Here is a 144,179-nt window from a genome sequence, read left to right as displayed (position 1 = left end):
CCTGGTACAACGAGCTGTAGTACTCCCTGAAAGCGTTGTTTATCTCCGCCTGTGTATTAACTATCAATCCTGTCTCTAGCCGAATGGCTCCTATGGGAGGATTTCGGCGCTCATTGTTTATGAGCCATGCCAGTAATTTACCGGATCTGTCGCCTTCCGCATGTGTGCGGGCCATGTAATGCCGGTAGTCGAAATGTCTGAGTCGGTTATCCGTCTCTGTCCATTTGGAGCGTATGTTAGTGAGCTGCGCCTGTGTTGTCGTGCCTTTTGCAAATTCGCGTTCGGATGAGTGGATTTCTTGTTCTAATTTTCGGAGCTCGCGTGTGAGTGTTTGACGTACTCCTACTGTCTTTGATATACATACCCCCTTATAACTGTCTTGTGTGCATCCCATTCAATAGCCCTAGAGCTAGTTGTCCCGTCGTTTAACGTGAAGTATGTTGAGATGTGCGTGGCTATGTCCTGAAAGGGGGGTCTTGTAATAACTGGGTCTGTAGTCGCCAGGTTGGGATACAGGAGCGAGGTTTGCCCCATTTTAATTGTACTATAAGTGGGCTGTGATCAGAAATTACTTTGGCAGAGTAGTCGGCGCTCATAATTTTATGTGTTAGGTTCTGCGAGGTGAGGATGAGGTCAATTCGGGTGTGTAATAAATGTACTGGGGAATAATAGGAGTATTCTCTTTCATGTGGGTGCATATGCCTCCATATATCAATCAGGTGTCGTTCCTCCATCCATAAGCCCAACGTCTGGGAATTTTTCATTGTTGGAGCGGCCACTAGTGGGGGGTGTAATCTATCCTTATCTATATGGGGGACACAATTCATGTCCCCTCCCCATATACAAGGTGTGGTTAGGTCATTTGTTAATTGCGATATCTTTTTTTGTAGGAATTCACCTTGTTTAATGTTCGGAACATATAGTCCGTTTATCACGAGCTCCTCCCCATCTAACAGTCCTTTCAGTTGTTCAAACCTACCGTCCTTATCCTTTATGCTGTGATCTCGAAAAGTACTTAACTAATTTTGAAGATCTTGGTCTTAACATTTATATAAAATTCTGAAGTATGGTTTATAAATTGGTCATGAGTTATTCCTTTGAGTGTGTGAGCTGTAAGATTGATACTGTGTGTAGAACAAATGCTTTTCACCTATCCAAGATTGGCCTAACTGCTCGACCAAGCTACCTAAAAAATTAGAGCATTAGGTTATCTAGATTTTACTCCTGGAAACCAACGTGCGGTCACCTGGACCCCCTGCACAGTGTGCCTGGCTTTGCACACTACATAGAGGGCCAGCCTCCTACACTCATTTACAAGAATATGACTCATCAGCTCTGATGCGTCAGATTCCTTGCGCTGCCCTACAACGCCATGGATGCGCTGTATTTACAATATAGGGCTCCATGGTGCATGTTTTCACAGCTGCGCCAGAAATTCTGATTATTAGTATTTCGTTATTTGCATTGCAATTTGCTGTTTCTAATATGACATATAATATGGCTTGTGACAATGTCTACATAACCAAGGGGCATATGTATGAGCCCCTTTGCGTAGCTCTTGCACCACGCAACGCACTTCAAGAACGACGCAAATTAGAAATGAGATTTATGAAGTCATGTGAGACCACCTTGTGTGGCCCTGTGTGACCTCATAAATCTCGAGTAATGTAATGCAGTGCAAATCACTGAGTTGCAGTACTATGCCAAGAAGGCATTTGCATGGATGTTGCGTGGGAGTCCCCATGCAGCAACCATGAATTTTGGCACATTCCCACATTTACAAGAATAGGTAAACCTGGTATTGTGTCAAAAAGATACGCCTCCCCAGGTGAGGCATAAGAAGAAGAAATATCTTTATTTTTCCTTGTTTTTTCCTGTGTGGTGCATTCTGCAAGGTATAACACCTTGTGGGATGTGAACATTGCTTTGAAATTCTTGGAGTGCCTTCCGCATAATTCAGACCTTTCGAGAAAGCAACAATTGATGAAGCTGACTATGTTACTGGTTTGATCTCTTATAGAAGTGTCAGAGGTACCTGCCTTTGACCTTACAGTTAGGGGTTTTTCTCCTGAGGTAGTTTTCTTTCATCCTTCAATTTTTCCAAATTCACAAAAATAAATACCAAATGTATTGTATACCAGGTGCTTCAGAATAATGACAAGTAATGTGCGGTTTGTTGCTTGAAGGAATATGACAGCATCATTAGAAAATTCTTCTCATTGATGTGCATAATCCTGTTAGCGGCCATCCTAGCTAGGTGGTTGTGATGGTTTTCATCCGAAGCTTGAATTGATTTTTCTCCTTTCGGAGCACATTCAGTAAGGGATGCTGTAACTTCCAAAGCCCATGCTGTAGGTTTGAGGTTAGAAGGTATTATGACAGGTGGGCATTACTGAACTTTAGAACATACTTTTATAAACCAACTGTTGAAGGAGCCTCTATTGTTGTGGGGCAGCCTTGAACAAGCATAATTGGAGCCTCTGTCCTTGACATAGAATAAATACTTTTCTAGCCATCGTGTGAAGAATTTTCAATTCTATTAAGGATATGGAGGCAAGGATTATCACACCCATTTATACATGCATAGCAGCGCAGTCACTGCAAATCTCAAGGGGAGGGACGGGGCTGTGGGGGAGGAATAAAAAATAATTCTAAAAAACGTACCTCTTCCAGACACCACCTGCCGCCTCGATCTTCTTCTGGTGTACCAGCTTTCACTGGGACACCAGCACAGGCTCCCCAGCAATCCTGGCACTGCATTCATGCTAGACCTGGCATGAAATCATCACCAAGACTGGTCTGAGCGGCTCGGACTGACGCTCAGACACAACCCTGGGGTCTGTGCAGTTTCTCCAGCCCGGCTGTGCAGCACATCTGAGATGGAGAAACCTAAGTGCACATGTGTGTTTGATCGGCCTGAGACAGCCGGGCCAACACACATGCGCACTTAGGTGCTCTCTTTCCTTCTCCCCCCTCCCACTTCCTGTGGCCCGCCCACCCCTCCCTGAACATGCTGCTGGCTGAGCCAGCAGCTGAAAAATAAAACAATACAGTACTCAGCCATTCCGATGAAGCTGCCACCGATGTGGTGACAAGTGTACGATGTGGTGTGTAATAGTACATGTTTCTGCACTGTGTTTCTTATCCCTCTCATTTGCTGCGTGTCCTCTCCTGTTTGGAGGCATGGATTATGCATTGTTTCTTGCAGAAACAGGAGTCACTTGGGGTTGTCTGGATTTTTTGCTAAGTTGCCGAGAGTCGGTGGTCCCGGTGAATGAAGCAAGATCTGGCTGCTATTGGTCTGTTGGTCCGGGAGTGATCTCTTGTGGACATGGTTATTGCTGCAGTGGAACTGTTGTGCATGGGAGGCTGTGCTGATCAACAAAAAAAGAGGCAGTGAAGATGCTGCTGATCGCATCTTAGGGGACATCTATGGTGATTGGTGGGCCGCTGTGATGTCATATGGTTCACAGGGAATGTAGTCCTACTTTATGAAGTATTTACTGGCTGCCGTGACAATTAGTAAAAGAAAGAGAAGCGTAATTCTGCCTCAGTGTCTTTAATAGAATTGAAAATTCTTGACGCAGTAGCTAGAAACCTTTCTATTTGTTTAGCCTCTCATGTCACTTGTTGCACTAGCGCTACAAAACAGGAAAGCGCTAACACCAAGGGGCAGATTTAAGAGCCTCTAGCGCCTCCTTGCGCCACATTAGCATAATTTTTTCCTGCCAATGTGGTCCAACAAGGTCAAAATCACTGCACCACATATACAAAGTGGCACAATGCATGCCTTGCGCCACTTTGTAACCCTTTGCGGTACATTATGCCTGCGCCAGGCATAATGTATGCAAAGGGGGCTTCCCCCACTGGGTGGGTGAAAAAAATGTTGCAAAGAAATTTAAGAGGTTTCTGTGTGTCAATTTTTTCGGCACTTTTAATGCTTTGTTCAGAGCAGGCGATGAAAGGAGTCACACCATTGTTTGCAAAGGACCTCTGTGTGCTTTGCAGGATTCGCGTCAACATTTTTTACGCTAATCCTGCAAAGCTCCGCACTAGTGTTGACGCTAGCTCCCCTAACTACCTCCATGGTGCGCTGTATCATAGATACAGCGCACATGGTGGCGTTAGGGGGTGCTAAGAGGCGCAAGAAAAGTGGCGCTGCACCGGGTGCACCGCCACTGTTCTTAAATCAGGGCCTAAGCCCTAAATGCTGCAAGAACATCCAAATTTGTTAATTTCCATAATAATGCAGTTTGTATAATTGTCAGCCTAATTAGTTTCTTAGACTTTTTATGGGGGACCTTTCTTCTAAAGAAATATACCAGTCCTACTTTGGATAGGACTACCTTATAAGCAGTCCGTACTAGCAAACTTTTACTTTTTTTTATTTTTTTATTCTATCTGTAATACGTGCAGCAGATAATTCTTTTGTATTGATATTGTTAAAAGTAACAGCGCCACCTTCAGGAACATTAGAACTGATAATTAAGAGAATGTTTAGTTCCCTTTTGTATACCTTTGTAGGTTTCACCTGCACAGCGTTTATACTCCATGCTTGCGAAATCTCTTGTATTTAAAAAAAACAACTTAAAAGAGGCTTAGAGCATGGTCATTACTCACCATTGGGTGGCTCCCATGTCACTCTCATTTTCTTGCTTCCTATTGGGCAGCACCTGTAGGAAAGTACCATCTTGCCTGGCATGTTACCCCCATTTTTTCTTATGTGTCAGTTTGTTTTTGCCTGTGTTACTGGGATCCTGCTAGCCAGGACCCCAGTGCTCATAATTGTGGCCGGTGTTCCCTGTGTGGTGCCTAACTGTTTCACGGAGGCTCTGCTAACCAGAACCTCAGTGCTTATGCTCTCTCTGCTTTTAAAATTGTCACTGCAGGCTAGTGACTATTTTCTCCAGTTCTTATTGGCACACTGGAACACCCTTAAAATTCCCTAGTATATAGTACCTAGGTACCCAGGGTATTGGGGTTCCAGGAGATCCCTATGGGCTGCAGCATTTCTTTTGCCACCCATAAGGAGCTAAGACAATTTTTACACAGGACTGCCACTGCAGCCTGAGTGAAATAACACACACGTTATTTCACAGCCATTTTACACTGCACTTACGTAACCTATAAGTCACCTATATGTCTAACCCTCACTTGGTGAAGGTTAGATGTAAAGTTACTAAGTGTGAGGGCACCCTGGCACTAGCCAAGGTGCCCCCACATTGTTCAGGGCAATTTCCCCGGACTTTGTGAGTACAGGGACACCATTACACATGTGAACTACATATAGGTCAATACCTATGTGTAGCTTCACAATGGTAACTACGAACATGGCCATGTAACATGTCTAAGATCATGGAACTGTCCCCCCAAGCCAAATCTGGTATTGGGGTGCCAATCCCATGCATCCCCGGGGCTCCAGCATGGACCCCGGGTACTGCCAAACTAGCTTTCTGGGGTTTTCTCTGCAGCTACCGCTGCTGCCAACCCTCAGACAGGTTTCTGCCCTCCTGGGGTCTGGGCAGCCCAGTCCCAGGAAGGCAGAACAAAGGATTTCCCCTGAGAGAGGGTGTTACACCCTCTCCCTTTGGAAATAGGTGTTAAGGGCTGGGAGGAGTAGCCTCCCCCAGACTCTGGAAATGCCCTCCTTGCATAAGCCAGTCTACACCGGTTCACGGAGCCCCCATCCCCTGCTCTGGCGCGAAACTGGACAAAGGAAAGGGGAGTGACCACTCCCCTGTCCATCACCACCCCAGGGGTGGTGCCCAGAGCTCCTCCAGTGTGTCCCAGACCTCTGCCATCTTGAATGCAGAGGTGTGAGGGCACAATGGAGACCTCTGAGTGGCCAGTGCCAGCAGGTGACGTCAGAGACCCCTCCTGATAGGCTCGTACCTGGATAGGTAGCCAATCCTCCTCTGAGGGCTATTTAGGGTCTCTCCTGTGGGTTTCTCATCAGATAACGAATGCAAGAGCTCACCAGAGTTCCTCTGCACTGCTCTCTTCGACTTCTGCCAAGGATCGTCCACTGACTGCTCCAGGACGCCAGCAAAACCGCAACAAAGTAGCAAGAAGACTACCAGCAACATTGTAGCGCCTAATCCTGCCGGCTTTCTCGACTGTTTCTTGGTGGTGCATGCTCTGAGGACTGTCTCCCTTCACCCTGCACCGGAAGCCAAGAAGAAATCTCCCGTGGGTTGACGGAATCTTCCCCCTGCTACCGCAGGCACCAAACATCTGCATCACCGGTCCTCTGGGTCCCCTCTCATCTTGACGAGCGTGCTCTCTGGAACATAGGAACTGGATCCAAGTGACCCCGACAATCCAGTGGTCCTTCTGTCCGAATTTGGCAGAGGTAAGTCCTTGCCTCCCCACGCCAGACAGTAATCCTGTGTACTGCGTGATCTGAGCTGCTAGCTGCTAGGGCTTCTGTGCACTTTTGCAAGACTTCCTTCGTGCACAGCACAGCCCAGGTCCCCAGCACTCCGTCCTGCATTGCCCAACTCGCTGAGTTGACCTCTGGCTTCGTGGGACCCTCTTTTGTTGTGTTGAGACGACCGCCATGCACAGATTTCCTGAATGCCTGTTCAAGAGCTTCTGCGGGTGCTGCCTGCTTCTGCGTGGGCTCTCTCTGTTGCTGAGTGCCCCCTTCAGGCTCCTCATCCAAGGGGCGACCTCCTAGTCCTTCCTGGGCCCTGGCAGCACCCATTATCTTCAACCATGCTAGAAAGGCTTGTTTGCTGTCTTTATGCGTGGAAACAACTCTGCATCCTCTAGCACGCCGTGGGATATCTTCTGAACAAAGGAGAGGTTCCTGGCGCCTTCCGTTGTTGCAGAATTTTTGGCTTCTTCCACCCTGAAGGCAGCCCTTTTGTACCTTCATCCGGGGTTTAGTGGGCTCCTGCCCCCCCCCCCCCCCCCACGGGACACTTACGTGACTCTTGGACTTGGTCCCCTTCCTTTGCAAGTCCTCATGTCCAGGAATCCGTCTTCAGTACTTTGCAGTCAGTTGTTGTCTTTGCAGCATTCCCCTATCTCGACTTTACGGTCTTTCAGGGGTAGTAGGGTAACCTTACTCCTACTTTTCAGGGTCTTGGGGTGGTGTATCTTGGACACCCTTAGTGTTTTCTTACACTCCCAGCGACCCTCTACACACTACACTAGGCCTGGGGTCCATTTGTGGTTCGCATTCCACTTTTGGAGTATATGGTTTGTGTTGCACCTAGGCCTATTGTCTCCTATTGCATTCTATTGTGTTCTACAGTGTTTGCACTACTTTTCTAAGTGTTTTACTACCTGATTTTGGTTTGTGTGTATATTTTGTGTATTTTACTTACCTTCTAAGGGAGTATATCCTCTGAGATACTTTTGGCACATTGTCACTAAAATAAAGTACCTTTATTTTTAGTAACTCTGAGTATCGCGTTTCTTATGATGTAGTGCACTTGTTTTCTCACCCACACATAGCTTGGACTAGAAATTGTATTGAAAGGATTGGCAGCCTACATTCCCGTTAGAGAGTGTAATGAAAATGTCACTTACCCAGTGTACATCTATTCGTGGCATCAGTCGCTGTAGATTCGCATGTTTTGCATAGCTCGCCATCTGGTGTTGGGTCGGAGTGTTACAAGTTGTTTTTCTTCGAAGAAGTCTTTCGAGTCACGGGACCGAGTGACTCCTCCTTTTGTCTCCATTGCGCATGGGCGTCGACTCCATCTTCGATTGTTTTTCCCCGCAGAGGGTGAGGTAGGAGTTGTATTGTAGTAATAGTGCCCATGCAATGGAGTGACTAAGTATGTACCTATTTAAGGTTAAAATAATATATATACAAATAGTTGAAGGTACCTTCCGAACTGCTACAGGCTCCCGGGGAGGCGGGTGGGCACATGCGAATCTACAGCGACTGATGCCACAAACAGATGTACACTGGGTAAGTGACATTTTCAGTTCGATGGCATCTGTCGCTGTAGACACGCATGTTTTGCATAGACTAGTAAGCAGTTATCTCCCCAAAGCGGTGGCTCAGCCTGTAGGAGTGGGAGTAGTCTGAAACAATGTTCTTAATACGGCTTGACCTACTGTGGCTTGTTGTGCGGATAACACGTCTACACAGTAGTGCTTGGTGAATGTGTGAGGCGTAGACCATGTGGCTGCCTTACATATTTCTTGCATTGGGATGTTTCCTAGAAAGGCCATGGTAGCACCTTTTTTTCTGGTTGAGTGTGCCCTTGGTGTAATGGGCAGTTGTCGTTTAGCTTTAAGGTAGCAGATTTGGATGCATTTAACTATCCATCTGGCTATACCTTGTTTTGATATTGGGTTTCCTGCATGAGGTTTTTGGAATGCAATAAATAGCTGTTTAGTTTTCCTGATGCTCTTTGTTCTGTCAATGTAATACATTAATGCTCTTTTGACATCTAAAGTATGTAGTGCCCTCTCAGCTACGGAATCTGGCTGTGGGAAGAACACTGGAAGTTCCACTGTTTGATTTAGATGGAACGGTGAAATAACTTTTGGTAGAAATTTAGGATTAGTCCTTAGGACGACCTTATTCTTGTGTAGTTGTATAAAAGGTTCTTGTATTGTAAACGCCTGAATCTCGCTTACTCTTCTTAGAGAGGTAATGGCGATGAGAAATGCAACCTTCCATGTTAGGAACTGTATTTCGCAGGAGTGCATGGGTTCAAAAGGTGGACCCATAAGTCTAGTTAAGACAACATTTAGGTTCCATGAAGGAACAGGTGGTGTTCTTGGTGGAATAATTCTTTTAAGGCCCTCCATGAATGCTTTAATGACTGGTATCCTATATAGGGAAGTTGAATAGGTAGGCTGCAGGTATGCAGATATTGCTGCAAGGTGTATTTTAATGGAAGAGAAAGCTAGGTTAGATTTTTGTAAGTGAAGCAAGTAACCCACTACATGTTTTGGGGTTGCGTGTAATGGTTGGATTTGATTAATATGGCAGTAGCAAACAAACCTCTTCCATTTACTGGCATAGCAGTGCCTGGTGGATGGCCTTCTGGCTTGCTTTATGACTTCCATACATTCCTGGGTAAGTTGTAAGTGTCCGAATTCTAGGATTTCAGGAGCCAGATTGCTAGATTCAGCGATGCTGGATCTGGGTGTCTGATCTTTTGGTTGTGTTGTGTTAACAGATCCGGCCTGTTGGGCAGTTTGATGTGGGGTACTACTGATAGGTCTAGCAGCGTTGTGTACCAGGGTTGCCTTGCCCAAGTTGGTGCTATTAATATGAGTTTGAGTTTGTTTTGACTGAGTTTGTTTACCAGATAAGGAAGGAGAGGGAGAGGAGGAAAAGCGTAGGCAAATATCCCTGACCAGTTCATCCATAGGGCATTGCCGTGGGACTGCCTGTGTGGGTATCTGGATGCGAAGTTTTGGCATTTTGCGTTCTCTTTTGTCGCAAACAAGTCTATTTGAGGTGTTCCCCAGAGCGTGAAGTAAGTGTTCAGAATTTGGGGGTGAATTTCCCATTCGTGGACCTGTTGGTGATCTCGAGAGAGATTGTCTGCGAGTTGATTCTGAATCCCTGGGATAAATTGTGCTATTAGGCGAATTTTGTTGTGAATTGCCCAACGCCATATCTTTTGTGCCAGCAGGCTCAATTGCGTTGAGTGCGTTCCCCCTTGTTTGTTTAGATAATACATTGTTGTCATGTTGTCTGTTTTGACGAGAATGTATTTGTGAACTATTATTGGTTGAAAAGCCTTTAGTGCTTGAAAAACTGCTAGCAGTTCTAGGTGATTTATATGCAGTTTTGTTTGATGTACGTTCCATTGTCCTTGTATGCTGTGTTGATCGAGGTGTGCTCCCCACCCTGTCATGGAAGCATCTGTTGTTATTACGTATTGTGGCACTGGGTCTTGGAAAGGCCGCCCTTTGTTTAAATTTATATTGTTCCACCATAGAAGCGAGAGGTAAGTTTGGCGGTCTATTAACACCAGATCTATAAGGTGACCCTGTGCTTGTGACCACTGTGATGCTAGGCACTGTTGTAAGGGCCTCATGTGCAGTCTTGCGTTTGGGACAATGGCTATGCATGAAGACATCATGCCTAGGAGTTGTAATATCATCTTTGCTTGTATTCTTTGTGTTGGATACATGCGTTGTATGATGTTGTTGAAATTTTGAATTCTTTGTGGACTTGGAGTGGCTACTCCTATTGTTGTGTTTATTATGGCTCCTAGGTATTGTTGTACCTTGCATGGCAGAATGTTGGATTTTGCGAAGTTGACTGTGAACCCTAGTTTGTAGAGGGTTTGTATGATTTGATTTGTGTGGTGTGAGCACGTTATTAACGAATGGGACTTGATTAGCCAGTCGTCTAGATACGGGAATACATGTATTTGCTGCCTTCTGATGTGTGCAGCGACTACTGCTATACATTTGGTAAAGACTCTTGGTGCGGTTGTTAAACCGAAAGGCAGTACCTTGAATTGGTAGTGTATTCCTTTGAATACAAACCTTAGGTATTTCCTGTGCGATGGATGTATTGGTATATGGAAATACGCGTCTTTGAGGTCTAATGTTGTCATGTAGTCGTGTAGTTTCAGCAATGGTAACACTTCTTGTAGTGTGACCATGTGAAAGTGGTCTGATTTGATGTATGTGTTTAGTATTCTTAGGTCTAGGATTGGTCTTAGCGTTTTGTCCTTCTTTGGTATTAAGAAGTACAGTGAATAAACTCCTGTGTTTATTTGTGTGTTTGGTACTAACTCGATTGCATTCTTTTGCAATAGTGCTTGAACTTCTATCTCCAGGAGCTCGGAATGATGTTTTGATAAATTTTGTGCTCTCAGTGGTATGTTTGGAGGGAATTGTAGAAATTCTATGCAATAACCATTTTGGATAATTGCTAGAACCTAAGTGTCTGTAGTGATTTCCTCCCATGCTTTGTAATAATGACTTATTCTTCCCCCCACTGGTGTTGTGTGGAGGGGGTGAGTGACATGTGAGTCACTGCTTAGTTGTAGGGGTTTTGGGGCTTTGAAATTTTCCCCTATTCCTAGGGAATTGCCCTCCTCTATATTGGCCCCGAAAGCCTCCCCTGTACTGTCCCTGGTAACTGGATGTTGTTGCCTGTGAGGTACTGGCTTGTGTGGCCTGACCCCGAAACCCCCCTCTAAAGGGTGTTTTGCAGAAGGTGCTGTAATTTCCTCTGCTCTGCGGGGAGTAGAGTGTGCCCATGGCTTTAGCAGTGTCCGTGTCTTTTTTAAGTTTCTCAATCGCTGTGTCCACTTCTGGATCGAACAGTTCTTTTTCGTTGAATGGCATATTGAGAACTGCCTGCTGAATCTCTGGTTTAAACCCAGACGTTCGTAGCCATGCATGCCTTCTGATGGTCACAGATGTATTTATTGTTCTTGCAGCTGTGTCTGCTGCATCCATGGAGGAGCGTATCTGGTTGTTTGAAATGTTCTGTCCTTCCTCAACCACTTGCTTTGCCCTCTTTTGTAGGTCTTTGGGTAGATGTTCAATGAGATGTTGCATCTCATCCCAATGGGCTCTGTCATAGCGCGCAAGTAGTGCCTGAGAGTTAGCGATGCGCCACTGGTTTGCAGCTTGTGCTGCGACTCTCTTTCCAGCTGCATCGAACTTGCGGCTTTCCTTATCTGGGGGTGGTGCATCCCCAGATGTGTGGGAGTTGGCCCTTTTCCTAGCTGCTCCTACAACAACAGAATCTGGTGGCAGCTGTGTAGTGATGAAAATAGGGTCTGTAGGAGGCGCTTTATACTTTTTTTCCACCCTTGGTGTGATTGCCCTACTTTTGACCGGCTCCTTAAAGATGTCTTTTGCGTGCCGAAGCATACCAGGGAGCATAGGCAGGCTTTGGCAGGAGCTGTGGGTGGCGGAGAGGGTGTTGAATAGAAAGTCATCCTCGACTTGTTCTGAGTGGAGGCTTACATTGTGGAATTGTGCTGCTCTAGCCACCACCTGAGAATATGCAGTACTGTCTTCTGGTGGTGATGGCTTTGAAGGGTATGCCTCCGGACTGTTATCTGACACAGGGGCGTCGTATAAGTCCCATGCGTCCTGATCCTGGTCACCTTGGCTCATGGTGGTGTGAGCCGGGGAATGTGATGGAGTTTGTGCTGGTGAGACGTGAATTATAGGTGGAGGAGAGGGTGGCGGAGTAACCTTTTTCACCATTTTTGTTTGTGGTGTTTGGTCAGTTTGAAATTCCAGTCTTCTCTTTCTCCTAATAGGGGGAAGGGTGCTCATCTTTCCTGTCCCCTGCTGTATAAAAATACGTTTCTGCGTATGGTCTACATCGGTGGATTGCAGGTCTTCCTCAAACCTATGCTTTCGCATTTGGGAGGTCATTGATTGCTCTTCTGTATAAGAGCCTGAAACTGGGTCGGTTGCAGGTTGTTTTGGCACCGAAACCCTGTCTGCATCTTTTTTCGGCTCCGAGGTGACTTTTTTCTTTTTCGGAGTCGAAACATCTCGGCGTCGATCTTCGTCGGTGCCGCTGTCTCGGCGTCGAGCCGTGTCTACACCGCTATCTCGGTGTCGATGTATGTCTCCAGCACTTTCTCGGTCCCGAGAAGGCTGCGTGCCGGTGTCTCGACCGGAGTCGGACGGTCTCGGCACTGTTTGGGCCTTTTTCGGTGCCGATGGTCGGTCACCGAATTTATGGGTGGAGCCATGGCCTGGTGGCAGTGGCGTCCCCTGGGCCTTGACAATCTTCTTATGAGTGGGTTTCGACGTCTTACTCACGGTTCGTGGATCGTCGAATTCCTCGGAGTCCGATTCGTGTATCGAAAAGGTTTCTTCCTCTTCTTGTATCTCGAACTCTCGGTGGGCTGTCGGCGTGGACGCCATTTGAAGTCTTCTGGCTCGACGGTCTCGGAGTGTTTTTCGGAACCGGAACGCACGACAGGCCTCGCAAGTGTCTTCACTGTGCTCAGGTGACAGGCACAGGTTACAGACCAAGTGTTGGTCTGTATAGGGGTATTTGTTGTGGCATTTGGGACAGAAACGGAACGGGGTCCGTTCCATCGGCGTTCTTCTACACGCGGTCGGGCCGAGCAGGCCCCGACGGGGGATCGAAAACTACCCCGAAGGGCTCCGGAGCTCTTCGATCTTCGATGCGGTGTTGATTCTAACTACGCCGATCCCGAACGCAACAATACCGACGAAAATCTTCTGAAATTTAGCTGTTTTTCCGTTCCGAAACTTGGAGCGACAGGAACACGTCCGAACCCGATGGCGGAAAAAAAACAATCGAAGATGGAGTCGACGCCCATGCGCAATGGAGACAAAAGGAGGAGTCACTCGGTCCCGTGACTCGAAAGACTTCTTCGAAGAAAAACAACTTGTAACACTCCGACCCAACACCAGATGGCGAGCTATGCAAAACATGCGTATCTACAGCGACAGATGCCATCGAACCTATTGTTATGTAAACTAATAAGGAGCGATAACATGGCTGTGGAGTTCAGGAAATGTGCGTCCAGATCCTGAGACACGCATGAATGCGCGGTCCCTGGCGGGCACACCTTCAGTCTACGGGAAGCTACCTCGAGTAAAATCCCATCATGTGAAGAGGACTGCAGATGTGGGCTAGTACTGAAACAACAATGGTCCGCCAGAAGCATACTGGCGCTTATTTACAAGCCCCTTGCGCCACCAGTGCGACGTTTTTTGTGATGCTGCGGCGGCGCAGAGAGCAGACCCATATCTACGAGGGCACGTGGCTTTTCATGGCCATGGAGATACGCCTTACACTGCATCACGGAGGTGTACCGGGGGCATTGCGGTGGACGTTCCAAATAACACCCATGGGTCTTGACGCATTCCCAGATTTAGAAAAATCTACAAACCGGGGAATGCGTCAAAACCGTACGCCTCCCCAGGACAGGTGCGACAAGGAGAAGTATGTTTATTTCCCATTGACCTGCCGGAGTGTCACTCTTTTTGATGCTCCAGTGGCGCAGACCAAAAAATCATTTCTATGAGGCCACATAAAGCCACTCCGCGTGGCTTTGAATGGCCTCATAGACATGGAGTAAGGTAAGGCAGTGCAAATCGCTACGTTGCCTTCCTCTGTTCTTGGGAGGCGTTTCTTTCTAGCATGGTTACCCCATTTTTCACCTATTTGTCAGTGCGCTTGACTGTGTCACTGGGATCCTGCTAACCAGGACCCCAGGGCTTATGCTCTCTCCCCTTTAACTATGGTCACTGTATACCTGTAACCCAGTATTTCATCCCAAATTGCCATACTGGTGCAGCCCCTTATAAGTCCCTAGTATATGGTACTTAGGTACCCAGGGCATTGCGGTTCCAGGTGATCCCTAAGGGCTGCAGCATTACTTTTGCCACACATAGGGAGCCCATGCAAAAGCTTCTACAGGACTGCCATTGCAGCCTGCGTGAAATGGTGCATGCACCCCTTCACAGACATTTTCACTGCACCAGGTCACTTATAAGTCACCCCTATGGCAGGCCCTCCAGCCCTGAGGGCTGGGTGCAAAGTACCTGTGTGTGAGGGCACCCCTGCATTAGCAAAGGTGCCCCCACGTCATCCAGGACCATTTTCCCGGACTTCGTGAGTGTGGGGACGCCATTTAACGTGTGCACTGGACTTAGGTCAATACCTATGTCCATCTTCACAATGGTAACTCTGAATATGGCCATGTAAGGTGTCTAGCACCTGGGAATTGTACCACAATACTGATTCTAGTTTGGTTTTACAATTCCATGCACTCTGGGGGCTCCACAGTGGACCCCCAGTACTGCCAAGCCAGCCTTCTGAGGTTTTCCAGTCTTCAGCCTGCACCAGAAGAACTGAAGGAATCTCCCTTAAAGTGAAGGAGTCACTTCCCTGTTTCAGCAGACACCCCTCTGCAGCGACGACCAGTGGCGTGGGTCCCTTCTCCTGACGACGAGTGTGGATCCAGCAACACAGGTGGTGGACTAAAGTGACCCTGACAGTCCCAAGGACCAGCTGTCCAACTTTGGTGGAGGTAAGCGCTTAACTCCCCACCCAAGACAGTACCCCCATGCACCACGTGATTTGCAGTTGCCAAGGATTGTGTGCAACCTTCCACAAAGTTCTTCGTGCACAGCATAGCTTAGGCCCCCAGCACTCCATCCTGTGACACACAGCTTCCTGAGTGTACCTTCGGAGGTGTGGGATCCCTTTGTGTCGTGCTGTGTGGGCCTCTATTTGCACCTTCTTTGTCCCCGTGCTGTGGGACTCCTGTGCGCGCTGCCTTGTCTTCTGAGGGTCTCTGAGTTGCTAAGAGCCCCCTCTGTCTCGAGGCCACCAGGTCCCTCCTGGTCCTTGGCAGCACCATTTTCTGCTAACTGTGAGATTTGCATGTGCCAAGGCTTGGTGGCAGAATCCAACAACGCAAACTAGACTACAATCATCCATCTGGTGAGGGACATCATATGCACCAACCAGGAACCGGCATCTGTGTTATTGGGTGGAGTACTGACTGTTGTTCTTCATCGGTGGTTCTTTTTTTTTAACCTTCATCCGGGTTAGCAGGGGCTCCTGTTCTCCCTGGACTCTTCAGTGCTTCTTGGACTTGGTCACCTTCTTCCACAGGTCTTTAGGTCCAGGAATCCATCATTGGTGTCTTGCAGTCTCTTCTGGTTCTTGCATTATCTTCTATCACAACTTCTTGTGTGTTCTAGGAAACTTACTGTGATTTACTCCTGGGCTTGGTTCTAGTACTTACTTTTGGTGTTTTCTAATACTCCGAGCGCCCCTCTACACACTACACACTACACTTACCTAGGTGGGAAGCAGACTTTCGCATTCCACTATTTTAGTATATGGTTTGTGTTCTCCCTGGGCCCATTGCAACCTATTGTGACTTTTGCTATTTGCACTGTTTTCTGTTTTTACAGCAATTTCTGTATTCTAGTGTATATACTGTGTATATTAATTACCTCATAAGGGAGTATAGTCACTAATGTATTTTTGGCATTTGTGTCACCAAAATAAAGTACTTTTATTTTTGTAACACTGAGTATTTTCGTTCATGTGTGCGAGTACTGTGTGATTACAGTGGTATTGCATGAGCTTTGCATGTCTCCTAGTTCAGCCTTGGCTGCTCATCCACAGCTACCACTAGACAGCCTGGCTTCTAGACACTGACTACATTTCACTAATAAGGGATAACTGGACCTGGTATAAGGTTTAAGCACCTTTGGTACCCACTACAGACCAGGCCAGCCTCCACACATGGGCGTTGCAGTGGATGTTCCCACGTAACATCCATGGATTTTGCTGCATCCCCAGATTTTCAAGAAGTTGCAAACCTGGGTATGCGCCTAAACCTTACACCGCCTGAGGTGCGGCATTAACGAGGAAAAATACAATTTCTCCTTGTTTCTCCTCTTTCTATGTGTTCTGCGTTGTGCAGCGCACATAGAAAGAGGAAAGCGACTCTAAGGGCTGTTTTCTGCAGGAAAGTGCCCCTTCCTGTACAAAAACAATGCTGTCATCAACACAGAATCCCTTGCAGGACAGTGCAAGGGTGCTTGAGCTGGTGCTAGGCTTCTGAAACGAAGCCTTAGACATAGCTGTCAGCGAGCTGAACAAGCAACAACAACCCCATTGGTCTCAGATGGAGCGCTGTGGTCACCTGTTCCAGCCAATCCTCACACTGCTCTCATGCTATTTATATTTTAAACAGCATTGTTTTCATTGGATGAGATGCCTGGTGTTTTATTTTCACTATGCTCGCCCAGCATGCATTACTCAGCTCAGGATGAGGTGTGGATTTCAAAGAGTTGGGCCGCAGGTGTAAAGAAGATCAACTGCTGAGGTGAAGTTGATTATTCATTTATTTTTTATTTTTTATAATCCATCTTTCTGGTTTGTTTCATGTAATGGCAAAGCGCTCCAATACTGTTGGTAGAGTTTGCACTTAAAAACTGCAAAAACAACATGAAGGACAAAGAAGCAGCAGACCGCACCCTATGCCCCACTGGAGGTAACGGTTGTAAACATGCAGCTCCCCCTTCTTGGAAAGATCCCCCACGTCTTCCCACAAATGGCCGGGTGAGTATAACCCAAGTAGCTCACCGCCTGCCTCCAAACCTCCAAGAATAGGGTACGCTGATCAGCAACCTCCGCCTGGGTACGCAGTCATGGACTTGTGGTAAAATAAATGTACAGAGCTTATTATGTTTAACACAATTAAAGAAATGTAAACAGACACCAGAAACAGAGCCACATCAAACATGCTCTTAAAACACTGCACTGCTTTCTAGCAGGTGCCAGGATTATGTTTACCATCTTTTGAGATGTCCACAGAGTATTCTGAGGCAAAAGTCCCGCAGAGCTGTGGCAACAACCAGATCAGTCAGGTGAACACTGAACAAAGGCCCAAGTAAAGATCCCTGAAGCAGGTGAGACATGGAGACAGAATGCTGGGAGTGTAGAGACCTGGAACCTGGATGCCCCTCCCCCTCAACCTGCTGTATTAAAGATTCTTCTGGTACCACACTGTTCTTATAAAGTACTCCACTGCCTTTTGCAGAAGTTTGCAAAAACTATTACAAATACCACATATGTACAGATACAAGCTCTTGCCTTAGAAATTCTTGTTCTTTCATCTCTGTCATTGCAGGAGCCTTGCAGCAACAATACTCACTCATGCAGATGTTCAGGACTCCATCTTCTCTAGTTTTAGCTTCACTCACAAGGATGTCAATTCATACCTCAAAGTCCAGAAGAAGTCTCCCAGGAACCTTTTAATAGCTGGCTGTTGAGGTTAGAGGGCAGGGTCTTCAGACAAGAATCTGTACAGGGGGCGGAGTCTGGCTGCCGTCTGAAATGTTCGCCTCAATGAGACGCGAGGGGAGAAGGATTTCACAAACAGCTGTCAAAAAGCCTCCTTGGAGTCAGAATGAAAGGAAATATACATGTGATAACAGACAGAACTCTGAAGTTATTTTCAAAGTAAGAGATGCCAATTAAAACCCGGGCTACAAATCACCTGAACATGGCCCCTCAGCTGAGCAAAGAACAACACTTTCTGTCAGGACACAGAGTCAGCCGCTGAAGAGATGAGGGACTTTCTTCGTGTTTAAACTGGGAGGCTCCACCAGGGGAATTAAGTTACTGTTGACCTTTGGTTGAACTCTCCACACAGCACAGGGAAGCCTCTGACAACTCTCAACTCTGAGGTATTTTCTCTTCGCTTAACTCTTCAGACTCCAATACCTGAATGTGTGAGCACAGGATTTTCTTGTCAGCTGAGTGTGTGGAGCAAATGCAGTTCGGAAAGTGGGTGTTGTACACCATTTCTGCAGCTGAGAGAGTCTGTGAAAGTTACTCATTCTATCAGGAAACACAGACAGTTTCTGAAGAGATATGTGAAATTTCTTTCCTTGAATGTTGAAAGGCTGCTGTATGAGAAGCATATAAACTTTCACTTCTGAGATATTTTTCTAAATTTGACAATTCAGACTCTACTACGAAATTAAATAAACGCCGGAATTCCTATCAGCAAAGGGGGTAAAGTGAATTTGGGTAGGCAGGCGAAAACTGTACAACATTTCTGATGCACTGTTTCTCAGCGACACCCGCTTGAAAACATATAGCCATAATTTAAAAATCCCAGATGTCTGTCACCATTTACAGTGTTAATATCTACCTACTTTGTGAGTCAATTGGATATCATATTTGATTACTAAGCTGTATTTATTTATTGTCTTCTCTAACATTAAAATATAACAGTATGGCCAGTGGCAAATCTAATAGAAAGCCTTTGTTTACACAAATAGTAGGGAACACTGTACCACCAGGCACGTCTACTATTGTCCCGCAAGACATTGCTTCTATGGACCTTATTTTAAAAGAGATCTCTGCCGTGGGGCAAAGATTGGGATCTATGGATGTAAAAATTTCCGATCTTGCAACAGAAATGAAGACAATACGGATGGATCTAAACTATTTTCATACCAAAGTGGAAATTTTAGATCAAAGAACCACTTTTTTGGAAGAGAAATTAGATAATGCAGAGTATTGGGATCCGGATATCTGGCACCTAAAACAAAAAGTTATAGATTTGGAAGACTGGGCCCGAAGAAATAACATTCGTTTTTATGGAATTCCAGAAAAAATGGAAGTCAATAATGATGTGAAGAATTTGCTACTAATGTTAATACCGCGGCTACTGAACATATCTTTTGAGCATCCCCTTGAGTTGCAGAGAGCTCACAGAATTCGATCAAGAACTTCAACTCTTGAATCTAGACCTAGATCGATTATAGCATGCCTCTTACGTCATGAACAGGTCCGCCAAATATTAACAGCTGCTCGTAAACATGGTCCGTATGACTTGGAAGGCCATAAAGTATTTATTGCTGCAGACTTCTCCACTGAAACCAATGCGAAACGAAAAGCGTTCCTGCAACTTAGGCCAAGACTTCACAAATGGGATATCAAATATGGTCTTTTAGAACCTGCCACAATGTGGATCACAATGGATGGGAACTCAAGGGATTACACAGAGCCTGAGGATCTGGTACGCTTCCTGGACAGTTTGGATGACCAACATATGGACTCAACGCCACTGGACAAAACATCTATGAATAGTCCGCTTCAATTACAGAAAGATCCACAAAGCCATCGCACCGGTAGATTACACGTCCGTACCTTTAAGAAACCGTTTGACAGAGATAAAGCAGTCCACTGCGTAAAGTCACTCACACAGGAAAATCCCAGAGACAAATCGAGATCACCTCTCAAGTCACCCACGTCTTTTAATAAAGTAACTGATGCTCAACCTTCTATCACTTCTTCCAGCTAGATGAGTATATTTATACATGCTCTGTATTAATATAATGTTATTAGTGTTTTACTACAGTTATTAATTATGATGGATATGATTTATTTCCTATCCTCATATATTGCTGTTCAATAACCATGTACATTTCCTACTGTATTTGTATTTGCAGATTTTCTCTTGGATAGATTTTATAGCTCCAAGGAGTGTTTTTTCTTATCATCTATTTACCATGAGTGGTTTTCCTTTCCTCCCCTCCCGAGTCTGGGTTTCGAATTGAGGTTTAGACCCACCGACGAAAGATACATATTATTTGATCTGCAGTGTTCTTTTACATTCTAGCACTTAGAACGGTGTACTTACACCATTTGGAGTTTAGTGTTAACAATATTTTATGATTATAGTTCCACATATTGGTTTCAGGTTTACTATATTCCAGTAATTTCCCATTATCACATTACCATATAATTTATCTACTTCCTTTTCCCTTTTTTAGCATTTTGACTCTGTTTCACACAGTACAAATATACTCTAACATTTTTTGTCATCATCATGACAAGTCCTATGCAAATTGTCTCTCTCAATGTCAATGGCTTTACTAATTACATTAAAAGGAAGAAAATTATTTCCTATTTAGCCTCCAAACATACTGACATTGCTCTCATCCAGGAGACTCATCTATCTGATATAGAATCAGAAAAATTAAAACGAGATTGGGTAGGCCAGATTCTTTACAGCTGCAAATCCCCTTCTCACATATCAGGAGATGCTACATCCCACACTACTACTAGAAAAAGTGGTGTAGCCATTCTAATACGGAAAACACTGCAATGCCAAATACTTCAGTCATGGTCAGAGGAGGATGGTAGATTTGTTTTAGCGAAGCTTAAAGTTGGTAACAATATATTAGGAGTGAGTTCCATTTATGCCCCTGTTGGGACTAAAGCCCCCTTTTTCCTTCATCTAAATAGAATTCTAACAGAAATGGGAATTTCCAGAATAGTTTTGGGTGGCGATTGGAATCTTGCGCCAGTTGTGATCTTAGACAGGACAGGTCCCCTGGACACAACTCATGGTAGAGATAGAGCCATACTGGGAGACATCAGAGAAGATCATGGTTTGATCGATATCTGGCGTTTACTACATCCATCAGATAAGGGGTTTACATATCACACAACAGTACATGATTCCCATTCTAGAACAGATTACTTCCTTATTTCACATTCTATTACACCACAAGTACTAGACTGTGATATTTTAGAAATTGCACTGTCAGATCACCCTCCTATCAGTCTCCAGCTTGATTGGGGTCTGAAACGCCCTTGTAGGAAACCATGGCGATTAAACATATCGCGCTACAAACTACCGGCAGAAAAGTCACAATTACAATCACATTTGACTACTTATATGAAAGATAACAAAGGATCAGTTTCTTCTCCACAAATCTTATGGGCAGCCGCAAAAGCCACTATTAGGGGGCAAATTATGAGGGATTCTGCCATAACAAATAAACGCAGAATAGAACAACAGGCCATTTTGGAAAATGATATCAAAACACTGACACATACTCATTTTAGTAATCCAACTGAAGCTTCCAGATGCAGATTGGAAAAAGCTAAGATGGAACTTAATACACTATATACTTCCAAAGCAGAATATATGCTATATAGACTTAAGGCTCGCAATTATGAACAAGGAGAAAAAGCAGGCCGTTTACTAGCGGCACGATTAAAACAGCGAGAAGCTATGACAGCTATTCCAGCTATATATAGCCCTGAGGGTAAACTAATAACTGAGACTCAAGCAATAGCTAATACGTTTGCAGATTATTATACCAAGTTATATAGTTCAGAAGTTGATGATGACCTCCTCAAAGAACAGGAATTCTTTGATAAAATAACACTCCCCTGTCTCAATGAACAGGACCGGCTCATACTGACTGGCGAAATAACAAAGGATGAAATTGCGCAAGCAATCTCCAGTCTCCCATACAATAAAGCACAGGGAGAAGATGGTTTTCCTGGGGAATTTTACCGTTGGGTAAAACCAGAAGCAATAGATGCCCTTTATGAGGTTTATAAAGAAGCAGAGGAAACTGGTAGTCTCTCCTCACTCTCAAATAAAGCTATCATAACTGTCCTTCCCAAACCTGAGAAAGATCCATTATACTGCAGTAACTATCGTCCGATTTCTCTTCTGAATACAGATTCAAAGCTATTAGCCACCATTCTTGCCAAAAGACTCAAACAAGTTATCTCTAAACTCATACATAATTCTCAAGTTGGATTCATGCCAGGCAGAAACTCTCGTAGCCATCTCCGCACTTTGGCTCACATACTTTGTTTTTCCAAGGATGCTGGAGAAGACAGAGTAGCATTATCCTTAGATGCTGAGAAGGCCTTTGACCGCATTGAATGGAGCTATATGTTCCGTACTTTGCGTAGGTTGGGATTAGGTGATGATTTTATCTCTAAGGTTAAATGGTTATACAAGACACCATCTGCACAAGTGAATTGTGGGGGTTTCCTTTCAAAAACCTTTTTAGTGCAAAGAGGCACCCGCCAGGGTTGCCTTTTATCACCCCTCTTATTTCTTCTTGCACTTGAACCACTGGCTGCAGCAATAGGACAGTGTTCACAAATAGCAGGCATTCCCACACCAGCAGGCATCTCAAAACTACTTCTATACGCGGGTGACAGATTACTCACACTTACAGATCTACCTACTTCACTCTCGGCACTCATGTCTACTATTTCTCACTTCTCAAACATTTCTGGATACAAAGTCAATTGGAATAAGAGTGAAGCTCTCCCATTGTCCCGGGGCACAACAAAAGCAGTTATCTTAGGCTACAATTTTCAATGGAAAGCGGATCGCCTGAAGTATCTAGGTATTTATATCAGCACTGGTTTAGAACGTATGATTCAAGATAACTTAGATCCACTCATTGCTAAAACGAAGTCAGAATATGAAAAATGGTCCCATCTTAACCTGTCCTTTTGGGGTAGAGTCCAGGCAGTGAAAATGATTATAGTGCCTCGTTTCACATATGTTTTAGGTATGTTACCTTTGACAGTTAAAATATCAATACTGCGAGACATTGACAAAGGTATTAAAACTTTTATTTGGGGATCTCTGAGACCTAGACTCAAAATCTCCAAACTGATTGCTCACAGGCAATCTGGTGGCCTTAGTTTACCATGCATTGAACATTACTATACAGCCCTCCATTTATCTCAATTGGTTTATCTTTGGCCAATACAGGATGACCCCCCCACTATGGGTTCTTATTGAAAAGCAATCTTTACAGGTATCTTCAGGTTTGCAAATGTTTTATACTCATAAATCACCTGCTTTACAAAGTTTTAACCCTATTATTCAGTCTATGCTTAAGATTTGGATACACTCCCACAAACTCTTTAAGAGTAATCCGAGGCTACATAATAAGGCTCCCATATGGCATAACGCTGATATTAGAATAGGGAAACAGACAATTTCCTGGGATACATGGGAGAGATCAGGTATTCTAATGCTGGATCATTTATTCACTTTAGAAGGCGAGCTTAAAACCTTTACGATGCTTCAGATAGAATTTCAACTCCCTAGCTCTCAAAAGGGGAAATACTTACAATTGAAACAAGCTCTACTTAGTAGACTAGGACCATTTCCGTGGATACCTGAGGATTCCCCAGTAGTACAATACTTAAAAACTTGGGGCAAATTGAAAGGAGCGGTCTCTGGATTTTATAATCTCATTGTGCATAAACTACATTCATCACCATTACTAGCACAACTCCACGTCAAATGGCAAGGACTACTTAATGTAGCGTATTCCAATGAGGACTGGACGGATGTTGTTATGAACATGGATAAAGGGATCAGAGAGGCAACAATGAAATTTACTATTTTCAAAATTCTTCATAATTGGTACTGGTCACCACATAAACTCAAGGCAGCAGGTTTACTACACCATTCTACCTGTTGGAGGTGTCCTCATGAGGACTGTGATATCCTACACATTTTATTTCGATGTCCAGTTTTGACGGAATACTGGTCTTCTATAACTTCCTCTATACACAGAGCTATACATGTGCCCATTCCTTTAACAGAAAAATTTGTTATATTACATGATGTTACTGATCTCCCAAATCTAACAAATCATACAAGACGATTGATTGCTATTGCACTCACTGTAGCAAAAATTTGTATATTACGACATTGGAGAACACCACAACGTCCTACACATGATGAATGGCTTATTAAAATGTATAACATGGCATCATATGAAAAGCTGATTTAGAGATTGCAAGATAATGTTGGGATTTTCATCCAAATTTGGCAACCCTTTCTAGCTAATACATATTCTATTAATATTCACACGTAAACGTTTTCTCATTCTTTGTCTCCTATCTTTATTAAGACATTTTTATTATTGTTTTGAGTCATGCTGTTAAGACAATTGACATCTCACCCATTAACACTGTTATTTTAAGTAGGACTTACTGTTCACCAATTCAACACTGTTGAATTGGCAGGAATATCTCCATTTGAAATGCTATATATGTGGATTTGTATGATATTATCTCGACTGTCTAACAACCTATAATATATGGTTTAATACATATTGCATAATTCTTTCTTTCCAGATTTTTTGTTATAGGTCTACTTCTAAGAGTTAATGCACAGTTGGATGCCTTATAAATCTCATATTTTGCATTTATTGATATATGTATATTTCTTTTTGTGTTTAGAAATCTGAGAAGCTAATATTTCATAATATGTTTCATATATGGCCATAATTTGATGTATTGTTTCTCTATTTAACACAGTTTGTATATTGACATGTACTTCTCAATAAACATATTTAAAAAAAAAAAAAGAATCTGTACAAGGTAAGTTCTTTATCTCAAGTTAAGCCTTCAGGCTACAGCAACAGGAGGAAGGCCCTCTCAGGGCTCCAAAGTCTCCCTGTCACTATCTCACACCTTCCAATGGTCTATTGCATCATTTACTGCGCAGTGTTCCAGATACCACCTCAAACGCACAGGGAATGGGGACACAGGGTATTACACACCTCCCTTTCTTACAAACAACAAAACAAAGTACAGCCATTCCCTTGAATATAAAGTACTTGGGCAATCAGCCAATTAGCAACACGTGTAGCTAACGCATTCACCCAACAACATCCTGTTAAACTAGCAAATCTCTTGGGGCATCCACCTCACTTTACTAGTATACTTAGCACAAAAGACTCTCACACCCAAGGCATCTTCAACTAACAGCACACACATCCCTACAAAGACAACACACTGTACCACACAAACACACAAAAATGCAGCACAACGCACCCCACACATTCACACTAGATTACCAAACCAGCATGATCAAGTGCCTGGTCGAAGAAAGCATAAAGGGGCAGATTTAAGAGGTGGGTCTGTGAAACAATTCCACACTAAAATGTCCTGCAGGACTGAAGGGGCAAAGCACCCTGACTGGCAGATATCCAGGACTGGAAGGCTGTGTGCTAACGAAGTGTTTGCAGCCTTGACTCTGGAGGAATGAGCACGTACACCCTGAGAGGGCTCGCTTTTTGACCAATGAATAGCAAATTTTAATACAGATCACAATCCATTGGGAGATGGTCTGTTTCTGCACACCTTCCCTTTTATGGTCCCAACATACCCCACGAAGAGTTGATCATCCACCCAGAATGGTTTTGTGCAGTCAAGGTAGAACGACAACGCTCTTTTTGGGTCCAGCCGGTGGAGTCTCTCCACTTCCTTAACCACTTCTGTGCCTTGGACGAGATGATCTCGTCCAAGGCTACAGTTCCCCTGTGCCTTGGACGAGATCATCTCGTCCATGGCACAGGGGAACTTGGGGGCGCGCTAGCGCGCCCCCGTGCACCCCACCTCCCCCCCCATGTCGGGGATGGAAGGGGAAGACCTTCCCCTTCCACCCCCGACCGCCCCCCCGTGACGTCAGCGCGCGCGCGCTGATTAGTCACAGGGGCCTCCCTCGTCGCGCTGGAAGCTCTGCTCTGGTAGGCCCGGAGAGGCTTCAAAGGGAAGGAAAAGTATTTCCTTCCCTTTGAAGTCTCTCCGAGGGTTTCAAAAGCCGGATTGCTTGCAATCCGGCTTCTGAAACCCCACTAGACACCAGGGATTTTTTTTTTTTTTATTGTTATTGACAAAAGGGAGCGACCCCGTGGGCAAGGGTCGCTCCCAGGGGGGGCATATTTTCGGGAAGGCCTTTTCTGCCCCCCCTGGTGGCAGATCGGCCTATTATTAGGCCGATCTGCCCCCAGGGGGGGCAGAAACCTCTAGGAACCAGGGACCATTTTTTTTTTTTTTTTTTTATGTTTCTTTTTTTTTTTTTGGTGGGGAGCGACCCCTTAGGCAAGGGTCGCTCCCCTTGGGGGATAATTATATTTTGGCCATTTCTGCCCCCCTTGGGGGCAGATTGGCCTATTTTGATGAGGCCAATCTGCCCCCAAGGGGGGTAGAAACCACTAGACACCAGGGAATTTTTTCTTTGCGTGAATTTCACGCAAAGGGAGCGACCCCTTAGGCAAGGGTCGCTCCCTGGGGGGGAGGGCAATTTATTTTAGGCCATTTCTGCCCCCCCTGGGGTCAGATCGGCCTATTATTAGGCCGATCTGCCCCCAGGGGGGGCAGAAACCTCTAGGCGCCAGGGCAAATTTTTTTTTGTTGTTTCTTTTTTTAGAGACGGGGAGCGACCCATCAGGCAAGGGTCGCTCCCCTTGGGGGCAAATTGTATTTAGACCATTTCTGCCCCCCTGGTGGCAGATTGGCCGATTTTAGGTCAATCTGCCCCCAAGGGGGCAGAAACCACTAGGCACCGGGGATTTGTTTTGTGGCGCCAATGTCACGCAGGGGGAGCGACCCCGTAGGCAAGGGTCGCTCCCGGGTGGGGTGGGGGGGGGCAAATTTATTTTAGGCCATTTCTGCCCCCCCGGGGGCAGATCGGCCTAATATTAGGCTGATCTGCCCCCGGGGGGGGGGGGGGGGCAGAAACCTCTAGGCGCCAGGGCAATTTTTTTTTTGTTTGTTTTTTTAGAGGGGGGTGGGGGCTGGGGGGGGAATAATTTATTTTAGGCCATTTCTGCCCCCCCTGGGGGCAGATCGGCCTATTATTAGGCCGAACTGCCCCCAGGGGGGCGCAGAACCCTCAGGGCACCAGGGCAAATTTTTTTGTTGTGTTTTTTTTTTTTTTGTTTGGTTTTTTCGAGATGGGGAGCGACCCATCAGGCAAGGGTCGCTCCCCTGGGGGGCAAATTGTATTTAGGCCATTTCTGCCCCACTTGGGGGCAGATTGGCCGATTTTAGGTCAATCTGCCCCCAAGGGGGCAGTAACCATTAGGCACCTGGGATTTGTTTTTTGGCGCCAATGTCACGCAGGGGGAGCGACCCCGTAGGCAAGGGTCGCTCCCGGGGGGGGGGGGGGTGGGGGCTGGGCAAATTTATTTTAGGGCATTTCTGCCCCCCCCCTCCCGGGGCCGGCTGAGCTAGAGGCCAAACTCCACAGGTAGGCACTTTGCAAAAAACACCTCTGTTTTCTGTGAAAAAATATGTTCTGTCCACGTTGTGTTTTGGGCCATTTCCTTTCGTGGGCGCTAGGCCTACCCAGAGAAGTGAGGTACCATTTTTATTGAGAGACTTAGGGGAACGCTGGGTGGAAGGAAATTTGTGGCTCCTCTCAGATTCCAGAACTTTCTGCCACAGAAATGTGAGGAACATGTGTTTTTTTAGCCACATTTTGAGGTTTGCAAAGGATTCTGGGTAACAGAACCTGGTCCGAGCCCCGCAAGTCACCCCATCTTGGATTCCCCTAGGTCTCTAGTTTTCAGAAATGCACAGGTTTGGTAGGTTTCCCTAGGTGCCGGCTGAGCTAGAGGCCAAAATCTACAGGTAGGCACTTCGCAAAAAACACCTCTGTTTTTTTCCAAAATTTAGGATGTGTCCACGTTGCGCTTTGGGGTGTTTCCTGTCGCCGGCGCTAGGCCTACCCACGCAAGTGAGGTATCATTTTTATCGGGAGACTTGGGGGAACGCTGGGTGGAAGGAAATTTGTAGCTCCTCTCAGATTCCAGAACTTTCTGCCACAGAAATGTGAGGAACATGTGTTTTTTTAGCCAAATTTTGAGGTTTGCAAAGGATTCTGGGTAACAGAACCTGGTCCGAGCCCCGCAAGTCACCCCTCCTTGGATTCCCCTAGGTCTCTAGTTTTCAGAAATGCACAGGTTTGGTAGGTTTCCCTAGGTGCCGGCTGAGCTAGAGGCCAAAATCTACAGGTAGGCACTTCGCAAAAAACACCTCTGTTTTTTTCCAAAATTTAGGATGTGTCCACGTTGCGCTTTGGGGTGTTTCCTGTCGCCGGCGCTAGGCCTACCCACGCAAGTGAGGTATCATTTTTATCGGGAGACTTGGGGGAACGCTGGGTGGAATGAAATTTGTAGCTCCTCTCAGATTCCAGAACTTTCTGCCACAGAAATGTGAGGAACATGTATTTTTTTAGCCACATTTTGAGGTTTGCAAAGGATTCTGGGTAACAGAACCTGGTCCGAGCCCCGCAAGTCACCCCATCTTGGATTCCCCTAGGTCTCTAGTTTTCAGAAATGCACAGGTTTGGTAGGTTTCCCTAGGTGCCGGGTGAGCTACAGGCCAAAATCCACAGGTAGGCACTGTTTTCTTTCAAAAAATGGGATGTGTCCACGGTGCGTTTTGGGGCGTTTCCTGTTGCGGGCGCTAGGCCTACCCACGCAAGTGAGGTATCATTTTTATCGGGAGACTTGGGGGAACGCTGGGTGGAAGGAAATTTGTAGCTCCTCTCAGATTCCAGAACTTTCTGCCACAAAAATGTGAGGAGCATGTGTTTTTTTAGCCAAATTTTGAGGTTTGCAAAGGATTCTGGGTAACAGAACCTGGTCCGAGCCCCGCAAGTCACCCCTCCTTGGATTCCCCTAGGTCTCTAGTTTTCAGAAATGCACAGGTTTGGTAGGTTTCCCTAGGTGTCCCGGCTGAGCTAGAGGCCAAAATCTACAGGTAGGCACTTCGCAAAAAACACCTCTGTTTTTTCCCAAAATTTAGGATGTGTCCACATTGCGCTTTGGGGTGTTTCCTGTCGCCGGCGCTAGGCCTACCCACGCAAGTGAGGTATCATTTTTATCGGGAGACTTGGGGGAACGCTGGGTGGAAGGAAATTTGTAGCTCCTCTCAGATTCCAGAACTTTCTGCCACAGAAATGTGAGGAACATGTGTTTTTTTAGCCAAATTTTGAGGTTTGCAAAGGATTCTGGGTAACAGAACCTGGTCCGAGCCCCGCAAGTCAGCCCTCCTTGGATTCCCCTAGGTCTCTAGTTTTCAGAAATGCACAGGTTTGGTAGGTTTCCCTAGGTGCCGGCTGAGCTAGAGGCCAAAATCTACAGGTAAGCACTTCGCAAAAAACACCTGTTTTTTTCCAAAATTTAGGATGTGTCCACGTTGCGCTTTGGGGTGTTTCCTGTCGCCAGCGCTAGGCCTACCCACGCAAGTGAGGTATCATTTTTATCGGGAGACTTGGTGGAACACTGGGTGGAAGGAAATTTGTAGCTCCTCTCAGATTCCAGAACTTTCTGCCACAGAAATGTGAGGAACATGTATTTTTTTAGCCACATTTTGAGGTTTGCAAAGGATTCTGGGTAACAGAACCTGGTCCGAGCCCCGCAAGTCACCCCATCTTGGATTCCCCTAGGTCTCTAGTTTTCAGAAATGCACAGGTTTGGTAGGTTTCCCTAGGTGCCGGGTGAGCTACAGGCCAAAATCCACAGGTAGGCACTGTTTTCTTTCAAAAAATGGGATGTGTCCACGGTGCGTTTTGGGGCGTTTCCTGTTGCGGGCGCTAGGCCTACCCACGCAAGTGAGGTATCATTTTTATCGGGAGACTTGGGGGAACGCTGGGTGGAATGAAATTTGTAGCTCCTCTCAGATTCCAGAACTTTCTGCCACAGAAATGTGAGGAACATGTGTTTTTTTAGCCAAATTTTGAGGTTTGCAAAGGATTCTGGGTAACAGAACCTGGTCCGAGCCCCGCAAGTCAGCCCTCCTTGGATTCCCCTAGGTCTCTAGTTTTCAGAAATGCACAGGTTTGGTAGGTTTCCCTAGGTGCCGGCTGAGCTAGAGGCCAAAATCTACAGGTAAGCACTTCGCAAAAAACACCTGTTTTTTTCCAAAATTTAGGATGTGTCCACGTTGCGCTTTGGGGTGTTTCCTGTCGCCAGCGCTAGGCCTACCCACGCAAGTGAGGTATCATTTTTATCGGGAGACTTGGTGGAACACTGGGTGGAAGGAAATTTGTAGCTCCTCTCAGATTCCAGAACTTTCTGCCACAGAAATGTGAGGAACATGTGTTTTTTTAGCCAAATTTTGAGGTTTGCAAAGGATTCTGGGTAACAGAACCTGGTCCGAGCCCCGCAAGTCACCCCTCCTTGGATTCCCCTAGGTCTCTAGTTTTCAGAAATGCACAGGTGTGGTAGGTTTCCCTAGGTGCCGGCTGAGCTAGAGGCCAAAATCTACAGGTAGGCACTTCGCAAAAAACACCTCTGTTTTTTTCCAAAATTTAGGATGTGTCCACGTTGCGCTTTGGGGTGTTTCCTGTCGCCGGCGCTAGGCCTACCCACGCAAGTGAGGTCTCATTTTTATCGGGAGACTTGGGGGAACGCTGGGTGGAAGGAAATTTGTAGCTCCTCTCAGATTCCAGAACTTTCTGCCACAGAAATGTGAGGAACATGTGTTTTTTTAGCCAAATTTTGAGGTTTGCAAAGGATTCTGGGTAACAGAACCTGGTCCGAGCCCCGCAAGTCACCCCTCCTTGGATTCCCGTAGGTCTCTAGTTTTCAGAAATGCACAGGTTTAGTAGGTTTCCCTAGGTGCCGGCTGAGCTAGAGGCCAAAATCTACAGGTAGGCACTTCGCAAAAAACACCTCTGTTTTCTCCCAAAATTTTGGATGTGTCCACGTTGCGCTTTGGGGTGTTTCCTGTCGCGGGCGCTAGGCCTACCCACACAAGTGAGGTATCATTTTTATCGGGAGACTTGGGGTAACATAGATTAGCAAAACAAGTGCTATTGCCCCTTGTCTTTCTCTACATTTTTTCCTTCCAAATATAGGAGAGTGTGTAAAAAAGACATCTATTTGAGAAATTCCCTATAATTCACATGCTTGTATGGTCACCCTGGAATTCAGAGATGTGCAAATAACCACTGCTCCTCAGCACCTTATCTTGTGCCCTTTTTGGAAATGCAAAGGTTTTCTTGATAGCAATTTTTTACTCTTTATATTTCAGCAAATGAATTGCTGTATACCCGGTATAGAATGAAAACGCACGTCAGGGTGCAGCTCATTTATTGGCTCTGGGTTCCTTGGGTTCTTGAGGAACCTACAAGCCCTATATATCCCCGCAACCAGAGGAGTCCAGCAGACGTAACGGTATATTGCTTTCGATAATCTGACATTGCAGGGAAAAGTTACAGAGTAAAACGTAGAGAAACATTTAGGTTTTTTTCACCTCAATTTCAATATTTTTCTTTTTCAGTTGTTATTTTCTGTAGGAAACCCTTGTAGGATCTACACAAATGACCCCTTGCTGAATTCAGAATTTTGTCTACTTTTCAGAAATGTTTAGGTTTCTGGGATCCAGCATTGGTTTCATGCCCATTTCTGTCACTGACTGGAAGGAGGCTGAAAGCACAAAAAAATTGCAAAAATGGGGTATGTCCCAGTAAAATGCCAAAATTGTGTTGAAAAATTGGGTTTTCTGATTCAAGTCTGCCTGTTCCTGAAAGCTGGAAAGCTGCTGAGTTTAGCACCGCAAACCCTTTGTTGATGCCATTTTCAGGGGAAAAACCACAAGCCTTCTTCTGCAGCCACTTTTTCCAATTTTTTTGAAAAAAACGAAATTTTCACTGTATTTTGGCCAATTTCTTGGCCTCCTTCAAGGGAACCCACAAAGTCTGGGTACCTCTAGAATGCCTAGGATGTTGGAAAAAAAGGACGCAAATTTGGCTTGGTTAGCTTATGTGGACAAAAAGTTATGAGGGCCTAAGCGCGAACTGCCCCAAATAGGCAAAAAAAGGCCTGGCACAGGAGGGGGAAAAGGCCTGGCAGCGAAGGGGTTAAAGGGATGAGGCAGAGCGTAAAAGGTAGACAAAGTGATGGACCGGCATACATGGATTGGGTGACTACCTTCTGCAAGAAGGGTGCTCGAGTCCAAAGGACCAGTGTGTCAGGGGAAAAGGAGATGTAGGGAAACTGAGAGGACGGTCCCTGGGCCAGTAGTGTTCAAACATTTTAATGCTACCCCCCCTCCCCCCCCACCCCAGTGAAAAAACATATTGGGGGCCCGCTCTGAATTTTTCACAATTATTCTATTAAATTGTCAATGTTTAAGTATGTCTAGACTTATTTGAACATTTCAGTTAAGTTCTGTTGTGCAATCAAGTACATGATGCCAAACATACGGTTCTGGCCAGGCAGGCCTTACTAACAATGTAAAATTATCCAGTGTGATTATTGGGGGTTGGCATGTGGAAGAGTATTTGGCGTTACTTTCCTTTCGACACACACTCCCAGCTTGGATATAAAAGACAAAACATGTTAGTGATGGCCCAATACAGAGCGGTTTACTACTGCTCATTGTTCTCAACTTAAAACAAAGCCCTGTCATCAGTATGACTCTTTTGGCCAGAGCCTGCCCTCCCTCCCTCATCACTTGAGGATCCCCTAGGAGGGCCCCGCCCCCCACTTTGCAGAACCCTGCTCTAGGCACATGTAATTGCCACCAGAAAGGCCGTCTTGATGGTGAGAAGAGGCAAGAATAAAGCAGCTCAAAATGAGTGATCGTTAAGAAAGTAAGAATCAAGTTAAGATCCCACTAAGGCATAACAAAGGGAGCTGGGGGGAACAGTGTTGTAGACCTTTAAGGAACCTATTTACAATAAGGAACTTGGAGAGAGGGCTGATCTGGCAGCCGAGAAAGGCAGAGATGGCAGATAAATGACCCAATGTGCCCAATACAAAACCCTTCTGGGCAAGGAAAAGAAACAAAAGAACCTGGGAAAGGGGAGCAGATAAGGGATCAACCTGTTTTCTGACACACCATGCCACAAGTGTATTCCAACGGCCAGCATATACCATCTTAGTGGAGGGAAGCCTGGATGCCAAGATAGCATTGCAGACTTCGGGCAGAAGGTCGAAAGCTGTCAATTGTCTCAGCTTAATCTCCATGCATGAAGGCAGAGCGTTGACAGGTTTGGGTGGAGGACCTTCCCCTGCTGCTGCGACAGAAGATCCTCCCGAAGGGGCAGCCTGACTTGAGGACCAATGGCCACACTCAACAGCTTGGGATACCAAACTCTCTGAGCCCAGTCCGAAGCCACAAGGATGACTTGGGCCCGGTCATTCCTGATCTTCTTGGGAACTCTGGTCAGGAGTGGTATGGACGGAAAGGCATACAGGAGGCCTTAGCTCCACACGAGGTGAAAAGTGCCTCCAATCAAGTGCCACCATGGAAACTCCAGCGGCAAAACTGCTGACATTGCGCATTCTCAGCAGGGGTGAACAGCGTTAACTAAGGCTCTCTCGACTGCTGAAAGATGCCTTGCACCACATCCAGATGGAGACGCTATCCGTGATCCTCTAGGCATCTTCGGCTAAGTTCCTCCACTCTGGCGTTTAGAGAGCCCGCCATGTGTTAAACCACGAGGGACATACCCTGAAGTTCCAGCCAGGTCCAGAGATGCAGGCCCTCTTGACAAAGGGTCCACAACCCCACCCCGCCCTGCTTGTTGCAGCACCACATGGCAGTGGTGTTCTCTGCGCATCCCTGTACTAGCCTTCCCTTAATGGAGGGTAGAAGTCTTCTAATGCCAATCAGATCACACAGAGTTTCCAACAGGTTGATATAGAGTCTGGATTTCACTGGAGACCAGAGGCCTCTGATCTCTCCACCTCTCCCAGGTGGCTGCCCAAGCCCAGGAGTGATGCATCTGTCAGTACTATCAGATCTGGTTGGGGAAAAGAAATGGGTCTGCCGCTGACCCAATTGCGGTTTGCTAACCATCACTTCAGATCTTTTGCAGTGCCCTCTGTAATCTGGACCATGTTGGAGAGATTCCCCTGATGTTCCCACTGGAACTTCAGGTCCCACTGCAGAGCCTGCATATGCGAATGGGCATGCATCCATGAGGCCCATCAGCCTCAATTAGTCTCAATGTAACCAAGGATAGAGGTTGAAATATCGGTATCACAGCCTGAATATCCTGGACTTGCCATTTGGGAGGATAAGCCCGAAACTGCACTGTGCACAGAACTGCTCTGATGAAAGCGGGAGCAGCGTTGGAGTGGTTCTTGGCACAGGGCAACCTGGAGGGGCCACTTGGAAAAGGAGCTGGTTTGCAGATTTAAAGATGGTGCCTTGGGGTCCCCTTAGGCTGATGAGGTTGCCAGGGGTCAGGGACCTAGGGCATACAGCCGATCCCGTGATGCAAGACCCAGGGTGGCCAGGTGCAGGGCGTTTTGGAGGTCCTGAATGTTGTGTGCAAAGGAGTCCACTGGAGCTGGAGGTGAGTCTCTTTGAGGGCGGCTCACAGGACAACGGGGCACTCTAGTCGGAGGTCTGAGGTGTTCCTAAAGTTCCTCAACTGGGGCTTCCTCTTGATCCTTTTTCAGCTCTGGGGGAGCTGGTTTTCTGCTGCTCCGATGTCAGCTGACTCGTTAGAAATTGCTGTATCTCGGCAACTAGAGGGCGCAGTGCCACCAAACTTGGCACAGATACAGGTCATGTCTGGGTGGTTGTCGGTGTGTCGGTAGCTGAGATATTGGTGATTCAGTGAAGGGACACTCACTGGTTTGTTGGCCCTTTGCAGGTTGCCACTCAGGAGGGAGATGTAGGCTATTTGCGAAGCCTGGAGGTTCTCTGGGGCTTTTGAGGTCAGTCCAGTGGGTCAGCTCCTCCGCAGTGACGATTGTTGGGACTCTGGTGCAGCAAGCAGGGGTCTTGGAGCCTCTTCTGGTGCAGCAGGTCCTCGGTTCTAGTCGGCGGGTTCCTTGGTGCTGTCTTCTTCCTGTTCAATCTAAATTCCTGGTCTAGGGGAGCCCACTAAATACTGAATTCAGTGGGTATTTTAGGGGGAACTTGGTAGTGTCCAATGGGACACTAACCCTTGAGTGGCTACGCCCAACAGAGTGACCGATTCCTGTGGGAAGGGTCACTTCCCTAAACCTGATTGGCTATTTTCCTCCATTCCAAGATGGAGAATAATGAAAGAGGGTCCACTTCGCATGCAAGCCCTTAGGGGTGGGGCATGCTCAGTGAGGCCACTCTCCTCCTACCCTTTGTCTGGTTTCCCACCTTTGCTCCTGCCCAAAATGGGTGTTTGCAAAGGGGTAAGCCCTCAGCTGCTAGCAGCAGGCCTGGGGGCTTGAGTTTCAGGGGCAGAAGCCCTTTGAAGCTCACTGCCAGGGTGTTGCACATTCCTGAGGGAGGGGGAGTTGGCTCCTCCACCCAGAAAGGGCATTGTCTTACAAACCAGAGAGCCATGGCTCTCCCCCAGGTTTCTATATTGGCCGTCTGGAGTGGCAGGCTGGATGGAACCTGTCAGCAACCATGCCAGTTAGGGTTAGCTTTTGCAGGGGGCTCCTCTAAGGTGACCCATGGGTACATTTAGGGATAAATCCAATACAGGTACCAATTTGGATTTATTATTCCGAGTTGTTTGATACCAAACAACCCAGGGTGCAGAGTAGCCATCATATAACTGGGAAACCCGTGTTTGACCAGTGCCCAGTACATGTATGTAAAATGGTTGCTCTGTTTGCTCACTATGCCTTGGGTTTGTCAAGGACACAGTGGAGGCATAATGCTCATGCAGCTATGCCCTCACACATAGTATGGCGCACCCTGCCTTAGGGCTGGAAGGCCTGCCAGATGGGTGATATTAGCAGTGTAGGGTGGACAGGGAACACAGAGGGTGTGCGATATTGAGTTTGTCTTTTTAGGTTTGCCCCAGTACACAGCCTGCAATGGCAGTGCTGGGTGCAAGACCCTTGGGGGAGCACAATCAGTGCTGCTGCCCTCAGGGGTCTACTCTTACTATCTCTTGCGCAGGGTACTGGGGTACGCATTTACTAGGGACTTACGGGGATAATTAAGAGGGTATCCAATTGTGCCAAGCATCACAACAGATTTAGGGAAAGAGCTCTGGCCCAGGGAACCGGTTTAGCAGGGGCCCTTGGCACTACCAACTTCTGGAATACATGAACATGAGGCAAAAAGTGAGGGCTAACCATGCAAAAAGGCATCCTCTCCTACCACCCTTCCCCCAAATGAAAGAGGGCGAGACTACCCTTTCCCTAGTGTGTCGAGAACCTGGAGAGGCCATTGCATTTGCATGGGCAGTCCCAGGTCTGTGTTCCACTTTAAAGTCCATCCCCTGTAGGGAGATGGACCACATAAGCAGTTTGGGATTTTCACCTTTCATTTGTTGTAGCCACCTGAGAGGCCTATGGTCGGTCTGAACAGTGAAGTGAGAGCCAAACAAGTATGGCCCCTACCTTTTCAGGGCCCAAACCACAGCAAAGGCTTGCCTCTCTATGGCACTCCATTTTTGTTCCCTAGGGAGAAGCCTTTTGCTAATAAAACCATCTGGCTTGTCATGTCCATCATTTCTTTGAAAGAAGACTGTTCCTATTCCCAGCTCTGAAGCATCTGTCTGGACTATGAATTCCCTTGAGTAGTCTGCTGCTTGTAGTACTGGAGCAGAGCACTTTGCTCTCTTCAGAGTGTTAAAAGCCTCTTGACAACTCACTGTCCAGTTGATTTTTCTGGGCATCTTTCTGGAGGTAAGCTCTGTGAAGGGGGCAACTATTGTGCCATAATCCTTCACAAACCTCCTGTAATATCCAGTAAAGCCAAGGAATGCCCTAACTTGTTTCTGGGTTGTAGGGGCTTCCTAAGCCAGGATAGTCTGAATCTTGGGTTGTAGAGGTTGTACTTGGCCTCCATCAACCAGGTGGCCCAGGTACACAACTTTTCCCCGCCCTCTCTGGCACTTACTGGCCTTGATAGTGAGGCCTGCCTTTTGTAGGGTCTCAAGGACCCTTCCCAGGTGGATCAGGTGATCCTGCCAGGTGGAACTATAGACAGCTATGTCATCAAAGTAATCTGCACTAAAAGCTTCCAGCCCAGCAAGTACTTGGTTCACTAACCTCTGGAAGGTGGCAGGTGCATTTTTGAGTCCAAAGGGCATAACAGTCAATTGATAATGTCCACTAGGAGTAGAAAATGCTGAGCTCTCTTTTGCTCCTAGGATCAGGTCAATCGGCCAGTACCCTGATGTTAAATCAAAAGTACCCAGCTACTTGGCTGCCCCTAGTCTGTCTATGAGCTCATCAGCTCTTGGAATTGGATATGCATCTGTTTTAGTTACTGAGTTGATGCCCCTGTAGTCCACACAAAACCTAAAGTCTTTCTTGTCACCCTTGGAGTGAGGTTTGGGGACTAACACTACTGGGCTAGCCCAGGGGCTCTCTGATGGTTCAATGACACCCAAATCCATCATTTTCTTGACTTCAGCTTCTAGGTTTTCTCTGAGATGGTCAGACTTTCAGTACATTTTGTTTTTGACAGGCAGGCTGTCACCAGTGTCCACATCATGTGTACACAAGTCTGTCTTCCCAGGGGTCAGAGAAAAAAGCCCAGCATACTGGTTGAGTACTTTACTGCAATCAGTCTGCTGTAGTCCCGAGAGGGTGTCTGACAAGATCACTCCATCCACAGAACCATCTTGGGGATTGCTGGAGAGGGGATCGTGGAGAGTTTCACTCTCATCTTCCTGTCCCTCATCTGTGACCATGAGCATGGTCATTACAGCTCTGTCAAAGAAGGGTTTTAGGCGGTTGACATGGATGATGCTTTTGGGGGTTTTGCAACTGCCCAGGTCCACTAGATAAGTGACCTCCCCTTTTCTTTCAAGAATGAGATACAGTCCAGACCATTTGTCCTGGAGGGCCCTTGGAACAACAGGCTCCAACACCCAAACTTTCTACCCTGGTTGAAGCTCCACCATAGCAGCTTTTTGGTCATACCAAAGCTGTTGAAGCTATTGGCTGGCATGAAGTTTTTTGCTGGCTTCTCCATGTACTCAGCCATTCTGGAACGTAGGCCAAGCACATAGTCCACAATGTCCTGTTTGGGCTCTTTGAGAGGTCTCTCCCAGCCTTCCCTTACAAGACTCAGTGGTCCCCTAACAGGATATCCAAACTAAAGTTCAAAGGGTGAAAAACCTACTCCCTTTTGTGGCACTTCTCTGTAGGCAAACAGCAGGCACAGAAGTAGGACATCCCATCTCCTGCGCTTTTCAGGGAGTCCTCCAATCATGCCTTTTAGGGTCTGGTTGAAGCTTTCTACCAGCCCATTGGTCTGTGGATGGTATGGGGTAGTGCTTTTATAAGTCACTCCACATTCCTGCTACATATGTTTTAAGTATGCAGACATGAAGTTTGACCCCCTGTGTGATACTACCTCCTTAGGGAACCAAATCCTGGTAAAGACATCCAGGAGGACTTTGGCCACTGCAGGTGCAGTGATGGTCCTAAGGGGAATGGCCTCAGTTTACCTAGTAGCAAGATCCACTACCACTAGAATGTATCTATGTCCTGATGCTGTTGGAGGGGCAAGGGGGCCAACAATATCAACCCCTACCCTCTCAAAGGGAATTCCCACACCAGACATTGGGGTTAAAGGGACCTTTAAGTACCCACCTGCTTTGCCACTGGCTTGGCAGGAGGGACAGGACTGGCAAAAGTCCTTCACTTTTTGGGATATACCTGGCCAGTAGAACTGGTTAACCAACCTATTCCAAGTCTTGTTCTGGCCCAGATGCCTTGCTAGGGGGATGTCATGGGCTAAAGTGAGAAGGAAATCTCTGAACTTCTAGGGCACTACCACCCTCCTGGTTGCACCAGGTTTGAGGTCTCTGGCCTCAGCGAACAGGAGCCCCTCCTCCCACTAGGCCCTGTGGGTACCACTGGCATTTCCTAGCTCCTCCTGAGCAGCTTGCTGTCTCATGCCTTCAAGAGTGGGACACTCTCTTTGTCCCTGGCACAGATCTTCCCTAGAGGGTCCCCCTGAGCCCAAGAGCTCTGGGTAGTAAGGCCCAAGCTCCTCAGGCTCAGTTCCCTCTAAGGTGGGTGACTCCTCCTCCTCCTGAGGAGAGGGGTCCTGTCTTGTGATCTGTTTTGAAGCTGGTCCACCAGTCTTCTTGCCTTTTCTCTTGGAACACTGGCCCACCATTTCAGGATCCAGCTCTCCTTTTTCTCTCTGAAGTTTGCTCTGTGCCCTAGTCTTGACACAAGGCCACTCAGGGATTCCAAGCATTGCTGCATTGGTCTTTAGCTCTTGCTCAGCCCAGGGGGAATGCTCCAGATCATTACCAAGTAGGAAATCTATAGGGATGGATGAGGACACAACCACTTCTTTCTGCCCTGCTACTCCTCTCCATTCAAAGTTTACCATACCATGGGGTGGAGCTTGGTCTCATTGTCAGCATTGGGGACAGGATAAGACCTCCCTACTAGGAACTGAGATGAAAGAACTAGGGGCCATATGTACGAACACATTTTCCCATAGACACAGAATGGGTAAAACCCTTTGATACATCTGGCCCTAGGTGCTGAGACACCAGAGTGATGCTAGCCCCTGTATTCCTCAATGCTTCTGTTTTCTCCCCATTAATCACAGGGTGCTGCTTGTATTTGTTCATATTACTGGGCCAGGCAGCACAGGATAAATCTAGCCCACCCTCAGTGACTAATGTTGCCTCTATGGGGACAATGACTTGGTCAGGCCACACCTCTGACCCCATCTGAATATTGGCAACTGCATTTACTGCAGGTGGACTAGAGGCATTCTTTTTGTATTTACAGCCAGAGTCTCCAGTTCGGTGCCCTTTTGTCTTTTATCTTGGCACCAAGCCTTGCTGGGGGTCAAAATGTTTCCCTTTGTACCCTCCCCTGGACTGTGAGTAGACTCTGGACCCACCCTCTTGTGAAGATTTTGGGGGGCCTTGAGAAGACTGTTGTTTTTACCTTGGCGTCCATCTTTCCTTTGAGGGGGCTTTTTGGCCTCTTTCTTTTGGTCTCCCCCACCAGTGGTAGTTTTAGTAACCCTTGTTTTGACCCAATGGTCTGCCTACCTCCCCAGTTCTTGAGGGGAAAGTGGACCCAGGTCTACCAGATGTTGATGTAGTCTATCACTGGAACAATTACTCAACAGATGCTCTTTCATAAATAAATTATACAGCCCATCATAATCTTGTACCGTGTTCCTAGCTAACCAATCACCCAGCATTTTTACTGAGTAGTCCACAAAGTCAACTCTGGGATTTTCGAGCCTCCCTGAACTTTATCCTGTACTCTTCAGTTGTAAATCCAAAGGCCTCCATTAGGGTACCCTTTGTGAGGTCATAGGATTTAGAATCTGCTCATACAGTGTCAGGAGCCTATCGCTGCACTTTCCTGAGAACAGCTCCCACACCAGTGTGCCACCATTTCACTATATAATGCCCTTCGGTGAAGGAAGGGACAACTCCTTTTGGGAGTTTAATGTTGGAAGCTTTTTCTTTCAACACTTGTATGCTGCCACCAGAGATGGGTGCCAAGCCCAACTCTTTTCTTTGCTTTTTTTATCTCCAAAAGCTGACTTTCTAAAGCCAGTCTTTTGGTCAGCCTGGCAAGTTCCAGGTCTGTGTGTGGGTGCTTTAGAGCTGCTGAGTGAAGAGGAGCTACCCTCATCCCAATTCTCCACAGGAGCTTCATCCACCTCAGATGTATCATCATCATTATCACCTGGGGATGATCTCTGTCATACGGGGCACCAGAAACCTATGTTTCTCTGTTTTGGGGCTTTTTCCAGTTAAAATCTTGTACAGTTGCTCAAAGCCCCCTTAATTGGTCATAGGTATATGCCTAGTAAGGCTCTAGGTTGAGCTCCTGGTTTCTGGACTCTGAATCAGACATTTTTATCTCACTGAAGTTGGGACCATTTTGGAATTTAGAGTTCCGATTTTCTGGATAACCAACTAAAGCAAAGACTTTTAAAAAAACTGTTTCTAAGCTGTAGGGACCTAACCAGGGTCCTGACAGATATTTTAGAAATTTGTAAAAAATGTTAGTCAATTAGAAAAATCAGAAACAATTAAGTAAAATACAAGAGTTATTCGTGTTAACACAATTGTAAAAGTCAGCAAACAAAATCTTTATCCCACCACTGATACACCAAATGTTGGAGGCTGACCCTCTATGCAGTGTGCAAAACCAAGCACACTATGCAGAAGGTTCAGGCAACCACAGGTTGGTTTCCAAAGGTAAAAATTAGACCACCTAATGCCCAAATTTTTAAGGTAGCTGGTCGAGCAGTTAGGCTAATCCAGGAGATTTGCCAAGTATTTGCTATACTCACAAATCCAATCATGCACCACACACACAATGAATAACTCGAGAAAGAATTTATAAAACTACTTCAGACTTTTATGCAAATTTTAAGACCAAGATCTTTAGAAAACGTTATGTACTTTTAAAGTTATGACTTTTTGAAATTTTAGCAAAGTTAGACTCTTGGAATCAATGCACAGTCACCTTTAAAAATGAATAAAAAATCACACAGCTGAGTTACCAGTCTTTTCTCTTACAGGGTGGCCGGAGTGGTCGGTGGGCACACTGTGCCAGCTGGAAAGTCTCTGGCGGCTCCCGGTTCCGGCGGCAGCAGTGTTGAGAGGTTCTTGGCACATGTACAGGGCCACCTGGAGGGGACTCTTGGTAAAGGGGCTCGTTTGCAGATTTAAAGAGGATGCCTTGGGGTCCCTTTGGGCTGATGAGGTTGCAAGGGGTCAGAGTCCCGGGGCACACAACAGATCCTGCGATGCAAGGCCCAGAGTGTCCAGGTGCAGGGTATTTTGGAGGCCCTGGATGGTGTGTGCAACGGAGTCCACTGGAGCTGGAGGTGAGTCTCTGAGGGTGGCTCACAGGACAACGGGGGCACTCTGGTTGGAGGTCCAGGGTGTTACTGAAGTCCCTCGACTGGAGCTTCCTCCTGATCCTTTTTCAGCTCTGGGGGAGCTGGTTTTCTGCGGGCCCGATGTCAGCTGACCGGTACCCAGGGTATTGCTGTATCTCGACCACTAGAAGGCGCAGTGCCACCAAACTTGGCACAGATGTGGATCATATCTGGGTGGTCATCAGTGTGTTGTCGGGTCCAGCTGTGACTTCCGGTCATAGAGATATTGGTGATTCAGTGAAGTGACCCTCCCTGGTTTATTGGTCCTTTGCAGGTTTCTTTATTTTCTTGAGTGGTGCCTCCACTCAGGAGGGAGATGTAGGCTATTTGCAAAGCCTGGAGGTCCTATGGGGCTTTGGAGGTCAGTCCAGTGGTCAGGTCAGTCCAGTGGTCAGCTCCTCCACAGTGGCGATTGTTGGGACACTGGTGCAGCAAGCAGGGGTCTTGGAGCCTCTTCTGGTGCAGCAGGTCCTTGGTTCTCGTCCTGACGGGTTCTATGGTGCTGTCTTCTTTCTTCCTGTTCAATCTAAATTCCTGGTATAGGGGAGCCCATTAAATACTGAATTTAGTGGGCTTTTTAAGGGGTACCTGGTGGTGTCCAATGGGACACTTACCCTTGGGTGGCTACACCCACTAAAGTGACCAATTCCTGTGGTAAGGGTCACTTCTCTAAACCTGATTGGCTATTTCCCTCCATTCCAAGATGGAAAAAAATTAGAGATAGGGTCCACTTCACATGCAAGCCCTTAGGGGTGAGGCATGCTCAGTGAGGCCACTCCTCCTACCCTTTGTGTGGTTTCCCGCCTTTGCTGCCACCCAAAGTGGGCGTTTGGAAAGGGGGAAGCCCTCTGCTGCTAGTAGCAGGCCTGGGGGCTCGAGTTTCAGGGGCTGTAGCTCACCGCCAGGGTGTTGCACATTCCTGAGGGAGGGTGAGTTAGCTTCTCCACCCAGGAAGGGCACTGTCTTAAAAACCAGAGAGCCAGGGCCCTCCCCCCAGGTTTGCACATTGGTCGTCTGGAGTAGCAGGCTGGATGGAACCAGTCAGCATCTATGCCAGTTAGGGTTAGCTTTTGCAGGGGGCACCTCTTTGGATTTATTATTACGAGTTGTTTGATACCAAACAACCCAGGGTGCAGAGTAGCCATCATGTAACTGGGAAACTCGTGTTTGACCAGTGCCCAGTACATGTATGTAAAATGGCTGCTCTGTTCAATCACCATGCCTTGCGTTTGTCAAGGACACAGTGGGGGTATATTGTTCATGCAGGTATTCCCTCACACATAGTATGGAGCATCCTGCTTTAGGGCTGGAAAGCCTGCCAGAGGGGTGAATTACCCATAATATATGCAGTGTATGGTGGACAGGGCACACAGAGGGTGTGCCATGTTGAGTTTGTCTTTTTAGGTTTTCCCCAGTACACTCAGCCTGCAATGGCAGTGCTGGGTGCATCTGGATGCAGGACCCTTGGGGGTGGCACAATCAGTGCTGCTGCCCTCAGGGGTCTACTCTTACTATCTCTTGCCCTGGGTATTGGGGTACTTTAAGAGTGTTTCCAATTGTGCAAAGCATCACAACATATTTAGGGAACGAGCTCTCTGGCCCAGGGAACCTGTTTAGCAGGGTCCCTGGGCACTACCAACTTTTAGAACCCATCAACATCAGGCAAAAAGTGGGGGTTAACCATGCAAAAAGAGGCCTCTTCTCAAACTAGCTGGAATCCAAAACATTGGTTTAGGCTCTATGACAAACATGTTGTGCTCCTAGGTTCCCAAACTCCAAACCTCCTTTTTACAGCACTGACATGCTGAAAAGGAATGTTCCATTTACCTGCTGCACATTGGCACAAGACCTTGATCATAGTACTAGAAGGAGCTTCTCTATCTTCTCTGGTGCCATAATATAAGCAGAATAAGAGCTCCTAGAGATAATGCACTGTCCTCCTCAAAGCATTGATAATGCTGACCACTTACCACACCCGGAGGAACCGGCGATGTGTGCACCTCCTCTTAAAGTACACTCTGATGTTCTGGGGAGAGTTTGTGTCTACCTAGCCAAGGGGTATATTTGGTGGTGTTCATGACAGAAATCCCCCTGCTAAGATCTCGAGAATGTACTGGTCCGATGAGATCTCCGTCCAGCTGGTCTGAAACCCTTGCAGTCTTCACCAACAGGTATTAAGTGGTATGGGAGGGTAATGGAGTCACTGTTTTACAGGTGGGGCTGCGCCTTTGCCCCTGCCTTTACTGTTGCTATTTTTGTACCCTCCCCTGTAATAACCCAGTGAGGACTGCTGTTGTCTGGTGAAGGAAGTGGATAATTCAATGATAGTGCTTTTTACCTCTCCATAGTATTGTGTGAGGAGAAAGGAGCCACAGGCAGATGGGACTATTAGGCATTGACCCAGAGAGTAAACCCACACAACTGGCAACACACCAATAGCAGCAGTTGGTGTAAGTGTGTTTTTCCACTGTCTATCTTCTTACTCTCCTGATCGGGAAGGGGTGCATTCAAGGGGCCTCAAGAGTTAGCATGATATCTGGCTGTGTGAACAACCAGGGGAGTCAGGTAGCAGTTGACCCCTGATGTAGGGAGGATTGGAAGGAAATGCCTTACATTTCTTGTCGACCCTAGGCCTAGGACTAGCACCTTTACCAGCTCCATGAAGATGTCAGGAGCAATTCTAAACATCCTTCTTAGCATGGGTAAATATTGAATGGACTTCTGGGCGGAGGAGAGTGTCTCAATGAGGAAGTTGTCCTTTTCTGGTGTTTGTGCATCTCCACCTTGTGGAATGTGGCAGGCCTTTGTAATATCTCATGGTAGGAGGTGGTGTCGTCTAACAGAGAAGGCTTGGCCAGATACAGGTTAGGGTATCTCCAGGGGACTCAACATCATAATTACCCCACAGCACGGAAGGTTGTTTATATTACGGACGGCAAAGCACGCCGAACATGAGGCCTCCTGGTGATCCAGGGAAACAGGTCACACATCTGATGGAGGTCTGTCCTTGGGATTTCACTCGACACTTCGGCCAGTAGGGGAATAGAGTTCTTTCCATCATGGGCACATTCATAGGAGTTAAGGAACTGATGATGCCCCAAACAAGGCAAAGGTGTTCAATCATGGTGCTGAAGAAAAAAGGTACGTAACCAGCAAGTAAATGCAAGTTCCGACGTGTAAGGAGGATCAGTGCGTGCCTGGTAACATCACCACACGTCTTTGTAACAGGAGTTCAAAGGGAAAAATCTGAACCCTACAGCAGAGAAAAAACAATCCAACAATGGAGCCGATGCCCATGCGCATCACCAGCAACAGGTGGAGTTACTATACCTTATGACTCAAAAGCCTTCTTCAAAGAAAAACACGTCCGAGCCCAACTAGATGGTATGAATATGCGCAGAATGTGTATCTACAGCTACACATGCAACACTATTTTATTACCTTTATCATGTCTCTACAATTCTAGATACTATGGAATTGCTTTCACCTTTTTAGAAGGACTGAAAGCTGATTCAATTTGTACTTCTGTTGCTGATTTTATACATCATTTCATAAGAATAAGGAACAGACCGCCTGTAATTTCAGAAGTTTCATGAAAGGATTGCTCTTACACTCCATGCCGTTAGCACTTTTTGTCCCTTGTAAATAGAGGGATTGAATTTTACCTGTGTTTGCCATACTGAATGCAATTTTATATCGTGTGTATTCTTTATGGCTGGTATGAGCCGTATATTGAATACTGACTGGTTGTTTGGGCAGAAGTCCTGGGCGTCGCAGAAAAGCACTCCTGCTGGTTCGAAAGCAAGTGGCGGACACCGAGGAAGCCAGCATGTACCTCAACAGTGATGGAGCTGTGTTATCCAATGTGGGAGCCCAACAGCAGAAGAAAACAACCTGAGGTGGAGCTTGCGGCGTAGTGCATTGTGGACCAAGGGTGGGGTCACAACAGGTTTTATGATGGAAAAACCTCTGAAGAAAAAGATGTTGCAAACATCTGGGTGCAACATTAGATGGTGGGAGTATGCAGAGTGTGTATCTACAGCCAGGTGTGCTACAAACAAATAACATCCATCAAAAACAGACAATTTCAAATTATGAAGAAACAGCGATAAAACCCATGTTGTGTTACCCTACCAAGGAGTAGAGGTCATTGGTCACAAATTATAGGTACACAGTGCTCTCCCTATGAGCATTAGACGCCCTCTTATGGCACAGGCTCCTCCAGCCTGCTCTTAAGTCAGATGCCAAAATAGGCTCGGAGGCCAGGTTATGTGATACACAGACTAACCAAAGCTCTGAAATCAGCAGAAAAGCTGTAAAACCAAACCTGTAATGTTCTACTCAAAGGAATGAAAAATACTAAACATGTTGAAGCTATAGATCAGACCGTCCCCCAACAGGCTGTACAAACTCTAACCAACCTTGTTGAATCTGCACAAGAGTGGCTAAATTCTGTACTCATCATTCTGTACTCAAAGATAAAGGCCAACGCAAGGTGACACATAGGATAAGTCATGATTTATTCACAGAAAACAAAATGAGCTGTAACACCCAAGTATGAAGGTTAACATCTTTCCCTTTATACTGTTCTTTCTGAACAACCAAAAGGGTGAATAAGTTAGGGCAGTAAGAAAACTTTAATTGTAATACTCGCCGGCTTGAATCTCACACTCAAAACAACCCTAGAGGGATTAGAAACTAAAGGCCTTGTTAGTCTTCCAGCGGCACTAGTGATAGCCACTTGATGAAGGGCATTATCCACATGTGAACACAGAGAGAAGATTCCTCCACCCTTCAAAGGAAACAATACTTAAAATTAGTCTGCTCCGGAATAGCACCAGCCAGTGTGGAGTCTCGGTTCAAAGGGTGAGGCCTGACCTTCTTTGATTATATGCAAGATGTCAGAGTCCAAAGGTTCTTCCTTGAACCTCAATCCACAGCAACAAAAGACATTTGTTTGTTAATAGGAAGTACCACAGCAAAAAGACATGCAAATGAATAGATTGAGCATCAGTATCAACTCATCTCGGGGGTGCCAGCCAGCCAGCCACCGCACAGGTGTTGATAGAACCAAATCCCTTTGCCTCAAATAAGGAAAATCTGGGGAGCACGCCAGCCTCAAAGGGAGAACTCAATGTTTTAGTGCAGGTCAGATTTTGCGATGCTCTGAAATCTTCTAGACCTCTCCTCCTTCCCCTTACAGTGCTGTCATGGTGAGCATCAACTGCAAACAGGATGTCCTCCTGAATGTAGACCCTGAACTCCTCAAGTGTTGGCATCCTCAACTTTTTCATGCTGTTTTTTATTAAGCTCTAATCAAGGACTGGCCTAAGGCAACTGCACTTTTAGATTACTACAAGCATGCGGCACGGCCACTGCAAACGTTCATACCGTGATGCTTCTCTTAGTGTCCCTTTTAGGACAAAAATCAGGGCTTGCTGAAGCCTCCTGCACAAATGAGGACTTCATGGGTAAATGTAGAGAAGCTGCTGAAAACTACGACTGCGCAGTGTATTCTGCCGGCTTTCAGCATTTGCTTGGTGGCTGTCAAGTTCCCCCTCCAATGAAGGCAACAAGCATTGCCTCTGGGTGACTGTAAGGTCTATCAATGCTCTGGTAAGGTATAGTACCGCTGGACCCTGGGCTGACTTTGATTTACCTGGTAAATTTAGAGCTCTTACACCCCTACTTCTCCTCTTCAGCAGATGGTTTCCTTAACGTCTCTTAGTTTTTGCAGTAACCATAAGTGAGAAGTTGGTGGCTTGAAAACAGGGTGCCCTTGGTTTGTTGGTACTCTTCGAAGGAGAGGATCTGCTGTCGCGCTCACATTGGTTTTAACCTTGACAGAATATGTGCATCCTATATCTGAATCGGCGTTGTAATCTGAACTACCGGAACAAGATCAGATAGATATACACACACATTCCTCATCAAGGGGCCTGTGATTTCTGTACCTTATGCGAGAGGAATGCCAGAAGAGATGGCCGGATGGGCCGTAAAGTCCAACATACCATCAACAATGACCAGGGGCACGCCCGCAGACCCTACTCTCATCCTACCTATTGCTACGGCCAGGAACGGGTTTCATGCTGGTACAGCTCAAAGACAAACTGCAAGTCATCAGGACTAGCTGAACCGCATGATGCTGAAAAAAGGACTACGTCTAAGAGTCCTGGCTGCCGGCTCTCCTCAACCAACACCCTCCTGGGTGAGCCTCCGAGATCATCCAAGTACAAGGTGTCATGGTGGAGCGTGACCCGGGTGCACGTCTGTGTACCATGGGGTAAAGGCGAAGGCTTCAGCAGGTATTTTGTCATAACTGACACAAGGAAGTCCCATTTGGGGTGAAGTGGAAAATACACATTTCCCTCTGGGATGGGATGTACCAGAATATCTGGTTCACATGCAAACTCACAAAGTAGGGCCTCCTGAATCCCATTGGCTCTTAATGAAGGTTAAGACCGTGACAAACACTTTCATTCTCGGATTTCAGTGGCAACAACTTGAAAACATTTGTTCAATATTTTCAGGACCACTTAAAAAATTGACACCTTGATCCTGAGGGGCAAAATTGTCCTCTTTCACAGTCAACCTGACAGATCTGCTGGTGAAGTCATGTGTCTCTCCACAGTCCGGTCTTTCCCATGAACCAACCAATCTTTGAGTGGAATGGAAAAAAGACATGTACAGTTTTGCCCACCAGAGATCTCTTTGCCTTACAATTCTAAGAAAAATTCAAGTGTGCACAGCATCCCCACCCCAAAAAATAAAAAAAATTGAGCATAGAAAAAAATACCGAAATAACACCATACAATTTCCAACTGGCTTTTTGCAACAGTAATTAACCAACTCAATGTTGCTCATTTTGTCAACTTTAGAAGGGAGAAATGCTCTGTCAGACCTACAAACTGTGACAACAGGTTACTTGTAGATGTCCGTGATGGTTAACAAGTGAACCTAGGCAGTCGTGAGGCAACCAAGAGTCCCACCTCTCAGACCTGCGGATGTGTTATAAATTCATTAACCAACAGAGTCTGTTTCAGCAAGCAATATTTAAATAAAAGCGCTTTAGAATCGATCTGCAGGTCAAGTGGCAGGGAGGTTGGGCACAAGATTCTGTTAGGGTCGCACAAAAAGCAGATTCTCTCCATTAGGTAAGACTGCTATGATGAAGGGATGGGCACAGACAAAAGTTGGCACTGGCCACAGGACTATCATGAGCGATGTACAGCACAGGGTCCATCACCCCCTGGGCAAGCAAGGCAAGGAGAGATGACCTCCCCCATGAGCAATACAAATGAACTGGGAACTCACATGTGACAGATAGGTTTATCATCACATAAATTTTGTTTAAGTTACATTTTGTCACCAAAGTAACAGAGAAACCGAACAGACTACATGGAACACCCCAACTTCAAACTGCAAATCACAGCTAACTGCCCCATGGGTGGAAACCTAGTCTACCTGCCCCCAAGATCCAAGTCAACTACACCAGCAACTTCACAGAAATTAACTGCCCCACTAATCAATGGCTCCAACTCCTACGTCCTCAGCTTTCCCCTAGAAGACCTGACCGACTCAAACACAATCACACTCCATAGAGAAAAGCCTCAAACATTCGACTCACCCAACAAGCCTCGGCCCCCACCTGTGCCACTGGGCACATCTTGGACCCAATTTTTAACCTCACTCACCATTATCATGATCAACACACCCACCTCTGCCACCTGAACCAACCATATTGTCAGTTTCTCAATCAACATTTCTCACCACAGAAGAATCACCAGGAGAGGCCGCGACGCTGGAACAATTTATCTGTGATGAACTGGGATTTCTGCCCGCCACAAAAAATGGACAGAGCACACAGGCCACCTAACCAGAGACATCAACAATTTTAACAACTGGATCAATGCCTGTGCCAAGACCCTGGCCCCTGGGAAAATAAGTTTAGTAGGAAGAATGCAAATGGAGGCCAGCTGGTACATGGATTAACTCTGTATGACCAAACTGCAATGCAAGCAAATGGAAGAGGTGGAGAGCGAGCCAAGAAGACTCAGACAAGAAAGTATTCTAACCTACCCAGAGAAGCTAACCGGAAAATTTGGAAAATAAAAAGGGTGGCCATAGCCGAGTGCATCAACATCAGCACCAAAATCCGCATCATGGACTTCACTGCCCCAGCAGCATCACCCCAAAGAACTGTGCAATGTTGTCTCAGACTTCTTCTACAACAAAATCATAGCCATCTGCCCCAACTCTTGACCCACACCCAGACCCTATCAACCTTGCAAAAAGTCTTCCAAAGGGAACGCCCTGACAAAATGGAACCCTGTTACCACAGAAAAAACAACAGCAGTCATGAAGACCATCCATCTTGGGCCCAGTCTGACCATTGCCCACCACCACGTCTTTTCACAAAGGATCAAACTCCATTAAAAAAAAGCCCTCATTTCCATCCTCAAATGCCTCCATCAACACAGCCACTTAACCGGAAGCCCTGGAGCACATTGCTGTCATCACGCTAAGAAGTCCTTAGAAGACCCTGTGAAACTCACAAGCTACTGACTGATCTCGCTCCTAACATACCCGCCCAACATCCCAGAAAATAAAAGACATCTCACAATCATCTCGCCAACCACCATGAGGTCATCGGCCACACAATCAGGTTTTTATACCAAACCCAGTTTGGAAACAGCACTAACCACAGCAACAGACATCATCCGGATGATCCTCAAAACAGCAGCTGTAGAAAAGTAGCCTCTTTCTAGCTCGGTTACCCCCACTTTTGGCCTGCTTGTCAGTGTGTTTGACTGTGTTCACTGGGATCCTGCTAACCAGGACCCCAGTGACTCTGCTCTTTACTCTAAATTTGGTTGCTGGTAACTTTTTCTCCCCACAATTGGCATACTGGTACCCCCTTATAAGTCCCTAGTATATGGTACCCAGGGCACTGGGGTTCCAGGGGATGCCTACGGGCTGCAGCAGTTATTCTGCCACCCATAGGGAGCCCATTCAAATGGTTCTGCAGGCCTGTCATTGCAGTTTGCATAAAACGGGTGCACGCACCCAGTTTCACTACAAGTCACGGCACCAGGGCACTGTAAACACCCCTATGGTAGGCCCTCTCAGCCCAGAGTGCAGGTAACTGTGTGTGAGGGCACACCTGCACTAACAGAGGTGCCCCGCGACCTCCATCCCAATTTTACTGAACTTTGTGAGTGTGGGGACGCCATTTTGTGTGTGTGCTGGACATAGGTCACTACCTATGTCCAGTTACATAATGGTAACTCCGAACCTGGGCATGTTTGTTATCAAGCATATCGGAATCATACCCCACTACTGTTCAAGTATTGGGAGTATCATACCATGCACTCTGGGGGCTCCTTAGAGGACCCCCAGCATTGCTACCGCCAGTCTTACAGGGTTTTCCGGGAAGCCCAGCTGCTGCCATCCCTCAGACAGGTTTCTGCCCTCCTGCTGCTTGATTCGATCAAGCCCAGGAAGGCAGAACAAAGGATTTCCTTTGGAATAGGGAGGTAACACACCTCTTCCTTTGGAAATAGGTGTGACTGGCTTGGGAGGGGTAACCTCCCCAAGCCACTGGCATGCTTTGAAGGGCACATTTGGTGCCCTCTGTGCATAAACCAGTCCACACCGGTTCACAGACCACCAGTCCCTGCTCTTGCACAAAAATGGACAATGGAAAGGGAGTGACCACTCCCCTGTCCATCAACACCCCAAGGGTGGTGCCCAGAGCTCCTCCAGCTGGTCCCTCGGTTCTGCCATCTTGATTCCAAGGTTGGCAGGGAACACTGGGAGCATCCGAGTGACCAGGCCAGACAGGTGACGTCAGAGCCCCCTGCTGATAGGTGCTTACCTGGTTAGGTGACTAATCCCCTTTTCAGGGCTATTTAAGGTCTCTCTCTTGGGTGGGTCCTCAGATTCGGCTTGCAAGACTCCAGCAGAACTCCTTTGCAACCTTTACTTCGCATTCTGGCCTCCGGAACTGCGACTGGAACCTCCAGGACCCAGCAAGCTGCTTACAAGAAGAAAGGACTCTTCAGCAACATTGTTTACAGGGCTCCTGCCAGTTTTGCAACAATTTCCTCGCAGTGCATCCTCAGAAGACTGCAACTCTTCAGACTGTACAAGAAGAAGGAATCTCCCTTGGAGTGAAGGAGTCACTTTCCTGCAACCAGAGGCACCTACAACAAGTGACAACGGGCTGCGTGGATCCCCTCTCCTGCTGAGCTGGGCAGGTCCTGCATGGTGGTCCGGAGCAGTCCTCTTGGGCCTTTCTGCCAGCTGTCCAACATTGGGGGAGGTAAGCCTTTGCTTTCCCAGACAGGACAGTACCCCGGTGCACAGTCTCTCTTGCAGCTGCCAAGGCTTGTTTGCATCTCCTCCAAGGGACCTTCAAGCGACATGTAGCTTCAGCCCCCAGCACTCCATCCTGCAAAGCAAAGACTCCTGCGTGGTTACCCTGTGCCATGGGATACACTTCTGTAGTGTTGCGTGGTCCTTCTGCAACTCTTGTGTCCCCGTCTTGTGGGACTCCTGTGGGTGCTGCCCCTGCTCCTTTGGACTCTCTGCGACACTGGGGGTCCCCTGTGACTCCCCCTCCTGGACCTTCCTGGTCCCCGGCAGCACCTCTTTTCCAGTAGCCAAGACTTTGCCAAGGCTTGTTGGTGGAAATCCTGCACCAACACCCGTCTGCAATCTTCCTTCCGGCATGGGACGTCTTCTGTATCCATCTGGAAATCTTCTCCCGCTCCTGGGCTGCAGTGCTGACCTGTTCTTCCATACAGTTGACCAACTCCAGCAAGTACAGCTGGGTGGGTAGTAGCTCCTACTCCTGGACTCCACTGTGACTCTTGGACTTGGTCCCTTCTCTCCACAGGTCTTCTTCCTTCAGTCTTCTCTGGGTGTCTTCTTTTCCTCCTCTTGAGCGGTTTGGGGAAAATCCAGTGATTTACTCCTGCATTCCTAGTTGGGGGGGGGGGGGGGGAGGATTGGGGAGGGACTGTATTACTTACCTCTGTGGTTTTCTAGTACCTCCAGCTCCCCTCTACACAGTTTACTTACCTGGGTGGGGGTACCTTGTTCGCATTCCATTTTTTTAGTATATGGTTTGTGCTTCCCCTAGGGTCACTATTGGTCATTACTGTTTGCACTGTTTTCTAACCCTTTCTATGCCTATTTCTGATTGCTAGTGTATATATTTAATGTATTACTTACCTCCTAAGGGTGGGTCACCAGTCTGGTAATTTGTGGTGATTTTTTCCACAAATAAAGTACCTTTATTTGTGTACAAGGGAGTGTTTTCTTTCATGTGTGTAAGTGCTGTGTGACTACACTACAGTGGTATTGCATGAGCTTTGCATGTCTCCTAGATAAGCCTTGGCTGCTCATCCACAGCTACCTCTAGACAGCCTGGCTTCTAGGCACTGCCTACACTTGACTATTGGGGGATACTTGGACCCGGTGTAAGTACCATAGATACCCATCACACACCAGGTCAGCTTCCTACAGAAGCCCTTATCCTATTTCACCTCTCTGCAACCTTCGACACAGAATCCCATCCCATCCTGATCAGACGGCTTCAGAAGGCTGGCATCCAAGTACCTGCCCTCCAATGGATCAGCATCATCCCTAGCAGAAGGACACAAACAGTCAACATGCTACCGTAACGCTCAGAAGCCCAGGAACTAATTTGCAGAGAACCTCGGGGTTCTCCAGTCATCTCCACCCTCTACAGATGCCATCAGCACTCACCTAATTTGACAACACAACTGATAGTGTCCCTCTTGAGCAAAACATCCAACACCAGGAACAGCTTCAACTTATGCATGACAAAGTGGCCACCTGGAAGAAGTCCAACTGCCTCAAGCCTAAAGTGGACAAGACTACAATGGTGATCTTCAGAATAGATGCCTCGCCGCAGGACTCTGCCTGGTGGCCTATAGACCTCAGATCCACTGCAGCACATAAAAAGCAAGCGGGACATGTCTGCCGAGGTCAAAACCAACTAGGCACCTCCGTGCAGCCAGGTTCACTAGCACGTGCCACACATATGAAAAAGCAGATCAGGAGGTCGTGCCTCGCATGCATTGCCCCTAAAGCATGGAAAAACCTCCCAAATCACATCACAGCCTTCTCTTCGCTTCTCGAACTGTAAAACACAACTGAAGACCTGGCTCTACCAGTAAAACCCCATCCCAAGGCCAGCCCCATATACCTGCAAAGCATCAGGACACCCTCAAGGGGGATTATGTGCCATAAAAATCCACTGAAGCCCTCGTCTTGGTAATAAGTTGGTTCATCTTTTAAAAATGTGGTGGAAACAGGAGCAGGCTGTTTCATCATACTGTTACCTTCTTTCCCTGCACCTCCCCCACCCCCACCATATTTGCTGTGATTTCTTACCACTGCATGCAGTGCTGCCAAATTAGGTTAAAATTTAAAATTACACAGCCGCTGCTGGACTGTGAACCCCTTCGCTTTTACAGTTTAATTTGCCAGAATGTGTGCAGCATGAATCATTTTCAAGCAGAATTTAGTCTTTTTCAGGCAAATCAAAACATATCTGCCACAAGGAGTGACCAAAGAAGTGGTAAATTGAAATGAAAAAATTAATACCACTGTAGGAACCCCAAGAGACATTTTCTTCAAAATTAACATTTACAGGGGTTAAAAAAAGTACACTGAGTTACATTCAAAGCTAGCAACCGGATGGCACCTTGGAACGCAGAGGAAGTGCAAGCAGGCACAGAGAAGATGGGAAATTAGTTATAGGTTTGTAAGTTGGTGAATTTACACATTGAATGATACTTCAGACGCTTTCTATGTGTCAGGATGATCGATGTTTGAGGTGCTATTGATGAGGAAAAGACACTAAATACGCTACATCATTATAGCACAGCTGAGGCTGTCCTCAACACCTCTAAAGCTGTGTGGCAACCTGAGCCCATCAGCCCAGGAGGTGAATACTAGATTCCTTTGCTAATTTTGCCCCCTACACCAAGTGGTGGTGAGCTCTATGGCCCTGTGTCAAACTTTCACTTATATGGTCATAGAGGTACAGACTTGGTATCCCTGTGCCAACGTCCGCTACATGCTCAGTCCTGAAAGTGACAGGTTACTATCTTTATGCCAATCTCCTGAGCTCATCAGACCTAGGAAGCCGTAATTGTAACTTCTGAGGCCAACCATCTGAACTCTTCAGAACTAGAAGTGACAGCCTCCATGCTCGGCACCTGAATCGTGCACCCCTCGAAGAGGTAGGTTCAGTGGTCATCCTGAACTCATCCTGTCTAAATGATGCAAGGTTAAAAGAGAAGGGAACTGAACACAATGCTGTACCAGCCACCATGGCATTATGTGCCCGGGGAACTTGATAATGGCCTTGTCTTCTGACATTTTCAGGTAATCCAAGCGAAAATACAATGAAGCACTTTTCTGCAGACCCAAACATGCAGTAAAGGAACTTGGTAGAAACCTTATGGTCAGTTCCCTGTAGCCTGGCACCTCTGTGTCTTTGACTACTTGCATCTTTAATGCGATTCTTAGCTTTTCTTGTGACAAAACACCTAACCAAACTGTGACTTATCACTCCCAAAGTGGTGACCTGGTTGAAAGACCAAGTTCCTACAAAGCACAGAGTATGAACTCCAAAACCAGCAAGGAAATGAAAGGAGCTCCACCCCCCCCGTCCACACCAAAAGCAGCGACAAGTGCACCACCCAGCAGAGCAAGGGGGACCCCCATCAATAAAGTGACAAGGATCCTACAACCACAAACACAAGGAACCCACACAGCATGAAAGTGGGCCATGCAACCAGAACCAGGGCAGACACCTGTCAGAGACTAGGCCCTCATCCAGAACAGAGAAAGGGGCCATCCTACCAGCACAGATCAGAATCTCAACAGCAGTGATTCAAACTACTGGGCCAGCAGCAGGCTTTGAGGCACTGTCCGCTTTGAAAGGACACAAACACAGCATTTGTAGCATGGCATGGGCAAGAAGGGTGCTCAATTTACTGTGCTGAATTAAGACAACCAGTAGCACTCAAAATGTTTTCTTCTGAACTGCGCATGTTCATCATTTCATCTCAAACTGCAGCTGGAAGTGGGAAAAGGTGTATTGCAGTGAGCGGATTCCAAAGCACAAAAATATCCTGAATAAATACTAAAGGTGCTCCATGAGCATAGAGGGCGTAAAAACGCCCTCTTTCAGCAGTAAAATAGGTATTGAGGGATTGAATAACCACACACAAATAATGAAAAAGGATCCTAGGGTAGCTGGCAGTCCATAGAGAATATTTTGGCTCATACAGATACCAGTGACAATTCTGCATCTGGCTTCTCCAAGAACTACTTGTGAGTGTAAAAATACACAATCTTCAATACTCCAGCAGTAATCCTCTGAGCTGCAAGGAGTGCAGCGTGTGATGAACACTAAACGCCAAGCTGCAGAGCACCTCACTGCAAAGAGCTGAAGCACATGGCTCTCTGCCCAACATCCATATTAGCAGCTGAGCGACAGTAATCCAAATCTCAAACTCTAATCTTAAAAATTAAATTAAAAAATGAGGCAGTCCACATGGTGCAGAAGTTGCAAAGCCACCTCCTTCAATCGCCTAATATGAAAGCACAGTATTGTGGCTAGGGAGAAGTGCAGAGGTCACGCGGTGTGCCTCGCAGCAGCGCAGGCTGAACCTCAAGGTAGTCCTCCACAGAACTCCTGGGAGTCTGTCATTAGCCAATCCAGCCTGTGCAACATCAACAATGCATCTTCTTTCTCTGGCTTCTGAAAACGTTTTTAAAAAATCATAAAAAACAAATCTACAAAAAAGTGCGCATGGTGCAGAACGGCCTGCAGGTCTTGTTCTCCACAAAGACATCACTGGAGATCCTTCTTCCCTCAGTAGGCGCTGTAACGATCCTAAGGAGTGAGAAAAGCAAAGAACAGACCATGAGGCCAAAGGATAAGAGGGTGGATCTTGAGACTTCTGTCTGAAGGTCTGTTTGTGTAGGTCCCCAAGACAGCTTTCCATCAGCCCCAACCAGAGTGCGCAGCTCCCTCACAGACGTGCCCCCTCAGCCATGGCCCTCCACGTCCCTCACAGCCATGGCCCCCCACGTCCCTCACAGCCATGGCCCCCCACGTCCCTCACAGCCATGGCCCTCCACGTCCCTCACAGCCATGGCCCTCCACGTCCCTCACAGCCATGGCCCTCCACGTCCCTCACAGCCATGGCCCTCCACGTCCCTCACAGCCATGGCCCTCCACGTCCCTCACAGCCATGGCCCTCCACGTCCCTCACAGCCATGGCCCCCCACGTCCCTCACAGCCATGGCCCCCCACGTCCCTCACAGCCATGGCCCCCCACGTCCCTCACAGCCATGGCCCTCCACGTCCCTCACAGCCATGGCCCCCCACGTCCCTCACAGCCATGGCCCCCCACGTCCCTCACAGCCATGGCCCCCCACGTCCCTCACAACCATGCCCCCTCACAGCCCTGGCCCCCCACGTCCCTCACAGCCATGCCCCCATGCCCCACCCAACCATGCCCCGCCACGTCCCTCACTGCCATACCCCCACACGTCCCTCACTGCCACGCCACTCCACACACATCCCTCACTGCCACGCCCCCACATGAACAGTGCTCTCTGGCCCCTCCTGTGGTTTACACTTCATGCGCTGACAGTACAAGGAGACTCCACTCTCCTCTGCTTGGAATGAGCCAGGGAACACAGTCTGGGAGGCGCTTTCAGCTTCATCAACTTCCCACATTTTGCATTCCCCCACCCCACACATGCTGAGAGTGAGATGCCTCTTGCAAGAACAGCTGAATGTCTTCTGTGTGAAGTTTGCTCAGCTTGGAGGATCAAAGCACTGACATGCCATTTTTCTCTAGAAACAAAGTTAAGTACATCCCTTCATGGAAATATATAAAACAGAAACACTTCAAGTCAAACTGGTGAAGCCCAAGAAGGCTTTTTTTTTTCAGAAAGGCACCAGGGAGGGCCGGTGTCAGGCAGAGTGATGACACAGATACTAGTAACGCCGGAAAGCTCCCAACTATCCCAAGCGAACCCCCAATGCTCTCGGCCCAGTCTCTTCCCCTAAGTTTCTACTACCCCAGCACCGAACTGTGTACAATAGTTCTCCAAATCGAAAAGCGTGTGGCCGGTGCCATGTTCCAGAGTGAATCTAAGCCTGTGAACCTTTGACCATTCTCAGTTTTCTGACTTAAGTATAAAGCTACTTTAACACCTCTAGCTGGTCTCAGGTGGTGGGTGTATAACACAGAACTGTTGGTGGAGTGGTTGGAGGATGATATGAGGTATGGAGTTCAGATATTTCACAAGAAGCAGGAGGCATTCCAGGAATGTGGGTTCTAAACCAATGAAAATGCTGTGTTTTATGGTCTCCTGCTAAGCTACAGACGACTTGCGGAGAAATTTACGACAATCAAATTCAGCATCTGCTACAGCAGCAAAGGGTTTAGTTGTGGGAGTCCTTCCTCAATTTCTGCAGCTAAAACTGTTAATGTTCATCTGGGCTCAGGCACTCCGTCTTAATGTGGCTTTCATCACCCTCTGTACTGCTCCTTACTTTTTAGGTTTTCTTTTGAGTTACTCTTTCTTGATAACTCAAAAATAATTTTCTCATCATACATTCTTTATCCAGTCGTTTCTGTTCCATTCTAGTGGCCTTATTTACATTTTTGAATGAGTTTTCCAAACATCTTTTTTTAAATTTTATTTCCATATTCTAAAGAGTGATTGTTTATGCTATTTTTGTGGCCTAAATGCAGAGATTCGTTTTGTAAAGTTTACCATTGCCTTCACAGAAGAAACTCCACATTACATTTCCTTCAAGGAGTCAAACTCATGCTGAGAAACATAACTCACCTGGAGAGAGCTCATGACTCCATTTGCAAGGACAGCCATTTTCCCAGCTACAGATTTCACTCCTTCCTTAAACTGAGCAATGTCGGGAGAGGGCAGGGTGTTACCAAGGGATCCAACTGCAAACAAACATGGATTCCAAATAAGCACACGATGAACACCAGCCACAGCTACCTCACCATCTTAGTTGTAAGAAACTATCACAAACTGGCTTAAGCACAAAGTACAACAGACCCTGAAAGAGTGCGATGTTGGAAAGCCCTCACTGAACAGCAGAGCTGGGCTCAGGACCAAGAGACAATTAAATAGCAGACCCCTGCTCATATTCATGAAGGACTGAGCAAAAGCGAAGAGATCATATGTCAGACTGCAAGCAAGAAGAAAGTCCTAGTCCAGAACTGGACAGAGGACACAGACTGAACGAGATACCATCAAGAGAATTTAAGTTAGTTCAGATTAAATAACCTTTAGAGCCCCTCCCTCAAGGAACTCACACTCCAACCTTTCAGAAGGACACCGACAGTACGATTAATGATTAGGATTCTGCAGCTAGAGGCAAAGGAAAGACTGGCAAACCTCCATCCGTCGCGTCGTCTTCTCCAAAGAGATCTGCGGAGCTGATGGAGTTACTGCCGGACAGCTGCTGAAGTCGTGACTTTGCTTCATACTATGAAAGAGAACAGAGCAGGGGGTCACTAGGAAACTTGACGGGTTGGAGCAAACACAATCCCAGCAATACTGGAACTGAACAACAGAGGAGTTAAAAGGGAGACAAAGCCTGTGGAATTTTACCCCAAGTCTCAAGTGGCAGATTGGTGTCCTATTATGCTAACTTAACACAAGGATGTTGGAACAAAGGTCCTGTGCACGGCACTGAAAAGCTTTGCTGGCCTGTCCAACAACTCTTTTTTTTCTGGGCAGCCCTATGTATTTTCCCATGACCTTGAAAATCATGCAAACTCTTTGCTTATGCTTCCGTTTTCATCATTGACAGGGCTGCACCTCCACGTCTGGGACAGACACAGAGGGGTCAGATTCTGACTGCAAGTGGCTACTGCCATCTCAACGCAGACTAAGTTGCAATTGATGGTGGTGGAGTGAGGGTCTAATTCAGGGGACCACTGCCTGCTCTGAAAAAATATTTTTGCTACCATTCACAGAGCCGAAAAACAGGCCTAACAAATGCTTAATAGTGGAAAAGAAGCAACTGGGAAGGCGTTTCACTCTCTACTAAATACACCATAAATATTGTCCGTAGTCTCACTGACAGTCAAAAGAATATTTATGCAGCCTCAGGAACACATGTTCAAACACAAAAAAAAAGGAAATAAAATGGTACCCATAAAATTTCACATTCTGACAATTGTGATCTGTTCCCTTTCAGCCATTTTGGTTAGTGTCCCCTCCACACACACAACACTCATCTTTATAAAGAATGAGCGGACACTGAGCGTTCTGCGTATCAATCAAAACAAACCATAGTCAGTGGCAGACCAACAACAGCCCAATACCCAACTATCCATGAAGGTACCATTGGCATTGGGCCTCCTCCCCCATCAGCACATGCTCCAACGCTATCCGAATATGAACATCAAGTGAATAGGTGTACTTAACCCCACAAGGATGGCCGCTGCCCTTGTCGCAAACAAATCCATTTTTTAGGTCTGGTCTAGAGACAGCTCCAAATGTCAGGCCAGGTTACTCGAGGCTCAAAAAAATAATACAACCTATTAACAGTTACACTGCCTACAGAAAGGAGCTTTTGAGGTCAGCTTTTTCTAGCTACTGGTTAGCTGAGGTATGATGAAACGCTGAGTTAGCATCAGTAAAAGCATGAATATAATTCGGTTATTGGCCAGCCCCTTTTGGCTACTGGCTTGGTTGGGACTGTCAATTCTTTTGAGTCCCCCAGTAGAAGCATTTGCTAATTACACTGTTAATTATCAAAGAATCCCGGCATTTGTGATTCTATGGGTTTGATTGGGCAGCAGTGTGTGCAAATGTGTTAGCAACAGTGGACTTTATTTAGATTTAAGCTATTGTTTCTTGAAGCAGTGTTATATAAATGTCTGCAGAATTTTACAAAACAAATCTTAGTTAAGTGTGATAGTTTTTCTTTGTGTAGTAGTTTAATGGTATACCTTTTGCTTTGTTCTTTTAACGAGTATGAATGGTTTTTTGTAATAGCAATAAACTTTTAATATAGACAACTCTTGCCTGGCAAGCATTATGAACTCCAGAATATGACATGCTGAGTAACATTGCATTATGGGAGTGTGCTTCCCTAAGAAGAGATGGGCAGGTTGTGCTAATATTTAGCTTTCCTAATGGGAGATGGGTGATGGGAATGGGTGGACTGAGCTAAAATAAACTTGATATGCATACAGCATAATATTAATATGAGTGGTTTCATATAGTGCTACCTACTGCACTGTTGCCATTTCAAAGCACTATAAATAAAACCATATGAAACAGCACATTTAGGCAATCTTGCCTAAGGTTTAAACCTACAATAACTGATAAAACCCCACCAAAACTAAAACAGCCCTCAGCACAATAAACATCTAAACACTGATAAACGCCTGCAGAATAATAAACTTAAATTGTAATTTAAATAAAGAAAAAGTGAGAAAGGAGGAGGCATTTTTACTTCTTGAAGGGGAGACGCAATGTAACAGTTGTGAAAGGCAGCGGCAAGAAAGACGGATCTAAGTTTATTACGCTTGAGGTTTGTTGTTTAGAGATGTCACTAAATGAAAATGTCACTTACCCAGTGTACATCTGTTCGTGGCATCAGTCGCTGTAGATTCGCATGTTTTGCATAGCTCGCCATCTGGTGTTGGGTCGGAGTGTTACAAGTTGTTTTTCTTCGAAGAAGTCTTTCGAGTCACGGGACCGAGTGACTCCTCCTTTTGTCTCCATTGCGCATGGGCGTCGACTCCATCTTCGATTGTTTTTCCCGCAGAGGGTGAGGTAGGAGTTGTATTGTAGTAATAGTGGCCATGCAATGGAGTGACTAAGTATGTACCTATTTAAGGTTAAAATAATATATATACAAATAGTTGAAGGTACCTTCCGAACTGCTACAGGCTCCCGGGGAGGCGGGTGGGCACATGCGAATCTACAGCGACTGATGCCACAAACAGATGTACACTGGGTAAGTGACATTTTCAGTTCGATGGCATCTGTCGCTGTAGATACGCATGTTTTGCATAGACTAGTAAGCAGTTATCTCCCCAAAGCGGTGGCTCAGCCTGTAGGAGTGGGAGTAGTCTGAAACAATGTTCTTAATACGGCTTGACCTACTGTGGCTTGTTGTGCGGATAACACGTCTACACAGTAGTGCTTGGTGAATGTGTGAGGCGTAGACCATGTGGCTGCCTTACATATTTCTTGCATTGGGATGTTTCTTAGAAAGGCCATGGTAGCACCTTTCTTTCTGGTTGAGTGTGCCCTTGGTGTAATGGGCAGTTGTCGTTTAGCTTTAAGGTAGCAGATTTGGATGCATTTAACTATCCATCTGGCTATACCTTGTTTTGATATTGGGTTTCCTGCATGAGGTTTTTGGAATGCAATAAATAGCTGTTTAGTTTTCCTGATGCTCTTTGTTCTGTCAATGTAATACATTAATGCTCTTTTGACATCTAAAGTATGTAGTGCCCTCTCAGCTACGGAATCTGGCTGTGGGAAGAACACTGGAAGTTCCACTGTTTGATTTAGATGGAACGGTGAAATAACTTTTGGTAGAAATTTAGGATTAGTCCTTAGGACGACCTTATTTTTGTGTAGTTGTATAAAAGGTTCTTGTATTGTAAACGCCTGAATCTCGCTTACTCTTCTTAGGGAAGTAATGGCGATGAGAAATGCCACCTTCCATGTTAGGAACTGTATTTCGCACGAGTGCATGGGTTCAAAAGGTGGACCCATAAGTCTAGTTAAGACAACATTTAGGTTCCATGAAGGAACAGGTGGTGTTCTTGGTGGAATAATTCTTTTAAGGCCCTCCATGAATGCTTTAATGACTGGTATCCTATATAGGGAAGTTGAATAGGTAGGCTGCAGGTATGCAGATATTGCTGCAAGGTGTATTTTAATGGAAGAGAAAGCTAGGTTAGATTTTTGTAAGTGAAGCAAGTAACCCACTACATGTTTTGGGGTTGCGTGTAATGGTTGGATTTGATTAATATGGCAGTAGCAAACAAACCTCTTCCATTTACTGGCATAGCAGTGCCTGGTGGATGGCCTTCTGGCTTGCTTTATGACTTCCATACATTCCTGGGTAAGTTGTAAGTGTCCGAATTCTAGGATTTCAGGAGCCAGATTGCTAGATTCAGCGATGCTGGATCTGGGTGTCTGATCTTTTGGTTGTGTTGTGTTAACAGATCCGGCCTGTTGGGCAGTTTGATGTGGGGTACTACTGATAGGTCTAGCAGCGTTGTGTACCAGGGTTGCCTTGCCCAAGTTGGTGCTATTAATATGAGTTTGAGTTTGTTTTGACTGAGTTTGTTTACCAGATAAGGAAGGAGAGGGAGAGGAGGAAAAGCGTAGGCAAATATCCCTGACCAGTTCATCCATAGGGCATTGCTGTGGGACTGCCTGTGTGGGTATCTGGATGCAAAGTTTTGGCATTTTGCGTTCTCTTTTGTCGCAAACAAGTCTATTTGAGGTGTTCCCCAGAGCGTGAAGTAAGTGTTCAGAATTTGGGGGTGAATTTCCCATTCGTGGACCTGTTGGTGATCTCGAGAGAGATTGTCTGCGAGTTGATTCTGAATCCCTGGGATAAATTGTGCTATTAGGCGAATTTTGTTGTGAATTGCCCAACGCCATATCTTTTGTGCCAGCAGGCTCAATTGCGTTGAGTGCGTTCCCCCTTGTTTGTTTAGATAATACATTGTTGTCATGTTGTCTGTTTTGACGAGAATGTATTTGTGAACTATTATTGGTTGAAAAGCCTTTAGTGCTTGAAAAACTGCTAGCAGTTCTAGGTGATTTATATGCAGTTTTGTTTGATGTACGTTCCATTGTCCTTGTATGCTGTGTTGATCGAGGTGTGCTCCCCACCCTGTCATGGAAGCATCTGTTGTTATTACGTATTGTGGCACTGGGTCTTGGAAAGGCCGCCCTTTGTTTAAATTTATATTGTTCCACCATAGAAGCGAGAGGTAAGTTTGGCGGTCTATTAACACCAGATCTATAAGGTGACCCTGTGCTTGTGACCACTGTGATGCTAGGCACTGTTGTAAGGGCCTCATGTGCAGTCTTGCGTTTGGGACAATGGCTATGCATGAAGACATCATGCCTAGGAGTTGTAATATCATCTTTGCTTGTATTCTTTGTGTTGGATACATGCGTTGTATGATGTTGTTGAAATTTTGAATTCTTTGTGGACTTGGAGTGGCTACTCCTACTGTTTATTATGGCTCCTAGGTATTGTTGTACCTTGCATGGCAGAATGTTGGATTTTGCAAAGTTGACTGTGAACCCTAGTTTGTAGAGGGTTTGTATGATTTGATTTGTGTGGTGTGAGCACGTTATTAACGAATGGGACTTGATTAGCCAGTCGTCTAGATACGGGAATACATGTATTTGCTGCCTTCTGATGTGTGCAGCGACTACTACTAGACATTTGGTAAAGACTCTTGGTGCGGTTGTTAAACCGAAAGGCAGTACCTTGAATTGGTAGTGTATTCCTTTGAATACAAACCTTAGGTATTTCCTGTGCGATGGATGTATTGGTATATGGAAATACGCGTCTTTGAGGTCTAATGTTGTCATGTAGTCGTGTAGTTTCAGCAATGGTAACACTTCTTGTAGTGTGACCATGTGAAAGTGGTCTGATTTGATGTATGTGTTTAGTATTCTTAGGTCTAGGATTGGTCTTAGCGTTTTGTCCTTCTTTGGTATTAAGAAGTACAGTGAATAAACTCCTGTGTTTATTTGTGTGTTTGGTACTAACTCGATTGCATTCTTTTGCAATAGTGCTTGAACTTCTATCTCCAGGAGCTCGGAATGATGTTTTGATAAATTTTGTGCTCTCGGTGGTATGTTTGGAGGGAATTGTAGAAATTCTATGCAATAACCATTTTGGATAATTGCTAGAACCCAAGTGTCTGTAGTGATTTCCTCCCATGCTTTGTAATAATGACCTATTCTTCCCCCCACTGGTGTTGTGTGGAGGGGGTGAGTGACATGTGAGTCACTGCTTAGTTGTAGGGGTTTTGGGGCTTTAAAATTTTCCCCTATTCCTAGGGAATTGCCCTCCTCTATATTGGCCCCGAAAGCCTCCCCTGTACTGTCCCTGGTAATTGGATGTTGTTGCCTGTGAGGTACTGGCTTGTGTGGCCTGACCCCGAAACCCCCCTCTAAAGGGTGTTTTGCGGAAGGTGCTGTAATTTCCTCTGCTCTGCGGGGAGTAGAGTGCGCCCATGGCTTTAGCAGTGTCCGTGTCTTTTTTAAGTTTCTCAATCGCCGTGTCCACTTCTGGACCGAACAGTTCTTTTTCGTTGAATGGCATATTGAGAACTGCCTGCTGAATCTCTGGTTTAAACCCAGACGTTCGTAGCCATGCATGCCTTCTGATGGTCACAGATGTATTTATTGTTCTTGCAGCTGTGTCTGCTGCATCCATGGAGGAGCGTATCTGGTTGTTTGAAATGTTCTGTCCTTCCTCAACCACTTGCTTTGCCCTCTTTTGTAGGTCTTTGGGTAGATGTTCAATGAGATGTTGCATCTCATCCCAATGGGCTCTGTCATAGCGCGCAAGTAGTGCCTGAGAGTTAGCGATGCGCCACTGGTTTGCAGCTTGTGCTGCGACTCTCTTTCCAGCTGCATCGAACTTGCGGCTTTCCTTATCTGGGGGTGGTGCATCCCCAGATGTGTGGGAGTTGGCCCTTTTCCTAGCTGCTCCTACGACGACAGAATCTGGTGGCAGCTGTGTAGTGATGAAAATAGGGTCTGTAGGAGGCGCTTTATACTTTTTTTCCACCCTTGGTGTGATTGCCCTACTTTTGACCGGCTCCTTAAAGATGTCTTTTGCGTGCCGAAGCATACCAGGGAGCATAGGCAGGCTTTGGTAGGAGCTGTGGGTGGCGGAGAGGGTGTTGAATAGAAAGTCATCCTCGACTTGTTCTGAGTGGAGGCTTACATTGTGGAATTGTGCTGCTCTAGCCACCACCTGAGAATATGCAGTACTGTCTTCTGGTGGTGATGGCTTTGTAGGGTATGCCTCCGGACTGTTATCTGACACAGGGGCGTCGTATAAGTCCCATGCGTCCTGATCCTGGTCACCTTGGCTCATGGTGGTGTGAGCCGGGGAATGTGATGGAGTTTGTGCTGGTGAGACGTGAATTATAGGTGGAGGAGAGGGTGGCGGAGTAACCTTTTTCACCATTTTTGTTTGTGGCTTTTGGTCAGTTTGAAATTCCAGTCTTCTCTTTCTCCTAATAGGGGGAAGGGTGCTCATCTTTCCTGTCCCCTGCTGTATAAAAATACGTTTCTGCGTATGGTCTACATCGGTGGATTGCAGGTCTTCCTCAAACCTATGCTTTCGCATTTGGGAGGTCATTGATTGCTCTTCTGTATAAGAGCCTGAAACTGGGTCGGTTGCAGGTTGTTTTGGCACCGAAACCCTGTCTGCATCTTTTTTCGGCTCCGAGGTGACTTTTTTCTTTTTCGGAGTCGAAACATCTCGGCGTCGATCTTAGTCGGTGCCGCTGTCTCGGCGTCGAGCCGTGTCTACACCGCTATCTCGGTGTCTATGTATGTCTCCAGCACTTTCTCGGTCCCGAGAAGGCTGCGTGCCGGTGTCTCGACCGGAGTCGGACGGTCTCGGCACTGTTTGGGCCTTTTTCGGTGCCGACGGTCGGTCACCGAATTTATGGGTGGAGCCATGGCCTGGTGGCAGTGGCGTCCCCTGGGCCTTGACAATCTTCTTATGAGTGGTTTTCGACGTCTTACTCACGGTTCGTGGATCGTCGAATTCCTCGGAGTCCGATTCGTGTATCGAAAAGGTTTCTTCCTCTTCTTGTATCTCGAACTCTCGGTGGGCTGTCGGCGTGGACGCCATTTGAAGTCTTCTGGCTCGACGGTCTCGGAGTGTTTTTCGGGACCGGAACGCACGACAGGCCTCGCAAGTGTCTTCACTGTGCTCAGGTGACAGGCACAGGTTACAGACCAAGTGTTGGTCTGTATAGGGGTATTTGTTGTGGCATTTGGGACAGAAACGGAACGGGGTCCGTTCCATCGGCGTTCTTCTACACGCGGTCGGGCCGAGCAGGCCCCGACGGGGGATCGAAAACTACCCCGAAGGGCTCCGGAGCTCTTCGATGCGGTGTTGATTCTAACTACGCCGATCCCGAACGCAACAATACCAACGAAAATCTTCCGAAATTTAGCTGTTTTTCCGTTCCGAAACTCGGAGCGACAGGAACACGTCCGAACCCGATGGCGGAAAAAAAACAATCGAAGATGGAGTCGACGCCCATGCGCAATGGAGACAAAAGGAGGAGTCACTCTGTCCCGTGACTCGAAAGACTTCTTCGAAGAAAAACAACTTGTAACACTCCGACCCAACACCAGATGGCGAGCTATGCAAAACATGCGTATCTACAGCGACAGATGCCATCGAACATATTGTTTCTTCTTCCTTTCTCCCCTCCAGTCTTGGGTCTTGGATTAAAGGTGCCTGTTTTAGAAGCATGTTTTAGGTCGGAACGCATTATTTTATGCACTGTAGAGAATCTGGGAACATTCAAATCATATTTGACATTTTCGCAGTTTTAATTCTTTCATTGACGGATGAAATAGCTAACTCATAGGAACCTTGGCCAAAATGTAGTATCATATGTACCCACAGACAGCACAGGTAAAACCCTTTTCTACATCAGCCCCCCTTTTTAAAAAGCGAGTAGTGGAACAGGTCTAATGCCAAACACTCCAGGTTTTAAGCATTCCATGCAAGGTGTAGTGAGAGGAACCAGTTAGAAGAGTGCCGTTAGCATGCACATGGGATAGTGGTACATACCAAAACAATCCATAGCTGTGAGGCTCCCCACTGTTGTGTGATATCTTCAGCTAATCCCGGATTTTTACCCAAACGAAATTTACTGCTGGAGTTTTTTTAGCCCATAGTTACAATGTTAACATCAAAATTCCAGCTCCCAGAATACAATGAAATGTCTGTTAAAAGGCCACGACTAACCTAAAGTGAGACGTTTGCCGTGGGACACTTGCAGCTCTAAAATGTTAACACAACAGCAGCTCCACCTTAATGTAGCTAGGCAAAGAATGCAGAAAGCAGGGCTTAACATGCTTAACGCATCAAGTTTCAGGTGTTGTAGATGGCAGGGATACAAATTAATCTGGTGTAACTCAAAAAGTTAAATGTTTCACAGGGTGGTATGCTCATGTCAGCGTTGACCACCCCAATAATGTCATATTATTCAGTAAGGAGTAAATACATGACCTCCAATTGTGTCCAGGAATTTATGAAAACATTTGAATGTAGCACTCTTACATTTTAAATACATTAATAGTACTGTAAACCAGATGTGAATGTGAGTGCAATACACTGAGTTTCTATGCTTAAAACAACAAAATATGTCCACTGAACAATATATACTGCAGATGCTTTACATTAAATGTGTGCTATAAACAAGGACTACAAAAAAAAACTGTGTAAACACTGAAAAAAAACAGTTGTCTATTTTGGGGGCTGGATAGCTAACTAAATGCTTATTTTAAAATGATTGGAAAACACTGACAAAATATCACTGAGATCCACAACAATCAGTGAAAACAATATAAGCAGATTTTCTTTTTGTGTTGCACATGCTTGAAGTACTTCATTTTGTGCATAATAAAGGCCAAATGAGGCACCCTCTTCCAATGGCTGCCCATGTTTGGACTCGAGGTTTCTCTCAGGCGAGGCATCAAGTCTACTGGTATTCTGTAATTCAATGTATAAGCCATCACCAGTAGAGTGAGGGTGGATTAAGCCATCCCCTTCCATCATGTACATCTTGGGGTGCCCCAGTGGCTTCCTTGTAGCTGGGACTGGCGTGCCTCTAGAGCTGGAGAAGAAACATCTACCAGAGTTGGTATGGTCCCAGGAATGGGTCCCAGAGGGACAAACTGGGCCGACCTGCTGGTGGTAACACAACTTCGGACCCATGCCATTCCTCGGGGCGCGGCGACACACCAGAGGGAGCCAGAAGCACACTGAAAATCTGCTGCATGGCCTTCTCAAAAGGCCTACTTCTGCTGCTGGGCTCAAAGATAGCCCAGCAAATAAAGGGAGCATAGGGACTAGCTGAGGAATGGATTCCGTAGCCTGAGATCGCAACTGGGTGGGACTGAAATTGTGACGACCTTGGACCTGATCTTCAGAGTGGTGAGATGGGGCCAATGTAGCTTTTTTTTCTTGTGCTTCCGCTTAGACGTACTGTAAGCTTGAGCGTGAACTTCAGCAGCTAAATAACGCTTTGGAAACGGGCCCATGACTGCACCTAAGATCAAACAAGACTTATAACAAAGGGAGGGACAACCTTTTGTGTTCAACAACATAAAGCTTCACCTCACGGACTCGGATCGCTTCTGAGTGCATCAGGGCACATATTGCACGTCTGAAGAGGTGTGTCCGGCACTGTGTCACCAAAGACACCTTGTGTGGGTCCAGATGCGCCATGGCTTAAAACTATAAGTGTGGGTAGGGACACTGCTCCCCAATACTTTTGTTTAAAAATCTTTTAGAAGTTGTCAGAAAACTGTCAAATCTAGGTATAGAGCTCTGGATCCCCAACTGATGGCGCACAAAGACACACAGAAACATATGCCAGCGTGCAGAGAACGCTTTTATGCGACTCTGCTCAGTCACTTCTAGGCTGGTGTGGAGTCATCGCAAAGCCGCACAGCACCACCTATAAGCATGTGGACAATATTCTGATAAATCTGGCACCTGGGGAGTATTCCAAGGTGAATAATCTGTGATTAGAAGTGTCTATCAAAAGATGAGGCAGTGCCGAGGGCGAACAATCATCTATGCTTCCTCTTCACTACTCACCTCCGCATCAGACTCCCGTCCAAAGAACATGTCTGAAGAAATGGCTTTGGCACTTGCAAACTTCTGACGCGCTTCGTTGGACTCCACCACAGAAGCGCTGCTCTCCAACTTCCGTCGGCTGGTGGGTCTGGAAATATACAGACAGAAATGTGTGAAACCACTGCAGGTAAACAGGGGGCTTAAATGAACAGAAGAAATGTATCACAGGGGGAGAGAGAAGAATAAAGAAGACCAATGCAGTACAGAAAAAAAGTTATGCAGGGACTACTCACACCAGAGTGACGGAGTTTTGTTTTGCAGTTTAGTATGTTTACCTCTAAATTCTGTATTCTTTTACAGCTGCATCAAGAGTCCCTGCTTTCAGCTAAACAGATCCAACTGCTGTGAAGAGGAGAGTTTGGTACACACCAATCATCTTATCATGGCACCTGACTCGAGTAATATCACTAATGAAGACTTCCCATCTTCACATTAAAAGCACCACCACCATCAAGGCAACTTAATACGTAATATGAATTTAAAGTCCTTCTTTACCAGACTCTAGCACTGCAGAGTCTTCTTTAATCCAATATTTACATAATTTAAGTAACAATAATATCTCACATATTCAAAAACAAGTAACTTAAAGCTGATGAATTATTAATTAAATATGCTTTTATTTTGGAGGGTAATGAGACTATCTACTTCAGAAGACAATAATCCACCACTGCAAATTAGAGTAGGGCTATGTCAACCCAGCCTGCATTATCTTCACTCGTTTAAATGTTAAGTAAACAATAAGCAGTTCAGGAACATTCTGAGTCTGTTAATATACATTTTGTAATACTTGACAGCAGATTCTAATGTCAATAAAGAAACAAATAAGTATACTAATGTACATCTATCTAGCCAAAGAGATATTCCAGTTTCTGACAAGGAAAAAGATAATCCATTTCAACCACTGATATTTAGCACAGATTTTGTGATTTATTTTGAAACAACTAATTAATATCCTGGCCTGTAAATTCGAAATAATAAGAAGTTACAAACAAGGATAAAAAGGATTATTAAAATTATAAAAAATACATTACTGAATATAAATAAAAACCTTTGTTCTTATCTGCAGAAAAGTAACAGGCAATCAAAAACAGCTTGCAGAATAATAAAAAAAGATATAAGATCAGATTCTTGAACTGTTTGTCAGATTCAACTTTAAAATGTATGCACTAACGAAAACAAATTAGTCCCTTAAGATGAAAATAACGAAGTAAAAAAACAAAAAGTGCTAAACCTAATGATAACTGTTTTGAGCTACTGATCCTAACTCACAATGTTCAAGTAGAGGATGGTTCAACTTTTCTCTACACAATCTTTGCCACTCAAAGAGAGTTACAGCCTTTTGGGCTTCTTTTGTATCCTTTTCCTTACTTCGGGGAAGATAAATTATACAAACTTGAACATGTTTCGGAAATCAATGGCGATTCCCCATCTTTTGGATCACTGGGTAATGTTCGGCCACCAATATTGGCTCAGTTGATTTAGAAAATTAGTAAACATGTACACAATGTGGGTATTGATGTAAGGTATGTTTAATCAAATGAGAACTACTTAACTGTTTAACAATCCAAGAAACCATATTAGCTACCATCCCATATAAAATCATGTACCACAAATATGATTACGGTTCTGGGAAAACAGAAGAAATTGAGCCTGATACTAAATTGAAATATTATGAAATAAGGGATTGGTCATGGTTAACAAGGGCCTTCCATCCACACACTTAAATTATTCCTCAAACACCTTGACATCTTCTAAATTGGTATATAGCAGGGCTGTACTTTTTCTGATTGACAATTTATGAAAAAAATGCAGATTTTTATATAATTTCAGACAGCAAAACAAAGACAACCAGATGACTATAACCAGAGTTATAAATTTTTTAAGCAAAAATAAATCAGTGCATTAAATACTGCAAAACGTTACTGCAGTCAATGGAAAAACACACTTGCGGCAAACAGGCACTTGTTATGCTACGGAGTAAAAACAGGTACAGTACAGCGACCTACGGGTCCAATCTCCTGGACTTGAGCTAGGTATAGGGCAAGGTCCATAGCCACACCAACAGGCCACATCGGGCGGGCACAAGGGAGGCCAGAGACAGGTGTAGTACAGCGTCAGGTGCCCAATGTTAGACTATGGGGATCGGTCTGGTTATAAAAAGAGGCGACAGGCTTGCACTGGGAGGCTAGTTGGGCTGAACCAACAAGTGGGCTCAACTCTCACGATGCTCGGGGACATGGGGCCACCCTTAAGTCGTTTTCTCCACGGGCCAGGGACGATGAGTGCAGAGGTTTCTTGAGGCGTCAGATTTTCTCCACTGGGAGCACTCGTGGTTGAGAAGGCCTGCGGTCAGAGGCTGCAGACGGCATCCATTATTCCACATTGGGCAAGACCAAGATGGGCTTTGTCTCCGGAGAACCGCATGCTGGCACCCTTGGCCCACTTCAGCTCGGGCTAGGCGGCACAGGTGCAGTAGTGCTTTCAGGTGTCTGATTTTCAACAGTCCGGTGTCCCCGCAGTTCTCTCAGGGTGTCTGCAAGATGCAGGGAAGCAGCTCTGAAGGAGTTCCTGGGTCTTTGTTGAAGGCAGGCAGTCCTCCCAAGCTTTTGGAGGCACAACAGCTGTAGAACAAGATGACTTTGGCACAAATTGAAGGGAGCAGCAGACAGGCTGGCAGGCCTAGGTCCAGGCCATGTACTTTTTCCTCAATCTTTACTTTTGTGGTTCGAATGTCCTCCTTCGTAGGTCAGCAGGAATCTCCTTTCCTGGTGCCAGGGGCTCCCCTAAATACTGAATTTAGAGGTGTCTTGATGAGTGAAGAGAGTAGCCAATGGGCTACTTGCCCCTGGGGTCGATATGCCCCATATATGACCACTTCCTGTGGGAAGTGGGCACAACCCTGTCCCAGAGTTCCTCCTTTCTGCCACCACCAACATGGCAGACTTTCAAAAGTTGTATCCATATCAGGCAGCTCACCTTAGGATGGGACTGGCCTGCGAGGTGCACACGCCTCTCAGACTACTAATTTACCCGCCTGTCCAGGTGCCAAATGGGCCCGGGGGCAGAGGGGTCGGCATCTCTCCTTTGAGAGAAGCCAGATCTGCCTACCCAGACTAAAATAAAAACAAAAAGAAAAAAGCACTGGCCAATCAGAGACCAGACATGTAACAGCTGAATTTAGCTAATATGCTAATTTTCTCTTGCTAGCTTCTGAGTATTGCCGTTCACTGGACAGGCATGTCCCTTAAGTCAGTTTAGGTGCAGAGAGAGTCTGTGCAGTTGCTTCAGAGGGTGACGATTGTAATAGTGTGGGGGTAGTGCCTAGACACCTTTCTGAAACGCAGCAACCTCCCACTCCTCACGAGATGACTTGAGTATTTTTTTTATTTTGTAACATTTCCTCCAAAATATTACATATTCATAGAATTACCTTGATATATAATTGTAGTTAAAAAGAAAAAAAATATATATGAAGGTAAAATGTTCCATGATTGTGCATAAAACTACTACAGACACACTTTAGAATGAGACTAGGTATTATACATTACAAAGGCCGCCCCCTGGCGGCTGGTCTCTGCTTGCAGCAGTGAAGGTTGGGTTTGGCCCAAACACACTCGACTTTGCCCTCACCGTGAGTGCCAAAGCCAATGCATTATTTTTAGCATATGTCCGCCACCCATAAGTTAGGCCTCCTTAGCCCAGGAGGCCGGGTGCATTACATTAAAGCTGTGAACTTATAAGTGCAAGCTTATACGTCCCTATAGTAGCCCCTTCAATTCTGGGCACCTATAAGTGATCAGGGGGCCAGAGGACAACATTGGCTGGCACCTTGGCATCTCGAGGTTGCCATCTCTATTATGGCTCCACTGAAATATATCATGTTTGGTATGTAACATTTTGTCTTATTAAACCCGACTAGTTGCCCAAGGCAGATTTAATGTGACATGTGACAGCCCACAGCCACTGTCGCCAAGACAGGAGTCTGACCCCATGCCAGGAGGTGTGAATACACCCAAGAATCCGAAACAAAGGCGTTTTTGGGAACGAGGGGACACCTCTGTCCCTGGCAGGACGGTTAGTGAAGTGGCACATCAAGGCAGTGAGCTTCAACGGCTGCACCGCATCTGATGGGCAAATAGGCTGTCCCCCAGAAGAGGGCAAATCTGTCGTCCTCCCCCAGGAGCATCTGCACCCGGGCAGGCAGGAAAATTATGTAGCCAGGAGGCGTACACCCTAGAAGGCTAGCCACACCTCTCATGGGGGCTATCTGGTTTGTGCAACTGAGGAGGGGCAGACCAGCATTCTGGATAGCAAAAAGTGCCACACTCCACTGGATGTGGAGACCTCGGACTGGTTAGTTGCTGGCACTAGTAGCCCATTGGCCACTAGCCTCCACACCACTAACACCCCAAAATCCTGGATTTAAGGGGCCCCGCTAGCACGAGAACCTCAGATCTGATGAACCTGCATAAGGATAAGAAGAGACCCTTGCTTGTGACAACATGACCTTCACAAACCAAAGGCACGATAACTTGTACCTGTGACAGTGCTCCTGAAACTGCACTGCAGCGACTCATCTTGGACTAGAGACCCTCGAAAGGGGAGCCTTTTTGCAACCCAGAGGTGAATGAAAGTGCCCTTTTTGACATGATCACCCCCACTTTTTGACTGGTACCTGATGCAATTTTGACTGAGTGCACTGGGTTCCTGCTAACTAGGTCCCCAGTGCCAGATCTCTTTCCCTACAACTGAACGATTGTTCCTCAATTGGCAGTAACTTTGGCGCCCATGTAAATTCCTAGTAAATAGTTCCCCTGGTATCTAGGGCATGGGAACAAAAGAGGGTCCCCAGGGGAACACAGCAAGTAGTGTGCCATCCTCTGGGACCCCTAGATTATCCCCTGGATAAATAAAATAGAGACACACCATGCGGTATCTCGTCCGATTCTTGGTGCTGACAAATGTTATTCATAGTCTTGTAGGAAGCTGGCTCTTACCTCATTTTGGTATACCATGTAAAGAGTCCGGGGGCCCCCGTACTAGTGGACAGGGGCTTGCTCTAGCAATCCCAAGGTGCTCTTTTAGGGGGTAGTGTGTTCGAACAGCCTTAGGCATATCAAAGAGGAGTGTTAGACACCTGCAAATACACACACAGTCAAGAAATGGGACACACGACTCAAGGAGATCCACGCCAATTTATAAATATAACCGGTATCTATATATACTTAGGCACCAGAATCAATCGGATCGGGCAAGTACATTTTGCAATAGAAGTTGGATTTCCCTGCCATCTTGGAATCCAAGATGGAAAAATCCGGGGACCCTCTGGAGGAGCTCTGGGCTCCACCTCTGGGGTGGTGATGGACAGGGAGTAGTCACTCCACTTTCCTTTGTCCAGTTTTGTGCCAGAGCAGGGACTGGGGGTCCCTGAATTGGTGTAGACTGGCTCATGCAAGGGGATTTGGCCACAGGCTTTGTGCCATGTTGTGTTTTCACTTTAGCTGCACCAGACAGACGAGCAACTTGCGGTGGCCGTCTTCATGTCCTTGGTGATGGGTCCGCGAGGGTCGGCCCAGTACATCTATCAAAACAAAATCAGATACCAATAACGTGGATTCAGTTCATTGGTGCAGTGGACGGACACAGATAACGTATATTAAACAAACGAGGATTCCTTTTTTTGTTAAAGGAAAAAAAGAGACTGAGGCGGTCTTGTTCCTGGGTGAATTGAGAAAGCCTCATGGATCAGGGCGGCGCTTCAGACTCAGCGGAGGGTGAAATCACTTAATGGTTTGAGTTCAAACTGGATAAGGCATCACAGCTAGTCTGCAGACCTACAAGTGGTTTCTGAGGTTCTAAGAACTTTTAGTAAACAACTTTGCTCCATTGAGGACAAATGCATCCCTCACTGGCTAAGGAATTCACAGGAAAGCGCTAGTTGAGAGCTCTCTTTGGTCAAACAAGCAGAAACCCAACATGACCTGCTAGAGTTTGAGGTGCAAGGTTTTAGAGGAAACATACATAAGACCTTATGCAATCTCCCTTTATCCAACAAGCACTGTGGAAAATTCAGGGGGGGGGGGGTTAGGAGGGGGGACAAAACACACACACACGCTGACCAGCCACTTCCAAATGACAATCCCCTTGTCATCCTTTGTCTGACATCAACTCCCTTCATTGTGCTTACCGGTCTCTTACTGGCTGAATACTGGAGATGGTCACTTCTGTATCCTTCTCCTCCCCTTTCTCCACGGCCCCCCATGAGGAGCCTTCATTGTCCCAACGAGACCCGAATCCATCTCCCAGCGAGAACGGGTTATCCTTGTACCTGGTGGAAAACAGCACCATTACTACAGAGCAGAAAGCTGATTTCAGGTTAGTGAGCAGAGGTGCCCGGAAAGGGAAAACGAGTTTTTTTCAAGTGGGAAAGTTAATCCCCGGGCAAGATGGAACAGTCGCACTGGTGCAATGACACTAGGGATGTCAGTGCAGGGGAGCAAAAGAAGCACAAACATCGGTCCCATAAGAAGGCGAGTGAGTAAGTATGTGAGCCTGAGTTAGAGTGTCTGGCAGTGAGCAAGAGGGCAAACAAATAAAAAGGAAAAGAAAAATAAAACATCATGGAAAACAACTGGAAGAGAGGGAGAAACTAAAATAAACTGATAGAGAGGACCACTTGTGGACAAACGTGGGAACGCTCCAGTGGAATGGGGAGTGCTGGTAAACATGAAAGAACAAGTTACCTGCCCTCAATAATACTTTTTTGATGGATACTGTAGTAAAGTGCATCTTTTTGTAAGAAAAATTCAACAACTGCAAAGCAACCTCCCCCCCCCCCCCCAACAAACAATAATTTTAGACTGATGATGCTGGTTTTTCAACTCAGTAGAGCTCTGGGCCCTGCTGTCCAGGCTCCAGTGCATGTGCTCTGGCCCCTCAAAAGTGTATGTGCAATTGGCTAAGCCCTGATTGGCATGGTTAACCTGGTTATAAAACCCTAGTATATAGTACGCTGGGTACCCAAGACAAGCAAGTTAAGTGCCACCAGTGGACCGTAGCAGTTGTTGCTATTGCAGCCAAGTGGGCAGTTCTGAACTACCAACAAAACATGGCAAAATGACCCTTTTCTTCCATAAATAGCTGGACCACAATGGTGGACCAACCCAACGGAGCACAACTAAACGGCCCGTGGGCTTCCAATCTACTAACAGAGCTGTGATCCGGTTCCCAGGTTCCGAACCACCGCTTCCTCAAAATTAAACTGGTGCTTTTCAATCTTTCAAGCAGTTTCTGGTAAAATTATATCAGCTTTTATAATTCAAGCACCAATGTTGCCCCACCCTTTTAGAATCAAATTGTGACAATGTAACAATGAGGCAATCTTCTTGTGCTAATAATTAGATCCAAAATCCAATGCATGTCGGGTTGAAACCCTTGGTCAAGGGGAACTAAAAATGGAATAGGAAACAGAGAAGTTCTAATTAGGACAGTTCGGAGGGAGTAGGAAAATAAATGAAACGGCAACGAGTAGTGACACGCTGAATAAGATGTGTTTCTCCATGGTTCGAGGCATGCTCCATGAAAGGTAGTTATCTACCCGAACGGTTTGGTGAACTGGCTCTGAAAAACAGTGCAACGAGACAGAACCACGTGACTGAACACCACCCAAGTGAAACACCCGTCACCTTGGGAGAAGAGTGGAAATGACTAATGGGCTATGCTGTACCCTCGAAGGTAAGGGTGTGCGCTAGCAAGCCATAGCAAGAAATATCTACCAGACAATAAATAACGGAGGTGACACAGAGGTACTCTCTGTACCAACGTGCATCACAGTAGCTCACTAGCTACATTACTACTCACTACAAATGGCGTCAATGAGTATTGTCAAAGTAAATACTAAGCAGAATGCACCATACTCCTGATGAGCTATATACTACAGTTAGTCGGTCCTGTCGCAGAAGCTACTAAACATGTAGAAACATATCGCTTATTCAAGGTGATCTTATTTAATTTCCGACTCCCTGAAACGGTCGTAATTAGGCTTATTCCACTTTTAGTTACCCTTAGAGGTTTCACCCAAAACGCATTGGGTTTTAGATCTAATTATTAGCACACAAAGATTGCTCATTATTAAATTTCTATATTTCTAGTGAAAACAAGTATGCTGTGTGGTTCATCTTAAGAAACTTGGTTACTGCTTCTGTTAATATTTAGCCTAGCGCCTAGAAACAGCTTCAGCATATTAGGGTGTTAAGGATTTACTAACAACATTAGGAACGTTCTTGCTGTTTTCACTGACCACGACCTGTATTGCTGCATTTTTTCTTTTTGCATTGTTTATGATTACTGTTCATATTTAATACACTAGACTAGGATTTAAAAAAAAAAATGTAAAGTATCTCTCATATATATTAGTGCTACGTTGAGTGAATCATTCAGCAACGAAGAGGGTTTGGTGCTGCACTCTGCCCCTGAACTAATCTTGAGGCCTGATCAGTACTACAAACATTTCCTCACAGAAGTGCTCAGTGTCGTGTTTATGGGTCACAGTCAATTGGATTTCTAATTCATACTGATGCAGTGACTGATTCCTTCTGCGGTTCTTGGAATCATCAACTGGTCCCGTGCTTGAAACCACAGCGTGGACGACTGCGCCCCTCCCTGGGAGTACTAACAGTGTCATTAAGCCCAAGCCACCTGTTTCCCACTATGTGAAGCCTCACAAAGGCCTCTGCACCCCTGAAACTGGCATAGCCAAGGAGACAGTCAAGTGCATCTAAACCTAAAACCAGAAAGCCAAGTCTTAAATGTCCCGCCCAGAGCACAATCCGCCAGTGAGAAAGGTGCTACAATGGCTTTTTTGGATATCTGCAAAGCTATCACTTGGTCCGTACGACACGTGTACCAACAACTATTGTGTGGGCGTACCGGCCCGCCAACAGGAGATGGTAAGGACTTATTCCAGACTGCTGCGAACACACGCCAGCCACCGCTTTATGAGAATACAGCTTTTCAGTCTATGCACAGCATCTGTATCTACAGCACACACGCTACAAATGGACAATGCTACTGACACCGCAGGCATCTGTCAGTTGCGTGAAGTGCTGTAGCCCGTTTCATCACAGATCTCTTCTCCCGTTAACTAACACAAAATGCGCACTGTGCACCATTCACTTGACACTCCCTACACATTCTCACCCACTATGAGAAACAATCTAACATGGAGTTGGTGCCACACGCATTCTCCAGTAAGAGAAGACTCAAAGCACATCGGACAGCGCAAAAGACTCCTTGGAAGAAAAACTTGCAAACGTCCAAACCCAACACTAGATGGCAGGAATATGCAGAGCGCATGTATCTACGGCCTCATGTGCTACAAACAGAGTTACCCAAGGTTGAAGGCTCGTTTTTAGGCCTACAGACTCATCTAAGAAAAAACACCTGCAACAAAGTATACTACACAAGGCACGTTTTAGGAATACAGATGCATCAAAGTCAGCCAAGGTTTTTTTTTGTTTTTAGCAGCATATAATGATACGTAGTACAATTCATCTTCAGACAGTTTCACTGGTGTTCTAACTCTTGTTCAAAGAGATCCCTGTAGAAAAGTGCTATCTTTCTGGCATAGTTACATCCCACTTTTTTTTCCTGCTGTCAGCATGCTTGGACTGTAGTTCACTGGGATCCTGCTAACGAGGACCCCAGGGACAGGGCTCTTTCCACTAAATGTAGTTCTCCGTTACTTCTTACACCCACAATTGGCAGACTGGTACACCCCTATAAGTCCCTAGTATTATGTACCTAGGTACTCAAGGCCTTGGTGACCAGGAGTCACCTATAGGTTGCAGCACGTATTACGCCACCCACAGGAGCCCATGCAAACAGTTACTGCAGGCCTGCCAATGCAGCCTGCGTGAAAGGTTGCAGGCACCCTTTCACCACCAAACCTGACCACTGCACTTAGACATTATAAGTTACCCCTCTGGTAGGCCCTTCATCCCAAAGGAAGGGCGCGTGTCTCCAAGTGTGAGGGTACCCCTGAATAAGCGGGGTACCCCTACAGACCTCAGGCCAATTCCTGGACTCTAAGTGTGGGTAAGCCATCTTGAGGTATGTAGTGGACACTGGTCAACACGAGTGGTCCAGGTACATAATGGCTACTCTGAACCTAGGCATGTTTGGTATCAAACATTTTGAAATCATGCAACTACACCGATTCCAGTGTTAGCTGCATACCACCAGGTACTCTGGGGGTTCCCTAGGGGATCCCCCAGTTCTGCTGTGCAGCCTTACGGGGTCCAGACTGCTGCTGACCCGACACAATTCTGCCCTCCTGCTGATGAGCCAGACTCAGGCCGGAGGAGCAGAACAGACGATTTCCTGCAAGGTAGAGGTGTGACCACATCTCCATGTGTATTAGGTGTCTAAGGGCTGGGGTGGGGTGGTGTGGACTGTGAGCGCCACCAGAGTGCTCTGAAGGGCACATTAGGTGCCCTCCTTGCATAATCTAGTTTGCACCAGTTCAGGAACCCCTGGTTCCTGCTCTGGCGCAAAACCACACAAAGACAGGGGAGTGACCACCCCCGTCCAGCGCCTTCCCTAGGGAGGTACCCAGAACTCTGCCAGGTGGCCACTTGATTCTGCCATCTTGAAAACAAGATGTGCAGAGGTCCATTGGAGCATCTAGTTAGTTATGTCAGGCAGGTGACATCCATGATCACCTCTGATAGGTAGGTTACTGCAGAGAGTGGCCTTTCTACAAGTCATCTTCTGCCCCTGGAACTGCTGCTGGTCTTTGCCTGGAACTGAACAAATCTGCTTCTGGTGGCTCCCACTACAACACTGTTTCGCCGGATCCTGAAGGAATTCTGCAACATCCAAGGCTGTGCATCCTCCAGGGTCACAAGGACACTCTGCACACCGAAGATCAGCTCCTGTCCTTCAACTCCTGCGTAGTGGGACCTCTGGTTAGCTGGGCTGGTAAGACCTCATTGTGTCTTCCTGTGTCCGGCACCTGGGGGTCACTCGTGGGGGCTCCATCGACTTCTGTTGGCCTTCCTGGTTGCTGAGGGCCAGCTCTGACTCCCCCTCCTGGGTAGAATCTCCTGGACCTTGCTGATCCCCACAACTTTGCAAACTTCCCTACTGCTTCCATTTGCACTTGCCAGTGCTTGGTGGTGACCTGGCTAGTCAATGACCCTCCTGCAATCCAGCAACCATCGAGGGACAGCTCATAGGCAACTCCTGGGATCTTCACAAACTCCTGGGCCCCACAGCTGGACTTCTTCCACCGACTTGAAGGAACTTCATCTTCAGGAGGGTGGTCACATTGCTACTTGCACCACCTGGTCACCTCCGTGGGTGCTGGACTCTGTCCCCTTCCTTTGCAGGTCCTCCATGTACGAAATACATCCCTGGGTTCCATCGGCCTGGTCCAAGGTCGTGACAGTAGCTGGACAATCCGAGGCATCCATAGTCTTCTGAGAGAGTTCCTTATTCCCTCTGCAACCAAGTCTCTAGTGTAGGTACTCATGTCTTATGGGTATCCTGGGGTAGGGGCACTCTCCATCCATCCTCTTGCCTGCTGGTGTCCTCTGAGTCCGCTGGGAAGGGTCCTGAATTCCACAAACTCGAACAACTGCTTCCTGTGTTAGCCTATGGGACAACTGGGTGGGTAACTGACTTACTACTGGTTGCTGGTTTCTCCTCCTGTACTTAACCCTGGTGTTTCTAACTGGCCCAAGCCCATAGCTAACCACTACACTTACCTTGGCTGGAGTTCCACTCTCACATTCCACTTTTTTAGCTTATGGTTTGGCCCTCCCCTAGGGCCCTGTGTATTTCTATGCTATTTCTGCTGGTTATTTTGTGTATATACAATGTGAAACATCTCCAAAGGAAGATATGGCAATGTCAGTTTAGTAGTAGTGCTGTAATAAAATATCCTTTAGTTTTGCAATGCTTGTGTGGTTCTTTCTTGTGAGTGAGTTACTGACTGACTACTGTGGTATTGCAGAGTGCTTTACATTCCTCCTGGATACATTTCAGCTACTCCCCTCAGCTACCCCTAGAGAGCTTCTGCTATCTGCACAACTATACACTATCACTAAGGGCTGCCTGGACTCAGTATAGAGTGGCACACCACAGATGTACACCATAAACTGAGCCAGCCTCCTACAATCCCTTTGTGGTTAGATACAGAACAGAAAGAGCACAACCAAAAGGTCAGTAACTTGTCCTTCTGATAGACACTTGTAACCGCAGATTCCTCACCTTTTGAATAGAGACCAAAGCAGTAACTCCCAAGATGGCGGGTCTGTGGAATGGCTCAGACCAAAAAACTCCTGTATGCCCATCTGTACTGGTCTAATTGTCAAGACACAAGTGGTTCGTGAACTTGTGCACTGATGCCCGCATAGCAACCAGATAGATATCCAGGATGGGCACTCCATGTACCAATGCAGTCATGGCAGTCCTGGCGTGAGTGGAATGCATCTGTAGCCCTTCAGAGGATTCTTGTTAGTGCGTACCATATTTTAATGCAGAAGATTATCTACATGGAGATGGTTCTTTTTTCGCTCTGCCTTATCTGCTGATCAATCACCCAGTGGTCTCTGGTACGATCAAAGTCTTGCCTCTTTTGTGAAATGAGGCGAGGCATAGAATGCCAGAAGGGTGAAGCTTCCCTGACAAGGAAAAGAGTTAATACTTTCTGCAGAAATACAACTCAAGTTCTCAATACCAGTTAGTCAGGACAAAACAGTGTACCAGGAATGGACCAAGAGTGCCTGCAATTCACTCATGCAACAAGCTGACCTTATTACAACCACAAAGATCATATTCAGGGTCAGAAGGCATAGTGGACATCCGCGCATTGGCTCAAAAAGGGGTGCACATTAGAAAAGAAAGAATCAAACTAAAGTCCTCCGGTGGCACAACAAAGGGTTTCAGCAGTTGTTGAGGTGTTGTAAGAGTTTAAGAAATATAAATCACAACAGGTGGTTTCAACAAAGAAGACTGATCTGGAAACACAAAAAAAGATGAAAGAGCTAACAAGTGGCCTTTAACATTACACGGTTCTCACTGGGACAAAAATAAACAAATAAAACATCCAATAGTTTGGTCTGTAATGGGTCCACGGGCAAATGCCGCATCAATCCACAAACTTGTTCCAGCACTCAACATGCACCGAGCTTGTGGAAGTGCATCTAGTTGCCAAGTTAACACCAATCACCTCAGAAGGGCGATCAAATTAAATCAACTGCCACTATTCAATCTCTACCCACGGAGGTGCCATTTGCGCAGATCCGGGTGCAAGATCCTGCCCTGCTGCTGAACAGAATGTCCTCCGGAAGAGGCAGCTTTATCAGACTACAGATGCTCAAGCCCAGGAGTTTCAGATACCATGCTGCCCTGCCCAATCCCAAGCCAGTAAGATGACTTGGGCCCGGCCGTCCCTTATCTTCATAACAGGGAAAGGAATGTATACAACAGACATAAGCTTCACTCTGGGCTGAATGAGTCTTCAAGAGGGTGCTGTCTCGGGAACTCGGGAGTGCAAAAGTGTTGAAATTGTTGGTTCTTGGTGGTGATGAACAGATCATGCCAGGGTTCACCCCACTGCTGGAAGACACCATGCACCACACCTCTCCCACATATCCTTCCCAACCCAGTAACTATGATTCATTCATCACCGATGTAAAACCTGGGTAGAGTAAGAAGAGCTGCTTTAAAAATACCAGCGTGCAGAAGTGCGGAAATTGAGCGTTCTTGGTGGTGATGCAAAGTTCAAGCCAGGGTTCTTCCCACTCCTGGAAGACTGGCTGTGCCATGTCCGGGTGCAATGCTATTCGTGATCTGCTATGTGCCTGTGGCTGAGTGTGTCAGCCCGGGCATTTAAATATCTCACCAGGAGATTCACCACCAGAGAAATCACTTGGCAGTTCAGTCACTTGAAGAGGTCCAAGTCTCCACCCTGACTTGTTTGTTGCAGTACCACATTGTGGTGGTCTTGTTGGTAGGAGGGTCTTCAGAGCCCTCTCCCCTCCCCCCCAACTGCAACAAGTTGAGTCTCTGACAAAGACCATAGGCCTCTAGTCTCCACCTCTCACAGACAGCCACCGCAGCCCAGCAGTGATGCATCCGTGAGGACAGGCCACTCTGAGAATGGGTAATGAAGAGCCTGCTACTGACCCGACCAGTCCAGCAGTAACTACTGCAGATTGTATTTTTTAATACAGTCCCCTCCAAAATCTGGACACGATCTGACAAAATCTCTTTGGACACAACATCTGGGAAATCTAAGTCCCACTGCAGAGTCGGCGTGGGATCTCCGTCTTGCATCCTGCTGGTGACGCACGAGGCAATCTCAGCAGCTTCCGAGTCACCCAGACTGAGATCCAGGTCAGAGGGTGAACATCGGAATCATAACCCGAACGGCCTGGCCGCCTCGGTTCCTGACACATTCATATTCTTCACCCTCCTGTACCCCCAGTCTCTCTGAAAACATGCTACATCTTGGCTTCAACAGTAGACCTTCACACCACACTGTCTTTATCACAGAGTGCAGCACACTCAGATCCACCTTCGTCCTTATGTCGCTAAACCCTCCCACACTGACAGCTGCGTTTGGGCATAAAAGAGTATAAGTTACTGGGCATCACGACACAGACCACAGTATCTTACTTCACTTTCAGGAGGTGTATGGTTTGTAAATCATCTGCAAAAGGAAGACAGTAGGGGAGTGAAACAATATGAAAGATGTGAAGAGTAGATCATGGAGGGCAGCAATAGTAACAGTGAGGAGGGACTGAGGGAGAGCGTAAAAGGCACAAGAGAGGATGCTGGATCAAGTAAGGGAGAATGACCCGGCGGTGGTGGTGGGGAGAGCGGCTGGAATGACATAAGAAGTGATACAGGGTCACTTGGCAATGAGTTTACTGGGTCCGGTGAGCAGTGTCATACTTGGGAGGTCCGGAGGTGAAACTGGAGTCTTCAAACAGGTCAAGCTGCGAGCGAGAGGATTTTGCAGCCACCGGTGTCTCCTGTTCTATGACCTGCATCTCCGAGAGCACTGAATGCGAAACGGAGCTAGAAAACAAGAAGAGAATTAGAGATACAGATATGATACAGGAGGTGGTGAGTGCGACGGTTAAACAAGTGGGGGTAGGAGATTTGAGTGACACAGAGCTAGGAAACGAGATGAGCAAGGAAATGAGGGTGAGAGTTCAGGCACAGAATGGGAAGGAGATCCGATGGACTGCTAGGACAGAGCCATACAAAGCTAGAACACGTCAGACGTGGGAGATTAGAGTGGCAGAGCTAGGACAGCTGATGGTAGGAGATTAGCTGCATTGTAAAACATGAAGTGTAGCAGACCAGAGTGGTGGGATGGGGCAAGATCAGTGACAGAGCTGGAGCACATGAAGTTTAAGAGAGAAGAGTGACAACGCAGGACGAAACGGGGATAGGAGATTAGAGGGTCAAAGAGTAAGGAACACGAGGAGGAGATTAGGTTGACACCAAGCTAAGTGACACGAGGGGTTGGGAACAAGAATTAGTAGGAAACATGAAAGCCTACGCAATCAGAATGCCTTGCTAAGAAACAAGAGGAGGTAGGCCAGAGGTTACACCAAGCTTAGAAGCAAGTGAGGGCAGAGATGAGATGGAGAAGTTAACAGACAAGAGTTGTGATATAGGAGACCAAGTAAGGAGACGTCAGGAGCCACCCAGCACCGTGATCAAACAGAACAGAAATCCAAAAACGAGTGCATGTCACAGACAAATCTGACACTATTAAAGCAAACAGGTCACTGACAGCAACAGAAAGCAAGTGGTTATTCTTCCTGCAGTCAATCAACAAATCTCACCCTCTGAAGACTCATGCTTTCCTGCAACAAAACCTCTCTGCTCACACTGAAGGCTTGTACACCTCTACCATCCCTTTACGCAGCTACCCCATTAAATTACAAACTCCTCAAAAACAGTGTGAACTAGTGCAAAATCACAGACTCCCTTTTACATCTTAGATGTATTCGTCAACAACCACTGAATGTTCCTCTCCTTGGCCCTCTTTCTATTAGAGCTTTGATACTATGTCACTTGTACTAACCACTTGCCAAGAACGGTTTGGATGATAAAGGTATTTTACCTGCGGGCCACGAGGCCCATGCCCAGTCTCTCGGCCTGCTCACGTTTCTTCCCCTCCAGGGTCTGGAGTTTCTTCTCCTCCTTCTTACGATCAATCTGTAGCTCCTGATAGGCCAGTCGCATGGAGGTTACTCTGAAAGGTATAAAAGTATTAATGCTGGTATCTAGGATGGTTGTGCCAGCTTTCTCTCCACATCCAAGTGAGGGCGTACAACCAGCACCACGGTTTCTAACCAGTTGACTTTACCATGAACTGGACGTGTGTCTAGACATACACACCTGTGCTTCCTTTCTCACGTTATGCAGCAGCGCAGAGGGTTAATACGCCTGCCACAAAGAACGTGTACCATGCAGATCACAAGGAGCATATAATGCAAACAGGTCAGTGGGTTACTGTCTTTGTCAGAGAAGTCCTTTGTTACTTGCAGTTTATATGTTAAAATCCTAATACAGGACAGTAAGCTATGAACTGCCAAAGAGCTGCATGCAGACTGCAAGGTATAGACTGGAGACTTAAGATCTTTCTACAGTCTTTCATTATCCTAAGGTTGCAACGAAGGGTTCATATGGTTAGAAATCCCTTATTCAAGAGAACCCCCATCCATGGGGTTACATTTCAAATTCTGAGTTTGTGCTTCTCCAGACCGATCCCTCTTAAACTATACAACCTACCTGTATGGACGACATGCAACTCCTACACCTTGATGTCCTCTGCCTTAGGGAACATTTCTTATACACTAATTTACTCACCTATGAGTAATTGTCTCTGTGTAATGTGTGTGCAATGTGAAGTGCTGTGACACTACACTGCTGTCAGTGGTGCTATAAAACTAATCTCATGCACTGGAGAGAGTGGTTATTGAGGCTTGATGGGGCTCTGCTAAAGGGTGGTAGTGAGGTAATCCGTGGCGGAGGTGGTCACTGGTGGAGGCACCAACAAACACTGCCACACAGGGCGCCACCAGCGCCAAGGCCAGCCCTGCTCATAGGGCATTACGGGGCGCTGTTCATGGGAGCAGTAAATATCTAATGAGTGGCCTGCTTCACTCTGTATTCTGCCTAGAAGCCAAGTGTTTTCATTTGTTTTTTCCTACTGGGAGCCCCCGTACCCAGCAGGCTCACAGGTGTGACCATATTTAGCCAGCTCCTGAGTGACACACCCACTGTGTTCTGCGAAGATACAGTCTCCAGTTCATGCTCTCGCCTGCATTGTTCTGCTGCAGGTGGGGAGAACGTGAGTGGTCTCCCCCCCCCAAACCCTCACCACCCACGAGTAGCCAAGGTGGTGTATTGCGTGCCTCCTGGCCCCCATTCTCCAGGATTCTCTTCTGTTCTAGGGGGATGGGGTTCCCTGAGATTGTCTAATTGTGTCAGGCTCGGGGAGAAGGGGTCCCGGGGCTCAGAGTTAGCTTGGGAGTGGTCCCACTCAAGTCCATACCCCACGAAAATTAAATCAGCAAAGATAAGTAATTAAATAGGTAGAGCTGTACCAACGACCAGGCCCTGGCACCTCCCAAGGTAGTTTTAAGAAATCAGGGCAGACCACCATAGGTTAAAGTTTTGGGTTTTCTTTCTTTTAAAAGGAACAAATATTTCAAAATGAGTTTCTCTGGCCCTTTTGGGCCTACTTTATTCTTCTTGGCGAGGCCTAGGTACCAGGAGTATTTTCAAGAGGGCTCTCCGGCCTCTGGTAGGGAGCATTTTGCTGGAAGCTGGGTTTACTGGTTCCCTGCGCCAGCCTTCTCTGCCTGGCCCCCCTCCTGCTGGTGGAGGCATCCTGCGCAGCCACTCTACAACTAACCAGAAAGCACCCCCTTCTGGCCACACTCGCCAGGCACCAAGGGCTTCTGTTTGTCTTGCAGAGCACCCAGAGGCAGGGGTGTTCAGGTCTTCCCACAACTGGTCTCCAGAAGGGCATAATGGGGCCAGTGCCACTGGTCCTGGAGAAGCCCATCCTAGTCCTAGAGGTCAACTGTTTACATTGTCCTTATTGCATGTTTGCCGAGAATCAGGTGGCTTCTCTCTCCAGCTGGGCAGGCTTCTTCCGTTGTCACCTGCCAAGTCTAAAGTCTTATCAAATACCTCTCCCTTGTGTTGGGCTTCTGAGTGGGGGCGGAAAGTTCTAGACACCAAACACCCATGACTAATCCTCGGATGCCACATCACTCCTCCAACCCTCCTGCACAGCATTCTGGAACAATCTAACATGGCTCCTCATTTCTCTGGAAACAGCGTCTCTGAAGGCCTTGATTCACCCCTACCTCACACTGCTGCCAGATCCCTTTCCACCAAAATTCAAAGGCGAGCCCAGGTGATGTGTGACTAATTATCAGGTGTTGATTCTTTCTGTACTCTTTTCTTTCCCAAGCAGAGTCGCCGATCAATGCTCCTTTTGTGTGGGGTGGCCTTTGCTCCCGCTGCTGGGGAGCAGAGTAATTAATTTGGCCCAATAGGAGCGAAAAAGAACTGGAAGCAGATTATGATCGCAGCCAAAGAAATAAGACGATCTTTGAAGTCCCATAAGACGCTAATTTAGTGTGTTGGGTAAATCATGCATGCCAAGTTTCAATTTACAGTTCCCAAGTATCACACCTTCTTGGACTCTGCAGGCCTAAGTGGCGCAAAACTGCATATTAGGGCCTATATGAATAATCATGTGAAAGCACCACAGATTTTCCAGTAATCCCGACCAATCTATGAATATCCACGGAAATTATAAGGCATCATCAGTAGAGCAGCACAAATTTACTCTGAGCAAGAACAATGAGAAGGCGACCGGGTCTTCCCAACAACTTGCGCATCTGTCCATAGGGAGTCTCAATGGACACCACCAATTACCTGTGTTGTCAAAAAAGAAATGCATCCAACACACCAGACACACGTGCAACCTACCGTGTACATGTACAACACACGAGAGTAGGGTATGAGACACAGTTATGGAGGGACTGGACAGATAGGCTGTTTGTCCCCAGGTGAATGGATACAAAGGGTTGCGCTGCCTGACTAGGGCCTTGAGTTAAGCTAACACAATTAGAACTGCTAGTTAACGTGCACTCTCCTAACATGCACTATGGCGCACTCCTGACCAGTCTTTGAAGCCCCGCCTCACGAGGCGCTGTGAAGTCTTTGCACAATTGCCCAAGCACCCCCTTGTTTCGCACCCATCACTTCGAGGCAGCCACAGAATCCTGCACACAGTGTAAAGGAGTCAGGAATAAACACTCACAAAGACTCGCTGGATTCTTTCCTGGTCTCCTCGGCCTGCTGCTCCCTCAGCTTCTCTGCCACTTGTGCGCGCCTCTCGATTTCATTGAAGCGCTGACTGCTCACCTTCTGAGCTCCAAGCCCTTTCTTGGCGCCCAACTGGAGGAGAAGGAAGAGAACCATTTAATTATCACCCTGAATTCACACTTCAAAACTCACCTGCAACACCGCTACCGACTAAACGAAAACAAAACAGAAGCATGCAGCCACAGTCTCTAGTTGCTTAGAACAGAATTCATCTTTTGGCTCGCCAATCAACACTAGTAACAGTTTACACTTTAGCACACAGTGACCAACACCAAAAAAAGAAATAAATAAAAAATAAAATAAAAAAAAGGAAATGCAATTGTGTGGTCAATGCTTACTTTGTTTGCTCTGTCTCAGAATCTACCCACCAGAAGTTTGAGTCTGCCGTCAGAAGAATCCAACCACCTAGAATTGTGCACTTCCCAAAATGAAGAGTTTGAACATCTGTATTCCAAAACAACAGCAGCCACAAATCTCTTGAGGTTAACCACATTCACACCTAACCGCAAGAAGCATCCTGCCCTCTGCACTCAGTCCTGGAAGCAGACACCAGAAAACCTGAGTTTGCTGGGAATTTTATCAGAATAAACCTTTTTAACCGGCGAGCATTTCACGTTAAAACACCAATGCAAATATTTTGCCAAACTGTGAGAGGGGTGGACATTTGTAAACTGAATCCCTGCAGAAGTCATCCTACCTCGGACACGGATATTAAGCTTGGAATCAAATGAACATAAAGAATGTGAAGTTCTTTTTTCCTGAACATTTTCACTAAACTATAACTAAATATTGGCATTTCAGGTGCATGTCTCCAGGTAAGTTCTCTCTCATCACCTCTGTTAAGGCGCAAGACCATTCTTCTAGAGTACGAGCACACCGAGGTTTATTGCATCCCGCCAAACAACTCTGTTGTGTAATTCAGGATCTCCCTTGGGCCCTTGTCCTCCCCGCATTCTTCAAAGTGGTAGAGTCTATTAACCCACTTTTTAATGACATCTTGAATTCCTATCTGCTGTCAGCTACAGTTCCGAGTGACTGGAAATTAGCGATAGTAAAGCCTCTTCTCAAAAATAAATTAAATGATCTCACAATATTTTCTTCGGCCCATTTCCCTACTACCAGTTTTAAGTAAAATGCTTGAAAAATTGGTCAATGCACAAATGATGGTGTTTTTAGAGCAAGCTATCATTCTGAGCTCGAAACAATCGGGCTTTCGCCCTAAGCATGCTACAGAGACTATACCGCTAGCGGTTTCAGATACCATCAAAATTACATTGGACAAAGGCAAAAACGCAGTGCTTATCCTATTAGGCGTATCCACAGCATTGGACACCATCACGCATGACATATTGCTGCAACGGGCTCAAGGCTGCGGTATCTCTCATCTGGCCCTGGCTTGGAGTAAATAATTTCTGTCTAACCGAAGACCATCTGTTACGTTATGATCTTTTACCCCTCAGAAAAATCGGTCAACAAAGGGGTAACTCACAGCTCTTCATTGAGCCCAGCATTGTTTATTATTTTATATGCCCCCCTTTACTAACCTTAATTTCATCTTCTGGCATTGATGTTGCTTCCTAGGCAGATGATATGCAATTAATGCCGTCCTTAGATAAGACCTCCTTGGGCTCCGAGATCAATTTTAGAGGTTGTAGGACTGAAATTATTCGATGGATGCAAGCCAACTATCTTAAATGCAACACCAATAAAACTGAGATTATTCTCTTTGGAAGATCCAACACTTTTGACCCTACTCGTTGGTGGCCCTCGTCTAATTCTATCTCCCCCCACCCTCACCAGTCCAGGTAGCCAGAAACGTAGGAGTCAACTTTGACACAGATCTGCCCTTTCTGCCTCAAGTAACCACAGTAGCTGATAATTGTTTTGGCCTTATGAAAACTCTTAAAAGGCCTTTTGATTTACTCCGCCTTACAGCCAGGAAAACAGGTGTCATGGCCTTAATAACATCAAGGCTGGACTACCGAAACAGCTTGTACACTGGATCATCCAAGACTAGTATTCATAAGCTTCAGGTATTGCAGAACACCGCAGCCAGACTGGTTTGGAAACCTCCTCACCAGGCTTCTGCATCTGGTGCTCTGAGGACGTTACACTGGCTACCTGTTCATAAAAGAGTTATTTTTTTGGGACCTGAATACTTAGCCATTAGATTATCTGGCTATGTCCCTGTGCGCCTGTTGAGGTCTTCGGCGGCTAATCTCATAAAGGTTCCTTCACTCAAACTTAAAACCAAAGGAGGGAAATCACGCGAGGTTTTAGGAGCCAAGCCATGGAATTGCATGCAAACATACGTTAGGATGCGTGAATCAGAGGATGGGTTTAGAAAACAGCTGAAAACCTGGATATTTGGTCTATCTGATACACTTTGCTACTCTAATGATCTGATCAAGGGCTCCTCTCGGTTACTACCTCACTAATTGCTGACATGGTGCCAGGATGCTTCTTTGGGAGTGACAGCTGTGCTTTATAAAACACTCATTCATGCATATATACCATCATCAAGAAGCTGGGACCAGTTAGTGGTTCACTATCTTTCTCAAATCAATAACAGTTACTCTAAGGTATGTTGATATATACATTTCTATTTACTCTCGGATCCCGAGCATACATGATTTCAGTTGACAGACGACAATCTTTATGGAACCTGACAAACGCCTGGAACATTTTGATTAGCTCACATAGGTCATACACTACAGTTCCAGTGCATGACTGGGTGAATGTTCATGCTGCTCCCACTAGAGGCTTTTAATCCATTCATCCTTGAGCTTTATGTAACATGAATCATCCTTTACGGATATCCTGTTATTAGCAACTCACACATAAGCATACGAAGGATTCTACAAACTAGTGATCAACCCAAAACATTATCAATTTCCCACCGTCCCTGCTTTGGGCAATCGTCCTTTGCAGGAGCAGCCTGGAGCTGCTTGTTTTTTTGGGATTGCAGCTCTGTTTATGGCAGAATATGTACAGTAAAGCTAAGCCAACGACCATCGGAGGACGCAGTCACCAACAGTGTGGACAGGCTGACAGAAAGTAAAAACGGGGTACAACCAGCAGCCATTATCCCTCATCACACTTCTACACTGAACTCTCTGGGGGTGCAGATTATAAAGCCTACATTACAAAGCCTAAATCTGGCCTGGGCTCAGAAATATCACGCACAAAAATACTTTTTCGTACAGCGGGTGAGTAGCATGAAGTGGTGAGAAAAGCGAGTGTGTTGCATATGTTTATTGCGAAAGAAGCTTATCTAGAAAAGAGGAGGTCTGTGATCAGAGCCCAACGCATCCCGGAAGGAGGGTGGGCACACGGGAATCTATAGCACTACATGCCATAAACAGACTATGAACAAAATTTTTTACTCTGTAAGTATCTGTGTTGCTGTAGATACACATGCTCTGCAGAGGATGTAAAGCAGTGCCCTTCTACAAGCTGTGGCTAGCATGTGGATGATACACGTCTAAAACAAGGTCCTTAAGATGCCTGGCCAACCATACTTTTACCTGGCGAGGATCTCCACATAGCAGTGTTTGGTGATCATGTGTAGGGTTAACGAGAGTCTGCTTTATATAGGCTGGCCAGGGGAATGCTCCCTAAGATGGCCCTAGTTGCAGACTTCTTCCGTGTACTGTGTGGCCTGGGTGTAAAAGGAAGGGCTCTTTTGGCCTTGTGGTAGCAGGCCCGAATGGCTTTAACTATCCATCTGGCAATACCTGCTTGGATATAGGCTGACCCTTGTGGGGCTTTGTGAAGGCTACAAAAACAAAAAACAAAAAAAAGAGTTGTTTCGTCCTAAGAAAGGGGCTTAGTCCTGTCAATGTACTATATGACAGTGTTTAACGTCTAAACTGTGCAGGGCTTTCCTTTGCTACCGAGTCTGGCTGGGAAAAAACGACTGAAAGTTTGATTGTCCAGTTAAGGTGAAAAGGGGAGACCACTTTAGCAGGAACTTAGGGCTGGTTCCAAGTACAATTATGTCCTTATGAACCTGAATGAAAAGTGCCTGTAATGCAAGTGCTGGCAACACACTAATGTGAGTGAGATACGTTAATGCAACAATTGATGCTTCTCAGCAGTGGTACTGGAGAGGACAGGAGTATAAAGGTTCAAAAGAGGGCCCCGTGAGCCTGGCGAGGACTAGATAGAGATTCTGTACTGGTGCGGAAGGAACTCTGAGGCAATGACCCTTTTAAGACCTCCATGAAGGCCTCAACCAGTGGTATGCGGAAAAGAATGGAGTGTTCTCAGTTTTGCATGTACGCAGCTGAGTAAGTCTGCAAGATCCCCGGAAGGTACTCAATCAGGTTCATGTAGAGTAACTGATGTTAAATAGTCTGAACTAACAAGGAGAGGGGAAGAGAGGAAGTGCTGCCCTTTCCTTTTGTGGATAGTACATGGCAATAATGTCATCCGTCCTGACCAGTACCATTTTGTCCCCGATGTGTGGAAGGAAAGCTTTGGAGGGCGAGAGGAATAGGAGCTTCGGGTAGTAGACTCCCTGTTCTGTAGTCAGATTGAGTTGCACCCTCCCTAAGCTTGAGAAGCACTGGTGGTAATGGTGACTTACGAGAAAGATTTGTTGCAGTTCCACCACTGCAGACAGGAGTAGACTAGACCATCCGCTTGGACCATTGAGCAGCGAGGCAGTCTTGCAACAGCCATACGTGAGGTGGGACTTGTGGCACTGACAGGATGCATGAGGACATCATGCCAAGAAGGTGCACAACAATTCTATCTGAGGTAACCATCAGGCTGATAGAGAGGCAGAAGCTGCTGAGGCCCTTTGTGGGCTGAGATAGGTATTGCTTGTGGTTGAGTTTAGTGATGATCCTAGGAAGTGTTGGATCTGTAGGGCTAATAGGTGGACATTAGTGGCACTGATGGTGACCCCCCCCCATGTTGTGCTGCAGGGGATGGTAGCCTGGTTATGTGATAACACTGGGGAGTGCCTGCGCTCTTGACTAGCCAATCGTCTAGGTGGGGGTGAAGACATGGAAACCCCCTTGCGGTGCCCACTGTAAGGCATTTGGTGAAGTTCCCTGGGGTGGTGGTCATGCTGAACTCTATAACTTGGAACTGGTAATGACTGCCTCTTGCCACGAAGGATGGGGATGCGAAGACCGTCATCCTTGAGGTTCCTGAGGTTTAACTCAGTCACTGCCTTGTTGCAGTAGGAGGATGACATCCTGCAAGCCTGCGGAAGTGACAGGAGAGGATGCACTAGTTGAGGAGTCTGAGGTCCAGGATGGTGCTGAGGGAACAGAACTTTTAGGGGGTGAGAAAGCAGAAAGAGTAAACCTCTTATGCCTGTGTTGGGAGCATGGGGGCTGGCTACGGCCCTTTTTGAAGGCGCGTTTGATATAAAGATCAGAGATGCTCACTGTTGTGGCTGTGTTTGTGGGGTAGATGTTGGGATGGGCGTGAGAAGTCCTAGGCAGTAACGTGGTGAACCTCTGCCATCATTGGAGTAAATGCTTGTCTCTCTCTGGAGAGCAGGCTGACTGAGTTTGCAATTCTCCGCTGGGGGACAGCTCCTTAGCACAGTCCTCTTTCCTGTGGTGTTGAGTTTCTTAAACACTTTTTTAAAATTGTGGGCAGGGGAAGACAACCGGTGCCATAAGAATAGGTACACATATGCGGGTTCAGGACCGCTAGTGAATCAGGGATGGCCTTCCCTCGATGTATGGCGGGTCACGGGGAGAGGGCTTGTATCTTTAACCCACATGAGGTGCTTCCACTCTGGCCTTGACTGCGCGGTTAAGCGTGTCTGTGGCCAACTTCAACATCCCCTTGAGCAACGCAGAAACAGGAAAGACTCCACAAGGACACCGTCGTCCTTGTGGAGGATGTACAGAGCGAGCTGTAGAAGGCGGGAGCCTTTTGTATGACCTGTGCTAAGTAGTTGTGTCATCTGGGAGTGATGAACACCTGGATGGTGTCCCATGTCTGTATCTCAAGGGGGAATGGACATTATAGTTGTCCCACAGGTCATCCTTAAGAACTAGGTGTCATCGGGGTCAACAGGATGAAGTGGGCTGCCCTGTCCATACTTGGAATGAGGGGAACCCCCTGGTGAGTATACAAGCGGTGAAGTGTGAGAGGAGGGGGCTCAGAAGGAGGCGGCGGCCCAAATGGGATAGGCCTAGTGCCCCTGCTCTTGCGTTCGGGAGATGATCCAAGGCAAGTTTCTCCTCAAAGCTGAGCTTTTGCATCTTAGGCAAAGTCTCTATTGACTTGGGGGGAAGGGGAGCTCTTGTGAAGGAGGAGATGTTGCTGGTGTCCGGGTGGATAAAGAGATTTGTTCTCACATCCAGCTCCTCCTGAAGGTCATGAAGGATCAGTTGCTGAATTGTGGCAGCATTCCTCAGAGGGTGCCCTCTGCGCCACTGGTTTTGGGTCCGATGAAGCTTACGGCTTATCACCAAGGGGGGTTCAGATCCAACAGTGCTCTGGGTGCTGATGGGGCCTGTGGCGGTGATGGTGGCTTCGAATCAAAGGTTGGCCTTGGTGCCAGTGTCAAGAGGATCTTCAGTTTCTGGTGCAACTCTGGGCTTGGTGCCAGGATGCAGTGGGGCCGGGAGGGATGAGTCTTTGTCTAAGGGCTTGATGCCCGACCACCTAGGGGGAAGGTACTCTGCCTCGACTTGAGCTCTTCTAAGAGGTATGGTGTGTTTTTCTATGTCAGCCGTACTGACACTCCGCACTGAGGTTCAGGAAGTGTGGAGTCACTGGGAGCTTGCTGGTCTTCCTGTGCAGGGTTGGAGCTGGAAGAGAAGATGGGTTGTGGACTAGGTGACGGTTGTTGGAGCAAAGTGACAGAGGGGCCGGCCTCTCTGCCTTCATCGACATTGGGTAAGGATGCTCAATGAAAATGTTCAGGGTGTATCAACAGAATCTCTGCATCCTGTGGCGTGCCCAGAGTCTCTCCTGGGGATAGTGGAGTTTTCTACTAACAGAAGGTCAGGCAGGCCTTAAATGCAGTGTTACCGTGCCTGCGAGACAAGCAAATATTACACACCTGGTGGAGGCCAGCCCAGGGGAACTGCATGTGACAGTGAGGAGTTTTGGAAGGGCGTCCGTTACATCACCCTGTGTACATTCTCCACCAGAAGGTTGTCGAAGACAAGAGGCTTGAGGCACCAGAGAGGGCTCAAGGCCCTGCCGGACGCCAATGCAGATCATTCCCAGGAAGAACGTGGGTGGAGGGAAAGCAACAAAAGTAATTTTTCAGATATTGGAGTCGAGGAACCGACCAGCTGGGTCTGTAGAAAACACGTCCATCTCGGAGCCCTGGCCGTGCATGCCGGAACTAGATTACAGAACAGAATCTCACATAGAATCCGCATCCATGAGCATTGCCAGATAAGAGAAGTGTCACTAAACCTTGTAACTCAAAAGACTTCTTTAGAGAAAAACAACCAGCAAATGTGTGAGCCCAATCCAAAACGGCAGGTGTACGCAGAGCATGTTCATGTACACCACACACATGCTGCAAACACACTTTTCTCCCCTGGGTCTGAAAAATGCATTTGCACTTTGACAAATAGAACCTGATTTTATTTCCAGAGTCAAGAGATTTTTAAGTGATCATAGTGCTGAGCGCTCATTCAGCCACGATCAGTAGTTAGGGCACCTCTATCCCCAGCATGAGGTCTCATGTTTCTTAGTTCCTGCGCCTCCTGCTGAGCGCTCATTGAGCCACGATCGGGGTTGAGAGCCCCTTTCTCCAGCATGACATCTAATGTTCCTTAGTTCCTGCTCCTCGTGCTGAGCGCCCGTTGACCCACGATCAGTAGTTCGGGCACCTCTATCCCCAGCATGAGGTCTCATGTTCCTGAGTTCCTGCTCCTCGTGCTGAGCGCCCAGTGAGCCACGATCGGTAGTTAGGGCCTCTTTCCCCACAATGAGGTCTCATCTTCTTCCGCACCAGACAGAAGAGCTGCAGGAACTCTCTGCTTGGAAGAGTATGAGAGAAACTCTGAACAGCTCTCCAATATAGGAATGTCAGTGACACCAAAAACAAAAAGCACCACTGCACCTGAGCCCCCCCCAGCCTACGAAGTGGACCAACAATGTCCTGAGACCCTCCAGAGCTGAACCCCACCTTGGGTTTGGCGAGATTGCACCCCCCGCATCATCACTGAATACTGTAGTAAGCAAGAACTTAGAGGTTGGTTACTCCTTTTGACAAACCCTGCGTGTATAATACTTACGCCGAGATAATCCAGGCAAGACCTTCTCAGTGGGGCCTAGCAGAGGTTGCTGTCTAGTAGAATTCTGTAATTATAATAAAAGCTCTACTTGCATGTACATATATAGTGGATCTTAAGAAAGATCTCTGGTGCCAGAATCATTCACGTTCTGCTTCTCGCCATGACACATGCTGCGCGAGGCGATGGGTTTGCACATTTTTTGCGTTGGCTCCACTGCTCTGTGAGTAATGGCATTTTCCCAATCAAATGAAAGTTTGGCTTGGCACCTAGTCCTTTAGAGCACCATTTTCATTTTTTGAGATGCTCTTTTATTTTATTTTTTTAGAGTGTCCTTCAGCTCCCCGTACGCTCATTGCATCTGCAGTAGGCCGCATCTTGTGTGACTCCTATTTCTGAACTGGTTGCCCATCTTAGAATAGTGTTCTCGACAATAAATCTTTGTTTACTGATCCAAGATGGCCACCATGTTTAGAGGCATTATTTTGACCACTTCGACCAGTAAAATAGTAATATATTATACACTTTAGCATTTGAAGATGGCCACCCAGTGTGATGCTTCCTGAGAAACTATTTTAGAATGTGCTGTGCGCAGTACATCATTGATTATTCATGCAAGAGGGTCCACTCATTGTTTCTAAACCTGGCATATATGTTGGAGCTTGAAACTACTATCTGCTAAGCACAATATCACTGCAAGGTGAGCGCATACTGCTCGGCTCTGCCTCTTGAGTTTATCTGTCCGGTTTTTTTGCAGATAGAAAAGTGGCTGAATGGCCGTATGAGTGCAAGGATGTGCAACAATGCACATGTCTTACTCGACGCCTAAACTCATCAGTGACTAAAAAGGCACTTTCAGTCACAAGCCAGACCCAGTGGCGATGCCAATGCTTGTTGTAACTGCACAACCACACATGCCCCTACCGTGGCTTGAAGCTCTCCCCCTTACAATTAGCAGACTGTTCCAGGTAAGCCAACAGTACACATGCATTTCTGGGCTTTTCTTTACAAATCATTGCACCCAGCTGCGCTTGTTTGGTCTGAATAAAAGGAGCATGGACTGCAAGTTCTGGGGATGCTACAATTTATAACAATCAAAGAACTGGATAACAGGGTCTGGCAGGAAGAGACACAGCACCCTACTACAACTTTAACATTTCATGGGCTGCACCTTGCAAGAGAGTCACTGTTTCATGGACAAGACAAAACTCTGCAGTAGCACCTGCCAAGACGTAGGACTTTTCAACCTCCAATGGTTTAAATTACTAGGCAAACTACTGTTCTACTTTTCAGTTACATAACTGCCCTGTATCCTGGAACCAGCAAGAAGCCTAGCAGTGGACAGTTTCACAGAATGTGGTCCAAAAATAACACAAATAATAGTTGTGAGCCTGCAGTGGTTTCCAAAACACATACCCCTTTTTTGGCTGCCGTCGGCTTTTTCTTCCCAATGAGAGTGGGCTTCACATCTGTGAAAAATCAGAACAGCATGTTAGCAGTGCAAAGGAGACCATCCAGAATGGTTATCACTGAAATCATCCACAGTTTGTTAGTAACACACACGGGCAGGCCTGAGCAGCTTAACCTCCCAGCTCAGAAGCTCCTCTCCCTTAAGCAGTGCGCATGTCATACAGGCTGATCTTGGACACTGACGTCAGCCATTGGCAGCAGACAGTGGTGGCAGGGCACATCTGGGGAAGAAGAGGGATTTGTCGGCCTCCACAGCAGCCATCTCTCTCCCAGAACCACAAGAAGATTTGAAGTTATCAGCTCAACAGAAAGGGAGCAGCTCTTCAAGGAAGAAAGGACGCGACCACCATTGGAATGGATGGAGGTCCCAAAGTGAGGTGGAGGGGGGCAATCTCTGCAGTGGGGGGGGAGAGCAGGTAATGGGCTACACAGAACACGTGTAGGTAGTAGAGCCTGGTACAAGCACAGCTGGAACTAACAACTGCTCTGACAAGATAGGAATTTCAACCCAGACAGAAGCAAAAGGGGCAGCACATGCCTGCTCAGTGCCAAAACAACCAACATGCAACCTGCAGTCAGTCACCTGCAGCAGTCGTGGACCCCAGTACTGAAAGGCACATAGACTGATCTGAGGGAGAGAAACAAACAGTGAGAGGAGGGCATTCTGTGCCATGGCAGGGGGTGTGCACCCTCAGGAAGAAGCACTCACATCTTAAAACATCCTATATGTGGAGGGCAAATGGAACATCACTACAACAGGTGACCTGCACCTCACAGAACCATCACTGGGTCAACCCCAACAGTGGATGCTGGTAACAGCCACCTATAAAGAGAACGGGCACCAGCATTCACAATAGTGTCAGGTATCAGCAGCTACCTATCTTAGGAACAGGTAATACATTTCAGCACCTGGTAAGTGGAAGTAGTTAGGTATCCTAAGAATGAACAACCCCAGGGAGAACATGAACCAAAAACTGACAAGACTCCTGACACAGTACATGGCTTTGGATAGTTATACTGAAACAGAGAAGCAGAAACTTAACACTGACTGGGCTATTCACAAAGATCAACTACACTTGTGACAGGAATGTGGAATTCTTATCATCCGACGCCCGGGACATATTGTTTGGGGTCAAGGGCAACATGTTTTCATGTTTATTTTGTCCTTGGGACAAGTAGGCCCAACCCCCTGCAGCACAAACCCTTTGGCTGCCAGTTTACAAAGAAGATAACTGTCTGCAGTGGAGGTAATGTGTGTCCATATGTTAATGCCGTTCAAACTTGTATTTATGGTTCATCAATGAAAAATCCTCATTATCACAGTGAGCACTACTGACAGAGAAGTTTTATAAAAACAAAATGTCTTTGTTAATGCCAGAACTAATCAGGGGCGCAACTCTTAAAGAAAGTCACAAAATTGCACCCATGGTATATGTTTTTGAATTAAAGGCTTTTATGAATTCACAAGAACTTACAGAAGTAGACCAGGAAATCGTACTCCTAGAAAATATTTGTGAACTGTATTTAGCACGAGCAAATATCCATGTGTAGATTTGCTCATGTGAAAAATCTATTGAACGTTTACAAGTTCACTTTCCTTCCAACACTTTTTTCCCCAACCTTGGAAGAACTTCTACTTCTGCCATTGTCAGAAGTAAACTTCCAACCTCTCTCATTACGGGAAAAGATTAGAGAAGAGCCGGTGAAAATCCTTAAAACATGCAAGTTAGTAGGTTAGCAGACTCAAAGGCATTCCAGCCCTTGAACTATTGCTTACTGCTTCCTGCAGCCCCAGTACAGAGATCTGCGGAAAAGTGGCAAATTAAGGAAATTGCTATAACAACATCCAATTGGAGCAGTGAGCCAAAGATCAACCAACCTCCCACTTGTCCCAAAGTTCGTTGTCGTGCTCCCAGCCAAAACACCCACTACTCCAAAGGTGCGACAAATCGGCCCAAAGTCTATATATTGTGAAGGAAGGGGCACCAACGAAATCCAAGAAGACGTAGAGTCATCCAAATATGTTTGGTGAACAATAAGCGTTGGCTGTTTCTTTTTGATATCTGGAAGCAAATAAAGGCTGCATTTGAACAACGTATTTGGATGAATCTACATCTTCTTGGATTTTGTTGGTGCCCCTTCCTTCATAAGGAAAGGAAATTGCTATAGCAGGGATTGAAATTGCAAGTATCAAAGCCCTACAATAGTAGTCCTGGCATAATCAGAGCTCTTATATAATGAGATTACTGCCATTATGTTTTGCCGCCTCTATATGGCACCAAAGAGACAAGTCGTTTTTTTTTTTTTACAGGACAAGTAGATTTAAGAAGCAATGAGTCCCATGGACAAGTAGATATTTAAATAAATTCTACACCCCTGTTGTGAGTAAATTATTTGTGTAGTTTACTCTTATACTTTTGAGTAACTTTTCTACTTTCGGTTCACAAGATCAGGGAGTAGATTTACTCAAAAGTGTACAGTCTCCCATTTAGTATTGCCTATGTCACTTTTTCCAGTCCCTCACCCTGGTCACACCCACATTTAATACTAAGTAGTAAATGTGTGTGAGTGTGAGAGGATCTTCCGACAGAAAAAGACAGAACAGAAGGAGATTTACACTTGTAGGTTTGTGGATAGCATTTTGCAGCACTAATGTGGTACTACTAAACACATCTATATAAAAAAAAACAGTTTGTGAACAAACCCCTAAGATAGGCGACTCACACTGAAGGTCAATGCCACTGGATAGGAGCAGAGGGTAGCAGGAGGAACGGTGATTAACTGTAGTGCAGGAAGACACGAGAAGCAAGAGTGAACAGGTGTGCAGGGGGGTAGGAAGGATGATGCTGAACAGGTTCTCAAGGCGGCGAGAGGAATGGTACAGGATAGGAGTGACAGTATAGACATGACCTGAGTGACAGCCCAAGGCAGGATGAAAGAGCGAGACTGTGCTAAACAAAAACATGAGGTGGTAAAAGAGGCTGAAAAGGAGGAGGGATGGTGCTCAAAAGGCACCAAAGGCAGGGATAAAAAAGCAAAGAAGCCGTTTTAAGAAAACAAAACAGCATTTTTCCGCCAAGACTGTTTGGTAAAAAAATGACTTGCGCGATTTTTCAAATTTCCAACGACTTTGACCAGCCCGAAGCTTGCCTACCTGACCCTGACACCTCTCAGGTACTTTGTGCCAATCTGTCGGACTTCTTTGAACAAAAGATTAAAGCCATATAAGCTGGCTTTAATTTTAGGAGCCAATCAATGGAGAAGTTAGAGAATGACCCAGAGAGGATATTTCGTAATGCCTCTCTCACCGAGTTCAACCCCATCACGCTGGAACAATCTGAACATGCTAACTTGCTTTGTAAATCAGGCTCTCCCACAGATCCCGGTCCTCAGTCCACTGTCGAGAAAGCTACTGAGGTCATCAACCCAATTTTGGAATCAATTTTAAATCAGTCATTAATGTTGGACTCTGTGCCTGACGGGTGGAAGTTACCCCTAGTAAAACCTTTGTTGAAGAAAGTCAATGTAGATTCCAGGACCGACTCATTTTACACTAATTTCCTTGCTGCCTGCGCAAGACAAAATACTAGAAAAATTAGTTAACTCCCGGAGGACTATTGGAAACATTTAAACTTTTTCACTTTCTTCAATCTGGTTTAAACCATGACATTCCTCTGAATCTACTCTTCAGAAAGTCTGAATCAATAAAGTTCATGCTAGACAAAGGAAGCAATGGTGTATTAATCCTTCTTCATTTGTCGGAGGCATTCAACACGATATTACATGACACTGGATTTCAGGGTTGTGACCGGGCATGGCTTCAAACTTTTTTAAAGAACAGGTAACAGGTGCTGACACTGGACCCCTTCAGATCAAAGGAAAAAGTACTAGAGTACGGGTGTCCCCTAGGTTTGGTCATTGGGCCCTACCCTGTTTAAATAGCTCTTTTCAAATCATTTGGTATCTCCACTATGTCCTATGCTGATGATCCCTGTAGGAAGCTGGCTCTGTATATACTATCTCAAAATGAGAGATATTGTGCACAGAGTTCAGGGGTTCCCCGAGAGGCTTGACAGAGGCAATAATAGATAATACTAATGCTCTATTTGTGGTAGTGTGGTCGAGCAGTTAGGCTTATCAGAGGGTAGTGTTAAGCATTTGTTGTACACACACAGGCAATAAGTGAGAACACACACTCAATGACTTAACTCCAGGCCAATAGGTTTTTATATAGAAAAAATATTATTTTCTTAATTTATTTTAGAACCACAAGATTCAAATTGCAGGTACGTACATTAAATGTAAGGTACTTTGCATAGGTATAGATAGGACTTTGAATTAAAACAGTAATGTACACAGTTTGGCAATATTTTAAAAGTAGACACTGAAAAATTCAACAGTTCCTGGGGGAGGTAAGTACAGGTTAGTTTTTGAGGGAAGTAAAGCACTTACAAGTTCAGTCTTCGGGGCATAGGTAGCCCACCGATGGAGGTTCAAGTCAACACCAAACACCCAGGAACACGGGTCCGGTCAGGTGCAGAGGTCAAAGCAAGGCCCAAAGAACATAGGCACCTATGTAAATTGGGGGGGGTGGGGTCGGGGTCTCCAGTTCCAGTCTGCTAGCAGTTAAGTACCTGCGTCTTCGGGGGGCAGACCAGGGGGGTTTTGTAGAGTACTGCGGGGAGGGGAGGGCCCAAGCAGGCAAACAAATTACACCCTCAGCAGCACAGGGGCGGCCGGGTGCAGTGGACAAACAAGGCGTCAGGTTTGTAATTGAAATCAATGGAGGGATCCGGGGGGTCACTCAGACGTTGCAGGCAGGGCACAGAGGGGCTTCTCGGGCCAGCCACCGACTGGGCAAGGGTGAGGGCCGCTTGCTGGTCACTGCTGCACCAGTGGTTGATTCTTCACGGGCCTGGGGGCTGCGGGTGCAGTGCTTCTTCCAGGCATCAGGTTTCCTTTTACTCTGCAGTCGGGGCCAGGGGGGTCCTTCGGATTCCCTCTGCAGGCGTCGTCGTGGGGGTGCAGAGAGGTTGGCTCAGGGTGGACACGTCATCAGTCGCCTGGTGGTCCTCTGCGGTATTGGTTTCTCTGGACATGGTCCTGGGGCGTCAGGTGCGGAGTGGTGGGGACTCCCGCTTCTGAAGTGAGAGTCCCTTTAAAGATGGTTTCTTCTTGGTTGTTTAGACAGGGCCACTGTCCACAGGAGTTTCTTGGTCCACTGAAGTTGCAGGGCAGTTCTCTGAGTCGGCAGGGGTCGCTGGGCCACAGGATGCATCGCTGGTGCAGGTTCGTTGAATCAGGAGACAGGCCGGTAGGGCTGGGGCCAAAGCAGTTGTTGTCTTCCTTCTTCTCTGCAGGGTTTTCAGGTCAGCAGTCCATCTTCTTTGTAGGTCATCAGGAATCTGATTTCTTGAGTTCAGGGTCGCCCCTAAATACTAAATTTAGGGGGGTGTTTAGGGATGGAGGGCAGTAGCCAATGGCCACTGTCCCAGAGGGTGGCTACACCCTCCTTGTGCCTCCTCCCTTTGGGGAGGGGGGGCACATCCCTATTCCTATTGGGCTAAATCCTGCAAAACAAGATGGAGGATTTTCTAAGGAGGGGTGGTCACATCAGCTTAGAGGTGGACCTGGCTAATGGGGGGACTCCCTTGTTTTTCTCATTATCTCCCTAGACTTGCCACCAAAAGTGGGGGCTGTGTCCAAAGGGTGGGCATCTCCACTAGCTGGAGTGCCCTGGGGCGTTGTAACACCAGGCTTGAGCCTTTGAGGCTCACTGCCAGGTGTTACAGTTCCTGCAGGGGGAGGTGTGAAGCATCTCCACCCAGGACAGGCTTTGTGCCTGTCACAGAGTGCACAAAGGCACTCACCCCATGTGGCCAGAAATTAGTCTGGAAGTGGCAGGCTGGAGGAGACTGGTCAGCCTAGCACTAGCAGTTGTTTGGCATGCAGGGGCATCTTTAAGATGTCCTCTGTGTGCATGTCTCAATAAATTCCACACTGGCATCAGTGTAGATTTATTGTCCTGAGACGTTTAATACCAAACTTCCCAGTATTCAGTGTAGCCATTATGGAACTGTGGAGTTTGTGTTTGACAAACTCCTAGACCATATACTCTTTATGGCTACCCTGCACTTACAATGTCTAAGAATTGGATTAGACACTATAGGGGCATAGTGCTCATGCACTTATGCCCTCATCTGTGGTATAGTGCACCCTGCCTTAGGGCTGTAAGGCCTACTAGAGGGGTGACTTACCTATGCCACAGGCAGTGGGTTGTGGGCATGGCACTCTGAGGGGAGTGCCATATCGACTTAGTCATTTTCTCCCCACCAGCACACACAAGCTGTGAGGCAGTGTGCATGTGCTGAGTGAGCGGGTCCCCATGGTGGCATAATACATGCTGCAGTCCTTAGGGAACTTCCCTGGTCACAGGGCCCTTGGTACCAGGGGTACCTTTTACAAGGGACTTATCTGTGTGCCAGGGCTGTGCCAATTGTGGAGACAAAGGTACAGTTTAGGGAAAGAACACTGGTGCTGGGGCCTGGTTAGCAGGGTCCCAGCACACTTCCAATCAAAGCTGGCATCAACAAAAGGCAAAAAGTTACGGGGTAACCATGCCAACGTGGCATTTTCCTACAATCCCCAACTGATTGTCACTTGATAAGGATTCTTCCGGCTCCAAATCAAACTTTAAAGACTGTCTATCGCAAGTCATCAGATGGATGAACTATAATCACTGAAAGTGTAACACGGAGAAAATGGAAACTCTCTGTTTTGGAAATAAAAATCAGTTCTCTGCCCTTGAGTGGTGGTTGGATGACCTCACATAGAACAGATGTAGCTAGGATTTTGTGATTAAAGGTTGATAAAGATCTATCTTTCCGTTACCAGGTCACTACAATCCTAAGGACTTGTTTTTCTTTGATTATATCCCTGAAAGTTTTGAGTTACTTCCTTTGACAGGAAGGAAGATGAGTCCATGCTCGAATTACTTCAAGGATCAACTATTTTAATAGTCTTTATCCAGGCATTCCTAAATAGCCGATGAAGAAACTTCAGGCTGTTTAAGTGCTGAAGTTATACTTGTGGCTAAACTTCCTTGTTAAAGTTCCACTTCCAAAAGGTTAAGGGAACTCCACTCGCTTCCCATGGAAAAGTGGATTTTGTTCATATCTCTTACCATAAACTACAGGGTATTTAGTCAAGCTGGTACCAAATTAATTTCACATCGTTTTGTTCCAGACTATCCTGACATAGTCTTATGATCTGCCAATATTAAACTCCTGAGGATCCCAAATTTCAGGCTGCAGACCAGGAGAGGCAGATCCCTCTCTGCACTTGGTGCAAAGGGCTGGACTCAGCTTCTGTTCTCACGGAGACAAGTCAAAAAGGATGCTACTTTTAAAAAGCTGACAGTAAGTTGTGACAAATACTTAATTGTAGGGATCATGTGCTGAGATGCCCCTGCGGGGTGACCGTTGTGCTTTATAATGAAAATGTCACTTACCCAGTGTACATCTGTTCGTGGCATCAGTCGCTGAGATTCACATGGTCTGCATAGCTCGCCATCTGGTGTTGGGTCGGAGTGTTACAAGTTGTTTTTCTTCGAAGAAGTGTTTTCGAGTCACTGGACCGAGTGACTCCTCCTTCTGTGCTCATTGCGCATGGGCGTCGACTCCATCTTCGATTGTTTTCCCCGCAGAGGGTGAGGTAGGAGTTGTACTATAGTAATAGTGCCCGCGCAATGAAATGTGTAAGTATGTACCTATTAAAGGTTTAAATAATATATATACAAATGTACAAAATTGAAGGTAACTTCTGAACTGCTACAGGCTTCCGGGGAGGTGGGTGGGCCCATGTGAATCTCAGCGACTGATGCCACGAACAGATGTACACTGGGTAAGTGACATTTTCAGTTCGATGGCATCTGTCGCTGTAGATACACATGGTCTGCATAGACTAGTAAGCAGTTATTTCCCCATAAGCGGTGGTTTAGCCTGTAGGAGTAGAAGTTGTCTGAAATAGAGTTCTTAATACAGCTTGACCTACTGCAGCTTGTTGTGCGGATAGCACATCTATACAGTAGTGTTTGGTGAATGTGTGAGGCGTAGACCATGTGGCTGCCTTACATATTTCATGCATTGGGATGTTTCCTAAAAAGGCCATTGAAGCACCTTTTTTCCTTGTTGAATGTGCCCTGGGAGTAATGGGCAGTTGTCTTTTTGCTTTAAGGTAGCAGATTTGGATGCATTTAACAATCCATCTGGCTATACCTTGTTTTGATATTGGGTTACCTGCATGAGGTTTTTGGAATGCAATAAATAGCTGTTTAGTCTTTCTGATGTTCTTTGTTCTGTCAATGTAGTACATTAATGCTCTTTTGACATCTAATGTATGTAGTGCTCTTTCAGCCACAGAATCTGGCTGTGGGAAAAAAACTGGTAGTTCTACCGTTTGATTTAGATGGAACGGTGAAATAACTTTTGGTAAAAATTTTGGATTAGGTCGTAGGACGACCTTATTTTTATGTATTTGTATAAAAGGTTCCTGTGTTGTGAACGCTTGAATTTCACTTACTCTTCTCAGAGATGTAATGGCGATGAGAAAGGCAACTTTCCAGGTTAGGAAGTGTAATCCGCAAGAGTGCATGGGTTCGAAAGGTGGGCCCATGAGTCTTGTTAGGACCACGTTTAGGTTCCATGAAGGAACAGGTGGTGTTCTTGGTGGTATAATTCTTTTAAGACCTTCTATGAATGCTTTGATGACTGGTATCCTATACAAGGAAGTTGAATAGGTAGTCTGCAGGTATGCAGATATTGCTGCAAGGTGTATTTTAATAGAAGAGAAGGCTAGCTTTGCTTTTTGTAAATGAAGCAAGTAATTTACTATATGTTTTGGAGTTGCGTTTAGTGGTTGTATCTGATTATGATGGCAGTAACAAACAAATCTTTTCCACTTACTTGCGTAGCAGTGTCTAGTGGATGGCCTTCTGGCCTGCTTTATGACCTCCATACACTCTTGGCTAAGTTGTAAGTGTCCGAATTCTAGGATTTCAGGAGCCAGATTGCTAGATTCAGCGATGCTGGATCTGGGTGTCTGATCTGTTGGTTGTGTTGCGTTAACAGATCTGGTTTGTTCGGCAGTTTGATGTGGGGTACTACAGAAAGATCTAGCAGTGTTGTGTACCAGGGTTGTCTTGCCCACGTTGGTGCTATTAAAATGAGTTTGAGTTTGTTTTGACTCAATTTGTTTACTAGATAAGGGAGGAGAGGGAGAGGAGGAAAAGCGTAAGCAAATATTCCTGACCAGTTCATCCATAGGGCATTGCCTTGGGATTGCTTGTGTGGGTATCTGGACGCGAAGTTTTGGCATTTTGCGTTCTCTTTTGTTGCAAATAAGTCCATTTGAGGTGTTCCCCAGAGTGTGAAGTAGGTGTTCAGAATTTGTGGGTGGATTTCCCATTCGTGGACTTGCTGGTGATCTCGAGAGAGATTGTCTGCCAGTTGATTCTGGATCCCTGGAATAAACTGTGCTATGAGGCGAATTTGATGGTGGATTGCCCACTTCCATATGTTTTGAGCTAATAAGCTTAACTGCGTTGAATGTGTTCCTCCTTGTTTGTTTAGATAATACATCGTTGTCATGTTGTCTGTTTTGACAAGGATGTATTTGTGGGTTATGATTGGTTGGAAAGCTTTTAGTGCTTGAAAAACTGCTAATAATTCTAGATGATTTATATGCAGTTTTGTTTGATGTATGTTCCATTGTCCTCTTATGTTGTGTTGATTGAGATGTGCTCCCCACCCTGTCATGGAAGCATCTGTTGTTATTACGTACTGTGGCACTGGGTCTTGGAAAGGCCGCCCTTTGTTTAAATTTATACTGTTCCACCATAGAAGCGAGAGGTAAGTTTGGCGGTCTATTAACACCAGATCTAGAAGGTGACCCTGTGCTTGAGACCACTGTGAGGCTAGGCACTGTTGTAAGGGCCTCATGTGCAGTCTTGCGTTTGGGACAATGGCTATGCATGAGGACATCATGCCTAGGAGCTGTAGTATTGTTCTTGCTTGTATTGTTTGATTTGGAGACATGTGTTGAATGACTCTGTTGAAATTGTGAATTCTTTGTGGAGTTGGCGTTGCTACTCCTTTTGTGGTGTCTATTATGGCTCCTAGATATTGCTGTACTTTGCTTGGCTGAATGTTTGATTTTGCAAAGTTGACGGTGAACCCTAGTTTGTAGAGGGTTTGTATGACTTGATTTGTGTGGTTTGAGCATTGTGTGAGCGAACTGGTTTTGATTAGCCAGTCGTCTAGATACGGGAACACATGTATTTGCTGCCTTCTGATGTGTGCAGCGACTACTGCTAGGCATTTTGTGAATACCCTTGGAGCGGTTGTTAAACCGAAAGGCAATACTTTGAATTGGTAATGTATTCCTTTGAATACAAACCTTAGATATTTCCTGTGTGATTGGTGTATTGGTATATGGAAATATGCGTCTTTGAGGTCTAGGGTTGTCATGTAGTTGTGTTTTTTGAGCAATGGTAACACTTCTTGTAGCGTGACCATGTGAAAGTGGTCTGATTTGATGAATGTGTTTACTACTCTGAGGTCTAGGATTGGTCTCAGTGTTTTGTCCTTTTTTGGTATCAAGAAGTACAGAGAATAAACTCCTGTGTTTATTTGTGTGCTTGGTACTAATTCTATTGCATTTTTTTGCAGTAGTGCTTGGACTTCTATCTCTAGAAGCTGTGAATGGTGTTTTGATAAATTCTGTGCTCTCGGTGGTATGTCTGGAGGGAATTGCAGGAATTCTATGCAATAACCATGTTGGATAATTGCTAGGACCCATGTGTCTGTAGTTATTTTGTCCCATGCTTCGTAATATTGATGTATCCTCCCCCCCACTGGTGTTGTGTGGGGGGGGTGAGTGACGTGTGAGTCACTGCTTGTTGGTAGTGGTTTTGGGGCTTTGAAATCTTCCTCTATTCCTAGGGAATTGCCCTCCTCTATACTGGCCCCAAAAGCCTCCCCTGTACTGTCCCTGGTAGGTGGACGGTGCGGACTGTGAGGTACTGGCTTGTGTGGCCTGACCCCGAAACCCTCCTCTAAAAGGTGTTTTGCGGAAGGTGGTATAAGATCCTCTGCTCTGCGGGGAGTAGAGTGCGCCCATGGCCTTGGCAGTGTCAGTGTCCTTTTTGAGCTTTTCTATGGCTGTGTCGACCTCCGGACCGAACAGAAGTTTTTCGTTTACTGGCATGTTAAGCACTGCCTGCTGAATTTCTGGCTTGAATCCAGACGTTCTGAGCCATGCGTGCCTACGGATGGTAACCGACGTATTAATGGTCCTTGCTGCTGTGTCTGCTGCATCCATAGAGGAGCGTATTTGATTGTTGGAAATGTTTTGACCCTCTTCAACAACCTGTTTTGCTCTTTTTTGTAGATCTTTTGGGAGATGTTCAATGAGATGCTGCATCTCATCCCAGTGGGCTCTGTCGTATCGCGCTAGCAGCGCTTGTGAGTTTGCGATGCGCCACTGGTTTGCTGCCTGGACAGCGACCCTCTTCCCGGCTGCATCGAACTTTCTGCTTTCTTTATCTGGGGGAGGTGCATCCCCAGAAGTGTGTGAATTTGCCCGTTTTCTGGCAGCCCCTACCACCACAGAATCTGGTGGCAGCTGAGAGGTGATGAATACAGGGTCCGTAGGAGGCGCCTTATACTTTTTGTCCACTCTAGGCGTTACTGCCCTACTTTTAACTGGCTCCTTGAAGATCTCCTTTGCATGGCGTAGCATGCCTGGGAGCATAGGCAGGCTTTGGTAGGAGCTGTGGGTGGAGGAGAGGGTGTTAAATAAAAAGTCATCCTCTACTTGTTCAGAGTGTAGTTCCACATTATGGAACTGAGCTGCTCTAGCCACCACTTGTGAATAGGCTGTGCTGTCCTCAGGTGGTGATGGCCTAGTTGGGTATGTGTCTGGGCTGTTATCAGACACTGGTGCATCGTACAAGTCCCACGCGTGTTGGTCTTGGTCGTCGTGGCTCATGGCGGTGTGAGCTGGCGAATGTGACGGGGTGTAAGTTGGCGAAGCCGGAGTTACAGGTGGAGGCGAGGGAGGAGGTGTTACCGTCTTTGCTGTTTGTTGCTGAGGAGCCTCTCGTGCTACAAACTGAAGTGTTCTCTTTCTTTTGACAGGTGGAAGGGTACTGATCTTCCCTGTCCCCTGCTGAATAAAGATACGTTTTTGCGTGTGATCCACTTCAGTGGATTGCAGTTCCTGTTCGAATCTGTGTCTTTTCATTTGTGAAGACATAGAAAGTTCTTCAGTATAGGAGCCTGAAACTGGGTCTGTTGGTGCTTTTTTCGGCTCCGAAAACCCTGTTGTTTGTTTTTTCGGCTCAGAGGTAACCTTCCTCTTCTTTTGTGCCGAAAAATCTTGGCCTCTATGGTCTTCGGCGCCACTGTCTCGGCGTCGATCCGTGTCGACACCGAACTCTCGGTGTCGATGCTTCTCTTTAGCACTCTCTCGGTCCCGAGTTGGCTGCGTGCCGGTGTCTCGACCGGAGTCGGACGATCTCGACACTGAATGGGCCTTTTTCGGTGCCGATTGTTGGTCACCGTGAATTTGGGTTGAGCCATGGCCGGTTGGCAGTGGCGTCCCCTGGGCCTTTTTGCCTTTTTTAATTTCTGATCTCGACGTCTTACTCACAGTTTTTGTATTGTCGAGTTCGTCGGAGTCTGAATCCTGGATGGAAAAGGATTCCTCCTGTTCCTCTTCTGTCTCGAACTGTCGGTGCTCCTTTGGCGTGGACGCCATCTGCAGTCTTCTCGCTCGACGGTCGCGCAGAGTTTTTCGGGACCGGAACGCCCGACAGGCCTCACAGGATTCTTCGCTGTGCTCGGGTGACAGGCACAGGTTACAGACCGAGTGTTGGTCCGTATAGGGATATTTGTTGTGGCATTCAGGGCAGAATCGAAACGGGGTCCGTTCCATCGGCGTTGTTCTCCACGCGGTCGGGCCGACTAGGCCCTGACGGTGTGCCGAAATCTACCCCGAAGGGCACCGAAGCGCTTCGATGTTCAATGCGTTGTCGTATGTGTTTATCTCGAACCGGATCGCAACGATACCGTCGAAAATCTTCCGTTTTCAGCTATCTTTCTGTTCCGAAACTCGGAGCGACAGGAACACGTCCGAACCCGATGGCGGAAAGAAAACAATCGAAGATGGAGTCGACGCCCATGCGCAATGAGCACAGAAGGAGGAGTCACTCGGTCCAGTGACTCGAAAACACTTCTTCGAAGAAAAACAACTTGTAACACTCCGACCCAACACCAGATGGCGAGCTATGCAGACCATGTGTATCTACAGCGACAGATGCCATCGAACATGGCATTTCATTTCATGTCAAGTGTAGATAGCAATGACAGATACGCAAGGTGCGGAGCAGGGGAGAGAGAGCACTGAACTTGCGTTGAACCAGAGTTCAGGATGCTTAGCATCAGAGGGATGTCTTGAAAGGCAGTCCAGAACAGCACAATGCTAAAAGGGGTGCATGGCAAGGGTAGCAGGTTGCTGAATGATAGCGGATGGAAAGGCTGATGCTGAACTTGAACACAGGATGAAAGTGGGGGCAGCAAAGAGCTGGCGAGGCCTTCAGGACAGAGCAATAGACGTGCTTGCTAGTAGAAGAGAGAGATGAATGAGACTCCTGAACAGCAGAAGGTGGGACGGTGGAAAAAACCTGAGGTTAGAGATGTGGAATAGATCACAGCAAGCTCGCACGATGATGCTAGTAGGCAGGGCATAGTGAAGATAGGAAATGACTGGGAGGGGAACCAAGTATGTGGGACAGAAGCACATGGACAGAGCAGGGCCGCTGGCCCACTCGGCGTGGCGGGGGAGGGGGAGAGTATTAGGGTGTGTAGGGTATCACATAGCTCAGGGTTTTGAACAGGTGCAAATGCAAGTAAGAGTAGAGATACATGACAATGGAGGCGGCGAGTTCGACCTTACCAAGAGCAGCTTTCGGAGAGGTACTCAAACCATCAACGCTGGGTCCTCGCTCAGGTTCTGTGAACACAAAATATTTGGTTAATTTCTTTATCGCAAGCCATCACTGCAGCAAATCTAAGAGGGAGGGCAAGAGATACTGGACTATCCTGCGAAGGGAGCACTTTACCAGAGTTCACTGTTCTACAGAGGGAGCCCTGGAAGAAAACACGGCTTTCCTGTAACCACTGGTTTGCACCACATCTCTGCTGTAGACTCACCTGATGTCCATTCTTCTGTGAGCTAGTTCTGGGTCCAAAAGATGTGAAGTCTTTCCCCGGGAATGCAGCCTGACTACGATGGCTCAAGGCTGGTCACCCTGAAGCCCACTATGAGCTCAGGAGCAGCCTTAATGCGATCACATTACGTGGCTCGCTCCTTAGTAATGCGTGTATACAATAGCGTCATCAGAAATAAACTGTTAATCAATGGTTAAAGGAAGGGAAATGCTCCTTGAGCATCTGTTTGTAGTATGTAGTGCTGTAGAGTGACATGCATATCAAATGCGGTTTGGCTCCTCTCAATCGTCTCTGAATGCTATTTCAATTTAGAATCGTTATTCAAATATATGGACTTCTTTGTGAAGACAGAATCATACACCAAGGACACCATTGGTTTAATTAATTAGATTGAAGGGATGCATTAAACAGAGGAACAAATCATAGTTACATTAGATGTGGTCCGTGTGTTTACCAATATTCCCCAGGAAAAAGGCGTTGCAATCTCAGAACTCTAGCTTGAGGAAAGGGAAAGACCCCAATGAGGAATGTCTTCCTATTTAATTGAAATTTCTACTTACAAATAAAAGCAACTACAATGAGGTGTGCCTCTGCTCCGTAAATGGGTACCCTCTATGCGACCGAATGATGAAAAATACATCTATCTTAAACCATTGGGAGAGCTGATATCTACATAGTACAGATACACAATGACTATCAGCAATTCAGATAAACTACTCCATTTGTTAGAATGACTGAGCGATAGGTCATCTGATATCAAGTATAACATGCGGCAAACCAGATTCAAGAATAGAAGATGTTTTATATAATTTTAGACACCAAAACTAAAGATCCACCAGAGGGTTCTGGAGATACAGCATTGACAAGGTACAGTAAATATGCATGTTTTCACTTAACTGCAAACAAGCATTAGCAAATTTAAATTTGACACTTAAAACTCTTTTTGAAAAAAACTTGGGTAAGCATCACTGCAGTTACTTTGAGTGAAAAGCTCCACCAGGTACCCAGCCAGGGGGACCAGCAAGCTCCTTAGAAACAGTTACCTCAAGCAGCAGTCTCCAGTTATTTCCAGGAATTGCTGCCCCTTGCCACAGACTACTATGTAAGTGGTCCTGATGGAAGGGATACAGGATGCTGAAGATGCTCAAAGATGCTGTGGGTCATGCAGTTGATGGGAGTTTTACTCCAACTGCACCTTGGTTCACAGGCTTGGTGAGGCGGTCCTGGTCACGTGTCGATGCTCCACTAACTCCTCTCGAGCTTGCAGAATTCCAGCCACCAATAGGCTACTGTTTGTCCCATATCGCGGTCACAGTGAAATCCTTCCTAGGGTGATAACTTGTTTTCTGGGTTGCTTAGGCTGCACTCTGACCACTCCCCCGGATTCAGGGGCAATCTTGAGTGTCGGGCCCTAATCCCTGGTGCTACACGGTGGTGAGGAGTGGTGATAAGACATCTAGACTCCCAACCTGCCCTAACAGGCGCCTTCAGCTGTTATGGCCCTGTGCTGCAAACAGGTCAGCCAACTGACCCTTGGAGTCAGTTTCGGCTGGGTGCCAGAGTAGACTTCTCCGTGAGCAGGACTCAGCAGAAACAGTCTCTCCTCCTTTGCTAGCCACCAGGTTTAGCAGGTGCAGTCCACATCGGTACAGCTCCTTCGCCAGGTCCTATGTGCATCAGGGCAGTCCTTCTCTGGTCCTCTTCTCCAGTCTGTCGAGATCGGACTTCTGGGTGACAGTGGTGCCCTTTTTATGCCCAGAAAATGCCCTCAGGGTAGGTCGAGATTAGCAGCCAATGGGCTACTAAGTGCTCTAGCTCTACTGATGGCCACATACTGTGAAGTGTGGCATCTGTCAATCCCAGAATTCCCCATTCTGCCCACCTTCAAGATGGCAGAACCCCTCTCTCGGCATGGAGAGCACCCTAGCGCAACCCAGAGGTGTGCTACCATGGGGGCTACACACCTCTGAAAAATCAGTTCGGCAATTGGTTTCCCCTCTCCTTACCTATTGAGTTCTACCCGGTCTACCTAAACAATAGAGCAGCCACTCTTCCACATGTACACCATTTGCGGTTTCTCCTTTGAAGCACGCCTTTTGGGCCAACACCTGTGTGGCTTTCAACTGGTGGCGGTAACACCTCACCACCATGAAGGCTTCTATTGTGTCCTTTCCTGGGAGCCATTTGCACATCTCCCTAGGAGGGCAAAATGACACCTCAGCGACCCTGTGTGCAACTGTGGACGGGCGCAGTGAATTCTGGGCAATTTAGTGGCAACTTTGAAACAATAATTTCGACTTGGGCATCAAGTTAAGCCTAATGCAATGAATTGTTTGATATCTTCCACTATCAGCTTTAGAAGTCTGAGTCCGAAGTTAGCAGAGGTGCCGGCTTGTAACTCTGCAGTCGCCAATGCAGCTACTTGCCTCTTCCATGCATGTTTTTACTCTTGGAATATGTGAAGTGAATGTGCATGCAAGGGTAAGTCTACCACTTCCTAGTATGACTCCTCGCCTTAGGGGTGAGTTACATATACAAAAAGGGAAGGCTGGTTTCTGCCATTGCTCTAAACTGCAAAGTCAAGTTAGAAGTTTAGAACTGCTCTTCCGGTCTGCAGTGGCAGACTGGGAGCCATGTTTTACCTTTGTCAAACCCAGGGTGACAACGAGTGCTGCAATCCATGGGGTGACCATCTAACCTTCAGGCCCTGGGTGCCATGTAGTAGTGTCTTACAGGTAAGTAAGCTTATGCCAATCGGTTATAAGCCAATCAAACATATTCATTTTAAGATCAGGTAGGCAGGCCGTCATTGGGCTCAGAGTCGAGAAACCAGCAGCATTAGTCGAAAAATGTGGGGGTGACCATACAAAAGGAGGCATTTCCTTACAAATACAATCTTTCAGGTACTTTACAAGAACCACCTTTCCATATTAACATGCCATTGCATCCAACAAGCACAAGTATCTAACTACCTAATCCAGCGTCCCATTGCATTGTTGTGTTTAGATGCATCTAAGCACTGTGCCTACACCACAAGCCAAGACTGAACTACGGATCCCAGTGACCCTCTGATCTGCAAACCGACACAGCTAGTAGTCCCACACCCTGCTTGCATCAGGGTGGTGTGAATTAAACAACTGAAGTTGCCTTCTTCTACTCAGTGATGTATATATCATTCACAAAAGACATGAAGTGGCACACAAAATTATTTTTCAGGGGAAAAAAAGCATTTTTTTAAAACTTCTCCACGTGCCTGTTTTCTATTACTAAACTGATGTTTAAGTCAATTTGACGATTGTTCTCGATCACAAATAATGTACTTAGCACAACATACTGTACAAAAAAAATGAAAGTGCATGAAGATGACATTTCCATTCAATTAATTTGTTTTTTTTCCACTCACTGGCAGCACAGCTGAAGGGTTTCTTTGAGTTATCTGTTTGAATTTGGGGCACACGACTGTATGAACGTTCATCTATGTGAATGTGTCAATAGGTTATAATTTGAACATATCTACTAACAGGATGCTCCCTGATGCAATGACTGTTATCCCCCCCCCCCAAACTGCCTGATCTATACCTGGAGACTGTAGCCAATGGACTGTTCCGTAAAGAGGATCATAGTCGTCATCCACAAACCAGGGACTCCCTGAGCGCTGCTTGACCTACAGATCCATCTCCCTAATTAATGCAGAACTTAAAATCTTAGCCAAGACCCTTTAAGGCTTATCCAGGTACCTCCAGACCTGGTCCATCCGATCAATGTGTCTCTTTGCCAGGACATAGCATACTCCATCGTATTAAACGTCTCCACCTGCAATTGGCTCGGCGGAGGGAGATTCGAGACCCCTGGGCCCTACGCGGCGATTTAAAAAAAGCATTAGATTAAATCGACTTTCCTGGAAGAAGTTCTGCACAGCATAGCTGTCAATGGTACATTAGACGCCTGTACTTCTCACCAGAAGCACAAGAGCACATTAAGGGGACACTCGGGTCCCTTCTAAATCCCCAGAGGTACCAGGCAGGGCTGTCCCCTTTCGCCGCTCCTCTTCACTCTGGCTATTAAGCCCTTAGCTAGGCTTATCCAGCGCTGCTCCTTCACCGATGCAAAACTTTACACGTGGTTTGAGGGCGTCAGTGATGATAACCTACTGGAAACGCATGGAGGCGATACTAACTGAAGCCCGAGAGAGCTGTTGAGCTTTCCCCCAGCGCAGCATTACTGGGAATCCTAGATGACCTGAGGGGTGTCAGAGGCATAGTCATACTCTTATCCGAGAGAGAGAGAGAGAACACGCCACTGAAATGCCAAGGCACCCCCCAACATCTTGTAAAATGGATGGCTGCTATGGACTGGTGTGCCAAGCCTGAAGAATCCAGGTACAGAAAGAGGGTGTGCCCCGGTAAACACAACAAAATATGGGGGCGAGGGAGGGCTCTTGGTTGGAAGGACCTAGGCTGTGGCATTTTGGTGATGTAATGGGTGTATTAAACAGTAGTGGCATTAGAGTAAGTTATCAAAATGAATAAAATTTGGCAGGAAAATTTGTTTTTAAAATAAAGACTTGCTCATAATCCCACATTGTTGTGTTGGCACTTAGCAGGACCGGAGAGTTGCGTGGAGGTACTATTCTACTCATATGTACCTGGGCCAGAAGAGAGCTGGCTAAATTCAATTATAAAGAACAGCAAGAATGACTCCCCGAGAGAGTCAAAGGTGCTCGAATCCTGCTCTAGTTACAGGGCAATCGCTTCCAATACCAAGACATACTAGAGCCTATGCAGCCAGTCTAGGGCTGATGTTATCTGTTTTCCCCACCAAACCAGGAATGCAGGAAAATTGAGTCAGTCAGGGAAACAGTCAATAATTGGAGTTTTGTATGGAATATTTAATTGATTGCATCCAAAACTTCCTTTCAATAGATTTGAAGCTTTGGTCATGTTTAATATCTGCTACTGAGAGGATCCTCTGGTGTAAAGGTTGCCATAGTAACACTTCAAGAGGTTTGCGATTTCACAGTTTTCCATATTTCCTCCAGCTTCCCCTTCCACTATCAACTCTACATCTAGCGTTTCCTGCTCTGAACTTACTCAATAGGATAGGCATGGTGGACATTCACCTTTACTACCGGGCCTCTCCACTGCAAATAATTAATGATTGGCATAAGCGAGGTTGGGTGCGGCGGTCCAGGTGCGGCGTGCTCTGGAAGGGATGCTGGCTAGACAATAGCAGTATGCCTGCTTTATTACCTCTGCTGTAGAATTTCTGTTTACTCCTCCGCAGAGAATATTCTGTCTTATCGTTGTCCAGAGTCTCCGCGTGTTTCCTTTTAGATCTCACAGCTGTGAGTTGATGCCATATATTCTGGTCACTTGCTCCTGATCCCCTCTAGCTTTCTCAGCTGCACCTCCAATGTTTCCCTCGTCAACCTGTCTTCGTTTATTCTGGCTGAAGATGCAGTAAGATGACTGCCTACCACCTTAATACTGTCCCAAAATATGCTTATGTCTAATGCCCCCTTACCATAGGCAGGTTATGACTACAATAAGGACTTCGTTATTTCGGCTTCTTAGAGCATGCCTCGAGCTTCCAGTGTCCCCTAGGTTGTGGGTGTGTCTGGATGTGTATCATTATAGGTGCATGATCTCAGAGGATAAGGTTGCAGATTTCCAAGGCAGTCTACTCGGAAGCTTCCAAGGAGTAATCTCTTAGGGAAAGTTAAAGTCTATCGCATAAGAATGTTCCTCCCAACAAATATACTTTAGGTCCATCTGGGTCAGTCAGTGTAGTCTCTACTGTACATGTGCCTGACCCGTACAGCTTCAGTTGAGATCGGTCCCTTGGAGGGGTCCAGGAACGCACTCAGGTTGCCATCTACGATTGTATCTGTTTCCTTCTTCTACAATGGTTGAGATAAAGACTTTAATGGAAAGATTTTGACCACAGTAAGGGGTGTGCATTTTTAGGGGGGTCAACGAGGGCAAGGTAACTGTGGGGGAACTGGAGCATGTGCCTTGTTGTGTCTGTCCTAACATCAGATATCTCAGTTACAGCATTTTCAAATGAAGATTCTCTCTACTTAGTGGGGGTACTAGAGAAGAATAGATGTGGAAACCAACCAGATCAGAGTTTGGAGCTGTCTCAGGGTGAGGGAGTCTCTTGGAGGAGAGACATCTCCTTCCGATTCTTTAAGTTGCTGGAGTATTGGCAATTGTTCGAGTTTGGCATTTCAATATTCTCATGGGTTGGATACTGTTCGCTATTTGTGGAGAATGACCCTCTTCGGAAACATTCTCCACCTATCAGCTGTCTGACTGACCAATCTGCCCTTTCCAAGGTAGACGTCTGGAACTCCCTGGCATGAGAACTGTGTCCACTAAACCCATCTCCTGATTGATTAATGATTAAACGAATAACTCTGGGTGATTTGGGTGCATTTCAAGGTATTTTCCATTCTTGTTGCTCTCCTTTGTAACACTCATTCAACTGCCCACCCTCCATAAGATGGTGTTCTCACTTTGCGGACTACTGGTTGGGGCAATGCGCCATCTGCTCACAATGGGCTCTGCTAAGGTCTAGAGAATATTAGATGCATTGGCAGATGCTCTGACGACAGCATGCAAGTACTTCCAAGTTTGGATAGGAGTTCTTTTCTCTCCATGTGTTCTGGGTTGAGTCAGGCCTTGAGGCTTTTTCCCCATCACTCTCTCTGTAGTCTGGTGGGGATGGGCTTGCCAGTGAAAAATCAGTCCTAATGGGCGACCCAGCAGGACATAACGTATTTACAAAGAATTGTTTGAAATCCTGTTGCATCGGAAGGGTAACCATTGAAAGATCTGGATATATTTGGATTTTAATGCAGTCATCGTTTATTTCACTCATTTATCTTGCTGCCGACCAATATATTTTCTTTTATTTGATATTGGTGGATGGAACGATATGACAATGAAAGTTGCTCCTTTCGAGTTGTTGCTGCTACACTGTGTTCCAGTCAGTTCATCTATGCCGAGGAGGGTTTTGAAGATTTTACAGACGTATTCTTCCATGTTGACTCCCTCTAAGCCCTTCGGTGGCGGTGGCGGCGGCGGTGGTGGTATTATTTTGTGGAGGAGGAAAGGGTTGGACACAGGCTCACAACTAAAAACACTCAGTAGCAGCAATTAACTATATAAATGATTGTCCAGTCAAATACTAGCTTTTATGAGAAAAGGAGTATTTATATACCAAAACAAAGTAAAATACAGCATTCTCAAACAATACATGCAGTCCCATTGGGTCAGGGCTCTAGTGTTTTACAGGTAGGTTACTGAGCCCCATTCCCCGTATCGCCAGCGATAGTGGGTATCCCCCATTCACTAGAGGAGACTCCTGAGACTCAGACATAGTAGTCAGAGTCTCAGGAGCCCCACTTTGATTCTTTAGTAAAGTCAAAAGTGTTCCAGAGCCGAAGCGCTACATCACAGGCAACTTTTCCCAGAGCCATCTGGCACATAAAGGAGCAGGACCTACACAGTCGGAGGCTCCAAGTATGCCCCCCTCCATGGGCGCCGAAAATGCAGTGGCTGTCTCTAGCGCTGTAAGGGAAGCTGTCAAGTCTCCAGGAGTTCCACGTAGTCCTGTGGAGGCAGCGGTCAGGTGGTCACCATCCTCCTTCAGCACGCGGGTTGTGGCCCAACCAGCACAGCAGTAAGATTCAGTGTCCCAATTGGCATATGGGGGTCGCCAACTTCACTCTGCACACTGGCTACGGCCCGATCAAGAGCAATAATCTTCACAGTGGCCCCACTTGGCATATGGGGGTTGCCGACTTCACTCTGCACACTGGCTACGGCCCGATCAACACAGAAATAATCTTCACAGTGGCCCCACTTGGCACACCGGTCCACAGACTTCAGTTAGCACATGGGCTGCGGCTCGATCAGTGCAAAAGCTGTACTCTTCACACCTCGCTTCAGAGAACGAATCTCCATGGTTCCCCCGCTGGACCTCGCTCCCTACAGCGCACTCATCTCCCTCACAGGGCACAATGGTCTGGGAAAGACAACATGCACAGATGCTCCAGGGTGAAGTGATCCTTGATTTACTGCGCGACTCCTCCCCTCCCACATCAACCCAGCCACACTAAGCTGGGGAGACTAGCAAACCTCGGCCCCAGGTCCTGGTTACACGCAGAAGTCTTGCAGAGCTTCTAGTCCTCACAGAGCTAGACTGGCTTCTTGACAGTTGAGGATATTGGCGGTCTCCAGCTCCACTTCTTATAGTCATTTTCCAGACATCAAATGTGATTTAGAGTCGAAATCTGAAGTTTATGTGGTGGTCTGCTTGCTTTTGAAATATCCTCTCCTCTGCCCTTCCTCCAGAAAGAAGCCTGTCACAGCAGGCACAACTGCAAATCTGACAGCCCCACAGGCCTTGAAAATGACTAGTCACACCTGGATGTCCACCACAGTGATATGTGCATCAAAAGGTTGCCCAGGGCCTCAGCTCTACTCTTTATGATTCTCTTATCAGCCCCACCTCCTTCCCAAGATGTGCCCAGGCACCTTCCCAGTGACCTTTCTCTGAATCAAAAAATACTCTTTGAAGTATACTGAAGAGACTGGCTCTCCTTTACTCCACTGTGTCCCACTCACCTCACAGGAATAAAGTAATCCATAAATCTATCTCCTCACAGTCCACAAATCTATCTCCTCATTTTCCTCCAGTCAGCCCTGGGTCTCCTAAAAGGAAACACAATCTTCCATGTATTGTACCATTCACGGGCACACATGCATCCGGCCCATGTAACACACGACTGGCTAGGCACTGCATTATCTCTGTATTGCACCATTAACATGCACACATACACCCAGCACATGTAACACACACTGAGCAGCACTACACACAATATCGATGTAGGCCAAGTGAGAGTTAAGCACACAGCAGTGTAACTTTGAGTGAGCGAGCCTGTAGGTCTCACTCCAGGACAGAGATAAAAAGGCCTGTTCACTCCCACTGATCACAACAAGGTATGCTGCCTTCGCCGCACTTGCGCAGCTTAACTTCTCACAAAGGCAGTGGCTTTTCACCAGGATGAGTAGCAGTGCTTGAGGAGCCACTCCAAATCCAAAAAGACCACTATCAGTGATACAGGCCTGGTCCATGTTCGCCCATGACAACAAAGTTCAGCATCAGGGATCCAGAAATCATAACAGTTGGAGCACTAGGGCAGGGATAGGGCAGGGATACACGTCCATCACCATGCAAGGGACATTTCTGGCCCAACGCCTCCAATATCTTGTGTCATATCCGTGATCTTTATTCTGGTTCCCCGCTAGCAAAGAGAGCTTCCATATACTGATGTGCGACTGCTGCTTCCTTCAGATCTATGTGTGGTGGGTATTTAGGTGTTCCTTAGTCTGGTTTTCTTTGTCCTGGACAGATGAGATGGGTTTTAGAATCTGGTCCCTTTCCCTTTTTTGTTAAATGTTTTTTTTTTTCTTTGCAGACCCCTCTAAGAGGGACCAAGGGTTGCGACTGGGGTCCTGGCGCAGTGGTTGAGGAAGAGTCCAGTCTCTCCTCGGTTGTGGGAGTTAGCGAGGAGTCCTTGCTTGATTATAGTGCTTCGCAAAGGGACTCCTTAGGAGGATGTGGAACTTGGGTTTTTGGGATCATATTAGCATAGTTTCGAGATTTATCCAAAGCACTGCTGTCGCCCTCCCACCCAAATGCTGACCGACGAGACAAGTCTATTGCAACACCTCCTATTACAGGCATGAGGCACAGCGAGGCATGTTGGAGGGACTTGTATGCTACGCCATGTACTAGTCCCTCCCTTTCTGTCTCAAACATATCTCTGGTGCTGAAGACAAGATGCTGCCCAGAACTCTCTGAAAGGGTGAGCTGCTGTGCAATGCTCACCGGATGAAGGGGCCAATTAAAAAAATTCACAGTAATGATGTCCTGCTGCTGCAGCAAAGAACTTATGGCTGCAACAGAAGTGATGCATTAGTTTGGTGTGAGTTGTAACTGTGAGCTGTTACTCAGTAAAAGGGGACGTTGTGGCTCAGAATGAGATGCTACTCGGGATGTGGAGGAAGGAGCTGCCTCTGATGAGCTGTGGCACAGGACAGGCTGGGAGGCTGGGCTGCAGCTCAGGAAGAGTTGGAAGGACGTGCCTCAGCTAACGAAGAGGTGCAACAGTGCGTCGCAGCTGAAGATATGGCTCAGTAAGAATGGAAACATGACTGACTACAAGGATAGCATAGAAAGACAGTCAATGTGCTATACTAGAAACAGGAATGGTTGAAAGAGTGAGCAGGGCCTCAAAATGGGGTGGATGGAATGGTCTACAACACCACTTACGTGAAGGATCGCTGTTCTCTACAGCTTTCACCAGCTTCTCAGACTCCACTGAGGTCAGCACAGGCCCCACATCTGTACATGATGACGTGTCCCATGCGGCTGAAGGCTGAGAATAAAAAATTGTTAGGTCAACTCACTTTTCGCCTCTATAAAACTATTCTTTATGACCATCACCTGAATCATCCCCTTTTTTTAAAAAACTATGCATTTCCACTCAAAAGCAGGTCCCATGGCAAGAACATCAGCCTATACAGGGTCTGTAGCTCTACATATGGAAGACCTGACAAAGCCCCACCAGATCATTTCCAGGAACAGAGGGGCCTCCTAATACACACTCACGGCCACACCAAATACACCCCTTGACCACACCAACTCCTAGGGCACAAGCAAAAGTTACTAACAGTATCCCAAGGCATCAACCCCACTCAAGTCTTCAGGTTAGTACCACTACACTAAAAGGCTGTAAATGCCAACACTGCAACAAGACCATGCATAATCCATTAAGCAGACTAACTTGTGCAACAAGCCCCAAGGTCCCGGCACCTAACATTCCTAAACCAATGTGACTCCCCAAACCAACTTAGAGAGCAGCACCCGCATAAGTATTTCTAGATCCCCCAATCTGCCAAAGTTTTATACATGATTAGGGATGTGAAATAGCTGAACCGATAAAGTTCCCAAAGAATCTAACCTTTCATCTCTAAACTTCAACACAAACAATGCCCTGTGCATGGAAGCTCAGCATAAAGTTGGTACATAAACAAGTCCCCCGTTAATAAGCACTCGCACCGATAAGGGCAAAGCAAGCATGGCTGGCTTCTGCCCACAGCATAAATACAGCAGTAACATCCATGCTCTACATTGAAAGGCTCATGGTGAGATAATGATGGCAGGCAGCTGCGGGACGAAGCAGGTACGGTCACAAGTTTCCAGCACTTGCAATGCTTGCATTCTGTTACAAACATAAATCCAGGGTGTCCCAAAAATGGTTTATAGGTATGATGCCACAATGAAGCCAGCTCGCGCCTCCATCTGCTCAGTCCCACTCCGCCACATCTCTTTCCTAACATACGACCACCCAATACCTTGTGAAAGCACCAGCTCTCTGGAATGAAGCAGTTCATGACGGTTAGACTCGCTTACCTGGCAGAGGTCTGTGAAAAAATCTGAAGTTTTCGCTTCCGGGGACTGCGGCGAGGGGCAGCCCGCTGCCTCGATCCAAAGCTGAGCAACAGACAGAACAAGAACGAACAGCTGGTGAGCACAGAGAACACAGGGGGTGTTTGATACAAAGATATAAAACGTTATTTCCAGCAGCCGGGTCAGGAGAAGCAAGTCAGGGCACCCTGAGAGAGGTTATCACTGTAGAATGCTTAATGCACAAAACAGGGAAGCAGAAGCACCAAACTGAGGTTAAACACAAGCTCAACTGCAGGAGGATTCTTACCGTTGTTAAACAAACACCCACTATATTAAAATTCCAAAAAACTCACCTACCCTAGTGGCCTGGGCAATCACACACAGGAGCCAGAAACGGGTTCATGCACTTCACCGCCAGGCTAGGCATGCTGAGATCAGCACGTGGAGGCAGGACTCTGACAGGCAAAGTTATGGACAACGCTCAGTGCAGATTGGTCTTCGTGATTTCACCAGATCCCGATACTAGTGGAGCTCTGTTGCCTTTCCTTCTACCATCAAGAACTGATCCACACAAAGGAGACAGTCATAAGCTTCCTCATAGTAGCTACATGTCTCCTGCATTATCGCTGGAGCGCCTTCCTATTCCAGGTCATATTCAGCTTCTACAAGGAAACCTACACGCCAACATTTTTTTAAAGATCCAGCAACATGCCAATGACACACAACTATCTTCATTTTGCACAACATTCAGCATCTGAAAACCTGCCAAGGGCTCAGGCTGCCCAGTGTTTAGGTAAAGCTCAACTCAACCAAGACTGCATCCCTCAACTTACCACTCGCAACAAAACATCCAAAAATCCAAATCTTGCTCTGCAAACTTTGACACCTTCACTCCTATAACACCAATAACTGTTAAAGAAAAATCACTAGGATTCCCATTTCACAATGACCTGCCTTTAAAAGAACACTATAACGAGAAAGCAAAGCTAGAGTGGAGCCAGCGCCTCCACCATGAAGAAAATGAACCGCTCTTTCCTGACAACCCAAGTCTTAGGCACTGACGCAACGCCCAGCTTTGTGGTCTCAGACACTGCAGGGCCCCACTGAAAGGCATTCCCGTGCTACAGCTTGTCTCATGACTACTTCACCCCAACACTTAAGAAATACACTGACTCTCCCTCTGCACCCACAAAACCTTCAAGATCTCCTGCAGTAAATACAAAACCACCATAAACAGCAACCCAAATTACTTCAGAGAATAACTCCCTAGGGCAGAAGGAGCCACATTAGAAGCCACAATACAGCTGGGCCAGAAAGTTAAATATTCATAAAGAGAAAACCTTAGGACTAGCCTTCCCCATTTGTGCTTCTATGGTCCTGGAAAACACTTCTATGTCAACATCTTCCAGCTATTCAGAAAAGAGCTCTTCAAAGAACACTAAATGGTAGGAACTCACTTATGAATACTCTACCCACTTACAAAGAAACATGGATTGATTTGTGGGCCCTCAGCACTCCACTGCTCACTAGCTAAAGTCATAAACGAGCCAAGCATACATGAAACGCCGCGTTCGTACTTCCACCCAGTGCCCCTTCCACCAACCTCACCCTTTTTATCTTCTCTATCAACCATGTTGTCTATTATAATGCACTTCTACCTGAACAGTAACTCTTACCACTTCACTTTTCAATTCTTATTAATTTGAGCAACATTTACGTTGTCCTGCAGAAAGCCGTCCCCTGGCTTTGGCCTCAGTGCTCTGCCTCCTGTCGCCTACGGAGGGCCATGCTTCGGCCAACAAACCTATCCCCCTTCGAGAGACTGCTTGGACTACTAATCCCCTGGATTAAGTTTTTAGACAGAGACCTTTATCCCGCTTGTCACAGCGTGCACCATCTGAATTTTATCTTTATAATTAAAATAATGATGCTGTTTCTCTGCTTAACAGCACTTTAATTCACAAGTTGCTATCACCCAATTCAAGGGTACTGAGTGAACCAACAAAAGAGTTTAAGAATAACCTGCTATAAGCAAACAGTTCATTCACATGTGAGAACACAGATGACAAGTGTACATGCTTCTGCCACCCTAATCATTCCAAAACACACCCGATTAGCAGCAGCAAAAGAAAAAGATCCAGAGCAGGACAGAGAAGCCAAATCCCAACTCCTTGGCAGCACTGAAACAGGTTCAGTGAAAGCAGCTTTTATGCCACTGAAGCTCATTCTCTTCAGCCACCAGAGCCTGTTCCCAAAAATCACCAATACTACTCTCCTATATACCAAGGAGATACGAAAGCCTTGCTTTTCCGCGCTTCCAGTTCAAGCTCTTTCAGAAGAGCTAAGACTCTGCTGTTCATACCTCTGCTCCTCAGTCACGACTGAGTCACAAATAATCCTGCTCCTTGATGTCAATCACCCTGAGAGACAATCAGGCCACTGTACAATCAAAGCCTGGCCCCCTAAAACCGCTCATCTCCAGGTTGCTGAAGCCGGGCTCCTGCAAGCTGCCATCAGATCCCATCTGCTCGGAAACCTATAACCATGCAACCCATTGGAGCCACGCTCCTCCATGGCACTACCAGCACACCCCTGTTGGTCACCGCAGCAGATGCATTTAAAACCCCACCATCTCCTTCAGAATACTCACATCTGTGCCATGTTTTGCCAAGGCAGTGTTGGCTTGCTGTCTGATCTTCTCACGGTACATCTGGGCGGCGCGGCTGTTGTACTTGGCATTAGTGTCGGTGGATGTGCAGCCATGTTGTCGGAAAAAGGCAGTCTGTAAGAAAACGTACGACGGTGAATTGCTTCACCAACACAAGGACACGGGCATTTCATGGCTCCTGGAGCGTCGGTACTTCCAGGACTACTCCACACAGCAGGGTACGGTTCACTACTTTCAGTTGTCAGGACAGTTCTTTCTGCCACAGGCAGACCAACTCCTCAGAGTATTGAGGAAATGTGCCTGGCACTACGCCCCATCGACATCAGTTACTCATGTTGCATTAATTCACAAACGTAAAATAATTTGGGGTACAACTCCAATTTTCATGAATTCCATTTTCATGATTTCATACAATAACCATTTAATCCTTATAATAACAATAGTCCCATCCTTAGTGTAGAAAAGAACCTACTTTGTATGATCACCACCCTAGCTTTTGGACAGAAGCTGCAGGTTTTACGAGACTCTGGTGCAGTGCATCCTGCTGTCCAGACTCCAGCGCAAGCGCTCTGCCCCCCAAAGTATGTGTACAATTGGTTAGTAGCTGATTGGTTTATTAAACTTACCTATAAGTCCCTAGTATGATGTAATTAGTGGATTGGAGCACCTGTGCTGCCATTCTAAGACAAAAGGTGATAACGTGACTCTAGGGCTGCCACTGCAGCCTGGTGGGGCAGCGTAAAATGAAACTTTCTGCCAGGCCACTACCTTCCTTTTTAATATCAGTAAGTCACCTCTAGAGAAGGCCTTGCCAGCCCACCCAGGCAGGGTGCTTAATATTTAAAAGAAGGGCATGTTCCTTTTAGTCTTTAACATGCCCTGGCAGTAGAAACACGAAATTGCTGTAGAAAGGCCGGTGGCCCCATTGGCTAACATGGAGGTTCACTGGCCAACTGTGCTAAGTATTATTGTCCTTTGGGAGCAGCAAAGATATTACTAGAAAGTATCAAAGTAATTGTTCCACTAAACCAGACTCATTACTGAGACTGGATTTAAGGTAACCTTTAATAGAAAGGTGGCTTTTGAAAGTCACCACTTTGTTGCTCAAACCTCCGGTAGCCTTTCCTGTCTATCTGCAGCAGTTGTCACCTGAGAAAACATGCTGCCCCACTGCTAGGAAAAGTGACGTGCTCCCAGGAACAGGGGACAAGAACTGTTGGTGGGAGGAGGTGTGACCTCCCTCGGCAGAAAGACTACCAGGCAGTGGCAACAGATGGCCCAGCTTTAAAGAAGCTTACGCCTCACTGAAGAAAATGACAATCACTCCTTCGTCTGCCCTTGTGTAGGCAGTTTCCCTTCATAAGGGGAAAACAAATGCAGAATTGGTTTTCAGGAGAGGTGATTCATTATGCTGGGTACATCCCAAGGGTGTGCCCAGTGCTCCTCACAGAGGTTAGAAGGCTTGTGGTATCTTGGATTTGGGTAGAAAGAAGTATCCTGGGATAGTTTGGTGGCCAAACCCACAGGAAGTGGAGTAAAGTGGGAGGGTTTTTTTGTGGGAACTACTGCCCCATTGGATAGTGAGCCACCCCTTCTACAAATGTAAAAATGGCATAAAAGTTGCCCCCCAGACCCACAGTCCTCGAATCACAAAAGGAATGGAAAGAGGACAGAAGGACTGCCCCGCTGCTCCGTGGCCCCAGCAAAGAGAGGCCGCACCAAGACTGGACTGTGCCTGCTGCACCCAGTGGACCCGCAAAGAGGACTGTGCCTGCTGCACCCAGTCACGGAAAAGAGCTCAGCCTGTGTGAGGAAGAAGAGACTCCTAGGACTTGTTGGCTAGCCTATTGCTAAGCAGGAGGACCACAAAAAAACTAAAGAAACATGCACACCACGAGAGCCCTGCTGTCTAGGAAAGACTGATTGATGCTGGATGCCGAAGTGCCAGCTGGGCACCCGAGTCCTGACCTTCATGAGATGCCCCAGAGTCCAGGGGTCCCGTAACTGAAGTGGCCGCAGATGACTCCCTTACGCTTGTGGATACCAGGGCAGCACACAAACACTCACCACATCTCTTCAGCATCTTGTATCCCCAGTATCAGGACCACTTCTTTGGTGGACTGTGATAAGGGGGGTAAACTGCACTGAGAGCCCAGAGACTGCTGGACTCGACAGGTAACTGTCTCCCCTACCCAGGAGGTCCCTGTGACTGGTTCCCAACCCCGCTGAGGCCTGTCCAAGAGAAGACTGGTAGTCATTCTAGCCGGTTCATCAGAACCCGTTAGCCTATTAAAACAATTTATTAGCAGCAAAAAAAAAAATCATATCTTCGGTTTCCCTAAAAAGTTTTTTCTTGTTTTGGTGTCTATTCAAAGATTTTAAAAAAGAAACACAATTTAGAAATAAGCGTTGGATTTTTGTTGAGTTGCATTTCTCTCTTACTTACTGTTCGGGTGCTTCTAAATGCTTTACATTTCTTCCTTTGATTAAGCGGGACTACTCTGTGGCACAGCTACCCAGGGCTGAGCTAAGGAAGTTATTAAAGAAACCTAACTGGATCTGATTAATACTGTGACATTGTCACATGGCAAAGTCTTACAACTACACCACACAAAAATATACTTTCCTACACTTCAAATCGTAATAGTTCCATTCATTGGTCAGCACAAGTTGTGCTGTACTTTGCAAGGTTAGTATCATTGTGAAGTGTTACGTTCCTTGTAGGAGGATGGCTCTTTATATAGTATACCAAAATGAGGTACAGTGTGCAAAGAGACCAGGTATTCCCTCATGAGTGGACAGGGGCTTGCTGTAGCTATCCCACTGTGCTCTTTTAGGGGGTAGTGTGGTAGAGCACAGTAGGCTTATGAGAGGAGTGTGAGACATCTGCAAATACACACAGTCAATAAATAAGACACACACACAGTCAATAAATAAGACACGACTCAAGGAGATCCACACCAATTTATAAAAACAACATGTATCTCCATTTATGATTAGGCACCAGAATCAATGCAACAAGGTAAATACGTTTTGCAAAATAAATTACAGTTTTGAAAAGCGGACACAATGCAATTTTCTGAAGCTGCAATGTTAACCTACGGAGGAAAACATATAAACCAAACAGATTCAGCAGTAGCTAACAGGAACAATCTTCCAGACCTAAGGTGAGTATGGGGCAAGGCCCTAAAGCCACACCAAAAAGTCACTTAAGGTGGCACTGGGGTGGCTGGGTGCAGAGGTAGAAAAGCGCTGCAGGTAGGGACTTGGAGGACAGGCTAGGTGAACTAAAAAGGGTCTCAGATCTTGCGATGCTCAGGGAAGTGGGGCCACCTTTGGTCTTTTTCTACTGGAGCCAGGGTGGCTGGGTATCCTCAGGTGTCTGGTTTCTGTTGCTGGCAGCAGTGGAGGAGGCCTGCAGAAAAAGGCTGCAGGCGTGGACTGAGGGACCAGTCTGACCAAACCAACAAGGTGGCTCAGGTCTCACGAGTTTGGGAACACAGGGACACCCCTGGTCCTCTTCTCCTCAGTCCAAGGCAGCTAGGTGCAGAAGTGTCCTGAGGCGCGGAGTCTGTCTCCAGGTCATTCACAGTAAAGGGGAGTCTGCATACAGAGGCTGCAGGCATCGTTGTGAAGGTCACAGTGGGAAAACCGAAGGAGGACCTCGTCTCTGGAGGGGCTGGAGACCGTGCTGGCACCGTTGGCCCACTTCACATCAGGCTAGGGGGTATGGGTGCAGTGGTGCTTTCTGGTGTCAGGTTTTGGAGGTCTGGATGAAGGCTGCCAGCAGGCTTTTGGGAGCACAAGCAGCTGCGGGACGAGGCGTCTTTGTCGCAATTATCGAAGTTGTCAGACAGGCTGGCAGGGTTGGCGCCAAGTCACTGGTATTCACTTCTTGCTTTTGCATCTCCGGAGTGCCCTTCTTTCAGGTAAGCAAGATCTGATTTCCTGGTGCCAGGGCTCCCATAAGTACTGAATTTAGGGGGGCATTAGGGGACTGTAGGGTAGTAGCCAGTGGGCTAATTACCCTTGCGGTCACTGTGTCCTGTGGGAAGAGGACATAACCCTGTCCCAGAGTTCCTAGTTCTGCCATCACCAAGATGGCAAACTTTCAAATTTTGTGTCAACATCCGGTAACATGCCTTAGGAGTGCCACTAGTCCAAAGGTGAACACGCCTCTCTGACTACTAATTCTCCCACCTGTCCAGGAGCCAAATGGGCCCTGGGTCAGGGGGCTTGGCATCCAATCACCTCTGAGGGCAGCCAGATTTGCATACCAAATGCAATGGGTTATTTGAAGCCCCTGTCTTGGAATGCTAATTCGTGGGTCATCCAGTTGGGAGGGGTTTGTAACACCCCTGCCAGAGCAGGCTTTAGTCCTGACTGCTGGAGGGCAGAGGCTCTCACCCCTGGGGATCAGAAACTTAATTGTTGATGGTAGGCTAGTTAGAACTAATTAGCCAGCACACAGGTATTTTCTAGTTTTTCAGGGGGTACCGCTAAGGTGCCCTCTGGGTGAGTGATTTAATAAATCCATCACTGGAATCAGTGAGGGTTTCTTAATAGGAGATGTTTAATACCAAACACCCCAATTTGTAGTGAAACTATTGTGTAGCCGGGGAACTCTTATTTACCAGTGTCCAGCACACGCATTAAAATGGCTTCCCTGATGCTCACTATGCCTTAGAATCGACAAAGCAAAGGCATACCTGCTCTTGCCGATGTGTCCACACAAGTAATATCATGCACCCTGTCTTAGGGCTGGAAGGCTTGCTGTAGGGGTGACTTACATATATAACGTGCAGTGTTAGGGGACGTGGCACACAGGCGTTGTGCCATGTTGTGTTTTCACTTTTAGCTGTACTAAGGCACGTAGACTCCAATGGCAGTCTGCATGATCTAGGTGAGGGGTCCCTGAGAGTGGCACAATACATGCTGCAGCCCCTGGGGACCCTCTTTGATACTCATGCCCAAAAAGTAGGGGTGACCATGTCAAAAAGGGGCACTTCCCTACACACCTCAGTAATAATGCACCATGGGTAACCTCCTAGACTCAGTTTACTGAAGGAAAAACATTGGCCAGGGAAGCACAAGCTTTTCCAGGTCAGCATGAGGACATTTGTGCCAACAGCATCTACAGGAGGAGTCTCCAACCTTTTCAGTTGTGCGAGCTACTCCTGATGAATTAAAACCACTCTGAGCTAGTGATTAATGTGTGGACTATATAGACTGACATAACGGGAGGAAAGGTGGAAGGAGTAGAAGCAAGCAAAAACAAGCATTGGCAAAGCCAATAGGTCTCACCTATGCAAGTGTTATTGGCAATATGTTTCAGCCATGTGACCACAAGTGTGGCTGCTGTCCAGCATGACTAAATGTTAGTGGCATGGAGTGGTTTGGGGTAGGGTAGATTAAAGTGTAGAGTCGAGGAAGCCTTTAGAGGAGTAGGCTGTAGTGAAGTAGAGTGGGGTAGACTGAGGTGGAGTAGATTGGAGTTGGGTGGAGTAAGGTAGACTAGAGTGGGGTAGATTGGAGTGGTGTAGACTGGTTTTGTAAGGATCTTGCTTTCCAGGGCAGAGACTTCTCTTTCATTTCAGTCTGAAGACCTGTTTTTGAACATGTAACAAGTGATGAATTGCTCTCTCATCAAATGCATGTTTCTGACATGTGCTTTTATTCTGTAGCTATATAATGAATATGTCTGATATGCAAGATCAATCAAACACACATCCAGGGATAATTTGGTGGCTAAAGGACGGGTTTTGTTTTAGCTATAGTTTCCATTTTAGTTAGCCTGTCCAGCTTGATTACCTTTGGCCTCAAACCCATCCTAGGTAATGGAGGTCGCCATCTTAGACCATGGAGGCTGCCATCTTAGACAACCGGAGGCTGCCATTTTTCCTCAAATTATGCGGAACATAAAACTTGTCTGCCTTTGATGCTGATGTCATATGTATGTATCTTTCCAAGAACTGTAATAGAGTCAACTCATTCAGATATTGACATCAACAAAACCCTCACCACAACATTGGTGTGGGGCAGGTGCCTTTCTTCAAGGTCATATAACATCCACAGCCAAAATAGTTTAGTCTGAATTGAAGTCTTCTCAACCTATATGCCCATAAGTAAACGTCTGAGACACACCTAATCTATGTCAGAAATTCTTAAACTTATGTCAGAAACTCCAATCTTTGACACGATTCAATATATATGGGCTGTTACCTGATAACTTAGTTAGGAGAGAAACTTCGCCCAGGTCGCAGATGCAGATTCAGATGAGAACAGCACCAGATTCCTTCTCAACTGCAAAAGACTCCAGTAAGACTTAAGAGGCTCTGCGAAACATTCTGTTCTGCCTTCACAAACTGGTGCCAGGATTGTGTTCACTCGTAGACACAATGTCCTAGCTCGTGGATTTTGTGCTTGAAATGGCTGACAGGCTATTCCAAACAGACAAACCTGGTTGCCCAGGTATGCAAACCACCTCCAAAACTCAGGCTTATTATTTATTCCTCTGCTAGAACTAGCATAGCGCTTAGAGATAGCACTGTGAGGGTTTAAGGACTATAAATTGAGATGTTTCGATTTTTTACCGCGTCCACTGTTAGTGAAAAGTTCCGCTGCTTTGTATTATCTTCTGTGCTATTACCAACTTTATGTGTACTAGATCCTGGCATTTTAAAATAACTATTTCAAAATAAATATGTTGAAATATGTATTCTGCTACTGATGATCTTGAGTATGTTGATGAACAATCGTTTGGATTATCACTGTTTCCTGTTAGTAACCCAAAAGCATTGGCACCACCCCATTTATATATTGGGTGGGGTTCCGCAGGGCACAATAACCTGTCGTTCACATTCAGTGCTGGTGTATTGGACTAAGTTCACTTGTGTCACCGGTTCGTGTGAAAACAAACCTTGCAGAACTGAGCCAGAGACCCATGAATGCAACACTGGGGTAGACTGGGGTAGAGTGGAGTGGAACAGAGTGAAGTGGTGAAGATTAGGGAGAAGCTGGGTAGATTGGAACGGGGCAGCCTGGAATAGAATGAGGTGGATAGATAATAGTGTGGTGAGGGTAGGAGTGTAGTGGGGGCAGGAGCAGGGTGGGGGGTATGGTAGCGCTCAACCATTACAGACAACACATTTTCAACTGAACTGATCATTACCTGCTATGCTGCTTTTGCCATGATTAATGTAGTTACTGGTCAGTGACAGATGCATTACTTTTGCACAGATATACAGTATTACTGGTAAAACTATACAGGGCACAAACGATAATGTGTGGAAATGTTATCACCTAGTGTACTGATGTGTTTTGGTCGTATTTAAGTATCTGTTTCCACTACACTTCACAATTACAATAAAATGTATTTTATTTGTGCTTTCCTAATTCTGACATGTTCAGAAATGTCAGCACAGATCATTTTTGTTTTGTGCTAGGAAAAAAAAAAAAAAGGAAGAAGAACACCCTACAGCTTCTCCTCCCCCCTGGGTATCCAGAAGTAACTGTCACATAATTTCTCACTGTGAAGCCAGAGAAAAAAAAAGTAAACACAAAGCTCCCTTGGAGAACAGAGACATGACATCTGACCGGTCTTCGAATGCACAGCAACTGTGACAAGTTAAGAACAAGATTGAAAGGCCTGTTTACAGAAAGCGCGAAAAGTAAACAAGGGATGCTCCACATGAGTAACTAATTCAAGCTGGACAGCCTAAAACAAATAAAGCCAACAAATATGAGTTCCAAAAAAAACAAGCCAATGGTCATCAAATCAGCTAAATGAATTCGCAAGGAAGCTTTCCGAATCCCCACAAGGGGTCGTTAGCAAACCAGAGCTCGGTGCTGTCTGGTATGCTTTGGCCTGAAGGAAGGATGGAAGGAGGGAAGGAAGGAGAGAAAGGAAAGAAGTGGAGTGAAGAAAGGAAAGACGCAACATAGGACACAAGGAGAAAAGGAAGCAGAAGACAAAGAAGGAAAGTATAAAGGGTCAATTTAATGAAGAAGAGAATAAAAGAAAAGGAACAAAGAAGGGAAGGAAGGAAAAAGGATAAAAGATAGGCAGGGAAATAGGAAATAAAGAAGAGATGGAGGGGAAGTGAAAAGCACGGGAGAAAAGGAAAGAAGAACCAAACAAAAGAAAGAAGGAAACAAAGGTGAGAAAAAGGGGAAGGGAAGGCAGTAAGACGAGACAGAGAAGACAATAAGAGGCCAAAACAAATGAGACAAGGAAAGGAAAGAAGAAATGAAGAGAAAGGGCACAAAGAAAGAAAAAGAGAAAGTGAGAAAGCAGGAAAGGAAGAAAAGAGAGAAGGAAGAGAGAGACAGACAGAAGGAAAGCCTCCCCACTAAACACAAGGTGGCCTGTAGACCCTCCACCACTACTGTCACAAGCAGAAAGGGACATGGAGACAATCCAGTGAGCATCAAAAGCCTCTGCGTGTTCCCAAAATGCTTTATTCTTTGCCAGATAAAGTCCAAAAACAAACCAACGAGATTCACCAGCCTTCTGTCCCACCTCTCAGACAGACAAGCCCCAGAGACCTTCATTTGATTTGAGAGTACGTGAACCTACTCCCTGGATCTCTATCCGTCCTCGTGTACATAAGTAGGGTGGGACTTCAAGGTACTCATAGGAGAGTCCACAACTCAGCGTGGCGGACCTAGAGATGCTCAAGTGACCCTATCAAGACTTGCACAACTATGGGACACCTTCCCCTGACCAGGATGGGACCTCAAGACACCCCAGTGAGTTTCACCATTCCTTGGCCTTCTTTACTCAGCATGACTAAATGTTATGATTCACCTGTCCTCAAGCCTTTTAAGAAACACCCCATGAATAGGATAAGCCTTGGAGGCAATGCTTTGTCTTCAAACAGTCCTAACACCCCTCTGCTCAGCACAACAGCACCTGGACTAAAATTCACCTGCTGTTGTGCTCCTCCCTTCAACGCGACAGGATGTGGAGCATCGCTATGCTTCTGGTAAGCTTCACCCGCCCTCCTGCTACTCAATGTCACCCTCCCTTATTGGGACACTACTTGGAGAGACTCCAGTGAGTTTCACCAGCATATATTTGCGACAGCATCCCACTGGTAGGGCAGGACCTGGAGACTCTGCAGTATGCCTCGGCAACCTTCACACTTAGCTACCAAAACACCCTCTTGTGGAGAAGGCGGCACCAGCAGGCACTCAGTAAATCCCAGCTGTGCTTTGCCTTTCGTTCAGAAGCACATAAACATGACCCAGAGACCTACGTACCTTAGCCGAGTGATACTTCACATATGGCGCCCTGCTTTAGGACAGCACTCTACTGTTTACTTGGCAGAGCACTAACATGCAGAAAGGTGTTAAATAAACAAGCAAGTACTTATTCAAGCTCCAATTGAAGTAAAAGAAAAGAAAATAAGCAAATAAGGTCCTGCGCCACTTAACTTCAGGAACACATTCATTTTAAATGCTTGTAAAAATATAAAATTCTTCAAAATTCAAAAAAAGTTCATTAACATTAAGAAGGCCTTCACCTTAGTACATCCACTTACATCAGTAAATTGACAAGTATTTTTTTTAAGTGATAGTTTTCAGAAATGAACGCAGAAACACCAGTGCCTCCTCCCATCCAGTCAATTCCAACAATGAAGTAAGTGGCAAGCACCATGTACATGCTTTGTTTCCCCCTTACACTACGCCCTCCCTCCAAAGCCCCACTACTCCCTGCTCACATGAATGAGCCCCTCGGGGACACCACTGACCATACTCATGGCCCCCAGGAAATGGCGAGTACCCACGCCCTAGCCCAATGACAGTGATTTCTTACCGCATTGGCATTGCCTCCAACCTGCATACATCGAAGCTGAAACCAGCTCCAGTTGGAATCAAGCTCCGTCGACCTGAGGTGGGAAGCAAAATAAGTCAGTGTCATAGAAGAGAACGAGCAATGGTTACAGAAGCAGACGGGTGGGTACTCCTCACATCCATTAGCAAGCCAGGGGGTTCTCAAAGTGACAGAAGGAACAAAATTAGGACCAAAGACGGTTCTCACACACAAGTCGAGCTACTACATATAATGCTCTTACATCTTCTCACCGCGCCGCTGCTCCCTCCATATTAAGTGAGCGCTGTAGACTGTTGCTATAGCAGAGAATAGGCCAGCACTCCTGCAGTCAACTATATCCGGCTGATCCAGCGAAGCTACAGAAGCGTTAGTGCTACCCCCCTGCACTGACGGCCACAGGAGAATTCAAGCGCTTCCTCGGATGGTCATTTACAGGAGCCACTGGTGCTTTCACAATCAGTAGGATAAAGGAGAAGTTTACAACACTGCAGCTGATGTGCTACAGGATTCACCGGTTGTTTACAGCCTGGTGCGCCTGTGCATTATCAGCCATTGCAGCTACAATAGCTATTGACACTTTAGCAAGGATGTGCCTTTCCCAAAGTACAAGAACCATTAGTACCCTGTTTCACATGCTTTTTTTCCATCACCGAGATCGAATAATGCCAAGGAAGGGACACTTTTCTGTCATACAAATTGAATGACAAAGAGGGAGATGCCTTGTTCTCCACTCACAAACCTGATGAAGCTGAGATGGACACCAAGAGAGCGGTGGATCCCGGAACAGTCGATGCACAAGAAGACTCCATAGGGAATACTTGCCCAGCTGGGGTTCTTGGCGCTACAGTCAAAGCAGGCCTAGAAAGGGCAGAAATAGCACTGTTAAAGGACTTTCCACCGTAACACAAAGAAGTATGTTTCAAATATAGAGGAATAAGCCACAATGTTTTCATTGTTTTACTTCCTCATAACTCTTCCTATTGAGCTATGGAGATGTACCAAGGAAAAGCAAACAAAAAACGCATTGCCTATTCTCAATCTTTCAAAGGTGAGCATGACTGAGGAGCAGAGCCTAATCAATCAGCATGGTTATTAGGAAATATCCTTGCACTCATACTTTCACCATGCTTGCATAAAATAAACTCAGTCTTGCAGGCTGTTTATAAATTATCATAAATCCAGCTGGATGATCAAATGTGGATTTGGTGTTGGGACACAGTAACCCAAGGGGCTCTACCGAGCAATGCCATTTTTGGAATTTTATAGGGGGCCATTTTGCAGTACAGTCATCTTTAAGTGGTTATGTACCTGAATAACAAACTAGCTGTTACAAGTCACAACCAAAATTCCACCTCATAGTAAGCTTAGAAAATTATTTTTGACACGAACCAAGATCAGCCAATAGGAAGCTTCAAAACTCCAAGCTACAAAGAAAAGTCAAACTAAATTTTGCCTCGACTAGCAAATAGCAGATATAACATCAGGGCTCGAAAAATCTCCTCGATCACTCGCTATGGCGAGTCATTTTTTATCAAGCCCAGCTATTTTTACGACCTACTCTCCCCTTCTGGGAAGTTGGCAAAGAACAAATGTTCTGTTCAGTCAGAAAGTGAAAAAGAAGATGCCTTTAAATCATGATCTTGTTACATTTGCTCTGTGTTCAGAGACTGCGGTCAAAAGTCACCGTCTTTTTCCATTCTGACTTCAGAGTTCCAAGACTGGCTAAGGTGACCTGTCTGACCTACTGTAAAAACTGTGAAATGAAAGGGTAGGTGGGTTTTTCCTTATGTACAACATTTAAATAACTAAATCAATTGTAGAAACATTTCAAAATACATGTCAGTAGCTATGAAAGCCATTTTCTGTTCTTCAGTGCAATTAAAAAAATATTTTAATAGGATGAAAACAAATAAGAACACTTTTCTTGGTGATGTGCAAATGATAAATGTTTCCTGAAACCCAGTTTTCACAGATTATTAATTACCTACATATTTTTTACAGTAAAGCTGCAAGTTCGTGGGACGGTTTTTGGAAATTTACTGTCTATAAATGACAGTGTGCTAACCCATCATACTTTAGTAAATTATTTATTGAAAGTGGAGGTTTAAACAAACTAGGAAATACTTCTGCCCTGAAGCAATTCTATTTGTAAACTAAGGCAAGTCACAGATCATGTATACCCTATATGTGGGCCACATTCTTATTATACATGGAGCAAACACTTAGGGCCAGATTTACAATGTTTTGGCGCAGGGCAGCGCTGCAAGCCTTCGTGCTGCTCTGCCCTGCGTCAAAACAAAAGGGCAGGAATACACCATATATCTAAGTGATATGGCACATTCCTGTCCTTTTCCTCTACACCAACACAGGAACCTTTGCACCATGGTGCAAAGGTGTCTGAGCTGCGGGGATCATTGTCTTTTTTTGCAGGAAGGGGCACAAAAACAACACCTAGAGGAGTTTGGGACTGAAACATAGAAAGGGAAAATATAATGGGAGAAATAAAGATATTTCTCCCTGTTGCGTCATTTCTTTGCCACCCCTGGAGCGATGTAGGGATTTGACGCACTTCCAAGGTTCCACAACCTAATAAATCTAGGAATGCTTCAAAATCCATGGGTGCTGCGTGGGAACAGCCATGTAACACCCATGGAAACGCCTCCCAGATGCAAAGTAAGGCAATGTAGTGACTTGCACTGCATTGCCTTACTCCATATCTACATGCAAAGTAAGGCAACACAAAGTCGATTTGCGTGGCCTTGTAGATATGGGCCAGCAGCCTGCGCAGCCAATTGGTCAAAAAACAAGTGACGCATCGGCGGTGCAGACCGCTTGTAAATCTGGACCTTAGTCTATTTAACCAAACATTGTTATTTTTTTTATACAGCAGAAATGCTGAACTTACATATTTGAAGGTGCAGTCATATGTGAGAATGAAGGAAAAGGGGACTCTGTAGAATAAAATATTTGGCTAGGATCACACAATTTGAGACCTATTTACGGGTCAAGTCAATTTTAGTTAGGTCGAATAGATTATTCAAGTTTCTCGACCAGCAGGTCTAGTAAGAATTTGATGATTTTTCAAGGCCTGTGAAAAGTTCTGCTTTTGTGACTTTTGCTGTTGCCACTTACTGCATGTTTGCTTCTGTTGTCATTCATAATGAGGGGACAGAATCCGCCTAACCTTATGTCAGCTGTCAAATTGTGCTTGGTATGCATGTTTGCTCAATTTCTAAACTTTAAATAAGTCAACTTACATATGAATGTTTGCTCATTACCAGTATGCAACATACAAAGACTGGGATCCTATTTTGATTTGTGCTTGTGCCATACATCTACTTACTTACTTTTATGTTAATACTTTTCTTCCTCTGGTGTGTGTAGAAAATTCTACCTTTGTCCTAAATGCTGACTCCCCCTTGCCCTGAACTGTTATTGTCTGTACAAAGAATTTGCTCACATTGGGGTACATTAACATGCCATAATCTGTACGTAGTCCTAATGCAAATATAAGAACAGAGATAGAGGTGATGGGACAGTATTAGACTTTTCTGTATGCACTTGTAATGACCCATGGGTGAACAAGGACACAAATATGCCCCTCTATAGCGACATATTCCAATGTACATGTAAAGTTTGGGTGAGGGTGGGGGACAGGCCAGGTCTTCTCCAGGAGAAACCAGAGAGCGTTAGAAGCTGGCTGGACTCTTCTCCAAGTGTCTATGGTTACCAACTGGCTCCTGTGTGGCAGATACAACCTTTCAGTCCAGTCGTCTCTGGTACCCCGCGCTCTAATATGGTACTTGAAAGTGAAGCAAACCAGATGTGGAGCTCCCAGAATACACTAAATGTAAGCTCAGAACCTGACAGTGGTTCCCCTGTTGCGATGGAGCCTCTCGGCACCCACCTTGCCAGCTAGAGGCTTGGGGGGGGGGGGGGGGTTTGCAGACTGGGGAACGTGTGGAGAGATGCTGAGCCAGGAACAAAGCCTTTGAGAACTGCAGAGGCTGAGGTGCCCCCCTGCACTTCCATGCTCATGACTGCCCAATCTAAGCATCTCTAGTGCCCTCTGCCACACCTGCACTCCCCCAACAGTGACCCTGAGTTATCCTCCTCCCTTGGCAGTGCATCCCACTCTCCCAAGTCCTCCTCTCCGTGCGCCTGTAGAGCCCCATCACTTGTTTACTGTCCCTTAACCCCCCCTCAGTTCTCCAGCAAGGACGCTCAGTTTCCCGTCCTCATCGGATAAAGTCCCTGTTATAATTTGCTATGTTTGTAATATATTCTGGGCACACCTCCACTGTTCTCTGCTCAGCGAGGGTGTGATGTCATGGCACGTGGGTGAGGGACTGGAAAAGATATATGGACCTCTAGAGCTCTGGCACTCCTGTAGTGCCCCTTCATCGCCCACCCAACCCCACCTTCCCAGCAGAGGCCCCTTTCTCTCCCACTGCATCTGTACAGCACTGTCACTCCTTGTCATGCCTCCCCCCACAGGGCCCCCTCTTCAGCTACACAGCACCTCTTGCCCCCTCCCTCCCTGAAGTACCCTCCCCAGGTCCACAGGTAGTGACCCTCCTCTCCACCCCTCTTCCCTCCTCCCCCGTAGAGCCTATCACTCCTGGGTGTCAGTCCTTGTCATGCCGCCCACTACAGGGCTCAGTCCTCACCTACCTAGCACCTCTTGGACACCCCTTCCCCTGAAGTACCCTCCCCCTAGCAGTAACCCTTCTGTCTCGTCCCCCGCCCAAGCCCTCCTCCCCCTGTACCGGTAGAGCCCTGTCACTCCTGGGTGTCACGCCCTATCACTCCACCTCCTGCAGGACCCCTCCTCACCTACATAGCTCCTGTTACCTCAGACAATGACCCTCTCCTCCCTCCTCATCCCCCTGCAGAGCCCTGTGACTCCTGGGGGTCACTGCCTGTCACCCTCCTCCACGGGACCCCCTCCTCACCTTCATGGCACCTCCCCCTCCACCCGCCTGCCCCTTCTCCGTACAGCCCTGTCATCCCCAGGTGTCACTCCATGTCACGCCTCCCCCCACAGAGCCCCCTCCCCAGGCACTGACCCTCTCTCTACCAGCCCTCCTCCCCTGCACCTGCAGAGCCCTGTGACTCCTGGGGGTCCCTCCCAGTCACCCCTCCCCCACCTGCCCCCCCGCCCCGTACCGCCCTGTCACTCCTGGATGTCACTCCTGGATGTCACGCTTGGCTGTCACTCCCCGTCACCCCCACTCCACAGCCCCCCCTCCTCACCTTCATGGCACCTCCCCCTCCACCTGCCTGCCCCCTCTCCCCAGTACAGCCCTGTCATCCCCAGGTGTCACTCCATGTCACGCCCCCCCCCACAGAGCCCCCTCCTCACCTACATTGCCCCTTTTGCCACCCCTCCCCAGGCACTGACCCTCTCCCTACCAGCACCTGCAGGGGCCTGTGACTCCTGGGGGTCCCTCCCAGTCACCCCTCCCCCACCTGCCCCCCCGCCCCGTACCGCCCTGTCACTCCTGGATGTCACTCCTGGATGTCACGCTTGGCTGTCACTCCCCGTCACCCCCACTCCACAGCCCCCCCTCCTCACCTTCATGGCACCTCCCCCTCCACCTGTCTGCCCCCTCTCCCCAGTACAGCCCTGTCACTCCTGTCACGCTTGGCTGTCACGCCCGGGCACTCCCCGTCACCCCGCCCCCGCAGGGCCCGCTCCTGACCCGGTTGGTGGGCGCCGCCCGCAGCCGCTTCAGGACGCTGTGGATCTCGGTCTTGCTGGGCTCGGCGGCCATCTCTGCTCAGCTCCCGGCAGCCCCCGCGGCACCGACCGCTCGCACTGACACCGGCGACAGCGACGACGGACGGCGTGCGCGTCCTTCCGCGGGCCGCCATCTTGCATCGGGCACACTACGGTAGAGTAACTAGGCAGATCAAGAGAGACTCTTCCCTGCCCCAAGTGCGGCGCCGGGAGCACTCTCAGGGGCAGATACTTGTTATGTACTTAGGACTGTAAACGCAGGTTCGAGCTTTGGCAAGCACAGCTCCAAAGGGAGCCTCGTGCTAACCCGTTGCATCATGGCGGGCGGCTTTTCATCTAAGATGTCAACTATGGCAGATGCGGTAAGGTGACGTCACTTCCGAACTTAATGGACGGTGGAACATCATGCCACTAAGGCCCGAATACCAATGAGGATTTAGCTAGCGCTCACTGGTGCCAGCCTTCAGAAGGTGATTGGTCAAAATATGGAAGGTACTTGAGCGGCGATTCCGCTCCGTGCCAATGAGGTGCAAGGAATCTGCGCTAGGGGTGTGGCTAGAGAAGGAATCCTGTGCAGGAAAAAAAACATAGCTGGGGGGGGGGTTAAAACGCTAATGAATGAGACCCCATGAACAAAGAAAGAGGACTCAGCGGACCGTCGAGCAATGGAAATCGAAAGCGGACGAGAAGCACCAGAAACTCGTGGAGATTCTATGTCAGGACCGGGGGCTTCAGATTATGCTTTCTCTTCACTGTAAAACTGTTTAGCATTCGCGTCTAGAATTTTTAATTCTTTGACATCAACCTTCAGAATATAAGACATCAGACCGAGTAATTACCCATGACAATAAGAGGGTGGGCATGATGACTAATGGGGTGGGATAATCCTCGCCTCCGTGTCCTTAATAGAATTGAAGATTCTTGATGCGAATGCTAGAACATTTGACATTCTGTGGCAGGACCGGAGGCTCCGATTATGCTTGTTTAAAGCTGGTGTACCACAATGGAAGCCCCATCAAGGATAGGTTTATAGTAAAATCTCTTAAAAGTAGAATCTGTCGACCAGTCTGCCGCTCTCATTATGTCTTGCAGTTGAGAACCAAGGCCGAAAGATT

General features: G+C 46.6%; 1 protein-coding gene across 2 annotated transcripts; it reads right to left on the bottom strand.

Moving 5' to 3' along the window:
* Positions 1-46,384: 46,384 nt before the first annotated feature.
* ARFGAP2 (ARF GTPase activating protein 2) lies at positions 46,385-143,167 on the bottom strand. 2 transcript variants are annotated; one of them, XM_069221674.1, is made up of 17 exons: positions 143,027-143,167; positions 138,061-138,179; positions 137,304-137,376; positions 127,466-127,597; positions 124,819-124,899; positions 123,676-123,781; positions 113,057-113,113; positions 99,624-99,668; positions 98,987-99,039; positions 89,272-89,408; positions 86,047-86,178; positions 84,861-84,986; positions 76,084-76,224; positions 69,858-69,984; positions 59,375-59,465; positions 58,802-58,917; positions 56,672-56,825 (listed from the first exon to the last, which is right to left on the bottom strand). In XM_069221674.1, exons 1-17 carry the CDS (start codon positions 143,096-143,098, stop codon positions 56,805-56,807), a joined length of 1,629 nt encoding a protein of 542 aa, XP_069077775.1. In that variant the 5' UTR covers positions 143,099-143,167; the 3' UTR covers positions 56,672-56,804. The 2 variants fall into 2 exon arrangements, with proteins under 2 accessions (XP_069077776.1, XP_069077775.1); XM_069221675.1 differs by lacking the exon at positions 99,624-99,668 and having other exon boundaries at positions 46,385-56,825.
* Between the last annotated feature and the right edge of the window lie 1,012 nt (positions 143,168-144,179).

The sequence above is a fragment of the Pleurodeles waltl genome, chromosome 3_1, assembly GCF_031143425.1.
Source record: "Pleurodeles waltl isolate 20211129_DDA chromosome 3_1, aPleWal1.hap1.20221129, whole genome shotgun sequence".
Taxonomy (NCBI): Eukaryota; Metazoa; Chordata; class Amphibia; order Caudata; family Salamandridae; genus Pleurodeles; species Pleurodeles waltl.
Note: the sequence above shows the minus strand (reverse complement) of the source record. Positions and strands in the feature narration are given on the sequence as shown.

Excerpts from the sequence above, each read along its gene's own strand:
- ARFGAP2 (XM_069221674.1), bottom strand. The coding sequence starts at position 143,098 with ATGGCCGCCGAGCCCAGCAAGACCGAGATCCACAGCGTCCTGAAGCGG. Across the intron at positions 124,900-127,465 it reads TGGCAAAACATGGCACAGAT|CTTTGGATCGAGGCAGCGGG; the intron begins GTGAGTATTCTG and ends TCTGTTGCTCAG. Across the intron at positions 123,782-124,818 it reads TTTTCACAGACCTCTGCCAG|CCTTCAGCCGCATGGGACAC; the intron begins GTAAGCGAGTCT and ends TTTTATTCTCAG.